The sequence below is a fragment of the Ovis aries genome, chromosome 11, assembly GCF_016772045.2.
Source record: "Ovis aries strain OAR_USU_Benz2616 breed Rambouillet chromosome 11, ARS-UI_Ramb_v3.0, whole genome shotgun sequence".
Classification (NCBI taxonomy): domain Eukaryota; kingdom Metazoa; phylum Chordata; class Mammalia; order Artiodactyla; family Bovidae; genus Ovis; species Ovis aries.
In genome coordinates this window covers 44,519,094-44,634,136 of record NC_056064.1, presented here as the reverse complement: position 1 = coordinate 44,634,136, position 115,043 = coordinate 44,519,094, and the positions used below count along the sequence as shown (strand labels likewise).

Below are 115,043 nucleotides of genomic sequence, written 5' to 3'. Positions count from 1 at the left end.
CCACACACACACACACACACACACACACACACACACACACACACCAGCTGCCGATCAGCACGTGAACAGACGTGCCTGTGACACAGACGCATGCAGGCCGAAGAAGCACGCTCCACATGTGCCAGGCACACAGGCACACACGCACACAGCGCCTGTGCCCCAGATGCATGCACCCGGATGCATGAGCCTCTCCACGGTAGGGGAGGAGGGACAGTGTGGGGAAGCTTCTGGAAGAGGAGATGGCAACAAGAGGGAAGAGAACTTGGAGTGTGGGGACGGACGTGGGTAGGAAGGGGGACGTCAAGGAGAAAGAGAAGGGGAGACAGCACTGAGGCTTGGGGCCTAAAGAGACTCGAGACCTCCTCCAGACCAAGGCTCCCCTTCAAGTGAAAGCCCTACCTTGCAGACCCTTAGAACCCTGCCCTGCCTTGAGAGGGGGCTGAGGAGGGGGGAATGGGATTAGGAAGGGGGGTGGGTTTCCCAGCTGACACTGATGGTAAAGAACCCACCTCCCAGTGCCGGAGACATGGGTTCAATCCCTGGGTCAGGAAAATCCCCTGGAGGAGGGCATGGCAACCCACTCCAGTATTCTTGCCTGGAGAATCTCCATGGACAGAGGAGCCTGGCAGACCTCAGTCCATGGGGTCGCAAAGAGTTAGACATGAGCGAAGCGACTAAGGAAACACACGTGAGCACTCAAGAATGGGCCAGGGCCAGAGAAGGGGGCAGGTGGCTGGAAGGAGGGATGAAGAAGAGACGCAGAGGTGAGTGTCTGGGGAGGGACTAGGCCAACACTGGCATCTGGCTATTGGGACACATCTTCCCAGAGGAAGGGCTCCTTCCCCCACCAGGGCACCTCGGGTAAGGTGAGCCACAGTCCCATCTTGGCTGGATGGGACTTCCAGCCACCTTCCCATGTCTTGACCTGGGGCCTCTGGGGCCTACTTCTCGCCTGCACCTCAGCCTTCCTGTTAGCTTCTGGCATGGAGTCACAAAATTCAGATGCCTTAAGGGAGCAGAAACTCAAAATACTAAACGTGCAGGTTCCCTAGCAGAGAGGAGCAGGCCTGTGGTGAGGGTGGAGCGCACCCCTGCTGACAGTTGTTCAGATCCATCCCAAAGCCAGCCTGGGGGACTGCAGGCCTGGGGGACAGGCCCAGCCTCCAAGCGTGCAACTCTGCCTTTCAGGCAGCAGAGGGCGGAAGACCAAGCGATCAGCATCGGCGAAGAGAACATCCAGGTGACCAGGGTGGAGGTCACTCCTCCAAGCTAGTGCTTCCAGAATCCCCCAGAGAGAGGGCTGTGGGAACAGGCTGGCAGGGGGCCGGTCCTGGGAGGTGAAGTTGTGTACCCACAGATCTGGTCCCAGGTGCCCTGGAGTCAAAACACTCAAATGGACTGGACCCCTCAGCCCTGTCTTCTCCTCACCTCCAAGGCCTCCGCCGAAGCCTCAAAGACTGCTCACGCAAGACCCAGGAGAGGAGCAGGCCAGCAGAACCCCGAAGGGAAGGTTGCAACAATGTGCTACCCTCCTGACCCAGAAGGAACCAGCTGCCACCTTGGCCACGGGGGCTGAGCAGGCTTCCCAGAGGATCAGACAGCTCAAGGGACTTGAGGCCACCCACACAATACAGTCAGGCCCTCAGACCAGGTCTCAGAGGTGAGGGCAGGGACCAGGGCCAGGGCTGGGGTGCTGGGTCAAAAAGCCTGCCTGAGTCTGGCACCGCTCAGCAGCAGGTGCAAAGACCTTTCTACTCTCTTCCCCCTGCCAGAGGCACCTTTGCAGACAAGAAGTTGCTTCCCCTGACAGCACAGCAGCTAGCAGGTGAGGGCCTCAGGACTGGGAGCAGGGAGGAAAACTAGGGGATGCTCAGAGTAGGGGAGGTTGGGACACAGCAGACTGTACTGTAACCTCTCCATCCTGGTCTAATTTGCTCATTTCTGCAATCCCAGGGATCATGGCTCTGTGCGTGTATGTGTGTGTGTGCGCGTGTATGTGAAGAAGGGAGGGAGGCGTTGTCGGATTGCAAGGTACGTGGATGGTGGATGGAGAGATGGTAGATGGAGGAACAGGATGAAAGGAAGAAGGGAAACTGGAAGAAACAATGGGAAAAAAGGATCTGAAGTCCCTGCCCCTCTGGGGTTGAGGGCTGTGGGAGTAGAGGTGGAAGGAACCACTTCTACATTTGGGGGCCCCAGTGTCCCTGCAAAGGTCATGCTCTGATATTGCCAGGGGTCCCTCAAAGCAGAATCATTCTATTCATCAATAGTTGTCAGTGCCAGCTACAGGCCAGGTTGCCAGCAGGGCTCCTGAAGCCTCCAGACATTGGAGCTATAGAGCCAGACCACCTGAATCGAAAGCCTGGCATGGCCCGTATGGGTGGTGTGGCCTTGGACATAGAGTTTTTAACATTTTTTTCATATGAGCATTGGACATGAGAACTGAACAGACACTTAACAAGTGCCAACACACAGCAACCGCTGTTCTTTACCTGAAGTTATAATGCCCAGGGAATCGGTGAACCCAAGTCTTCAGTCTCATCTGAGCTAGAGTGGGGAAATATCAGGGTTCCTGTGCATGGGTTCACCTTGCTCACCTGCCCCCTCCCCACCCCCAGCATTCCGGGATGTCTTCAAACTGTTCAGCTCCAGCCCAACAGGCTCCGTGGACATGCGCAGTATGAAAGCTGCCCTGTGCAATGTGGGTGTCCAGCTGAGCCCGCAGGAGATGTGTGAGGCTCTGCGGCAGGCAGACTTGGATGGTGGGTGACCCTGTCCCTACTCTCATGACCTCTCCCACCCCTAGCCTTGAAGAATGCCTCCACTGCCCACAAAATCCCTGGTCTGATCCTTTTCGTCCCTCTTCCCGGAAGCCTGCCCTGATCACCACACCTAGCCCCTCACCCCTAAACATTTCTACCGTAATAATCCTCATCCTGACTTGGGGCTCCCACACAGCAAGGGCTATTTCTCCCTGACTCGACCTCAGAAAATGCTTGGCCAGAGGCAGGACTGGACATTCTGATGCCTAGAACTGCTGACAAGCCTTCTACAGAGGGGCAGGCACTAGAGCACCACCTCCTCTGTCTCTCTTCCCAGGTGATGGAATCGTAAGCTTCAAAGACTTCCTGGGTGTCCTCACTGACAGCCACCGCCTGGCTCAGTGCTTGGGTGAGGGGCAAGGCTGGTGGGGCAGGAGTGGGTGGGCCTGGCCTGGGGAAGGCTCCTCCTTACCTTCCCCCATGTTCTCTGCCCCTAGGCAAGGTGAGGAACAGCTGGGCCTGTGACCCCCAGGGCTTGCAAACCCTCTTCTTAGAGATGCTGTTCAAGCTGATGAGTCTGGGCTATGTGCCCTTCAAGTCGGTACGGGAGGTGATGAGGTGGGCACAATTGGACCCAGCTTCAAGGCCCAAGATAGGGGGAGCAGACTGCCCGGTTCAGGAGTCCCCAGATGTCCCTGCCCCAGAGAGGAGAGCCTGAATTCTGGGTCAGTTTCCTGGGTGCCAAGTTGCCCCTGATCAGATTCCTGTCCCACTTTAGTTTCCTCGCGGGTAAGATGGAGAGGACTGGGAGAGACGCTGTCTGAGGCGGCTGCCTACTTTTCTCCTTCAAGCTACTACTCCAAGAAGCAGCGGTCTCTGCGTCTGAACGCAAACTGGAAACGTCAATCCCGCAGTCGATCTCGCTGCGGTCGAGGCCGCAGCGGGCGCTCTCACGCGGGCCTCGCGTTCTTCTGCCAGGCCGCGCGCCTCATCGGCCTCTCCAATGCCGAGCTGGCGCGTTCGCTGCACGGACTGCACAAAGCGGGTGAGCCCGGGGCTGGGCGGGGACCCGCGGGACTGGGGACTCTCTCTCACAACTGGTTTTCAGGAAGGGCCCCTCCTTTTCCTTCTACCCGCTTCCTCGCCCCAGGAGCATGCAGCCCCTACTCCCAGATACCTAGCCTGAACGGGGAACCACAGCCAGAATCCCACACGCAGAGCCGAACTCCGCGCCCAGACGTCCGACTTCCCAAGTCGTACCAGCCCAGTCGCCCCAAGCGCGGGCCCAAGAGCCGGCGGCTCAGCCAAGGTGAAAGTCGACACGGGCAGGGCCAGCGGGCGGGGCCGGGTTATGCAGATAAGGGGCAGGGCATGTGAGGGTGGGGCGGGACCGAGAGGATAGGGGCAGGGCAGACAGAGTGGGGACCCGACAGATAAACCGGACAGACCGGCGGGGAGAGGAGGGACGGGCAGCGTAGAAGCAGAACTACAAGAAATTGGGACCTGACCGAGGGAGATGCAATAAGAGATCACTCATTGCCATCTCCTGTTTGACCACTTCCAATTTACCTTGATTCACGGACCTAACATTGCAGATTCCTATGCGATATGGTTCTTTACAGCACGACTAAGGATCGACTAAGGACAGGGCGGGGCATAAGGAAAGGGGGCGAGGGGCCCAGGTAGGAGGCAGGACTGGTGGAAATGGGCCGGCAGAAACGTGGACTCGGGTGGAGCTAACCCTGCGTCTCTAATCCGAGCTGCAAACTTGACCCTCCGTACACCCTCTCCGCGCTTCCGCAGGGTTCGCGGGCCAACTACTAGGGTGTATGTGCCCTTTGAATCTGGCTCCCTCGCCCCCAACTCTGATCCAGAAGCAGCCCTTCTCCCCCTCTCCGGCCTATTTGCAGAGACCTGCTACGAAGAAATTGTACAAATAAAGTGTTTGCTGAGCAAAGCAGGCAGCTTGTAGTGGGGGCGGGCACGGAGCGGACACGGATCTTTTGCAAACGTCTTTATTAATCTTGTATAAAAATAAGGTCCATGGAGAGTCCTCGGGGTGGGGAGAGCGGAAGGGGCGCGAGGTTACCCTTTACATAAGTTACAGGCCGGGCTACCGCTGAGGCTAAGTATGGCTGTTGGGGGAAGAGGGGGTGCTGCAAGCAGCATTTGGGGGGGTGGGGCAGAGATGCCTCTCCCTGTGGCAAGATGAGGAGTGCCCCTGCCATTCGAGGGGCGCTCAGGAGTGGAGACCTTGGTGAAGGAGGCTGCCCGGCCCAGCCGAGCTAAGTGAGTCCCACCTTCCTTGAGTCCCGGATTGCCCCTCCCCGCCCCGCTCTCCCAGGCCTCGCAGTCCATCTGCAGAAATAGTGACTACAGCGAGAGGTCGGAAGTGACCTGCAGCGGGGGTCCCGGCGGGCGCCGACGAGCGCTTCGCCGCCCTGTGTCTGCGCGGATGTAGGGCTGGTTCCGTAGGTCTGGCGGCGGAGAGGAGAGACATTTACTTTTCAAGGGGTCTGCCCAGGCTTGGGACACCACTCCAGGGCACAGGCCTCACCCCTCCAGGTTGTGCGCACGTGGGAGGGAGCCTGTTTATCAGACCTCCTTCCAACACACCCCAGCCCCGTGCCTGGCCCAGCGGAGGGCAGCATGACTCAGACCCCCCAGCAGCCCGCAGGGCTGTGAGCAGCCACTGGGATCCGAGGCCAGGCTGGTGGGTACCTGGGGGCTAGAGGGGGATCTCCTCTCCCAGGCTGGCCTCATAGAGGAGCCTGGACGTCCTCTTGCCGGTGCGAGCAGTGAAGGGCACCGTCTTGAGCACTGAGGGTTGCAAGGAAGGAGCCAGGAGAGAAAGGAAAAAGGGAAAAAGACAGAAAAAGGAGCAAAGAGGCAGTGAGGCAGACAGATCCCGACCCCACCAGGGTTGGGGGGTGGATGGAAGACAGCGTAGGACAGGCCCAGGACAGGACAGCCCCTGCCAAGCCCCCACCTGTGATGATATCTTCAATGGCCCCATCACGGTCACTCTCATAGATGAGTGGCTCTTTCTGCTGCTTCCGTTTTAGCTCAGAGATGAGGTCCATCTGTTGCCGCCGGACCTTGGGAGGGGACTGGGGAGAGGGCGAGGGTATATAACTCCAGCTCCAGGATTTCCTGTCCCCCTGTACCACTAAACCCTAGACCACCTGCCTGGTCCCACAGCTGGCATGAGGGAAAGGAACCCATTCCCCACCACAGGCTACAGAGGCATCCTGGCCTTGGGCAGGGTCAGTCCATAAGCACGAGGGTGCGGAGGAGGACCAGATCTTTGGGATGAAGCATCAGCATCGCTGGATCCCAGTACCAAGTTCAGCAACAGTTGCCTACCTTGGGTGCTTGGGGCTCCCCTTTCCCCGCAGTGTCGGTGCCTGCCTCCTGGGCAGCTGCTTCCTTCTTCCACTGTTCCACCTCCTGCTCGGCTTTCTGAGGAGCCAAGGTGGGTCTGCATGAGGGGAGTCATCCCTTCCCTAGTCCTCCCCAAGCAGAAATATCCCCCACCCGTCCCACTGCCCATGTGGAGAGGCTGCAATGCCCTGCATGGGTCCCAGCCTGCCCATCAAACAAACATACCTTATAGGCTTTGATGAAGCGACTAAAGAGGGAGAAGAACATGGAGGGGGATGTGGTCTTGGGGTTCTCTCCGAAGTACTCCACCACAGACTCATAGGCTTCCTGTGGGCACAGGCTGTCAGCCTCACCAGCGCAGACCCCTCAGGTCCTGACCACTGCTCTCTACCCGCTAGGACACTGGTCACTTCATCTCTCCTCCTCCAGGCAGGTGGCTGCCACCTCCTGTGCCATCCCCTAAGGTATTCTTGCTGGGTCACAGGGCTCCAGGCCTTGGCTACACAACCCTACCTAGGTGGCCCTTCACCCCCAACCGAGCCTCCCCACCTCCCTGGCTGAGGCCAGCCCCAGCCCACCTGAGCTGTCTTGCTGTCTGCCAGCAGCTTATCCATGACAGGTGAGTTGACCCTCAGGAACTCCTTGAGCACGACGCAGTCATCCTGCCTCACAAACTCCCGCTGGGTCAACTCCAGGCCTCGCTGCAGGGAGCGGACATCCCCCAGCACGCTGTCCAGGGACACTGAGTGGGAGGTGGGACAGTAGAGAAACAAAGAATCAGAGAGGCAGCATTCCCATCCCACTATGTCCTGAGCTCCCTGGCTCTCTCCCAACCTTTATCCATCCCCAGGGCTGAGCCCCACCCTCCACCCATACCTGAGCCGGCCTTGTCCAGAAAGTGCAGGTCGCTGTGGAAACCTGTGAGCTGTGGGTACTTTTCAGCAATGACCTTCACCAGGTAATGCAGCAGCGTCTGCTTGCGGTCAGTCGACTTCATCTCCAACAGCTGCAATGAGGACCTGCTGTAAGCCACACACCCCCAGCCATCCCCCATCCCGCAGGTCAGGGGGGCCTCTCCTTCCCCCATTCCTTACCACATCCAGACTCTGGAGCCGGAAGCCATAGGCTGCTCCACGCTTGCTGCTGTTCATGTAGTTGCCAAAAGCCAGGACGATCTGCAAGAGGTTGGACAGGTGGGTGGTGGGGAGCTCAGCCGGGTGCCAGGGCTGAGGAAACCCCCTAAAGTATAAATTACACAAGAAGACAAGGTGGCCAGGAACAAGCCACTCAGCAGCCACCACACTCCTGCATGGATGCCTCAGGTCCGTGACACACGTATACACGTGTTTAACACATGTGCACAGCTAACACCATGGCACACCCAATTTGGTCATCTGCTGTGCTGTGCTTGGTCACTCAGCCATGTCTGACTCTTTTCGACCCCATGGACTATAGCCCCCCAGGCTCCTCTGCCCATGGAATTTTCCCAGGCAGGAACATTGGAGCGGGTTGCCATTTCCTACTCCAGGGGATCTTCCTGGCTCAGGGATCAAACCCACGTCTCTTGCGTTTCCTGCATTGGCAGGCAGATTCTTTTACCACCTAGCCACCTGTTCCTACTCAAGTCTGTGCTCATCTGAGGCTGTGGGGTCAATGCCCCTCTCAGCCATTTCTACTGGTTCTCAGACAATAGTAGGCTCTGCTAATGAACCCTCAGGCAGGGTGTGAGGTGGGCTGTTGGAATGTGGCCCTCAACCCCACCTTAGCATTGTCGTCCTGAGCCTGGATGCAGTGCCACCAAAAACTATGTAAACACCAATGACAACAAAATCAACAACAAAGTTACTGTGACCGCCACCACCACCAAAAGTGAGAAGTGGGTGCAGCCCAGGGTCACAGGGCAGGCCCTGGGTCTCCCTCTCACACAACCCAGAACACACAAGCCATCATGGGTGGTCTCTTGCCTCCCAGGCCCTTGCCCTAGCGTCTCACCTCCAGGATCTGGCGGAGTTTGTCCGAGGACTTGATGGACATTGAGGCTGCAATGATGGCATTCAGTTGCTGGGGGCGGGATGGGGGAGGCATGGTAAGTTGGGGTAGCAGCAAGGGGGAGGCTGGTAGGAGGCTCCAGAACTCTCAGATGCCCTCTCGGAGACCAGGCTGCCAGCTGCCTCCTCCCCCATCCCAGCCCAGGCCGCACCACCCTGCCAGCCCGCGCACACCGGCATGAGCATCTGGGCAGTGTCTGGGAAGTTGCCCAGGAAGGTGAGCGTGTTCATGCGCTCGGGCAGGCGGGGGATGCGGCTGAAGCGCAGCATGAAGCGGTCCTCCTCTGACAGCTCCTCTATTGGTCGTTGCTCCCGCTCGAAACGAGTGATGAGGCTGCGCTCATACTCTGTGGGCAGGAAGCGGGTCAGCAGCTCCAGGAAGTCCAGGCCAAGGGTCTGCAGGTCATACCTGTGAGGGGAGGGGTCGGCATCACTTCATACCCACCAGTTTTTGAGAGCAGGACTACCCCTACCCCATCACTTGATCAAATAAATGAACTTAAGTATTTGCTGTTACCAACAGCTTAAGAGAATAAGAGTCAGAGGAAGCTGGAAGCTAGGAAGCCCGGAATCCCAGACATATATCAGTGACAGATACCCAAGCTGTAAATGCCTGAGCCTGAGTGCAAGGAAGCAAAAGACAAAAGGAACATCTCCATCTGGGCATGGAATCACAGTACGACCTCAGTTTTCTTAACCTGAAAATGGGAGCACAGTTTCCTCCTCTACCCTCTGACCAGCGTTGGTATGAAACTTGATGGATTGTGTCCCATACCTGGGACTCTTTTACTAGGATTTGCCCAACAACCCCGTCCTAGCAGAGGGGCTGGGCTGCCCATAAGCCCAGGGCAGAGGTACTCACGTCTCGATGGCCTGGCAGATGCGATCTGCCCCCAGGTTGCCCTTGCGCAGAGTGATGGCCAGGTTCTTGGCCCGGTTGGCCTCAATAAGCGTGGCTTTGCTGGGGGCCTTCTGGGCTGCCTTACTCTTGAGAGCACTAAGGTCTACGCTTGGACCTTGGGACTTAGTCTTGAACTGCTCCTCGAAGTCACTCATGTCCAGCTCCTGGGGATGCAGGGAGAGGAGGTGGCACTGGGCGGGGCCGGGGTCTGTTGCGATCCTGGCTGAACACTGTGCTCTGTGCTAGAGCCATCTACCCAGCCCTGACCAAACCATCAGCAGAGAGACAAACCAGTCAGTACTCAACCTGATCACAGGTCTTGACAGGGGAAATGGGGTAAGCAGATGAAGCAAGAGCAGTACCTCACCCAGGGGACCTAGACTCTAAGCCGTTTCAGCTGAAGGAAGAGCTCAACTCGTCAGGGTTAAAAAGAGAAAAAGGACATTCCAGGAAGAGGGACAGCATGAGCAACGGCCTGGAGGCAACAGAACACATCCCTTTTAGAAAACTGTAAGTGAGGCCCTGGGTGTCTGTGGGAAGGTGGTGAGCCAGGGGCCTGAGAGGAGGAGAGAGAGGCCAGGCTTAGGGGAGGTTGACCCCCTCTACAGGGATGGAGGGAAAGCCTCCAGGGGAATCAGGATACACTGCCTACTAGATGCACTAAACTAGCTTGGTTTAACCCCCATTCCTGGGCCTCCATGCCCTCCTCTGTAAAATGGGTAGAGGAGGTGACCACCCCCCATGCCAACATGATCCAGGCAGGTCCCCTCCTCCTCCGGTGCCCACACTGGCAGCAAGGCAGAGCCACACTCACCTGTAGCACCTTCTCATCATTGAGCTCAGTGAAGACAGTGCCTGTGATCTGGCTGGGTTTCAGGGCTACCCAGTTTAAGAGTGGCATTCTGAACTTGGTCTGGATGGGTTTCTTGGCCTTCACTCCTGAGACAGAGGGCGTGAGTGATCACTGGGGCAGTAGGTGGTGGGATGGCTGGAAGGAACCCTACCCGGGTCCAACGAGGACAGACAAGGCAAGCTGGAGGCCCACAGACAGAAGGTCCTGGAGGACAGTGAAGCCAGAGCCCCTCCCTCTAGCCTCCCTTCCCTTGCCCCTCTGCCCTGGGCAGTCCACTCACCTGGGCCCATCCCTGAGTCAGGCCCTGCTTGAGCATCAGTGGGACCTCCCGGAGGCGGCGGGGGCGGCGGAGGAACCTGCCCGTCCGCGCCTGGAGGCGGCGGTGGCGGCGGGGGTGGGGGCGGCTGGTCGCCTGGCAGCGGCGCGGGGCGCGGAGGCTCGGGGATGCCTGGGAGGGGCGGGGCCAGAGGGGGCGCCAGGGGTGGGGCTTCCTGCTGGGAGGGGAGTCCAAGCAGTGGGGGCAGTGGCGGTGGGGGTGGAGGTGGCGGCGGTGGCGGCGGCGGTGCCGCTCCAGGAGCCGACTCTGCTACAGGTGGGAGTTCCGAGGCTAAAACCCGGGAGGGGGCGGGAAGAAGGTGGCATCAATTTCGCCTCCCCGCCCTGCGCATGCGTACTAGGCCCACCGCGGCCCATCCGCACCTGAGCCAAGCCCGCAACCAAAACCTACTTCTTCCACCTCTCCCGGCCCGAGACGTCCCCAGGCTCTCCCTGCAGCCCCCCATTCCTACCCGCCTCCTCCGCCAGCCTGAAGCTCCTGCACACCTGGGCTGGGGGAGCCGGTAGGCGCCCCCGGAGTCGGGGCATCACTGCCGCTCGGAGTTGCCACAGCGACCGGGAGAATCTCAATGGAGACTGCATCTCCGGGCCCCCTCAGGATACGGATTAACCCCTTCTCCTCCAGTTCCTCCACCTTCAGCTCTAGGGCCGACGGCCGCGCCGGGACAGGGGCAGGCACTTTCTCGGGCTCAGACGGACATCTGGAGGTGCCCATAGGGGTCGACTCGCTGAAGCGCTCCTGCGAGCCCCGGGGGAGGGGTTAGGAACCACCAGCAAGCCTGGCAAAGAGCCCCCATTCTCTTGCCGGGGTGGAGGGACGTGTCAAGCCTAGAAGCCCCCAGATGGTCTGTTCTTGGGAGCCCGGCCCACCCTTTGTTCCCGGCCCAACCCACTTCCCCGCGACCTCACCCGCAGGGTCTCCAGCTCCTTTCGGGTCTGGCTTAGCTGCTTCTCCAGCTCCGCGATCTTGGCCATGGATTCGTTCTCCGCGTCCCGAAGCCGCTCTGTGAGCTGTGGCACCAGCACATGGTGAGCTCCCCCCGCAGCCGGGCACTGGCACGGCCGCTGAGGGGGTGGCACCAGGCATGCCTGCCTGGAGGGCTGGGGGAGGCTTCCGGATGTGCTTAGCCCTGGGGGAGCCTGGCACTTGAACCCAAGTAGGGGAAGTCCTGAGGGGGAACCAAGACCCCACTGATGAAGGAGGGAGATGGAGAGGAGACTGGGCTGGCAGGGGACTCCAGGCACCCAGCTCCACCCAAATCAGGGCCTGGTGTCTGAGCCCCTCGAGGAGAGGGGACCTGCCTTCCTCAGAGGTCCAGCCCAGGGGAGGAGCTCAATGAACATTCATTCACGTGCTGCTGCTGCTGCTAAGTCACTCCAGTCGTATCCAAGGCACCCAAAAGATTCAGGTCAAACCCAGGGGCGGAGCTCAGTGGACATTCATTGAGAGAGACATCCAAAGGATTCAGGTCAAATTCAGGGGGCCCCCATTCACACCTAGAACCGGTGCCTGCTATCAGCGTGGGGGGCTCTGTGGGCCTGCTCTCTGCCGGTTCAGGGGCAGCTCTCACCACGGCTGCCTGCTCCTGCAGCTCCTCCATGTGCTCCAGCACAGCATTCTTGGTCTCAGTGTCCTCCAGCAGCGCGCCCACGTCAAAGATGTTGTCCAGGTAGGCCTGAATCTGCACCTGCAGCTTGTCGCTCTCCGTGAGCCGAAGCCTCTGTCCCCCGGACGGAAGGTGCACGGTAAGGCCTGGTGTGAGGGATCTTTCCAATACCCCCCCATCACCACCAGAGCCAAGACAAAGGGGCCTGAGCCATAGCCCACTTTGGGTTTTTCTTTTTTAATTGAGATATAATTTATATACCATAAAATTCACTCTTTTAAAGTGTAAAATTCAATAATTTTTAGTACATTCACAAGGTTGTGCAAACCTTCACCACTACCTAATTCCAGAACATCACCCCCAAAAGAAACCCTGTGCCCATTAGCAGCCACTCCCCCATCCTCTCCTCTTCTAGCCCCTGGCAACCACCAATCTCTCTCTACTGGACTTACCTATTACAGACTTTTCATTTTAGGGAATCATACCATATATGGCTTTTGTGTCTGGCTTCTTTCACTGAGCATAATAGCATAAAGTTTTCAAGGCCCATCCCTATTGTACCATGTATCAGTACTTTGTTCTTTTTTGTGACTGAATAATATTCCATGGAATGGACATATAACCCTTGCCTGCTTTTCACTTTTTGTTGATTCTGGGTTTCAAAAATCCAGTTCCAAAGGCCCTGCTCATCTTGGGAAGCCTCACAAAGAAATCAGAAGAAAGCTACAGCTTGTCTGCTCAGGCCAAACCAGGAAGTACCAAGCCCCTCTGCCCACCTTCCCCAGAGCAAGGAACTCTCCCATGACCCAGAACAATACAGCAAGAGCCAGTTCCTGCTTTGGCTCAGACTCTCTGCTCCCCGTTATGTCCCCAAGTCAGACCCAGGGCCTCTCAGAGCCTGTTCTAGAGCTTACAACAACCGCTCCGTGGCCTGGGTGCCTATTTTGCAGCAGGCAAAATAATAATAGTCTTTATTATTTCTGCGGTTCTCCTATTTTACAGATGCTAACCACTGAGGCATACTCTGCAGCAGGCAAGTGGTTAAGTCCCGGGGTTGGGGTTGGGGTAGGGGGTGCAGGGCTAACCTCCAAGTACAGGTCCAGGCCCAGGTGTGTGAACTCATATTGCAGGAAGACACGGAAGTTCATGTTCTCCACTGAATGTACCACAATGTTGATGAATTGCATGCAGGCCACCTATGGGGTGGGGGTACGGGGCAGTGAGCAGGTCTATGATCCTCTTGGTGGGGGGGTTCTCAGTGACTTCCACCCCCTAATTTATCCCCAAGCCCCCCACCCTTGCCCTGTTTCTCACCCCACTAATCAGGCTGTGTCCCTTACGTATTTTCCCTCACATCCCTCCCTCCCAGCCTCCCTCTTGCTGACATCCACCCCTCCTCCAGCAACCACTCAGTTCTCGTACTTGGCAGGAGCTTAGCCCAGATCCCAGATACCAGGCTCCTAGTTGCTCCTGGCACCCGAGGGTAGCCCAGCCCAGGCCTGAGCTCACCATGAAGTCGATGTTGCTGTCCTCGTTCCGGAAATATTCCATTAGCTTTTCAAAGCGGTGCTGCTCTCCACATACCTGGGTGGGAGGAATGGCTGTCACTGAGGTCCCAGTGACATACCACCTAAGCCGTCTTCCAGCTGCCCACCCCCTTATGCCTCTATGGGCTCCTCTCAAATCTAAGTCAGGCCACATCATTCTTCTGCTCAAAACCTCTTGTCCCGCTTGATCTCTCACAGCCCTCCCCAACACTGACTCCATTCTGGCCACTCTGGCATCCTAGTACATTCCTACCTCAGGGCCTTTGCACTTGCTATTCCACCTGCCTGATGAGCTCTTACTGAAGACAGCCACCACACCAATCCCTCACTCCCCTCCCAGCTTTGCTCACATCTGACCATCTCCATGAGGCTTCCCTGACTACCCAGCAACCTCCCAGTTCCCCCTCCCTCTACAGGCTCCCTGGCTTTTTTTCCCCAGAATATTTATCATTCTCTGACACCATGTAATTTGCTTGTTTATTGTATCACTGATGATCTGTATTCCCCTGCCTCCTTTGTTTCTTTTGTTCACTAATGTATCCCAACTGCCCACTCTGGGCCTGACACATAGCGGGCCCTCGATAAATATCCATTCAAGGAATGCAGACCGTACGCTGCCTTACGCATCATACTCTCATGCAGTTACTTCTCATGAGCCTCTGACCAGAGTCGGTGACTCTGAGATGTATGAATCAAGGCCAGTTTGGATCTGGCAAAACTGAAGGTCAGAAGTTCAGCAAGTCCCCGTAGATGTCCCTGTCACCCCAGACGGGGCCTCTGTGTGACCCTGTACCTTCCCTTTAGATGAGGAAACCACCCCTCAAATACCTACCCAGCATCTCTAGCTGCCCCCAGCAGAGGCCACACCTGCCAGCAACAGGGCTCCAAACAAGTACACATTAGGTGGGGGCTCCATTACCTCTTTGAAGTTGTCAAAGGCGGAAAGGATGATATCGTGTCCTCCCCGCACCAGGCAAACAGCCGCCAGCAGCTCCAACACCAGAGCCTTGGTTCTGGGGAGAGAAGAGGCAGGTGGTCCCTGGAGAACACGCAGGCCCCACGGCACAGGTGGACGTGGGCCTGGCTAAGGAGGAGGACAGGGAAGCTGATGGGCAGCGGTCCTGAGAACTGGGGGACTGAGTAGGCAAGGGGTTAAGTAGGAGGAGAATCTAAAGAAAGATTAGGGGCCGGGACCTCACCTGGGGTTCTTGTTGTTGAGACTCAGAGCAATCTCATTGACACAGGCTGGGTGGTTCATGACGAGGCTGAAGCCGGACTAGGAAGAAAGGAGAGGTCAGCTCCTCTGGGCAGACCCCTAGGACTGCCAGCACCCTCCTGTCCTGTGCCTCCGGCATGGTGAGCGCCATGCCATCCAGGTATCTAAGTGCCCTAGGAAGTTCTTTGTTGGTTCTTTTTTTTTTTTTTTTTTGCCTGTGCTGGGTGGTTTGTAGGATCTTGGTTTCCTGAGCAGGGATGGAACCTTGGCCCCCAGAACTAAGAGCATGGATTCCTAGCCACTAAAGCATCAGGGAATTCCCAGGAAGTTCTTTATATCCAGCCACAGCCTCTTCAGTGGTAGCCAGAGCCTGGCCCCTTTTTCTAAATACCTTCGTCTGTTCAAAACCCAGTGTCAAGACTCGGCATCTTGGACACAGTGAGTCCTGAGAGGCCCGCTGAGTGAGGAAGGACTGGGTTCACCAATCACCCCTCCAAACGAAATAACCCAGAGGCTGCTCTCCTGTGGATGTCTAGCCTTTCTTGATGGGGGTGCCTATGACCCCATGTAGGGTATGTCCACACCCCTAGCCATGTCCAGGGTATTCTAGGTGACCTGGCTAAGAGGCAACAGAAATCTGTGCTTCTCCTCTTAAGACTCAAGCTAACAGCCGGTCCCCAGGATTCCACTGGTCCCAGAGCCCCAGCAGTTTAGGCAGTCCCCAGGGAGGACAGTCAGCGCCCAAGGCCCAGGCCCGCTGGCCAACCTGGTAGTTCATGATGGCGCGCAGACACATGATACAGACGTGAACGTCATCCTTCTGGCTGACGATGCGGGAATTCCTCAGGGCCTTCTTGCTGTGAGCCGGGGCCAACCTGGGTGGGTGGGGAGGAGGCAGCAAGGGTCAGAATCCCAAACCCTTCCTGTTCCCCCCACCACTCAGATGGCTTCCTGTCCACACAACCAAAGAGGCCGGCTGAGGGCAGAAAGTCCTCCTCAGTCCTTAGGCCTGGCGCTTGGTATTTTGGGGAGAGTTTAAGGGGGAAGTCAGGGAAGTAGACTCCTAACAGTGACTTGGTGGCATTAAAAAGAGTTGCTGTATCATGGGGACTTAATATATGGAGAGCTTACAGAAGGCAAAGACTTCCAAAGCTTGTAAACTGCAATGAATATGATCTCCACAAGGTGGCGCTCATAGCCACATGGGTTTATCTTCCATCTTGCGAATTCAGCCTGCCTTGGGTCAAATCCCAGCTCAGGGTTTGCAAGGTAAATCACTTAATCTCCCTGGGCCTGTTTCCTCTTTTGTAAAATAATAATGGTAATAACAGCACCTTCCTGATAAGGTTGTTGGGACTATGAAAGGAGTTTAGAACAGTGCCTGGCACAAAGTGCTATATGAATATGTTGATGTCTTTGATAAAAGATAGGTGATTTTTTTCCCTTGTCACACCACCAAACTTCCACATCGCGTCCTCAGGACAATTCTATCCCATTTCCAACATCTGGGAGACCCCACTCCTCCCTCTGCCTGCCACATTCCCGTCACCGCTCAAATGCCTCTTGAGTCTTTGCTCATGCTATTCCTTCTGCCTGGAATGCCCTTCCCCATGCCCACCACTGCCTGGAAAGCCTGCAAGACACAGTTCCAGTCTCCCTCTTCTGGGAGGCCTTCCTCGTGGCCCAGGCAGTGCACTTCCCTACTTAGCGCTCACAGTCGCACCTCCATGACAGCCTATCACACACTGTCCCCTACTAGATGACCTGAGTGCCTACCACCATGCCTGGTACATAGTAAATGCTAAAAAAAATGTTTGTTGAATGAATGAATGAACAAAGAAATTGGGGAGGGCTTCCCTAGTGGCCCAGTGGTAAAGAATCTGCCTGCCAGTGCAAGAGACAAAGGAGACTTGAGTTTGATCTCTGGTCTGGGAAGATCCCACGTGCTGTGGAGCAACTAAGCCACAGGACCACAACTACTGAACCTGTGCTCTAGAGCCCAGGAGTCACAACTACTGAACCCAAGCGCCCCAGAGTCCATGGTCTGCAACAAGAGACGCCACTGCAGTGAGAAGCCCACAGTGCAACGAAGAATAGCCCCTCCTCTCACCAACTAGAGAGAGACCGAGCAGCAGCAAAGACCCAGCACAGCCGGAAATAACTAAAAACTACTAAACAATAAAAAACTGGGGAGAGGGCTGGACTTCCTTGCTTGTCCAGTGGTCGAGACTCTGTGTTCCTAACGCAAGGGGCCCGGGTTCAACTCCTGGTCGGGGAACTAGATCCCACATGCTATAACTAAGACCTGCCACAGCCAAATAAATAAAAATTTTAAAAAAGAAGAAAGAAAGAAATATATTGTGAGAGTTTGGGTCTTAAGACGAAGTTGGTTTCCTGTCCTAGAGAGGGAAGGGAGGCACCCAGGGTCCGCACGAGGGTTCAGGGCTATCTCCCCTCTCCTGCCCTCCCAGCTGGATGTCTTAAGTTAGGGTAGGCTGATGTATCCGAAGCAGCTGAATCCAGGGGTGTCATCTGAGTTGAACACCTCACCCAATCCCACCACCACCCTGGGAGCTGACCAGGCATGCACCAGCCCCTAGGCAAGCTACGTACCGGGGAGAAGGGGGGCACCTGGAGGCCGCGTGGGAGAAAACAGGGGGTTAGATGAATACAAGAGAGATCCCCCTGACCCAGAAACCCCCTCCTTATCCCAGACCCCCCCTCAAATTCCAGCCTGTAAGTGCTCACCCCAAAGGCTTCTTAAAACACCCATCTCCTGAGCCCTGTGAGAAGCCCTTACTCTGATCCCTGATGCCAGGCAGTCCTCCCACCACCCCAAGGGCCCAGGTGGAGCAGGCTGAGTACAGCGGCCAGAGGTGGAATCTCCATTCACCCTGCCCCCTGCCACCCCAACCGAGGCTGGGGGGGCAGGGGGGGCCCACTTACTTGATGGTCAGGTGGCGACTCTTGGGCGGGGGCGGCAAGGATGAGGGCGGACCCTTGCTCAGATCTTCCACCGACTGCTCCAGCGGCTTGCTCTTCTCAGAGCCTGGGGCCCCGTTGTCTGTGGACTCCATATTGTATCTGCGGGGGTTAGAGTGTGGATGGAGGCCAGCCCAGCAGGGCCCTTAAGAGAGGGGCGGGGGGCACCAGGGAGACTGCAGGAGAGACTAGGGGCTGGAGGAGCAATGGCGTGTGTTCTTGACGCAGGGCTGGCACTAGTAGGTCCCAGCTGGCCGTCCCCGTCCACAGTGGGCCTTCAGGAAGGGGCCTTGCTCAGGGTCCACTGCAGGACTCCAGACTGGGCCCAGTCTGGACTGTCTGGAAGTGGCCAAGGAGTGGGCGAGAGGCAGGAAGGTGTGGACTCTGAGGGAAGGGATCAGGGCGGGGCCGGCTTACGCGACGGAGCACTGTGCGAAGGCCAGGTAATCAAGCAACACGTCCAGGCCGCGGTTCTCCTCGTTGAGGAACTCCTGCACCCATCTGCAGGACACAGGGCTTCCTGAGGGTCGGCCAGGACGGGGTACCGACCCGAGTGGGCACAGCAAGGGGCCCCAGGGCCCTTCCCTCGGAAGACAGCAACCAGCCCCTGCCTCAGAAGACCCGGTGACACCACGGGAGGATGCTAGGACTCGGACAGGACCCAGGGCCCAGCCACGCCTCAAGAGACCAGCCAAGGGTGGGCGGGAGAGGAGGCAGGGAAGCTGTTCTGGACCCCCATCCTGGAGGGGGACCCCACAGGCACGGCCTGGGGTGGGCATGGGGAGGATAGTAAGGGGCCCCCAGGAGCTCCCTGTTGGCAGAGCTCTCTCCCTCCCCAATCCTCGCCGCAGAAATCCAAGCCCTCACTCACCCAATGTGGTTGGTCCTCAGAGAGATCTCCAATTCCCGGAGCACCTGCGTGGACTCCTGAACTCGCCTCTTAAACTGGGAGCCAAAAACAAGAGGAGTCTGGTAGGTGGGGCCCGGGCCTCAGCCAACAGGGCCCGCCGGCCCCCCACAACTGGCCTTTCACGCTCAGCCGCCCCCACCACCTCCACACAACTGCCTGGCAGAATAAGCATTCTCAGGCCACACGTACTCCCCCTACACAAACACACAGGGTGTACACCACACGGCCATGTGCAGACACAAAAGAGGCACACCAATGCCTCCTTACACACACACACACACACACATACATGTGGACAAAGGATACGCACACATTCAAACATGAACACCCTGGGTACCCATGCACATGTGCACATCCATACACAAGTACGGGGGTACACAGACATAAGATACACACACACACACATGCCTGTGCACAGTGTGCACACGCGTACATATACACTACACAAATACATACAAGTGCACACATCAGAGCACAAACAGGAACTGCAGAGGAGCCCATAAAAGTGCACACCCAGGGCACTTGCAGTCCCCTGTATACACACCCTCATCTGTGTACCCACACAGGCCTGCAGAAGAGTTCACACGCACAGTTTCTCCAGCTGCCCCAGTGCTTGCAAAGTGTGGGGGAAAAGAACAGAGAGAAAGGGGGACAAATACCCCGAGGTTGGGCATCCAGTCTGCTGCGACTTTTCGGCTGACACCACCGGTTTCCAGGTAGCTCTTCAGCTTCTGGATATAGGCTGCTGGGGGGTTCTTGACTTGAAACCGCTCCTGCAGAGATGCAGTGGAATGTACATGGTACCAACCAAGGCCACCCCAGGGCAAATGGCCAGCCTTTGTCCCAGAGCCTCTTTCTCAGCTCGGATCCGAGGTCCTAGGCTGTCTTAAAACCTCCCACCTGGAATATCAAAGGCACAAACCCAAACAATTCACCGGGCCACTTTAAGAGATCCCTGGTGCTGGGCCAGGCCATCCCTTCCCTTCATGGTCACCGCCTGGGTGGAGTGTGGAGGGGTCAGCCCTACCATACACCCTACCCTGGCAGGGGAGACTCGAGTAGGCCAGTAGGTGGCACCCTCGCAGCCCACTGCCCTCCCTGGGCCTCACCTCGCCCAGAGCTGGGACTACAAGGCAGAAAAACAATCTGGAGGGGACTGAGGAGGGGCCAGCACCGGGAAGGCTGGGGTTCCCTCCCCCAGGGCTCCGCCCCAGCTGTTCTGTAGGGACCTCTGTGTGCGAGTGTCCAACGCTCAACCCAGCGGCCCCACAGGGCTCTAGGAGCCACTCAGACAAGAGGTGGAGGCCACACCAGAGCCCCTTGTCCAAAGGAGCTCCCTCCCTTCCCAACCCAGACCCTTCAGATATGCCCGCCACCACACTCAACCCCTCACTTCTCCCAGGCCTTTATGTGCCCAACCTGAGATGCCAAAGAACAAAGACCCCTACCCCAGCCCGGAACCTCCAGAGACAGCTCCCCGCCCTCACCTCCCAGACTCCTGCCCTGCCAGCTCCTCCCATCCCAGTCCATTAGCTGGAGCCAAAGGCCCAGCCCTGGCTCCCGGGGGAGGCTCCCTGCTCCCCAACTCCCCAACCCCCAGCCTCCTTCCCTTGCTGAATCACTGCAGCAGTCAGGCCCCACCCCGCCCGGCTGTACAAGAGGGGTCCTCGCTGCTACCATGGACAGCGGCCCCACAGCCAGAGGGCCCGGGCAGCCAGCGTGAGCCAAGAAGGCGGCAAACCCAGACACCTGACTGAGCACCAGGAGCCAACGGCTCTGGTCCCTGCTCTGTCATCTGGAAGCTGGCTGACTTGGGAAGGGGCTTGATTGACTGCAGATCCTCTGGACCCAAGGTCAAAGGAGGACAGGGATTCCCCTCCCAAGGGGTGAAACAAAGATGTCCAACCCTGGAACTGCACCTGCTCTTCCCCAGCCCAGAGGCTGCTCCTCTGGGCTCCCAGAGCCGCACTGGCCAGTGTCCTGGGCCAGCCCCTGCCCCAGCTCTTCAGAGGGCAGACCCAGCCAGGTTCATGTCTCATCAGGTCCCTGGCGAGGCTCATGCCCAAGAGAAGGGGATTTCAGAGTTCACCATACGCCCTCAGCACCCTCCCAGATGCTACGCTGGCCCCAGGGCAGGGTCGTGGCAGTGTCCCCTCCCTGCCCATCCCAGCCTGGAAGGCAGGGCACCACCGGATGATGGGCGGAGCCTGTGCCCACCTGGTCACATATGAGCTCCCACTTCTTCTCGTTGTCATACTGGCTCAGCAGCTGGACCTTGTCCGGGGGCAAGTTCATGCAGTTCTGGGGAGGAAGACAACCAGGTAAAGAGTCTGAGTCTGGGGATCCAACATTCAGGGGAGGGGAGCCTGAGCATCTTCAGGGGACCCCCTAGAGGCCAGCTCCCTATGGGTCCCTGTCCCCGTCGCACCCCTGGAGATAAGGAGCATTAGCCAAGGAGAACACCGAGGCCCAGTGGTAGAACACCTCTCCAAAGGCCCAAGAGCAAGAAAGTGACACTGGGGTTTGAATCTGAGCCTGCTTGACTCCGAGGCCTGAGCTCTGTCACCCCTGGCATGGGAGCAGGAGCATGGGTTCTCAGCCTGACTTCTGGGGATCTCAGGCCCCTCTGGGCTCGTTTCCCCATGTGTGATAAGCGCGTATCATCTCTTCTCCCATTTGGGTGGGAAGCTAACAGGGTCCAATCTTCACTCAAGCCCAAGTATGGCCAGGCTTGCGCCATACTCCATTCCCATGTGCTAGCAGACACCACGTGTGTTTAGTCCCAGCTCAGGGTGCCTGTGTCTCACAAGCACCACAAAGCCTCTTACAGGACAACCCCCGACAGCCCTCAACAGCCCCCAGCCCTTCCCAGCCCCCTCCCGCCTCATCACTTCGGGACAGAAGGAGGTGGGGATAGGCCAAGGGGGATGAGGTCAGACAGGCAGGGAGTTCCGAGCAGGTCATCACCGCTGCAGGGCCCAGGGAGATTCCAGGGGAAGGCCACTCCGTCACAGGAACCAGGGAGAGCAGGCAGCACGCTGGGTCTGTGGCTCTGGTGGCCCAGGCTGGGACTCCCCTCCAGAATTAAGAAAGGTCAGAGTTGCTCTGCCTGGGCCCTCCTCCCCCAGCCACAGATGACAAGGCTACAAGGTGGCTGCCAAGCCTCTCCCCACAGACAAGCTTAAGGTCCCACCTAGGGCTATGGAATCACCAGGTGCCACCAGCACTAGGGTCTTCCTGGGCACCCCACCTCCCCAGACTTCGAGTGTCCCCCTAATAGAACCAGGAGATGATGCCAGTTCACCTCATTTCCGTAAAACCCAGGTTTATTGAGGGTCTACTAGGTGTCAGGTTCCAAAAACAGTTCTGGCCCTCAAGGAGCTCAGAATCTGAGTGGTGATGTGGGAACCCTGGAGAGATCCAGCCCAGGATGGAGGAGCCCACCCCCCAACCATCCACGCTGATGGCTCAGACTACACATCCTCGGTCACATGGTCCTGAGCGGAGGCCACAGCTGGAGCAGAGAGGGGGCCACACCCACACCCGAGGCTTCTCAGCCAGCTTCCTCTCTGGGGTGCTGCGACTAATTCTGGGGCTCTGGCCAGATCTCACCCCCAAAATCACAGCTTTCGGTCAGCCCCAGACAACAGGAAGCTGGGTGCCTTTGGCCCCTGGTTGCCCAAGTTTTCCGGCCAGGGCCCCACTTGAGAGGTGAAACATCCTGTCCACCAGGCCCCCTCCCCGAGCAGGAGTCTGGGGATGGGACTACGTCATCCCTCTCCCCTGTTGCGAAAGTGAGCCTGGATTGAGGAAACTGCCCCAGTCTCATCTGTCACCCTCCCCCAACCTGGCGCCAAGGGCCTGGACCGCTCCTGCCCTCTGGAAGGGACAGCCCAGGAAGGGGCCCTGGAGCCCAGAGCAGGGTCCTATGGGCTGCAAGTCCTCCCTGGGGCCATCCTGTCTCTGTCTCTCTCTTTCTCCCTGGGCTATCTTGATCCATCCTTCCACCCTACAGAGACCCAGGGTGGGGCAGGGCTGAGGTGGAGGGGGTGGGGGAGCCAAGACTGGGCATGGAGGAGGAAGCAGAGAGAAAGCAGGCAACATCAGGGGAACCTGGACTAGTGGCCAGCACAGAGGAAGGAGTTGGAGGGGGAAGGGGAAGGGTGCAGAGGAGTGGGCGAGGGCTCAGCAGCTTAGCCTTAGAGGGGACCGCTGCTTCCTGATAGGGGTCTTCGAGGTCCTCACCCACCCTGGGGATTTGCTGGCTCTGAGGCACTTCTAGAGGCAGCAACTAATTCTCATAATGACTCCAACAATTGTATGCCAGCTTTGCCTGAGGGCTGACCAGCCCTGCTCACAGAGGGCCACCTCCCCCCACCCCACCATTACTGGCCTCACCCATACACTACAGGTTCAAGCACAGGTTGATGACCTGCCCAAGGTTAGGAAACCAGGACAAGGGGAGCCAGGCTGGCTTTGAGCCCCAAGCTGACTGGGAACCAGCGCCCAGGTGCACCCCCCCACTTCCACCCCATGGCTATTACTGGGGAGGGGGAGGCCTCTGCTGGGCCAGCATGCCTGTCCAGTTGTGGTGAAGGGGAGGGCACCCCTTTGCCCCTTCCCCACCTGGGCCTCCTCAGGCCCCGGGGCCTGCATTCCAGCCTGTCAGACAGGCTAAATTTAGGCTCAGAAATCAGAAATAGCTCTGACAGCGCTGAGCGCTAATTAGCAGCTGTTCCTTGGAGGTGCCCACCGAAAGAGACAGGTCCCCTGGGGAGCAGGAGAGGGACAGGTGATGCCACTCGCTCTGAGTAGGGTGAGGCCACCCTGGAAACATCCACAGACCACCCGACTTGGGGCCCTTAATGAGGCGGCAGCACCCGGGGGCTGGGGGCTGGGAGACAAGCAGGAGGTTGTCTGACAGCGCTCAAACGAGATAGGAAAGGATTGTGAAGTCCAGGTGTCTGTGTGGGGGGAGACACCCACCTCCAGCAAAGGGAAGAGAGGGAGGCGGCTGTGACGTGGAGGACCTGAGCTGGATTCAGGGGACCCACCTAGCCTACTTCTCTGCCTCCTTCAGCCTCACTTTCCTCTTCCATAAAATGGGCACATTTCCCTTCTGCCTCAGACTCAGGGCTCCCAGGACTACCCAGTGAGGTGCCGTACTTTGATGTAACAATACTCTTCAGGGGCAAACCACGATGAAGAAATATGTCACAGGTTGGGGGTCGTGGGAGTCCACTGAAGCCCCCAAAGCGAGGGATGTGTGGCGCCAGAAGTTTGTTAAAAGAGCCGGATAAAGCAGACCTGACTCCAAAGCTTGGCCAAAAAAAACGAACTGAGCCTTCAGCCCCCTCCCCCGCTGCCCTTCATGTTGTGAGGGCAACTCATCTCTCAGGGCATGACTGTGACCCTGATTGAGAGAAGAAGCTTCTGTTAGAATGTGTGGGGGATCACTCCACCTCCTTCCTGCCCCCTTCTCTGGGTGTCAGGGGGGCCTCCAGCCCTGCACACTCAAGACCAGCCTCTTGCAGGCCGTCCCCACCTCCGCCTCCCTGACATCTTGGCAGGTGTCCCTGGAAATTGAAGGGGCTCCAGCTACATCTGGACACAGCCACACCCTCCAGTTTCACTTTCAGTTTGAGCTGAGACTCTGTCCCAACACACCTGCCCACCCTTTCCCTAGGATGTCTAGCCCTTCAAGCCCCAGGATGTCCTTGAACTTGGGCACCAGCCCAAATTCTCAGACCAGCCCCCACAGGGATTCCACAGCCTGATGGATCCAGAAGCAAGCCCCCACTTCCCTATCCATCTCCCCCACCCACCTCTATGTAGCCTCAACCTTGGTCTTAGAGCTCTCAGTGCAGCTCCAGAAACAATCGATTTTATCCACTTTTCAAAATTCTGGTATATAGATTTTCCAGGGCTCTTATAAGCAATCCAAGGTGTAGAGGCGGATGTGGGGTAACCTGGCCCTAGAATCAGGTGCTGAGAACCTCACAAAGCTAACAGCTTCTCCCATCGGGGTTGAAGGGTCCCCATGGCAGGACCTAGGGCAAGAAGCCAGGGCAGCAGGCACCGCCCTTATCATCCAAGCTGGTAGGAGACTAACAATGGTGATAACATGGCTCAGACGGTAAAGCGTCTGCCTGCAATGCGGGAGACTCGGGTTCGATTCCTGGGTTGGGAAGATCCCCTGGAGAAGGAAATGGCAATCCACTCCAGCACTCTTGCCTGGAAAATCCCATGGACGGAGGAGCCTGATAGGCTACAGTCCATGGGGTCGCAAAGAGTCGGACACGACTGAGCGACTTCACTTTCAAAGTACTCCTACTCCGATTAAAAAAAATGATAATAATGAATATTCCTTCCAAACATTCACCCTATACCATGTGACTTACATCTCAACAAGCCTACAAAGAATCGGGTTGGACAAAAAGTTCACTTTCCATAACAACTTACAGGAAAGCTCGAACAAACTTTTTGGCCAACCCAACAGATACTATCTTAATCCTCATTTCACAAATGGGAAACTGAGGCCTGGAGCCATTAAGCCGCTTGCCCAAGGTGACCTCGAAGCCAGCTGGTTAAGAAGCCTCAGTTTCCTCGAAGAAGGAGCGCTCAGAGCAATGAGAAACGTGGGTCCCGGGGCCCCAGGGGTCTTCCTCAGACAGCCTGGCCCCAGAGGCCTGTCTGAGGAACCAGGAACAGCCTGCCCCGTTTCCTGCCACCCAGCACCCTGCGTTTCCTGTTGTTGCCCACACCGAGCTCTTACTCACTGGGGAACCCCCCCCCACCCCAGCACACCCTCTCTCAGAGGGAAGTGGAGGCCTCGCAGCCGCTCTCCGCGCGCAGCTACCGTTAGCACCGCGCGGCCCCACCCTCCAGGAGGGCTGCGCCCGCCCTCCCGCGGTTTCCGTTTCCGGCCAAGGCCCCACCGTGCTGACCTGTGCGATGGCAGGGACGGCAGCCTGGCCTGCGCCGGTCAAAGACTAAAGATGGCACCTGCGGTTGGTCTGGAAGCTGGAGGTGGGGGAGGGAGGAGACAGGGTCTGGGCTCCTTCCTCCTCGAAGGGCACCCCCCCCCCCCAGATGAAGAGGAGCAAATGGGTTCCAGCATCCTTCCGTCCTCGGACAGTGTTTATTGAGCACTTACTCTGTGTCAGGCATCGCGCTAAGCACTCTGCTTAATCCCCTGGATTCTATTTAATCCCTTCGACAATCCGAGCAGGCACACGTACCCTTTTGATTTTTTGGTCGCACCGCATGGAGTGCGGGATCTTAGTTCTCCAACCAGAGACTGACCCCACGCCCACCGCAGTGGAAGCGGAGTCTTAACCGCAGAACCGCCAGGGGAGTCCTTGACATATAACCATTTTTCTTATCTTTTTTACACATGAGGAAAATTGAAGCTCAGAGCATGTGGGTAACTTGCTGAAGCTCACAGAGGTAGTAAGTGGCCAGGACGAAGCTCAAATCCTCAACTTCATGACCCCAAAGCCCAAGGAAGCTCCTCTGCCTTTCCCATGAGTAACTCCTGCCCTTCTTAGAGGCTGGGAAGCCTAAGCCACTTCCCAGGGCCCCGAGAGCAGCCCCACCTGTTCCTGCCCTTCTCCCCCTTCCAGCTCTTTGCCAACTGGTCCCAGATGTCACTGTGAATCACGCCGACCACATCCCCGGATCTCCAGGGGCAGCATGTGCCAGACCTGCTTGCTGGGAATGGCATCCCATGGCCTCTGCCCAGCCCAGCCCAGCCTCTGACCACAGAGCCACAGCCCCACCGAGATCCTCCATGTGAGACCCCAGAGACAGGAGACACGGGGTTGGAGTAACCTCACAGCTCCATGCGCCAAACTTCGTCTGGCCCACCCCAGAGGAGGGACCAATCGAGAAGGCAGAGCCTTGGTTGCAGTCGACAGAATGACCCACGTTTGCCCTTCATGGGGCAAGGGGCAAGGGGCAAGTCCCAGTCCCCATGGGGAAGGGGTCCAGCTAAAAGCAGGACTCGCAGCAGCCACACCCTGCTTGGGACCATCCTGATCTCCCCATACAGCCTGGCCAGGTGCACACCACCTTGGGCACATGCTAAGGGCACCCCGCGTGCCAGGCCCATCCGGTGAATTCCTCTCTCCTCAGATGCCAGCATCACTTGGCCTCCAGCACATCACAGCGCCTTCCCTTGATCCCTTTGTCCCAAGGCTACAGGCTCCTCCCCGCCTAGACAGATTCAGGGGTGTCCTAGGCCAGACTGTAAGCCTGGCACTTCCAGCAGGCCTTAGAAAGAGTACCCTACCATCCCAAACCCTGACCCCTGCAGGGAAAGGCCTGAAGGGGCTGGAAGACACCCAGCGTTCAGCAGGGCGTAGGAGAGGCGAGAGCACAGAGCTTGGCGGGCTGGTTTCCCACTATCGCAGCAGGCCCATGTCTCTGGGCAGCCATCGCTCCTAAGCTGTTGCTAAGGCAGCAGGCGGAAACCCTGGCGCAACCTGCTCTTTCTCCCCACCCCCATTTTAAGCCAGGGCACCCCTCTCTCTCACAGCCTCCTCGGAAAAAGAGCCCCTACCACCCATTCTTGCCTGGGAAAAAGGCTTCCCCCAGGGAAAGGGAAAACAAGCACCTTTACCTCCTGTCTAGCAGTGGGTCTGGTCGGGTCACCCCTGACCCACAAGAGGGGTCCCACTGCCAGAAGCCAAGCAGTGGTTTTGTATGGGATCCTACTCCCCACCCAGGAGGAAAGGGCTGAGCTCCAGTGGAAGAGAGAGGTTCCCTGGGGACATGTGACTAAACCCCAAGGGAGGGCTGTCTGTGCTTCCCCCATCCAGACTGGAGGATCCCTGGATGTGTGAGGCCCACCCCCTCAGCAGTCTGAGGTTCTCCTCTTAGATGTTCACTGAGGACAGGACTCAGCTCTGGCCAAGGAGGCAGCATTCAGATGGAGGGGTGTGCAGTGCCCAGTTGCTCAGTCAGGTCTGACTCTTTGCGACCCCATGAACTGTAGCCCACCAGGCAAATTGTTCCATAGAATCTTCCAGGCAAGAATACTGGACTGGGTTGCCATTTCCTACTCCAGTGGACACCTATCCGACCAAGGGGTCGAACCCACGTCTCCTGCATTGGCAGGTGGATTTTTTACTACTGCTCCATGGAGGCACCTCCTGTAATCCTTGTTACTGCCCTATGTGTGTGTGTGTGTTAGTCGCTCAGTCATGTCTGACTCTTTATGACCCCATGGACTGTAGCCCATCAGGCTCCTCTGTCCATGGACTTCTCCAAGCAAGAATACTGCGGTGGGTAGCCTTTCCCTTCTCCAGGGGATCTTCCCAACCCAGGGATCAAACCTGGGTTTCCCCCATTGCAGGCAGATTCTTTGCCCTCTGGGCCACACTAAGTTTAGCCAAATCCACAGCCCCAGCCACCCTCAGGCAGGAGCCAAGGGTGTCATCCCAGGACACGGTGAGGAGTTAGAGAAGCCAGGTTCTTAGCCAAGCAACCTTGGGTTGGGTATGTTCTGCTCATGCAAGACATGGGACAGGCTGATCCCTCCCAGGAAAAAGGGGGACGTGTAAACACACTAGGGTTCCTGGGGGTTGGGAGGGGTGAGACCCAGTGGGTGCTGGTGCCCTAGATTTCCAGCCACTACCGCTATCGCTACCAAGACACCCTCAGACCCCTCTCTGGGCCTCCACCCTCCACACCCAGTTCTCAGGCACCCCTAGTGGCATTCAGTGTCAGACTAGGCCAATCAGAGCAAAGGCGGAAAAAAAAAAAAAAACCCGCAAGCAGGGCAATCAAGTCCTACACAGGCATTACCCTTGACTTTTGGATTTTCCAGGGGTCTGAATTATTCACACAGCTCCTCCCTGTCTCTTCCTAACAGAGAACATGGACTGGGCCTGGGCCTCACCCCAAAAGCCCAACCCCCCATCCACAGACACTTAAGGGGAAAGACAGAATGGTGTCCCCCCATTCAAGCTGGCTGGGGTCCAGGGATCCACCACTAACTCAGGCTCCCCCAGTGGCCCCTTCTCCCCCTTCCCACTCCGTTCGGCCCTGCTCAGCTTTGTGCAGCCATGGGTTTGGGGAAAGGGAAGCAGGTGGAGAGGTAGGGCACTAGGGGCCTAGCCTGTGTGAGGTGTCCTCCCCCTCCCCACCTCCCTCTCCCCGAATCAAGCAAGGTGGACAGATCCGAGCCCACCCCTACCCCACAGCTCCTCCAATCCCTCCTAGTCTTTCTCCTGGGAGGGGGCAGCAGCCAAGATTTCCAGGAACTGTTAGAAGGGGCCATGCAGAGGATCTGGCAAGTAGGGCCTCACGGCAGGCCACGGGAGGGGAAGTGATGTCAAGGAGGTGGAGGGGACGGCCACCGGCCTGCTTGGCTCGCTGCCTGCAGCACCCTCGGGCCCCCACCCTCAGACCTGCAGTGCCAGCCTGCTCAGACTTGGAAGTGCCTCTGGGGAAAAGCACGGCCTTATTTGCCTGTCACCCAGGGTCTGGAGAGGGAGCTGACAGCAGACAGGCCACCAGGCAATCAGTTAGAGAAGGGAGCCTGGGACAGGGCTGAGGTCGGGAGAGGGAAGTGGGAATGAGGGGCCTTTGGCCCTCCCTTCTTCCACCAGGTCTTAGGGAACCCTGACTTAGCTCTGGATCCCCCACCCACTAACTGCCTCCAGGTTCAGTCTGAGCTGGTAGTTTCCTCTCCGGTTGCCTAGTCCCCAAGCCCCCCCAATTCCCTGGAGCAGGTGACAGTGTGGGAGGGGGGCTTTCAGACTTTTGCTCCACCCCAAGCCAGAGCGACCAACCCATCCTGACCCCGCCCTTCCTAACCTGAATCCCTCCAGTGGGTGCGAGGGGAGGCCCAAGATCAGGACCCACAGACAAGCACTCCCTGACACAGAAGGAGGGAGAAACACAGCCAGCCCCTCTGCATGACCTGACAACCCAGCTCCCAGCAGCTCAGACACCAGCAGATCAGGACCCCAAACACAAGCAGATGCTCCAGACTTGCACCCGGCAGCTGGGCCTGCATGCAGAGGGAAAGGAGGTGCCCCCAGGACCCCACAGCACCGTCGCGCTCCCAACTTCCTCACAGGACATTTTTGTTTAGACCTTTAGACCCAGAAGCTCTGGGGGAGGGGATGTTTTGGGGAGGGAGTCTGGGCGATCGCAGAAGAAAGTTTTGGGGGGAGAGTGCTAAGTCACTCTGAAAGAAACCACTGTCACTCCCACCCACCCTGGAGGGGCCGCCGGGGATCTCCAAGCGGCACCTGAGCCCCCAGGGGCGGGGACGCCTGATGAGCCCCTGTTACCCCACTCCCGAGCCTCGCGCACCGCGGGTCATGCTCACCAGCACCCGGTTAAACCTCTCCTCCAGCTCTCCGGCCGCGGGCATGGGCTGCTTGGGCGCCGCGGGCTGCTTGGGGGCCAACGCGGCGGGGCTCGCGGGCTGCTCCGCGCTGCCGGCCGCGTTGCCCATGGTGGTCCCCACCCAGTCGGCCAGGCGCCTCCAGCCTCGGAAATCCAGCTTTCCCGGGGAGGGCGGTCAAGGCTCCTGGCCTGGGGGGGCGAAACGGGCAGCGGCTCTCGGCGGCGGCGGGGGCTCGGCGACGAGGGCGCTCGGATCAGCGGCGCGCAGGGACCGGGGCGCGGCGTCCCATCGGGGCGGCCCCGTCCGAGGAGCCGGGCGGCGAGCTGCGGGGTGGGGGGAGGAAGTCAGGCTGCAGGCCGCCGGGGCCAGAGGGCTGGGCCGGGGGCAGGAAGCTGCGGCGCGGGCTCCCCCCTCGGCGATCTTCTAACTTCTGCTGTCTCTCCCCGTGCGCGCAAACCGCATTTCGGCGCCGCCGCTACGCACCCAGCCCCAGGGGGGCGGGCTGGAGGGAGGGGGCGGGCGCCGGGCGCCTGCCGGGGGTCCGCCGCAGCCATCGCGCTGCAGAGAGGGGGCTACCGACCCGCTTCACCTGCCGCAGAGGGGGCGGCGGGCGCCTCTTCACCTGCCGGAGCGGGAGCGACAGAAGCGAGGCAGAGGCGGCGGCGCGCTCGGCGGCGCCTCCGGGTCCTAGAACCGCAGGCTCCTGCTTGCTCGGAACCGGGGGTACCTGAGGGGTCTGGGTGAAGGGGGTCACAGCACGGGGGACGAGTGGGGCCATCCTCGGAGTTGAGGACCGCCAGCACGTACGAGGGCGGCTTGGAAACCCATGACGCGGCGGCGGTGGGGCGCAAGGGCTGCGTCCTTCTCTCTGGTTCCCGCCGAAGAAGGTGGGAACCCCCTTCCAGGCCCCCCACCCCTTGTTTCTCTCCTTCTCTGTTTAGCCCAGGACAGAGCTGAAGACTAGAGGGAACCATCTGCAAATAAGAACCCCAAAGCAGAGGTGGGGGGCGCAGATCCAGGCTAGCGGAGACCCCCGCGACCTGTTCCACTCTGGACCGACTCTGCGCCCGTGCCAGCATCCTCAGGGCTTTTAGAATGGAGGTGCCCATGGAGAAAGGCAGGCTGACAGTCTGGAGACTATCAAGGCGGTCTCAAGGAGAAGCGCAGGGTTGGGGAACAGGAGGATTAAGGCCAGCATCCACGCTGGGAAAGAAGCAAGCACTGCAGAGAGGGGGGAAAGATCTTGACGCTGTCATCTCCAGGGATCTAACTAAAGTGGCCTCTCACTCACCTTGGCGAATGAGAGTCTCAGAAGTCTCTGAAGTCTGGCAATTACAGCATTACAGCAGTACAGTCCAGATGTCTTCTTTCCGTCATCCTAACAATGACCAGGGAAGGTAGGTATTGATATCCTCATTTTAGAGGGGGAAATTGAGGCTCAATGTGACTTGCCCAAGGGCCCGCAGTTAATAAGGAGCAGAAACAGGCCTCCTTTCTGTCCACCTGCAAAATCTCCAGTGCCTTGGCCTGGCCCTCCTACTGGCCCTCTCATTCAGGATGGACCAGAGGATAAGAGTGTTCAGAGGTGGAGAGTGCCCAGGTCTGGGCACAATCTCCATCCTGAAAGTGAGGCTTCTCTTTTTCAGGGGTTCCTCCTGCTCCCCATCTAATTTGTGGGGATCCTCAGTTGGTCCTTCCTTGTGCTGTCAAGGCATTGAGGACCGAGGACCCACTATGAACCCTGGCTTTTCTCTAGGCCAGGCAGGAGCCATATATGTCCCCTCCCCTATAGCTTCCTCTTCCTTCTGCCCTCCTTCTCAGATTCAGAACCACTGAAGTTTAAGCAGGAGCTGGAAATTTTATCTAATCTTAAGGAAGGCCCTGGAATGAGCCAGCCTCTTCCCCCAGGCTAACTCGATTTAAACCTCTTTTCTGCCAAGGTCACAAGCACCTCTGGTGGGTGAAAGATGTGATCACTTATTTCATGTCCCAGCCAGGAACCCATAAGGTCAGACAAAGCAAGATACTCCTTGGGCGTGTTAAGAAGGTGACACTGTGTGCCCGCTGCCCTCCGCTCCAGCCCAGAGCAAACCGCAGTCTTGCCCTTGGGTCCTTGACCTTGAGATTACCTAGGACCTCTCTTTTACTTTTCTTCTTCCTTCCTTTCTCTCTTTCTTTCACTCTGTCTCCCTTCCTATTTAAAGAATATAGTCCCCGATGTCTTCAATGGCTCTCTGTCCATTTAACAAGCCTTTACTTAGCACTAGCTCTGTGCTGGGGACCGTGCTCCCTCCTGAAGGTTCTGAGGCTGATGAGAAGCGTCTCTGTCCTCAGTCTGCTCACAGCCTAGCAAGAAAGGGACACACTCTCACCACATCTGGGAGAGTGGCTAGTGGGAGCTGTTTCCCATAGCTGGAAATCCCATCAGGGTGGGGAGCCTCTAATGTAATAGTTGCCAGCCTGCACTCTCAATACCTAGGAGTGGTCAGATCATTGCCAACCACTGCCCACCCAAGGCCTAATGGAAATGAGCCTGGGCCAAGCAGGACCTCTGGTATGGAAAATGATCAGCCCAACAAACCTGTTATCTCTCTCTCATGCTGATCAGAATTGTAAGGTGCCAAAAAAAAAAAAAAAAAAAGGAATGGAATTTTAATCAATTGTTACCTAATAGATTTGCTTTGCTTGGCAGGAAGTATCTTTCCTATGTGGTCCTCAGAGGAGGAAATCCTAGAAAGGATGCTTGAAGTTTAGGACCAATGCTTTGGTGGATCTGTGCTTCCCCCTGCTGGGCACTGGAGGTATGACAGCCAAGACAGGGTGAGGCCTCCAGTGGTGATGGAGATGGAGTCACAGCATGGATGATATTTCTAAATTGTTGTAGCCTTGTCACCTCCGATGGAATGATTGTGCAGTCTTTGGGCACACTTGGAGCTCAGGTGACTGAGCAGGTTTCCCCAGGAATCTCCTCCCTCCCCATCCCTGCTCACCATTACTCAGTTGGTGCCGCAGTTTTTCTAAGGTGATACATGTGCACAGTTTAAAAGAAAAGCAGCTTTAATGTATCTTTCCAGAGATACTTTGGATATTTACAAGCAATGCGCGCCGGCGCGCGCGCGTGTGTGTGTGTGTGTGTGTGTGTGTGTGTGTGTGTGTGTGTGAGAGAGAGAGAGAGAGAGAGAGAGAGAGATAGCACACATTCCGCACTGTTTGACACCTTGTTATTTTCACTTAATAACATTTCTGCCTCTGGGGCTTCCCTGGTGATTCAGTGGTAAAGAATGTGCCTGCCAACACAGCAGACACAGGTTCGATCCCTGGTCCAGAAGGATCCCACATGCAACTAAGTCCAAGCACACCACAACTGCAGAGCCTGCCCTCTAGAGCCTGGGAGCCCCAACTACTGAATCCATGTGCAGCACCTGCTGACTCCTGCATACCTAGATCCCACCCATGCCTGCAATAAGATAGTAGCCCCCACTCGTAGCAACTAGAGAAAATGTGTCTGCAGCCACAAAGACCTACCACAGCCAAAAATGACAAAATAAAATTATTTTTAAAATAATAATTATTATTTTAATTATTAGTATAAAAATAATTATTTAATTAGTATTTATTTCTGCCTCTACAAAAGCTACCTAGGCTTTCGGCACATAGACTGTGTCATAATTTATTTCACTCTTCTCTTCCTAGTGGGTATTTAGCTTGTGTCAGCCTTTTGTTACAATAAACAATGGTGCCTATAGGCAAACATCTTTGGTACATATATTTATTTGCACTTATGTGTGTATCTGTAAGACACATTTATAAATATGATATTGCAGGGTCAGAGGTTATATGCTTTTAAATGTCAGATAGATTTTGAAATTGCCTCTCAAAAAGTCTGCACCAATTTGCAACCTCCAACAAGGAATGAGATCACCTGTTTCAACCACCCTAACAGGATATTTTCAGGCCTTTGGGGTTAGTTTTGTGGGGTTTTTTTTTTTAATATTTCTTTATTTGACTGCACCAGGTCTTAGTTGCAGCACATGGGACCTTTAGTCCTGGCATGAGAACACTTAGCTGCAGCATGTGGGTTCTAGTTCCCTGACCAGGGATCAAACCTGGGCCCCATACACTGGGACCATGGACTCTTAGCCACTGGACCGCCAGGGAAGTGAAGTGAAGTCGCTCAGTTGTGTTCAACTCTTTGCAACCCCATGGACTGTAGCCTTCCAGGCTCCTCTGTCCATGGGATTTTCCAGGCAATATACTGGAGTGGATTGCCATTTACTTCTCCAGGGGATCTTCCCAACCCAGGATTGAACCCGGGTCTCTCGCACTGTAGACAGACACTTTACCATCTGAGCCTTGGTTTTTTATGAAGCCTCTTTGAAAGTCTTTGTGACAAGGCAGGTGATGATCTTTCTCTTTCTTCCAGGCAGAGACTGTCTGCCGGCTCGGTCTCCTCAGCACAGGACTTAAATATTAAATGAAAGAAAATAAGACTGCATTTTGGTAGACCTAGAGAGGGGAGTAGAGGGTTAGGGCTAAGCATGAACCCTGTCCTTAAGGGTCACTCTTGTTTCCAGGTCAAGCCTCTGCCTCAAACCCAAAAGCCATCCTCTTGAGAATTCTCTGGCAGTCCAGTGGTTAAGAGTCTGTGCTTCCGTTGCAGGGGGGCATGGGTTCAATCCCTGGCTGGGGAACTAAGATCCCAAAAGCCAGGCAACTTGGCCAAAAAGCAAAAGCTTTCCTCTTGCAAGCACCTCCCAGATTTTAAGATCTGATATTGAAGCATTTCCTAGGCAGCTATCACTCAGTTCTCTTGTATCCCAGGGATGGGCCTCATCATCCCTGGGCTGCCTAAAGGAAATAAGCCAGATGTTCAGCAACTGAGGATCAGTTAAACCAGCAATCCAATAGAACTTTCTGTGATGGTGGAAATGTCTCTGTGCTGTCCAATACAGTAGCTGCTAACTACATGTCACCACTAAGTATGTGAAACGTGCAACTGAGGAAATAAATTGCAAAAACAAGTAAATTAAATTTAAATTTAAAAAAAGAAAAGAAATTTCACTGTTCTCTCTTCTCCCCTCCCTCCCACAGCACCAATAGCTTGTAGGATCTTGGTTCAAAAACCAGAGACTGGGAATTGAACTTGTACCCTCCACTGTGAAAGTTTGGACTCCTAACCACTGGACCACCAGGGAATTCCCAGAAATGAATATCAAATTTCACTTCATTGCAATTAAGTTCAGTGTAAATAGCCACATGTAGCTACTATACTGAACGATGAAGGGTTAAATAAATGTATAAAGGTATATCCCTGTGACAGGAAACTATGCCACTATAAAAAAAAAAAAATGAGAATGCCAGGTACTGATATGGAAAGATCTCCAGGATATATTTTGAAGCAAAAATATGGTGCAGAACAGTATATATAGTATGCTAACTTTTGTATAAGAAAGGGAGGTGAGAAGAAGAATAAATGTTTACATTTGCTTGAATTTACATAGAGAACATAATCAAAGTGGTGACCTGTTAGGTTCTGGGGAAACAGAGTGGATAAGGCAGAGGTGGGAGCAGGACTTTTCAGTCCATTTCTTTTTTTTAACTTTTGTTTATTTTGGACTGGACTGGGTCTTCGTTGCTGCATTGGGTTTTCTCTAGTTCTGGCGAGTAGGGCCTATTCTTCCTTGGGGTGTGCGGTCTTCTCATTGCGGTGGCTTCTCTTGTTGGAGAACAGCGGCTCCAGAGCACAGGTTCAGTAATTGTGGCTCATGGGTTTGATTGCTCCGCAGTATGTAGGATCTTCCCAGACCGGGGAGTTTAACCTGTGTCTCCTGCATTAGCAGGCAGATTCTTTACCACTGAGCCACCAGGGAAGCCCTCAATGCATTTCTTCCTATACCATTTTGATTTTTAAACCATACGTATTTATTACATCTTCAGAAAGTTCAAGTAAATAAAAGCAAGTTGCTCGTTGTCTAACTAAGGGTGGGCGGCTCTATCCCTCTTGTTGTGTTCAAAACTGGCTGTCACTCAGATTCAGAATCTCGGGGGAGGTGGGATCAGGGATCTGTGTCTTTTAGGATCCACCAGGCAGCAACTGTGGCTCAGTGGTAGAGAATCTGCCTGCCAGTGCAGAAGACTCGGGTTCAATCCCTGGGTCAGGAAGATCCCCTAGAGGAGGAAGTGACAACCCACTCCGATATTCTTGCCTGGGAAATCCAATGGATGGAGGAGCCTGGCAGGCTACAGTCCATGGGGTTGCCAAGAGTCAGACACCACTGAGCAGGCAACTAAAACAGCAACAAAGGCAGCCGTCAAGCAGACACTGAACTATCTTTGTCAGTGCCTGCAGGGAGGAGGGGAGGCCAAGCACCAGGCACATGCCCCTTCCCTGGAGACTGCAGTGGTCACGATGTCTTCCGAGCACCAGCACGACACGGCAGATGCAGGAGCAGGCGCTTTCCGTGTGCCATTCAAAACTGAACGGCAGGCCTGCAAGGCAGACCTCTTTGCTGTGCTCTCTGAGCTCAGTATTCTCTTGAGTAACTGATTTACCCAAGGTCACAGAATTGGTAATGTCAGAGCTAAGATCTGAAACTGTCAGAAATCCCTGAGCCTGTTTTCTGGTCTTGAAAATCAGTGATAGGATTTCACAGAACTATTTTGAATATTAATTAAAATTTCAAGTAAGGGGATAACATAGACCTTTTCGATTTTTTACTTATTTAATTTTTGTCTGTGCTGGCTCTTTGTTGCTGCACGTGGGCCTTCTCGAGTTGCAGCAATCGGGGGCTACCCTTGGTGTGGGGGCTTCTCCCTGCACTGGCTCTCTTGTTGCAGCGCCTCCCCAGGGTGTGAGGGGCTCGGTAGTTGCGGTGCCCAGGCTCAGTTACGCCACTGCGTGTGGAATCTTCCTGGACCAGGGATCAAGCACATGTCCCCTGCATTGGCAGATGGATTCTTAATCATTGGACCACCAGGGAAGTCCAACATAGACTTTCATTTCCAGCAATAGGGTGGATTATATGTCCAGAGAATCCTTCCTCATATAAAACAACTAGAAATGCTAGATAAAAGATAAATCTGCGTGTGTGTGTATGTTATTTTCAGTGCAAGGCTGGGCTGGCAAGAAAAGAAAAATCCCCAAAAGGCACAAATTGAAAAAGGAACAAGACAAAACCTGGGGTCTCATAAGGTAGGAGACTGGATCAGAGATGATCATCTGCCCCTTGCAAGAAGTCAAGGGGGCTGCAAAGGTGACATCCTTGGATAAACTCGATTTGAACAAATCCACCCTGCTGAGAGAGAGGGACATGTGCTTGCCTCAATTGATCAAGACAATATAACCATTTTACAGTTGTATGCACATAATAATATAGCTTCAAAAGGCTGAAGCTGAAACTCCAATACTTTGGCCACCTGATGCGAAGAGCTGACTCATTGGAAGAGACCCTGATGCTGGGGAAAGATTGAAGGCGGGAGGAGAAGAGGACGACAGAGGATGAGAAGGTGGGATGGCATCACCGACGCAATGGACATGAGTTTGAGTAGGCTCTGGGAGTTGGTGATGGACAGGGAAGCCTGGCACGCTGCAGTCCATGGGGTCGCAAAGAGTCAGACACGACTGAGGGACTGAACTGAACTGAAATGAAAATCATAAAGCAGAAAATAGGGGGATAAATAGACAAGTCCATCAGTGTAAAGGGGGATTCAGATTACTTCCCTTTTCTATTGGTAGTTTTGGAGTAGGCAATGGCAACCCACTCCAGTATTCTTGCCTACAAAATCCCATGGACACAGGAGCCTGGTGGGCTACAGTCCATGGGGTCTCAAAGAGTCAGACACGACTGAGTGACTAAACACAGCACACAGCGTTGGTAGTTTAAGCAGATAAAAAATTCAGTAAAGATGTAGAAGGTTTGAGTAATACAATTGACAGGTTCAATCTAATTGAATATTTTGAATACTCCAGTTGACTGTTGGAGAACACACTTGCTTTCAGTCACACATTTACAAAAGTGACCACATATCAGACCATAAGGCAAGTCTCCACCAGTTCAAAAAAAGCCATTCAGACTTCATTATCTGACAACAATATAATTCAATTGGGAACTGAATCAATTGGGAATTCCCTGGCCGTCCAGTGGTTAGGATTCCCCACTTCCATTGCAGGGGTCCCAATTCCTAAGTGGGGAACTAAGATCCCACAAACCACAGCAACCTTAAAAAAAAAAAAAGGAAATCAATAATCAAAAGACAACATAAATAGAAAGACCACCCCATGCAATTGAAAATGTCAAAATGCACTTCTAAATAATTCATGGGTTGAAGAACTCATAAAAGAAATTAGAAAATAGCTAGGATTTCTTCAGTGGTCCAGTGGTTAAGAAGTCACCTGTCAATGCAGGGGACACACTCCATTGTGTGGGTTCAGTCCCTGGTCAGGGAAGATTCCATGTGCCTGGAGGGCAACTAAGCCCACGCGCCACAACTACAGCAAGAGAAACCACCTCCATGGGAAGCCCGCACACCGAGACAAAGGGTAGACCCCACACATCGCAGAGAAAGCCCTCACACAACAACAAAGATTCTGCAGCCAAAAATAAATAAGTAAATAAATTTCAAAGGAAATTAGAAAATATCTAGAAGAGAATATCAAAAATATTAGGTATAAAATTCTTAGCACATAATTCCCTAAAAATGGAAGTGAGGAGGAGGAGGATGAAGAGGCAGCAGTAGCTTGTGGGGCAGCAGGATGGTGTCTGCAACACAGACTTGGCCATCGTCAGCCATGAGGTCAAAGGCGGAGGGGCAAACGGTGAAGTTTGAAGGTAACCGCTGAGTCTGGGAAGGAAGGACCCAAAGGATGTTACAAACAACGACCCTGTGAGTTGGGGATTACTCTGGTGCCATTTTCCTAATGAGACCCCCGAGTCTGCTACCCGCAAGGGGGCCCAAGTCACCCAGTCAGAAAATGGCACCGCCAGGATACAGACCCAAGTTGGCCCTTTCACTTCCATGGCACCCCTGAAGGGACAGGTGAGCCTGGCAGGGATGAGCTTTTTGGTTAACAATAAATCTTAACCTCAGATCAAGTGTCTTAATCTCAGAAACAGACTGTCAAGGAGGCATTTGCTTGCCTCTCAAGCTCCGGTGTGTCTGGCTGAGCTAAGAGGCCACAAACCACAACCGTCACCATCATAGATCTGTCTGTCTGTTGATCAGTATGTCTCACAGCTCTGCTAGCCCATCCAGAAGTGAAAAACATGGTCTTTCATGCAGGGCCCTGAAGTCCACACAAACTAGGAAGGGTGAGCCCCCATCCAACCAGCGGCCAAATGAAGTGGGGCACACAGGTGCCCAGTGGCTTGCCAGGTGGCTCAGTGGTAAAGAATCTGCCTGCCAAAGCAGGGGACACAAGAGACACAGTTTCAATCCCTGGGTCGGGAAGATATCCTAGAGTAGGAAATGACAACCCAATCGAGTATTCTTGCCTGGGAAATCCCATGGACTCAGGAGCCTGGTGGGCTACAGTTCATGGGGTCGCAAAGAGTCAGATATGACTGAGAACGCAAGCATACAGGTGCCCAGAGAGGAGAAGTCAGGCTAGCGGAGCAACCAGGAGCACCCAAAGCCACCCTCCAGGCTAGAGGTCACCTCATCTCTGATGGGGAAGAAAGCCTTGTGCCTGGCACACAGTAAGCGTTTAATGAACACTGATTTAAGGGACATTTATGGAAGACCTGTTGAATACAGGCACTGTATCTGTGAAATGGTTTCATTTAGCTTAGTTTGATCCTCATTGTAACACAGTAAGGTTGGTGTTATTATCCCCATTTTTTTTTTTTTTTTAACAGATGAAGGGACTGGGGTTCAGAGAGATTATGTGACTTGTTCAAAGTTTAAAAAAAAAAAAAAAGTGGTAGAGCAGAGACCCAGGTCTGGGAGCCCAGCTCTCCCTACCATGTCCCCCAATCCAGGGACAGCTTGTTTTCAAAGAGGTCTACCTCTCGGCTAGCCAGCCAACCACTGTGATGAAAGTCAAGATCAGGGCAAGGCCTTGGGCAAGCAGCTGAATCGCTTTACTTGATAACAATCTCTGGTGAGTCAATAGCCTGCCAGGAACGGGGGAAGAGAGAAGAATTAGACCCAGCCTGACCCAGAAGAGCTCACAGGTGGGTGCTGGGGGCATGGGAAGAGGTTCTGGGTGCCTCAGGGGCCACGGAAGAAAAAACTAACCCCAGCCCCACTCCTGACGCATGTGGGTTCAGAACAAGCAGAAGGGGGCGACAGAGGATGAGATGGTTGGATGGCATCACTGACGCTATGGACATGAGTCTGAGCAAACTCTGGGAGATAGTGAAGGACAGGGAAGCCTGATGTCCTGCAGTCCATGGGGTCACAAAGAGTCAGACACAACTGAGCAACTGAGCAACAAAATATTCAACTGTTATAAGGCAAGCTAACCCGATTAATATATTCTATCTTCTTACCCATGTAACTATACCTTAAAGAGAACCAGGAAAGCCAGGTATAAAAATAAATCCTCAGGAAACTTCCCTGGTGGTTCAGTGGTTAAGACTCTGCACTGCCAACGCAGTGGGCGTGGGTTTGATCCCTAGCCAGGGAACTAAGATCCTACATGCCACACAGCATGCCAAAAGAAAAAATTCCTAAAAGTCTCAGACTACAGCTCTGCACTAGAACAGCCCTTCTCTTTCCTGCACTAAAAGGAGTCACAATCTCACATACACAAACACACACCCCAGGCTGTATAGCCGAGCCCTTCCACACCCACACTGACACTCTTCCAAGCACCCTTACCCACCTGTGCATCTAGGGCTGTGCAGGAGGATAAAACCTTAGGAGAATAAACCTGAGGGTGGCCTGTGTAGGCCCTGGAAGCAGCTTTGGGACCCTGTAAGCAGGGAACCAGCAACGCCAGGTCCCTAAGACATGGTTAGAAGAAGGCAATGGCACCCCACTCCAGTACTCTTGCCTCGAAAATCCCATGGACGGAGGAGCCTGGTAGGCTGCAGTCCATGGGGTCGCTAGGAGTCGGACAGGACTGAGCGACTTCACTTTCACTTTTCACTTTCATGCACGGGAGAAGGAAATGGCAACCCACTCCAGTGTTCTGCCCTGGAGAATCCCAGGGACAGGGGAGCCTGGTGGGCTGCCATCTATGGGGTTGCACAGAGTTGGACATGACTGAGCGATTTCACTTTCACTTTCACTTAGACATGGTCAGGCCCTAGGCTATCCAATATAGTAGCCACTCGCCACACATAGCTATATACATTTTGATTTAAATGATTTAAAAGTAAATAAAATACCTCAGTCCCACTGAGCCACAAATCCAGTGCTCAGTCACCACATGTGGCTGGTGGCCATCACACTGGACAGCACAGATAGAGGATATACTTCTATTACCACAGAAAGTTCTACTGGATGGCACTGTCTAGCTGGTGAGGCAGGTCTCCCAGCGGGCTCCTCATCTTGGGGGGAGTCATAGAGCTGGAGGCGCCAGAGATGCACCCCTCTTCCCAGATATAAAGGTGAAACAGCCTAAGGATGTCAGGAAGTCCTCACAAAAAGAGTGTCATTTGAACACCAGACCAAATTAGTGGGAAAAGGTGGAGAAAGGAATGTGAGTGGTCTTTCATGTGCATATGCAAAGGCCCAGTGGCCACCAGAATGAGGGGCCGGGGGACTAGAGGGGAGCGGGGGGGGGGGGGGGGGGGGGGGAGTCTGGAAGGATACACAGGCCCAACCCTCAAAGTACTAGAGGACACGATAGGGACAGAATAAAGGGACAAAGTAGGCAATTAAACAGTTAATCGCACTAGGGGATTAGAAGTAGAAAAAGTATAGGAGACCCCTGTAAGTTAACGATTACTCAAGAAAGCAGGTTCGCTTAACCACAAAACCAAGCCAGCTCGCTTAGCAACAAAACCATGCAACAGAAGCTCAAGACTTGCCCCCAAACAATAAAACAATGGCAGCGTGAGACCCACATCCTGCCCAGTGAGCTCAGCAAGTTAATGATCTCTAGGACTTACTCTCCACACATACAAAAAAACAATAATCTGTGGACTTAACTTGGCCAAGTAGGGACAAGAAAATTCCACTGTTCAACCTAGAGGAGAAGCTGACGATGGAAGCATGACATCTACCCAAGAAAGACAAAGACGGTCTTCTCCCCCGGCCCCCACTTTTCCTTTGGATATAAAACTGTAGCCCAGTAAGTTCTCGGGGCTCGACACCCCCTCACCCACCTGCTTGTAAACCTCACAAGCATCCTATTCTAATGAATCACTTCTTATCTATCACTTTGCCTCTCACTGAATTCTTTTCTGCACTGAGACATAAAGAACTGTGGTACTGGAGCTCTTCAGAGCCCCAAAACGACACCTCACTGTTTCAGATATGCTAAGGATATGACACTTGAGCTGGGGGCAGGAGATGCAAGAGAAACATGGTTGGATGGACACAACAGAAAGAAAAGGAAGAACTGAAGACTGGTTAGGGATTTCAAAAAACAACAGAAATCACAGCGAAGATCTCACGTGCTGCAAGTGCGACCCGATGCAGCCAAATCCGACTCTTTGCGACCCCATGGGCTATATAGTCCATAGGATTCTCCAGGCCAGAATACTGGAGTGGGTAGCCTTTCCCTTCTCCAGGGGATCTTCCCAACCGAGGGATCGAACGCATTACAGGCAAATTCTTTCCCGGCTGAGCCACCAGGGAAGCCCAAATAAATATTAAAAACAGACAAACAGGACTTCCCTTGTGGTACCGTGGATAAGAATTCACCTGACGATGCAGGGGACATGGGTTCGATCCCTGGTCTGGGAAGATTCCACATGCCACAAGGCATCTAAGCCTGCCTGCCACAACTACTGAGCCTGTAACTACTGAAGCCCGTTCACCTAGAGCCTGTGCTCCCAAACAAGAGAAGCCACCTCTGTGAGAAGCCTGCGCACGCCAACAGAGAACATCTCCTATTCTCTGCGGAGAAGGCAATGGCACTCCACTCCAGTACTCTTGCCTGGAAAATCCCATGGACGGAGGAGCCTGGAAGGCTGAAGTCCATGGGGTCGCTGAGTGTCGGACTCGACTGAGCGACTTCACTTTCACTTTTCACTTTCATGCATTGGAGAAGGAAATGGCAACCCACTCCAGTGTTCTTGCCTGGGGAATCCTGGGGACGGGGGAGCATGGTGGGCTGCCGTCTATGGGGTTGCACAGAGTTGGACACGACTGAAGTGACTTAGCAGCAGCAGCAGCAAGTAGAGAAAGCCCACCTGAAACAACAAAGACCCAGCACAACCAAAATTACATAAATAAATAAACAAACAAGCAGAACAGACCAGGAGAGAGAAGCAGAGAGGAGGAGAGACAGAAGACGTGGCTTTGATGTAAGGGTGAAAAAAAGTTCATGTTTGGGAAGCAGGTGATGGGGAGAAAGTGAATCACAACAAGGACAAAGATGAGGGAAGAGTTACAGACTGGGAGAGAAGAGTTCCGTTTGGGATTCCTGGAATCCGAGGGGCAGCCACTAGGCTGCTCCATACAAGGGTGTGGACCCTGGGCCATTCCTGCCTTCCTACATTGCTGAAGAAGAAAGGGGATGTAGAAGCCACACACAAGCTAAGGCGTGGCTTCTCTCAAGGGAGACTCTTCTCAGGGTGAGAACTGGGAGGCTGTCTCCACTGGGGTGTGGTGAGGCTACGACAAAGAACTTTGGATTTCCCCGGATAAACCACAGGTGCAAGGCTGACTCCCAGAGCAGCCAGCAGGGCCAACCAGCACTTCATTATTTGTGGATGAGGAGGATGGGCGGAGACTGAAAAAGCAGAGCCTAGGAGGTTTCAGGAAGGAGGGCCTGGGAGGAGGTCAAAAGGGCAAGGACTATGAAGATGACTGAGTTGGGCAATCGGGGTGTCCCTGGTGACCTTCAAATAGAATAATGCTTTCAACAGATGCTTTCAAGGGCAAGTTTGGCAGCAGGAGGGACAGAAGGGGAGAACAGAGAGTCAAAATCTAAGCCAGCTATCAGCAGACAGAAAACAGACGCATAATTAGTGATGCCATTCTTTTCTAAAAAATAATTTTATTTCTTTATTTTTGGTTGTGTTAGTCGAGGAAAGGAGAGGCTACTCTTCATTATGGTGCTCAAGATTCTCATTGCGGTGGCTTCTCTTGCAGTTCGTGGCCTCTAGAGCACAGGCTCAGTAATTGTGAATGAGCTTAGTTGCTCCTCCGCGCGTGGGATCCTCCTGGATCTGAACCCATGTCTTCTGCATTAGGCAGATTCTTTACCACAGATTCTTTACCTACTGGTCCCATTCTTAACTTGTGTTGAAAATCCGCTTCAACTTTTTATAGATATGGTGTTGTCCCTAAGTCACGTCCAGCTGTTTGTGACCCCATGGACTGTAGCCTGCCAGGCTTCTCCGTCCATGGGATTTCCTAAGCAAGAACACTGCAGTGAGTTGCCATTTCCTTTTCCAGGTGATCTTCCCCACCCAGGGATCAAACCCACATCTCCTGTGTCGCCTGCATTGGTAGGCGGATTCTTTTACCACTGAGCCACCAAGGAAGCCCTTTGCAGATAATCCATGGGTTAATCCTTGGAGCTTCAGGCTTTCCATGAACTTCTTAAAGTGGAGAATCCCACCTCAAGAACATAAAATATTACTTATGCAGTATTCCTTCCGGAGTTGTTTAGCCTGAATCTATTCATAAGAAAACACTAGACAAACCCCGAATGAGGACACTCAATTAAAAGAAGAAAAGGCAGTGGAGTCTACTCTGAAAAAATGTCATAAAAAAAAAAAAAAGACAAGGAATTGTTCCCGATTAAAGAAGCCTAAGAAACGTGACGATTAAATGCAATCTGTGATCTTGGTTTGGATTGTACACCGGGGGGGCGGAGGGGAATGCTCTAAAAGACCCTATGGAATCAACTGGCAAAACTGAAATATGGACAGTAAATTAGATGAAAGTATTGTTATCGATTTGAAATTTCCCAAAGTTGAAAAGAGTGTTTATGCAAGAGAATGTCCTTGTTCTTAGCAAATACCCACTAAAGTGTGTACGGGTAAATGGGGTAGGAGGGTTACTACTCTCCATTCAAGGAATAAACAAGTAAATAAATATTAAACATATATTTGATAAAGAATAAGAGAGCAAAGGGGACAAAATTTTAACATCTGGTGAATCTGTATAAGGGGTATATGGAGGATCTCTGCATCTTATTGGAACTCTTCTGTAAGCTTATAACTTTTTCCAAATAAAAAGTTTTAGAAAACGAAAGAACTCTACCCAAACCAGGAGCCTTGAAGTTATGATCCTTCTTCTCCCCTCTGTGCTGGACTTGGGCTGGCCCACGGCCGGCCCACAGAGGACCCTCGGCCGGCGTCCTGTGTGTGCAGGGCAGCATTAGGGGCGGGGACGGCGACCCGAAGGGACGAGGCCCGCCGCTGGGGGACACGCCTCGGCCCTCGACATTTTCTGACCCGACAGCTGGGGCGCTCGGTCGCCAATCCAGCCAGGAGTGACTCACCCGCTGGGCTCCCAGGGCGGAGGGGGAGCTCCGCCCCGCAGGGAGGGCCCCGGACAGCAGGTGCCGCTGTTGAGCCGGCGCTGGCAGAACCCTTCCAGGGGCTCAGGCGGGACCTGGAGAGGGTCATTCATGCGGTGTCTTCCAGAACGCAGCCCACTGGGGTCTGTAAGCAGCCTCGCACATCCTTGCTCCTCAAACACCCTTGCACGTCCCACTCCCGGGCCCTCAGCTTCCCCGCACCCCCTCCCCCACCTTGGATGTCCCTAGGCAACTCCCTTGGATGACGCCTGGTGGAGGAGGGGAGGGGATAAGCAGGAAAAGGCTTCAGTCCTTGGCCTTGGTGTCCGAGTAGCAAATTAATCCTCCCCTTTTCTCTGCTCCATCTCCCACTCCTCCTCCCCTCCCCCTTTCACTCCCCTCCTCTTAGAGCGGCCCCAGGGCTTTCAAAACTGACGCGCACACCCCTCAGCCCACCCCCAGCTGCCCTGGGCCTTTCTCCAGGAGTTGTTTTTCCTAGACTCCAGCTCCTTCGGCCGAGTCCAGGGATCAGGGTGGGGATGGAGAGGGGGTGACCGGGTGCTGAGGGGGTGGGGAGATGCCAATGAGTTTATTTTTTCCTGTGTGGAAAGGAGTTGCTCTCACAGCCCTTCTGCGTGGAGGGGGTTGGGGTGAAGGTAGGGGCGTCTTTCCCTGCCTGGGAGGTGAAGCTGGCCCTTTACTCCAGCTGTTCCCTGGCCTTCCCAGACTGGGGGTGAAAGGGGTTTAGAGAGGGATTGGTCCATCCCTCTGGCTGCAGGAAGGACCATTTAATTGCGTGAAGTTCTCTGTCTCCTGGGGGGATGGGAGGGAGGGAGGGGAATATACATATACTTATAGCTGATTCAGGTTGTTGTACAGCAGAAACTAACACCATATTGTAAAGCAATTATCCTCCAAATAAAAATAATAAATAAAATTTAAAATAAATAAATTTGAGCTCTTAAAAAAAAAGCTCTCTGAATCCTATGTGTTCACTAAGGCCTTCAACAGCTCTTCACTGAGCACCAGCTCTGTGCGAAGTACAAGGAGGCTTATCTAATCCCAGCACTTTAAATCCTCACTAGGAAAAGAATCCTAACTAGGACCACTAGAGACCAGCACTATTACTGTAAGTTGGCTTGTCCAGGGATCCACCTCAATCCAGTGGTCCTCTTATTCTTCCTGACACTCTCAGTGATCAGCTTTGGGGTCACCCTTGCACCTCACAAGATGTCTCAGTTACTGTAGTTGTCTTCATGGGCCCCCTCCCCCAAGAAACTGGGTTCCAGACCACTTGACTGACGACAGTGAGACCTGAGGGCTGTGCTCTAGTCCTCACTCTGTGTGGCCTTGAGGAAATTCCTTCATTTACTTATTTACCTGTTTATTTATTTGACTGAACTGGCTCTTAGTCATGGTATGCAGGATCTTTAGTTGAGGTATGTAAACTCTTAGCTGCAGTATGTGGGATCTAGTTCCCTGACCAGGGATTGAACCCAGCACCCCAGCATTAGGAGCACAGAGTCTTAGCCACTGGACCACCAAAGAAAGTGAAAGTGAAAGAGTGAAAGTCACTCAGTCGTGTCCGACTCTTTTCCACCCCATGGACTATATACAGTCTGGAATTCTCCAGGCCAGAATACTGGAGTGGGTAGCCTTTCCCTTCTCCAGGGGATCTTCCCAACCCAGGAATCGAACCCAGGTCTCCCACACTGCAGATGGATTCTTTACCAACAGAGCACAAGGGAAGTCCCTCTTTAATTTCTTAACACAGTAAATTTAGCTTAAAAAAAGGAAGCCCAGCCCCACCAGAAGGGCTAAAATTAAAAGAGCAGATACGGACCACTGGCCAAGGATGTGGAGCAAAGGGACTCATACTTGCTAGGGGTGGAAAACCATTTAGCAATTATGCTAATTATACGCATGCAACATGACTCAGCAATTCCGGGATCTGAGATACATACAGAGGAATGTGTGTGCATGGGCACTAAAAGATTTGTAGAACAATCTCCAGAGAAACCCTCATCATAATCCACCCCAAACAGGAAACAACCCAAATGTCCAGCAGCATCAGAATGAATTCCTGAATTCATGCATTTTAGGATATTTGTGCAGTGGAATACTATACAGGAGTGAAAAAGAATTAACACCTGCTCCTCATAGCAACATAGACAAATCTCACAGACATAATGTTGATGGAAAGAAACTGAGCACAAAAGAGGTACACACAGCAAGTTTGTTTTCACAGAACATCCTGAAACAGCTGAGTAGTACTCATCTACAGTAGAGGTCAGAGATGTGCCCTTGGTGATTAGAAGCGAGGCTCGAGGAGCTCTAGGGTGCTGGTAGTGTTCTGTTTCTTTATTGAGTATAGTTACACAGGTGTCTTTTACCTTGCAAGAATTCATTAAGCTGTACACTTATGATTTATGCACCTGTTTGTATAAATGTTATACTTCAATAAAAAGTATTGTTGTTGTTTTAGTCGATAAGTCGCCTCTGACTCTTTTGTGACCCCATCAACTAGCCCACCAGGCTCCCCTGTCCATGGGATTTCCCAGGCAGGAATACTGGAGTGGGTCGCCATTTCCTTCTCCAGGGGAACTTCCTGACTCAGGGATCAAACCCAAGTCTCCTGCACTGGCAGGCAGGTTCTTTCCACTGAGCCACCAGGGAAGCCCCAATAAAAATATACACAAAGATAAAAAAAAATTAAAAAGAAAAATATACACAAAGATAAAAAAGACAAATGAATTGAGCTACTTGTATCACATCAATAAATCTGAATACATTTTTTTTTTTTTTTTTTGCACAAAGACCATGTTTTGAAAAGATCTGGGTCATACGATTCATAGAAATTTTAAAAGTGCCTAAGACTGCAGTTTGTTTAAGCATACATACCCAGGTCACATGGGGCTTCTCAGGCGGTGCTGGTGGTAAAGAACCCACCTGCCAATGCAGGAGACAGAAAAGATTCGGGTTGAATCCCTGGGTTGGGAGGATCCCCGGGGGAGGGAATGGCAACCCACTCTGGTATTCTTGCCTGGAGCATCCCAGGGACAGAGGAGCCTGGTGGGCTACAGTCCATAGGGTTGTAAAGAGTTAGACACAACTGAAGCAACTTAGCACACACACACGCATGCACCCAGGTCACACAAATAACAGACATGCAAGAGATGATAAACCCCAAATGCAGAATAGAAGTTCCATTGTAGGGGGAGAGAGGGGCCTCGGGTATGCATAAGGGACTTCAACATTTATTCATTTATCTGGCTGTGCTGAGTCTTAGTTGCAGCACGCAGGATGTTCCATCTTCCTTGTAAGGTGCAGGCGGGATCTTTAGTTGAGGTATTTGAACTTCTTAGTCATGGCATGTGGGATCTGGTTCCCTAACCAAGGATCAAACCTGGGCCCCCTGCATTGGGAGCATGAAGTCTTAGCCACTGGATCACTAAGGAAGTCTCTGAAGCTACATGATTCCTGTCAGGGGTGTTCATTTTATTATTCTGTAACTTTATACTTTTCTGATTGCCTGGCATATCTAAAAGTACTCCTCAGCATTAAAACACAAAAAGAAAAATGAGAGGGGAGAAACTGTGTCTTATTTATCTTTGTCTTTCTGGTGCCAATCTAGTGCCTGGCACTCAGCAAAGGTTTAGTGAATGAAAGATCTCTTGACCAGGAAAAGTGCTGGAGCCAGAGTTGAATGTCAGGTTTCCCCACACCAAATCCCAAGACCAGGGCACACCAGACACACCGCTTCCCACCCTCGACCCCCGACCCCATCCCATCCCCTGCCAGTAGGGGGAGGCTGGGAAGGAACAGAAATAAGAGAAGCCCCAGCCTCACTCAGCACCCTCTGATCTGAGTTGAATTACAGAATTACTGAATTACCGGGTACACAGAAGGAACAAAATGACTTCATCAATTGGAACTCTGCAAATTCAGAATCTGGTGGCCTAAATTTCTACAAGTCATGCTGCCAACATCGTTTAATAACCTGCTGTTTATCCAAAACCTTCTGAGATGTATCTATATGATTGCTCAATTCTTTTTTTTTTCTTTTTTTGTATTAGATCATGTGTTCTCTCCATGGAACAGAAAAAGGGGGCTTTCTAAGGCAAGGTTTGATAACAGGATTGTGGGACATAGCTGACGAGTGCAAGAGAATAAACAAACAGCCTTCAGCACATGAATTCTTTGTCTGTGAAGAGACGACACTAATTGCAGATGCGTTTTATCTGTTTGTGAGGCTCTGTGTGGGGTGCAGCCTCTGAGAACAGCTCTTCTCACCACTCCAAACCCACCGAAGCGTGCCCAGCCCTGAGAGGGGCTTCTAGGAGTGCAAACAAGGGGCTGCCTCTGCTGTCATCAGCAGAGTTTCAGCGGGTGGCTTCACAGAATTTCATCAGGGTGGTTTTTAAGGAAAATAAATATGTCCTACCTGCTCTTGTGGAAGGCTGATTACTCACTCACCTCCCGAGTGAACCGTTTTTGAGGAGTTGTGAGTGACACTGGCGGTGGCTGGAGCTGGGAGAAGCCTGTCTGGGCATCTATCCCATTATCACACATCTGTCTGCACAGCAGAGGTGCACCCCACCCCATCCCCACTGACATGCCTGCCAGCAAGGTGTCTGCTTGGTGGCATGGATGAAGATGGTGCCAGGCCATACTTGATGGGGGAAAAAAATGACCATTCTCGAGGACTCTCATTCAGACTTTCCTCTCGCCACCAATATCCTGCACCAAGGCAGGCTGTGATCCATTAACCGTTACTAATTCACTCATTTGCCAATTTTTTTTCTTTGTTTCTAAGAATTTATTTTTAAGTTATATATATATATATTTTTAAATACTGTTTATTTACATGGCTGGGAAGTTATCTTTAGTTGTGGCATGTGGAATCTAGGTCCCTGACCTGTGATCAGACTCAAGCCCCCTGCATTAAGACCATAAAGTCTAAGCCACTGGACCACCAGGAAAGTCCCCCATTTACCAATTTAAATTCAATAGGAAGTTCCCTGGTGGGTTAGCGTTATGATTCTGGGCTTTAACTGCTACAGCCCAGGTTCAATCCCTGGTCAGGGAATTGAGATCTCAAAGACCTGTGGCACGGCCTAGATAAATACATTTAATAAAATCCCCATTTGTGCCCAGCCAGTGTTAGATGCTGGGGTGACAGAGGTGACTAATAGGGTCACTACCCTTGGGGTCTCAGAACGAAGCTAACAGCTCATTGCACATGCGTACTTAGTCATGTTCAACTCTGCAACCCCGTGGAATGTAGTCTGCCAGGCTCCTCTGTTCATGGGATTCTCCAGGCAAGAATACTGAAGTGGGTTGCCATGCCCACCTCCAGGGGATCCTCCTGACCCAGGGATTGAACTCAAGTCTCCTGTGTCTCCTTGCATTGGTTGGTGGATTCTTTACCATTAAGCTGCCAGGGAAGCCCAACATCTCTTTGTGAGTCCATGTAATTAGGGCAGTGCTACAGGAAAATATCACTCCAGTATTCTTGTCTGGAGAATTCCATAGACAGAGTCAGGCTTCAGTTCATAAGGTAGCAAAGAACTGGACACGACTGAGCAACAAACACACATACATACTCACACTCAGGGAAATATGGAAGTGAGGTCTCCAGGAGGGCGGGGCTGGCTGCTCATCTACCTCCCCAAGCTCCTTCCTCTAAGCCTTTGCCCTGCTGTTCTCTCTGAAAGTGATGCCCTTTCCTACCCCCACCTGACTGCAAACCTCCAATCCCCCTGCAAGATTCAGCTCCAGATGATAAGCCCTAAAAGCAGGTGGGTGGTTCATCTTGGAGGATGCCATCAGGGAGGAAAACCCTGGGGACTCTTTGTAATGTTTTATTTCGTAAGGAGGAAGTTCATTCTATCATCCTATATGCCTTTCTGTGTCTGAAATATTTCATGGGAATGTATTTTCAAAAGAGAGTCAGTTCAAGCTACACCGCCACCTTGATCCCCACCGCCTGCTATGTTTCCTTGTCAAGAATCAAGCTCAAAAATTCCTTACTGTCAGTCAAAAGCAAAGTCACGTTTCTAAAGATGTGTGGAAATGACTGTCATCAATCTAGGACCCTGGTTCCCTTTAGGGTGTGGAATGAAATTGGGGAACAATTGCTGCTGGGGCTTCAACAATAACAGCAGTACTGTTATTTCTTTAACTGAGTGATGAGGTGTTTGTTTCATGTCTAAAATATGATATAATAAATTGAACATTTAAAAAAGCAACTGTGTCCAGAGTGAGAGGAACAGAAAGGAAAAAGAAAGGGAGAAGGAGATTTAGAGGCATTCAATAAAGAAGAACAAAGAGGGACTCCCTGGTGGTCCAGTGGCTAAGACTCTGCATTCCCAATGCAGAGTTGGGGACTAGATCCTGCATGCTGTGTTCCTGGCGAAAAAAAAAAAAGAGCAGGGCTTCCCTGGTGGTTTAGTGGTGAAGAGTCAGACTGCCAGTGCAGGACAGATGGGTTAGATCCCTGGTCCAGGAAGATCCCACATGCCTTGAAGCAACTAAGCCCATGCACCACAATTGGTTAGTCTCTGCTCCAGAGCCTGGGAGCCACAAGTACTGAGCCCACGTGCCACAGCTACTGAAGCCCTTCTGCGCTACAACCGGTGCTCTGCAGCAAGAGAAGCAGCCGCAATGGGAAGCCCGCACACCTCAACTAGAGAGCAGTCCCCACTCTCTGCAACTAGAGGAAAGCCCATGCAGCAAGGAAGACCCAGCACAGCCAAAACAATAAAAATAAAAAGAAGAGCAAAGAGGTGACTTGCCCTCTGCTAGGTGTGGAGGGCACACTGAGTTATCAGGTTTGAACTGATGGCAGAGGGTAGAGAAAAAGGCACAAGGTGGTGTCTTCCTGTTGTAAGCCACGTGGTGGTGGCTAAGGGCATGGATGCTGGAACTGGATCATCTGGGTTCAAGTCCCAGTGCAACCTCTTATCAGCCCATGACATTGGGTAACTTACTTCAGTTTTCTCATCCTGAGAAACGCCCAAGGGGATCAAGCGTGTGATGTAGCGTGTGATGCTCAAACTGGTTGGAATCTAGCGCATGCTGGATATTGTTATTACTTGGGTTATCACTGCTTAATCACAGGACCCTGAGCAAGTCACTCCAAAACTCAGTCTCCCCATCTGTGAAATGGGAGCCTCATCATATCATCCAAATAAACTCATGTGAATGAGAGTGCTTTGAACACACCAGCGTGCTTCGTCAACACGAGGCAGTAGTAGATAAGAAGCTATAGGTCGGGACTGCCCTGGTGGTCCAGTGGTTGACAGTCCATCTTCCAGGGCAGGGGGTGCGGGTTCAATCTCTGGTTGGGGAACTAAGCTCTCACATGCTGCAGGGCAGCTAATCCTCTGTGCCACCAACCACACAGCCCAAAAGCTGTGAAACTCACACACTGGAACTAGAGAGAAACCCACGCGCCATGACGGAGATTCCATGTGCTGCAAATAAGACTTGATGGAGCCAAAAAGTAAATGAATATTTAAAGAGGAAAAAAAGCTATAGGTCAAAATAAAGAGCACACGAGAAGGTAAGTGCCATGAGGGCAGGGGCTGTGTCCATCCAGCTCACTGTGCTATGCCCAACACCTGGCATGGTGCCCAGCAAACCCACCGTTACAGACTAACTTGAGTCCCTCCTACAAAAAAGACATGCTGAGGGACTTCCTCGGTGGTCCAGTGGTTAAGAATCTGCCTTGCAATGCAAGGGGACACGGGTTCGATCCCTGGTCAGGAACTAAGATCCCACATCCTGAGGAGCAATGAAGGCCATGCTGGAGACCGAAGATTTTGCATGACACAATGAAGATCGCATGTACCACAATAGCCAAAATAAGTAAATATTAAAAAATAAAGTAAAAGGAAGTAAATCTTAAGAGAGAGAGAGATGCTGAAGTCCTAACCCCCAATATCTCAAAATGCAACCGTATTTGGAAATAGGGCTTTTTTTCTTGGCTGTGGTAGGCCTTCACCACTGCACGGGTTTTTCTCTAGCTGCAGTGAGCAGGCACCACTCTCCACTTGCGGTGCAGCGGCTTCTCACTGCAGAGGCTTCTCTTGTCGGGGAGCACGGGCTCTAGGTGCGCAAGCTTCAATAGTTGCGTCTCCCGGGCTCTAGAGCACAGGCTCAGTAGTTGTGGTGCACGGGCTTAGTTGCTCCGTGGCATGTGGGATCTTTCCAGATCAGGGATCAAATCAGTGTTTCCTGCATTGGCAGGCAGATTCTTTACCACTGAGCCACCAGGGAAGTCCGGAAATAGGGTCTTTACAAAGGTAATCAAGCTAAAATGAGGTTATCAGGGTGGGCTCTCATTCAACAAGACTTGTGTCCTTATAAAAGGGGGACATTTGGACACTGAGACAGGCACACAGAGGGAAGATGGAGAATTGGACAGATGTACCTACAAGCCCTATGAGCAAAGGATCCAACTCTTTGCGACTCTATGGACCGCCAGAACCTAAGAAGAGTCAAGAAAGGCTTCTTCCCTTACAGATTTCAGAGGGAGCCTGGCCTGCCCACACCTTGACTGCAGACCACCACTAGCCTCCAGAGCTGTAAGACATTACAGTAGCTAGCCACCCAGCTCATGGTACTTTGTTATGGCGGCTCTAGAAGATGAATGCACCCAGCAAACGTCTGTTGGATCAACAAATGGTGCTTCTAGTGAGACAGGACATCTCTTCATCAACAGAGGAGGAGGCATGTGTGCAGACACGTGATGGGGAAGGTGCCTCTCCTCTTCTGCCGTGGGTGGGGAGCAGCAGTGGATAGTCCAAGAAGCACAGACTCTTCATCTCTGCACAGGAGAAGCCCACCTGGCCCAAATGAACCCCCTACCCAGCCTCCAAATGGCCTCCTCCCCCTGCCTCTGCTCCAGGGAAGCCAGAATAAAAGGGGGCCGGAGATAATCAATAAGGCACTGAAAAAGGAAGCAAGGAGAGCATTTGATCCTGAAACTCCCTGCAGACTCATACACAACACCTGCTCACAGACAGATATCTCTATGTAAGCCCCAGTACGGAGCTCCCACCCAACCCTGGCGCGGATAGGCAGAAGCATCATCACACACAAACCACAGGTGGTTGTATTGCTGTGAAGGTGAGGCAATGGTTCTTTGCCAGGTAGAATTTTCAGAATCTGATGGCTGGAGGGCCCCTCAGCATACTTTCTGGTCTCACTTTCTGCCTTTCCTCACGAGCCCTGGCACATCCCATGATGGAAGCTGCAAGTCTCTGAAACAGTTTGACCCCACCCACCCCCGCTGATCAGTGGAAATCCCTTCTTCTGCCCATCCCCAGGTCTGCCCTTCAAGGCTCCCCCAAACACCAACTCACTGTTTCGCATCTGCATATTGGAGATCATGCTATCTTGGAGTCCTCCTAGGGATGTGGGCAGGTGACAAGCACCCACATGCCTAACCAAGATGAGCTGGGAAGAGAGGATATTCAGAGTTCTTAGAACTCTGGTTCTCAGCTCTCTTGCTGAACCTATGCAACCCCCTTGAAAGCCTTAAAAGCTCCAGTGCCTAGGAGTTCCCTGGTGGTCCAGTGGTTAAGATGCTGTGCCTCCACTGCAAGGGGCAGAGCTTCCATCGCTGATTGGGGAACTAAGATCCCGCATGCCACACATTATGGCCAAAATAAATACATAAATAAAATTTCAAAAACTTTCCAATTCCTGTGGCTCAGTGGTAAAGAATCTGCCTGCCAATGTAGGAGACTCAGATTCAATCCCTGGGTCAGGAAGCGCCCCTGGAAAAGGAAATGGCAACCCATTCCAGTATTCTTGCTTGGGAAATCCCATGGACAGAGGACACTGGTGGGCTACAGCCCATGGGGTTACAAAGAGTCGGACATGACTTAGGGACTAAATAATAACAAATGCCTGGGCTGCACCCCAGAGGAACTAAATCAGAAATTCCAGGGGTGGCACCCAGTCGTCATCAGAACTCTGAATTTTTTTCCCAGGTGATTCCCATGGGCCGTCAGTTGAGAAGCAATAATTTATTGGACAAAGGGGTTCTGTAAGGAGAGGGAACCTGGGGTCCAGCTGGATGGAAACCAGCAGGGGAGCAATCTTATCAAAAGGCTTCTAGAAAAGAAGAATGGTAGTTGCCAGGGGCAGGGGGGGAAGGGGTTATTGTTTAATGGGTAGAGTCTCAGCTTGGGAAGTTGAAAAGGAAAATGTTCTGGAGATGGATGGTGGAGGTGGCTGCACAACAACACGAATGTACTTAATGCCACTGAACTGCACACTTAAAAATGGTTAAAGACAGTAAGACAGGGTCACAGGTTTAGAAAGATATTTAATTCAGCCTGAAGATAGGATATTAAATAAGGTAACGTCTAGAACTCTCTCACATGCTTGCTTCCTTCCACAATACCTGTATCTGTGCCAATATTTGCATATCTATCTATATCTTTATATACAGATATTCAATACACAAAGATATGCTTTGGGGAGAGGAGCCGAACATGCTGCTCTTTTTAAAACTATATCATTAATTTATTTGGCTGCATCGGGTCTTAGTTGTGGCACACGGGATCTTCCTTGTGGTCCATTCGCCCAGGGACTCTAGAGCAGGAGGGATCAGTAGTTCCAGCCCACAGGGAGGATAACCAAGTGTGGCATATGGTATCTTAACTCCCTGACCAGAGGCTGAAGCCACGTTCCCTGCATTGGAAGGTGGATTCTTAACCACTGGACCACCAGGGAAGTCCTCAGTCATGCTGCTTTTGAATGTACTCTAGAAAAAAATTTAAATCTAAGAATTTCCAATACTTTGGCCACCTGATGCAAAGAGCTGACTCATTAGAAAAGACCCCGATGCTGGGAAAGACTGAAGCCAGGAGGAGATGGGGATGACAAAGGATGAGATGGTTGGATGGCATCACTGACTCAATGGACATGAGCTTGAGCAAGCTCCAGGAGATGGTGAAGGAGAGGCAAGTGTGTCGTGGTGCAGTCCATGGGATCACAAAGAGTCAGACAAGACTGAGTGACTGAACAACAACAAAGAATATCCAGGAATCTTCATTGAAAGAAGGGTAAGGAGAGAGAATAGAGCTATCAGACATTAGAGATATTAAGTAGCAATCAGATTTTTTTAACCTGACTGGTTTATCAACAAGTGAATTAGTGGAAGAGAAAATTCACACGTGCTTTTGTGAAGGTATTTTATGACAAAGACAGAAGTTCGAATTGTGATGAAAAGAATTTTTCAGTAGTGTGAAGATGTGGGGAATTCATCTGGTGGGAGAGGAGGGAGTTAAAAATAAGGCCTCTAGCATCTGCAGCCTGGGGTAGAAGCGGGGAGAGACGACTGAGGAGCGGAAGCTGAGGGGGATCCTGGGAGTAGGGTGAGTCCACCCACAGCTGATGTGGGTTACAAGTGAGGAAAAGATGCTGTTTATCAAAGGGCCCAAGAGGGAAATTGTTGAGGCTGGGACAGAGAAGCTGAGGAAGGGAGGTCTAGCTGGGGAGGATGGAGGGGCCAACAGTAAGAAAAGAAGGCAGCCAGCTGAACAGGCACCGGGTTTGGTTCTGGGCATGGCTGTGAGAGAGCTTGCAGCTTCCCCGAGTCCTCACTCAATGATAAAGGAGCCTGGTGTGATGGCTGGCTGGCCTAAGGAGCACCCCACAGAGGCCTCTGTGGGCCTAAGGAGCACCCCACAGAGGATCAAGAGCCAGGACAGGGACTTCTCTGGTGCTCCAGTAGTTAAGACTCCAGGCTCCCAGTGCAGGGGGCCCAGGGTTCAGTCCCTGGTCAACGAACTAGATCCTCTGTGCCAAAACTAAGGATCCCGCAGGCTGCCACTGAGACCCAGTGCAGCCAAATATTTAAATAAAAGAGAGAGAGAGAGAGAAAGACAGACAGAACAGATAAAAGGTCCCAAATGACTGGGTGTGGCTGAGTCCAGCCCTGGACACCTTCACAATGTCTCCTCACAGCTTAGTCCCTTGGGAACTTTCTCTTCGAGCCACTAGACTAGGGACAGAGCAGGGGAGGGGGCCCTGCCTGGTCGTCCTGAGGAAGGAGACAGCAGGCGTCCAGGGGGCTGGTCTGGGCGTTTCCATCTTGGAAGCATTCCGGGGTTGGGGGGAGTCTCTCTGGCAGGTGGTCTCTGGAATGTCCAGGCCCGCAGGCAGCTGGGACACAGCGGCCAACTGGGGAACCAGCTGCTCAGTCTGGCCCCTGCCAGGCCAGCCCTGTGCAGTCCCTTCCCTCCCCTAGACCCACAAGCTCCTTTCTCTTTGAGGGGGCAGGGATATAGGTTCAACCAGGGAGAAACAGGTGAACTGAGCTCTGTGGAAGGCAACAATCATATATCCCTCATTCAAGGAGACAGGAGAGAGCCTTTTCACACACACCTGCCTTAAAGACTCGGGATCCAGGCAACCCCTTGGTCCCGACAGGAGCTGTCATCCTAGGGAGGCCAGTGGAGGACAAAGATGAGGCAAGAGGGGAGAGAGGAACTCCCAAGAACCACCTTGGTTTATGTGGTTTAGTGGCTAAGTTATGTCTGACTCTTGGTGACACCATGGACTGTAGGCTGAGGCTCCTCTGTCCATGGGATTTCCCAGGCAAGAATACTGGAGTAGGTTGCCATTTCCTCCTCCAGGGGATCTTTCCCACCCAGGGATCGAACCAGGGTCTGCTGCATTGCAGGTGGATTTTTTTTACCAAGAATTTACCAAGAATCACTTTGGACTGGAGCTATTCACTTCAGGATTACACAGTGTTCCACAATGTAGTAAAATTTGTAGCTGCTTCCATTTGAGAGCACCTCCCACACAGCTGGCATTTCGCTAAGCCCTTAACTTGCTTTATCTCTTTGAAGACAGGAGGACACTGTGGTCAAAAGTTCCAGAACACAATCAGACTGAACCGGCTGCCACTCCAGTGCAGCAGGAGTTGTGTGGCCTTGGGCAAGTTTCTCAACCTCTCAGAGCTGAAGTTTCCTCATCTCATGCCTCTGACCCCAAACTCTGAGGTATTACACCGTCCCCTGGGGCCATCTTCACTGCCTGGGCCTGGCAGGAAGGAGCCAAGAGGATCAAAAAGGAATATTTTTCAGATCAGGCTCCACAATCCAGACAGAATCCTTCAGACAAGGGTATGATATGAAGGCTGAGGATACTAGACTGGCCTGAAGTCCCTCAGCTCCGTGAACAGGGGAGGGGAGGCCCCTGAATTAGAAGCAGAACCAGGGTCTATCACAGACCTCGGGGGGTTTCCCAGGTGGCTCAGTGGTAAAGAATCTGCCTGCCAATGCAGGACACACAGGTGATGTGGGTTCAGTCCCTGGTTCAGGACGATCTCCTGGAGGCGGAAATGGCAACCCATGCCAGTATTCTTGCCTGGAAAATCCCAGGGACAGAGGAGCCTGGCGGGCTTCAGTCCATGGGGTCACAAAGAGTCGGACATGACTGAGCACGTACACAGGCCTTGGGACTCCTGGTCCAGTGCTCCCTCGACAATAGGCCCTCAGAGAATCTGCTTTTGACATACAGGCCCCAGGCGACTAGGTTTTTCCTCTTCTCTACCCCAGAATACCCAGAATAAGTAAATCCATAGTCAGAAGGCAGATAGGTGGTTGCCCAGGCTGGAGAATGGCAGGAATGGGTAGGGGGCTTCCTTTGGGGTTGATGATGTTTAGAACTATTGTAGATGGAGGTGGCAGTTGTATACATTGGGAAGGTCCTAAGTGCCACTGAATTGTTCTCTTTAAAATGGTTGATTCTATGTTAGGTGAATTTCACCTCAATTAAAAATAAGGGTGCCTGGGCTTCCCTGATGGTCCAGTGGTTGAGAATCCATCTGCCAATGCAGGGGAAACGGGTTTGACCCCTGCTCCAGGAAGACTCCACATGCCCAGGGGCAACTAAGCCCCTGTACCACAACTACTGAGCCCATACACCTGGCGCCCACGCTCTGCAACAAGAGAAGCCACCACAGTGCCTGTGCACCACAGCCGGCAAGTAGCCCCATTCGCTGCAACTAAGGAAAGCCCTCGTGAAGCAACAAAGACCCATTGCCGCTAAAATAAAATAATAATTTTCTTAAAAAGGGTGCCTGGGGAATTCCGCAGTGGTCCAGTGGTTAGGACTCTGCACTTTCACTGCTAAGGGTGCAGGTTTAATTCCTGGCCAGGGAACTAAGATCCCACAAGCCATTAAGGCTCAGGCAATAAATAAATAAATACAATAAATTTAAAAACCATAAGGGTTCCTATAGGTAAGAGATTATAGGAAGAGCAGGCAAGTGCCAAGGGGGGAAGGGAAGGTGAAGGAGGGCCTGAGCTGTGAGGGAGGGAGAAGGATGTGGGAGAGTTACAGAAACAGGGGCATTCGCTGTGGGCGAAAGGCTTGAGGGAGGGGAATTTCCTAGGCTTCGGGGGGAGGTGGTCTGGAGAATGTAGTTGGTTGAGGAAGCAGAGCTGGATCCTGTAAACTTGGGAGCCACTGCCCTTTAGAGGTAGGAGGGAGAACCAGGAGAGGGAGTCGGGCAGGCGTTTTGAGCGTTTGCTTCCTTTCAGACTTTAGACTGGAAGCTCCTGGGGGTGGGGGCAGGGACCTCATTTAAGCTGTTTTTAATTTTCCGAGCAGAACGTCATCAAGGTAGGCAATTCCTTTAGAAACCCTGACACCAATGGAATGAAATCAAACACGTTAAGCAACAGGAAGATCACCCACCGCCCACCCACACCCTCACCGGGGAAGTGAGGCTGACACTGGGCTGAATGCGGGGTGCCACCTCCAAGCAGCAGGGGGGCTCCCGAGACTTCCCAGGGCCAAGAGGCTACCCCTCACCCCTTGCAGGCCCCAGAGCCCCCAGAGGGCAGCACCCACTGAGGGTCTGGGATGGGGGAAGGGGCTCGCTGAGCACCTTGGGCTCCTTTGTCAGACCCAGGAATGAGAGTGGGGGCAGCTACAGGAAGCAGGGGGGTGAAGAGCTCCCTCCAGAATCTATCCCCCCACTTCCCTCCCCTCCGGCTTTGCACAGCTCCTGCACATGCTCAGTGTGCCCTTGAATTGGGTTGGCTAGGGGAGGGCATTGACTGGCACCCCCACTTAAAGGGCCAGTGCCATCCTTGCCAGTGCCCAATGGGGCAATGGGACCTGGCCACCCTCTTCACTCACACTGAACGACTTCATCTTGACCTCCATCCTCCTTTCTTGGCAAGCTCCTCCTGCCCTGTCACCTCTTATTCCCTGACCCCACTGCAGGCAGGAACTGTCCATTGGACACAAGGGTGTCCACCTTGGGTGGGGAAGAAAGAAGGATCCCAGACTAGGGTATGCAGTCTCTCCTGGGAACTACCTGCCCCTCTGGGCCTCCCTCCCCCAACCCAGGAGACAGAGAAGATCCTGGAAAGCAAATGAGCTGGAGGGAATGAGGCCCTGGGCATCTGCTCTGGAAAGGCCTGTGGAGGAGAAAGGAGTGTCCAGGCCCAGCTTGCCCAGCAAACAGGGTGATGGGGGCTGTAACCTGGAGCTTCTTCACTGAAGTGGGCTCCTAGGAGAGGGAAAAGCAGGGAGGCAAAAAGAAACCACAGCACAGAGCTGGCTCCACTCAGTGCTGAGGGTTAGGGGCACTGAGGTCAGGGACCCTGATGAGGGTAGGGAGTGATACTGACTCTTCACCAGTCCTTCTCAGCCCCTCCTGACACTCTCCCAGCTCACATCCTTCTTCTTTTTTTTTTTTTTTTTCTGTTTTCTTGCCCAATCCTGGGCCCCACTAGCCTTGGAAAAATTATCCCACCTCAGTGTGACCCTGACCCAGAGCCCTTCAACCATTGTGTATGTATGTGTTGGTATTATGGCTTTTCGGTCTCCAGGCTCCTCAGCTCCTTGGCTGAGAAAGGCCAAACTCTTCACCTGTCCCCTCCCCCGTGTGCAACTCCTGCCTGCTCAGGGACACACCCCCAGCACCCTCTCCTTCGACACTCCCACACCCCTCCCCCTACCCTCTCAGTCCTCTGGAATCTTCTCTCCCCTCCTAGTTACTTTTACACACACACACACTCACACACACACACACACATTCACTCACACACAGAGGCCTCCCGGTGGGTAAACAACTCTGTCCTGGCCCTGGCCCTCCCCTTTCCCTCTGGCTCCATGCTGAGGAATGCAGCCGCTGGGAGGCTGCCTGCACCCTGCCCAGGGGCCTTCAGGTCCTTGGCTAACACCCCTACAGGGGAAGGCCAGCCTAGGGCCAGCTTTCCTGGAACCCAAAAGCGGCTTCCTCTCTGAGCCTAGGGCTTTCCGTCTGCAAAGTGGAAATGATCATTCCTCCAGCCCTTTCCTGACAGAGCTGTCTGGGGTCAGAGGAGAAAGGGCTAAGACTCTCAGCCAGGGCTGGGTCAGGGGAGACCCCAAAGATGGGAGATTCTGCCCTCATAAAAACCCATCCCTTGCTAGAATCTGTGCTGGTCTTGCTTCTGGTAGAAGACGCTGGCGAGGCCTGGGTGTGGCAGGGTAGAAATGAAAGTTATCCTGGCAACACACAGGGTTTGTCAACATTTCCATCCCAGCAGCTCCCAGGCCTGAGCCCTTCTCTCCCTCAACGTGGCCTGTCAAGATGAGTTTTCCTGAAACGGAGGTTAGGCTGGGCCAGCCAGGCTTCCACCACTCCCTGAGCACCATGGCAGAGCCAACACACGCTGGTTGACTAACTTCCCCTCCACCACCACAGCCTGACACTCTGCAGCCACAAGAACAAGGGTGGGTCTGAGTGTGAGGGGTTGTGTGAGCTCGCTTCAGAGCCCATACTGCTGGTGTGTTGGTGGCAGATCCGGGCTGACTCAGCTCTCTATTAGACAGACAGGTGAGGGGCTCACCTCCAAGGGAATTAACCACACAGGTGATTAGGCTAAAGGAGCAGGGATGCACAGGTGCACAGCAGGCCTCCAGCTCTGCTAAGGATCAATCCCCTGTCCAACCAGCCTTGGGGTTATTTTCCATCAGGAGAAAATCTCCCTTGAGCACATATGCGTTAGTGCCCTTCTCGGAAGTCAGAGGGCAAACCTGATAACTCACCTCCTGCCTAAGGGCCAGCTGAGAGATGTAGGGGGCAGTTAGGGTGACTGTTAAAGGACAAGGAGACACAAGGTCCCCAGACCTTGTCTAGCCCAGCCCTCTGCACTGTGGAAAGAAGAGGGAAAACACAGGGAGCCTGGGAATAAACCCTGAAGAAACCCCTGGCCTTGAGCCCAGGCCTTTCTCCTCCAGGGAAACTCCCAGTTCCTCAAGGCAATCTGGCATCTTAAGTCAGGCTCTGGCTGAACCTGGTGGTTCCCTCCCTCCTCTGCCTTCCCCTCTCTAAAACCTTCAGAGCAGTTGATGGCTCCCGGATACATGGAGCAGATTTCAGGCAACCAAGACCCGGAAAGGCCCCCAGGGCAGGGGTCTCCCAGGCTTGGGGCAGCCCCAGGCCTCTCTGGGAAGAACAGGCTTTGATTCTTTCTCACAGCAGCCCTAGTGAAACCAATGCCAGTCACTCCCATGTGATCTCACTAAAATCATTTAATTCCTTTGTGAAAAGTAACAGGACATCCAAGAACAACTTGGGGCCATGACAAGGTAGAAGCCTGAGCCTGTACTGGCTGTTCTCAGGGAGAGCAGAGGGACTGAGACTTGTCTCCCTGAGACTCAGCTGGCCTGAGGGTACACTCCTTGAGTCAGCCTGGCTGGGGCAGGGGGCACCCCTAGCTGCCAGGCTGCCCACCACGGCGGCTGCCTTCTCGGTTCCACATCTCATTCTCCTGCCGAAGTCGCTGGTTCTCCGTCCGGAGCCTCTCTATCTCAGCGGCCAGTTCCTCCACTTGGTAACAGGGGCGCCAGCTGGTGCATTCCCGCAGCTGCCGCAGCCTCCTCATCTCCTCCTCGGCCTGGGACAGCCGCCTCTCCAGATCCAGGTAGTCTTGCACCAGTTCCTCCTTGCTGCGGCCCTGCAGGCTCTCGGCGTGATACCGCTCGTAGGCCTCAGAGAAATCCTTCTGCTGGAACTCCCCATGAGCGCGGCCTTGCGCGTCACTGTCCCCGGCCTCACTCTCCCCGCTGGAGCCTGGGTGGGAGGCCCCCTGGGGCACATCCAGGTTGGGCTCCTCGGGGTCTCGGTCGTTCATCAGGAACTGCGTAGTGTTGTAGGGTGCCACAGGCTGGCCTTTAGCGAACATCTCCTCTCGGACCCGGGAGGCCCGCTGGCTCTGCCTCTCGTCCCGCTGTTGCTTCTCAGCCCAGCTGAGCTCCAAATAGGGTCGCCAGTGCCGCTTGCGCTTTGAGGGCCGCCGGCGGTGTTTCTTCCGGGCCAGCATGGCCTCTGCAGAACAGGCCCCTGGGCTCTGAGCCTGGGGACTCCTACCATTCCAGCCCAGGCCACCGCCAGCCCCAGGAGGGTCTTCCTCCTCTGAGTGGCTCTCCATCCGAGGGGTCAGGGGCCGGGAACCTCCAGGGTCATGAGGCTCAGGGGATGTTCGGGGGCTCCCACAAGTGCCAGAGATCTGAAGAGAGAGGACAAAGGAGGACGGATCACAGACGGTCTCTCCCCAGTGGTGGAATCCTTCTCTGTTCACCCAGCCTGAATCCAACCTGCACACACCCAGCTCACTTGGTCCCTCTCTAGCCTCAGACCTTCTACAACCCATCTGTCAGTTTATGGGCTTACCTGTCTACTATCTGTCCACTAACCCTACCCCAAGCAAACCCATGGGGAGGGCCAGAATCTTGCCTGCGTATCTCACTCTGTAATTTCAATACCTGCAACAGTATCTGGCATAAACATTCAATAAATACTCTGAAACAGGACGGGAAGTTGCTCATGATGTATTTGCTCGATCCGAAGCCCAAACAGCACTTGCTCTTCCCTCTTTAGAAAGTTTCTCTTACGTGGATGGACCCAGAAATTATTATACTGAGTGAAGCAAGTTAGAGGAGAAATATCATATGACACCCCTTACATGCGCAATCTAGAAAGAAATGATACAAGTGAACTTACCTAGAAAACAGAAACAGACTCACAGACTTAGAAAAAGAACTTTTGGTTGCTGTGGGAAGGATAGTAGGGAGGGATAGTTAGGAGTTTGGAATGGACATGTATACACGGCTATATTTAAAATGGATAACCAATAAGGACCTACTGTCCAGCACACAGAATTCTGCTCAATGTTATGTGGCAGCTTGGATGCTAGGGGAGTTTGGGGGAGAATGGATACACGCATACGAATGCCTTGTGCGTGCTTAGTCGCTCAGTTATGCCCAACTCTCTGCGACCCCATGGACTGTGGCCCACCAGACTCCTCTGTCCATAGGATTTTTCAGGCAAGAATACTGGAGTGGGTTGCCATTTCTTTCTCCAGATTTTCCCGATCCAAGGATCGAACCCATGCGTCCTGTGTCTCCTGCATTGCAGGTGGGTTCCTTACCGCTGAAGTCCAGGTGACACAAGTGGTTAAAAAAAAATCCGCCCACCAATGCAGGAGGCATAAGAGACGTGGGTTCTATCCCTGGGTCAGGAAGATCCCCTAGAGGAGGGCATGGTCACCCAATCCAGTATTCTTGCCTGAAAAATCCCATGGATGGAGGAGCCATAGAGTCACAAACAGTTGAAGATGACTGAAGCGACTTAGCACAGCACACACACATGTATCGCCAAGTCCCTTTGCTACTCACCTGAACCTATCACAACAGTTAATCAGCTATATTCCAAAACAAAATAAAAAAAATTGTTAAGAAAATGAAAACTTACCCTTCAGGCAAAGCGAGTTTCCTGGCAAATGACCTGTTATTCCACAGAACCCCCATTCAGAAAGGCCCCAAGCTTAGCACTTTGCTTAATCTCTGCTGTCACTGTCTTGAACTTCTTAGTAATTGTGAATTAGAAGCCCCACAATCTATGTAGCCAATCCCACTTCCAGCTATCTGCATAGCTGATTCTTTTTCGTCCCTTAAGGTTTAGTTCCAATGTTAGCTCTTCAGAGGCCCTCCCTGACCATCCTATCTATGTGGGGACCCCCTCCCCTTCCTAGTGATTCCCTGATATGTGATAGTGTCCCACTTAGCATTAGCACATTACCATTTACCATCTTTCTCTCCCCTAGAAGAATGGGTCCTGTCTGTTCGGTTCATCACTGTGTCGCTATGCATGGCTCAAGGTGAGTGTTCAATAAATATATATTTAATGACATATGCCCAGAAGAAGGGGGTGGGGGACCCAAAACATATCAGAACACAAGACTCTCTTTTGTCATTCCAGGGTGAACGGAGTGTATTTATTCCAGGCAGAAGTTGGAAGGCCAGGAAAGCACTAGGGAGAGGAAAGGCCGATCTCCAGTCTGTAGCCCAGAGAATTCTAGAACTTATCTAAGAGGTGGAAAGGATTCTGTCAAGAGTGTGTGTGTTCAGGGCATCTGTTTATCTCTGTCGTGGTGAGGTTGGGAGTACTGAGTGTGGGGGGAAGGGAATGAATTGCTAGAAGTTTGTGGTTTGGGGAATTCTAATAATAACTACTAGCATTAGAACAGTGTTTTATAATGTTTAACACATTATACATTGTGTTCAGGGATGTCTGAGCATGGGTCTACACAAGCAGAGGGTTTGTCCTGGGAGGTGGACACAGTCCTATAAGAGCTGGAGGTGTGTTAACATGCATTTGGGAGACCCCAAAGTCCTCTTCATAATTTGGGATGGGGTATTTCGGGGGCGTGTGTGTGTGTTGTTGGCTGTGTTGTATTCTTACTTTACCTGCAGAGAGAATATCAATCAAGAGTGACAGGCCGTGTCTCCACCAGTGTCTCGAGCCAACTGAGAGCTTCTGCTCCATGCAGGAAGAGGCAAGGCCACTGGGAAGTCCGAGGTGAGGGGCTCACTTGTGTGTGCACAGTCATCCACCTGTTCCCAGCCCTCAGCAAATGTCCTGCAGGAGCTTACCCCCACCCAAGCCAGCCCTGCCCTCAGCCCCACATGCCGCCTCCCTCCTAAAGGCCTATCCCTCTACCACCATTACCACTACTGCAGGTAAGCTGTGTGATCTGGATGAGTCATTTGCCCTCTCTAAACCTCTCTGAACCTGACATGCCATGAACTCCAAGTTAAATAAATCCAGAAAATATACTGGAGGTAGCTAGGTATGGAGGGTCAGAGGGCAAGCATTCCCTCCTTACCTACAGGTAGCTGTGGAATAGGGGGAAAGAATGGGCAAGACAGGGGCAGTGAGACAGCACACAGTTTGGGAGGCTTTGGGCTCCTGCTGTTGATCAGAAGGTGATGTTCTCTGAGGGCCTGATACAATCTGACTCTCCCCTCTCTCCTGGGTGATTTTCTACCCCCTAAACCCAACCTAAATTACAAACCAGTGGCTTAAACTCTTCTCCCTGCTTCAGACTTGGTTCTCAGCCTAGACAAAAATGCAAGGCAGGGCTGTGTTGTTTAAGGCCCTAAGCTTAAATCCTAGGTCTTCTGCTTGCTGGCTGCATGATTCTAGAAAAGGCACTTCAGGGGACTTCCCTCACAGTCCATGCTTCCACTGCAGGAGGTGGAGGTTTGATCCCTGGATCCTTGGTTGGGGAACTAAGATAGCGAAGGCTGCCTGGCCCGGGCAAGAGGAGGGGAGGTGTGGAAGTGGGTAAGCATTAACAGAAAAGTGTTTTTTGAGATAGCATCTGGCATGTTGCTCAGTGCACAGTAGGGATGGGATTCATTTAAAAAATACTGGTTTCCCAAATCCACCACCACATCTGAGACAAGAAGCCACAATCCCAGTTGGCAGGATCCACCTTCAGGGCACTAAGGTGGTTGGGAGAATGGGGCTTACCTTGGCCTCCTCCAGGGCAGCTGGTGGCAGTTGGTTTGGAGAAGCCACCTTCTTCTGTTCCCAATCTTTCATCAGAGGCCTTTAACTAGTGACACCTGCTTTAAATAACACAAACTTAAATCCAGAAGGAGAATTTTCAGGAGGATTCTGCCTGCCCAGGAAATTTTTACCAAGGCAGCAGCAACCATTTTGTAGCATCAGACCTATACACACCCTCATTTTCAAATAAAGGGCCAGAAGGCTGCCGCTACCCTGGTTTTCACACCCCCAAACAAGGAGGGGATCAAATGGGGATCAGGGAACCATCTTTCCAGCCCTGTTCTTCGGGTCCTAGGCCAGGGCTTACATCTTATTCTTCTGAAAGTCACCGAGGCCAAAGCAAGCAGCTAGGCAGCTACAGGAGAACCAAAGAGGGGGAAAAGACAGCCTGGGGAGGGGAATTTACAGCAATGACCTGGAGAGGCAGAGAGTGGAGTGGGTCAGTGGCTCTGACAAGCCTGAGGAGTCCTTTCCCCACTGCCTCCAGAGGCCCCCATCTTGACTGCAGCCCCCCACCTCCATTCCACGCTGGGCTCCAGAAGTCAACGCCCCAAGAGACACGACTGAGACCTGGGCCCAGCCTGGGACTAAGGCCCTTTCCTCTATAGGGTTTGGCCGGCTTCCCTCCTCCTTTTCAATGGGAAACCAAAGAAAGGGGCAGTGATGTCTTCGTGCTATAGACAGCTGGGAGGGAAAGCCAACTGGGATAAGGATAGATTCCTTGGGAAAAAAATGATCCGGGAAGGAGATTTTGCAAAGGCAGAACTGACCTATTTGCTGGCAGGGGCTATGCACAGGACTACGTCTGTGTGTCTTTCTGTGAGACCGCCTGTCTGTGCAATTCCAACGCCTCAGACCTACCCACTGCTTAGGGGGAGGGGACCCTTCCCGGGTGCCCCCTTCCCCCACGGCCCCGCCCGGCAGCGCGGTCCCTGCTGGGGATTGTAGTTCTTCTAGCTGGAGAAGCGGGATCAAGAGCCTGTCACGTCAACAAGCACACAGAAAACTCAAAACCCATCTACCCTTTCGCGAGCGGCATCCCGCGCTCATCGATGCCTCCTTTGATTGGTCCATTCACCTGTCAATATTCTCCCGTTCGTCAACGATTAGCTGTGCGGAAGCACAATCAGACCCGCCTTCCCCACCTCAATTAAAGAGTTCATTGATGGCGTTAATCTTTACTGGGCAGAAAATAGATCCGGCTGAAGGGGGAGGGGCTTGGGCGCGGAGGTATCCTCGGCCCTAGAGGAAGGCGACGAGAAGGATCGGTGGCCGCCGCCGCCATTTTGGGCTGGGAGGAGGCAGCGGAGGGACTCGCTGCGCAGTGAGAGCACCCCATGGGGGGTGGTCCGGGCGCGGGGAGAGGCCGGGCCGAGTGGGCTGCCTGAAGTGGCGGCGCCGGGAGACGGCGGGGAGTGGGACCGGGGGCCGAGGGGGTGAAGGTTTGAGTCTCTCCGGCCGGGCCCGGTCCTCAAACCGTCCCGGCAGCCCCACAACCTCGCCTCTCACAGAGGGCGCGGTTCTTGGGTAATTACCCCAAATTTCCCGAGACCCCAACTAGGGATAGACCGGGTGAAACGACTACCCTTTGCTCCTACCACGGGGGCTCTGTTCCTGAGGCCGAACTCCGCTAAGTTCTTTCCCCACCCCCATGCGGCCTGGGTATGGCGGCGAGGCCCGGCGTAGCTGGACCCCCACTTCGATGGGCTTGGTGGGGTTGACGCCACATTCCAAAGACTGGCTCCGCGGGGGCGGGTGGAGGTTGCAGCTCCGGCCGCGCGTCCTTTTGGCGTGGCAGTCAGGTGGAGGCTCCGAGGGCGGAGAGCCAGGCGCACCCACCATCTCCCTCCATGCACCAAGGCCACCCCGCGGCCAGGGCTGTGGAAAGGAACAGCCTTCTTCCTACTGTAGCAACCACTAATTCTCCCCAGGGACCAGCTAGATCGCGGCACGTGCAAATCTCTGAGCGCTCTTGCCCTCGAGATTCCTTCTGTCCAGCCCCGATTCTCAGAACGACCCGACCTCGCACGTCGCCAGCCGCTTTGGGAAACTCCAAAAGTGTGCTGTTATTCTCTTGAAAGTTTACACCAAAGGGGGATGGGGTTTTGCCCTTTGCAGAGTTGGGACACAAAGTAACTTGGGAGTCGCCACGGTTCTGGGAATAAAAGTGGAGTGGCCCATTTCGGTTGCTTCAGGAACATCTGTTTGCATTTTGAAATCTGAGCCATAACTTTTACCAAAACCTTTGGAGAAATGGCCGCCCTCCTAAAGAGAAAAAAGAACTAATTCCAATATAATCTTTATAAGACTACAGATTCTTTACAATTTAAAGAAATTTTCTCCCACAAAGGAAATAAAATGGGGGAATATTTTGCCACTAAGGCATTGTTAGTAGAGCCTCTGTTTTGAAATTCCAAGTAATTGAAAGTCACTTCTGTGATCCCAGATGACCCCCAAGATAGAAATTGCAGTTTGAGCTACTTCATATGTGTGGTGTTTGAGGGAGTAGGGGAAACCTGCTTTGAAAAAAATAAAACAACCTTTTATTACAGTTGTAGCAGCTTCTTAAGGATTGAAGATTGATATGAAATTCTTTTCTTGAATTGCAGATGAAACAATTTTGTTTCTTACTGCGTGAAATCTAAATTCAGAAAGATTCATAGCTCAGGGGTTGCTTAATGTTGTTGCTAAAAAGTCAGTGAAAATTATGCCCAGGTAGACTAAAGTAGAGATAGTGACTGGGCAGTAAACTTTTATCTTTGAGGGTATCTTGTGGTGAAGCTCGTGGCTGATTACAGATGGTCAAATCGTTCCTAAGTATTTGGCCTTCATAGCAAAGTTTTTCAGAGCTGAAGTCCTGTTCCTATTAGTAATTTTTTAAGTTGTAAGAGTGACAGCTCCAGAGCTTTAACTATGTTCTGTTTGTCCCAGGGATGTTCTTAGAGAAAGTCTTAGAACTGGATTGACAAAAAATATGATCACCTTTGATACATTATTAATCTAAAATATGAGCCACTTATCCTAAATAAAGATTTAGTACACTTGATTCATGCTGTAGGTTGACTTGGCCTACCTCATATTCACTTTACACTCTTCAGATTAAGAGAAGATACCAGTTTGGAAAAGCTGACACTTAAGTTGGTAGGAGTTAAACAGTCATAGCTGAAAGGGGCTTTAAAGCTTATCTTTGTGGTTCAGTTGTCAAGAATGTAGTGATGGAGGATCTCAGACTTGTGATTCATCCTCCATTGTGAAGTAATCTAGTTAAACATTTGGAAGCTACTAAGGCGAGTACTGTGCCAGGTGCAGAAATTTTACTCATAAAGGGGAAAGCTTATTGTCTTTTGAGGATGACCCATATGCTTTTCCATTCCTTGATAAGAAAAGTTGGGAATAAAATCCGTTTGTTAATGGTCCCTTGGTTACCTGCTGAACAAAACACAGGACTGGAAGTTAGGAACTCCAAGTTCTATTTCTGTGTGTGCTACCACAGACTTGGTTCACTTGGCCAGGAGCCAAATCCTGAAGATGAGGCCAAACTGGTCATTTTGTTGCTGAGTCTATTGTTTGTCTAATGTTCAACCAGACCTTCAACTTCCTTCTCAGCTCTCCTGTTTCAGATGAGTTGCTTTGTGGTTTATGACAAATTCGACAAACTTTATATGCCTCAGTTTCTTAATTTGAAATTGGTATCAATGCAGCCTCCATCATAAATACCTTGAATAACTACTCTAGTGGCTGTGTAAACATTTACTTGTTATAATTTAGTTATTTGGGAACCTTAGAACTTCTGCTTCAAAGGTTATTTGGAGCATTTGGGAGGCCTGCTTTCCCAAAGTGTGGCCTTGGTTGCCATGTTCCATCCAAATAGTTTGAGCAAGGGTCAGGCTCTCAGGGTACCAAGCAGTTGTAACCTCAAGTCCTGAATGGCTTACATTCACCTAATGGCCAGTTCTGGGACTGTTGGCTGTGTGTGAACAGGATTCATTGACAGGAGTGATTCTTTGCAGCAGCCCTATTCAGGATGAAAATTCTTACTCCTGAACTATTGGATTTCCACATTTTTAAATTTTGTGTTTAGTCCTCATCATCCTCTTCTCTTTTTAAGTTAAAATGTTTGCTGTTTTAAATACACTTTTAGTAAGCCCTAGAGAGGAAGGTAGAACTACCGACCTCTTCAACATTTCCTTCCATCTTCTGATTTGGTCCTCTGCCTTTGCCTGAAAGTTGTCCTGGGGTTATCGAGGTATCCAGAAGTGTGTGCTAAAAACAGACTTCAGAACTTCAAATTAATCTTCTCTGACACTCTGGAGGCTAGGACAAGTTCTACTGAGTTGCTTACAAGAGCAGTAATGCTATCATTTTCTCAAATTGCCCATGGAACACTCTAGAGCTCTCACATTTTCCTTTAGGAATATCATCTTTGCTCACCGTTGACCCAGAGTTGTTAACACTTCACACAGTCGGTGGATGTATCAAATAGAATGTGTCTTCAGATGAGAGTTTACAATACTCAAGTTTTTGTTCTTTTTGGAAAATTTTAAGCCAACTATAATTGTTCTTGGTGCTGTGTTGAGGGAAAGAATCACACTAGGTATTTCAGAAGACTTACCAGCCATTTCTGGTAGCAGCTCAACCATTTGAAAGAATTTTGAGGTGTGTAAAAATTTGTTAGTAAACTACTTAGATTATCCCTGCTGTTACCAGTGTTATATCATTTGTCATAATTGAATTGCCTCTCAGTAAAGCCCAGGAAAAACTTTATTCAGGAGGATTTGCGAGAGCTGTGTTATTTATCTGCCTTTGATTTTTCAACAAGAAAGGATGTTGTAAGCTTTCCAGCATTCAAAGACAACTGGCAGGAATTGGCAAAATATTGAATCTTTGCTTTCTAGACCATATATTTTGTCTTACAGAGTGTGACTGCCCTTTGGTCAGCAGGTCCCACTATTCAGGGCCTGAATTTGACATTTTCTTTTAGAAATTACTTTTCATTTCTAGCAACAGCCCTTTACACTTTACATGAGAAAAGATAGTAAAGTGAAATTTTATTATAATCTTGCTTGAGAAATGGGGAAAATAATTTTTGAAAACCCACAAACTCAGGTGTACATAGGTACAAATATAGTACTCTTACTCTTGCCAGCTTTTCCATCACACTGTTATATTTGTTTCTAGCTGTTGGTGTAAGTGGCCAGGGGACACCTATAGTACATTACCAAATATTTGGCAGAACATTGGTTTTCTGAAGTAGACTATTTAGTTGTGGATTTTGCTTATTTCTGTAGATTTCTTTGATTTCTCTCTTGAATTCACCAGGATAAAGTATATTTATTTGCATTTCCCCAAGCAAAGGAGTTTTATTTTACTCTGAACAAAGTGAAAGTTAAAATACTGATTAAGTGGGCAATTGCTCTGGTCTCAAAAAGAACCAGTGATAATATCAATGGTACCTTACTCTTGTATAGACTGTTTTCATGCTGTCTCTAATCCTTGCAGCAGTTATGTAATGTAGGCATGACCCCATTTTCCTGATAAAGAATGAGGCTCTGAAACTGTTAAGGCTTACACTGCTAGTATGTATCAAAGGTAGAACTAGGAGCCTGGTTTTTTGACTCTTTGGTCTAATTTTGTGTTTCCTCTCTTTAGAAAAACCTTGTCTATTTTTCAGAACTAAACCAATCTGGAACTCCCTGGCTTTCCCACTCAAGCAGAAATCAGGGCTCTGTCTCCTGAGGGCCACTTTAGGTTATAGGCTAGCCCAAGTAAAGTTTTCCTTAGCTCAAAGGAGGATTAAGCTGCCCAGCCAGCTGTCTCCAAAGTATGGGAAGTGCTTTGCCCTTGCTGGATACCCAGACCTCAGTAAAAGAGAACGACTGAAATTGCTAATGTGTAAGCATGATCTTTTGAACAGCTTATTTAAATTGTTTAGCAGAAATGCCTTTAGTGAATGGCTAGAGTGGACTTAAGGATCATTTGTCATGATCCTGGTAGTATAAGGAATTCAGCGTCTTCCGTCTGCCCGTGCAGCAGTATGCTAGTCGAGTGTTTCACCTAGAAAGTGTTGATACAAAATTGAAATTTTGCACAAACCGCATCATTCTAAGAACGTTAAATGCAATAAATACCATAAAATGCAGGTGCCTTTGAAAGCAAAATTCCGAGTTGCGTATCTCAAGGTAAATCAAAGTAAATTATGACAATTACTTTAAATTTCTATAATTTTAGAGACTGGATTGAATTTATCTCCTAAAACATAACACACTTTTTTCTTTTCCTGATGATCAGTGCACAAGTCTTTCTAAGACTAATAGGAAAACAAGATCTTTATACTTAAACCCATCTTATTAAGAAGAGGTTCTGAAATCAAGAGGCCATCACGGCTGCATCCCATGTAGCGCAGTCAAAATGAGGCTCCTGCTTGTGCACTGGAAAGCCAGAGGGCAGTGTTGCTGCTTCTCTAAGCAGCCGTTTCTGGGTCTCCTGTATGACGTCATGGCAGAAGGAAAATTAAAAACACGAAAACTATTTCAAAATAGACTTTTAATGTAGTTTTTAGGCCAAAGGAAAAGCTGATCATACATTGTCTCCAGTGGACCATCTGCCAGAATAGGGCCACCTCAACCCAGCTTTGAAGGCCCTGAGTCAGTCTTAACCGCCATGATTTCCCTTGATTCATGGATTTGTGTATGCTTCTCACGCATCATAAGGCACATTTCACTCTTGAAGTTCCCACCACCTCCACTATTTCATTTAGCTGCGAAAGCAAGCTTCCCAATGGGAGTTCATCCACCTCAGGGGTTAACCTTCAAGGAGTTTGAGAATTTCACGATTCTCTAGAACCCTCTCTCCAGAAGTACCTACACATAATATAAGTCTACATATAATTCCATGGGGCTCACGGACCCGAAGGCCCCCTATGTTTCTGAGGAACCAGGTGACAAGCCTTGTGCTAGTGATTTGAGCAATGCATTTGGTCTAGGGAAACACAGAGGGCAGGTAAAGATGGGCTGGGTAATCATGGTAACAGGAGGGAGCAGTCTTACCATTTCAGTTTTGACTTAGGGGCAGAAACAAATTCCCAGGGCCTCCTGCACTTTGAAGAGTAGAACTACTGAAGGAGTAAGCAGCTATCAGCAGTTTAGAAGACTGAGAATAGAGGCTGTATAGGGATGGTGCAGGGCTCCCACTTGGCCCCCCAAAGACTTAATTTAGCTCAACCAGAAGCTTTACATTTTGTTTGCAGTGAGAGGTCATTTCTAATTTTAGTTTGAGTCTCATGGAAAGGTGGACAGCTCCTATTCCTTTTCTTGATATAGGGAGCACTTAAGATTGGGCATTTAGGGTTAAGTCCTTGGAATGCCCCAAATGGTCACTTCCTCTATAAATACAATATTCCCTACCTCTGAATATTTTAACATAAAGAGCTGCCTCACAACTGTTTATTCAACCATTGCTTGCACTAAGAAAGCAAGATAAGTGCCTTTCCCAGGCATCCAAGAACTCCTTCCAGCCTTACTGGGAGGAGGGGGGAATTACTAAAAACCCACTTGTAGGAGTGAAATGAGGCTGTCAGTTGTCCAACCTGACAGTTGGCCAAATTAGGTTTACATTTTTGTTAATAGACTTCTGAATGGCTATTGAGAAGCAGAATTAAATTTTAAGCTGCTGATCAGTTACTTCCTACTCCCCAAACACCCAACACTGGTTTATTTCTCCAGCATCAAGAAAGAAAATGAAGGCACTAGAAAACAACACACTTAAGTATTGAAGATAATTAAATCTTTATATTTTGCTGGAACTGTATATTGTAGCACACTAAAACCCATTCAAGGGAAAACTGGGCAAACTGAAAATTCTCCCATTAAGGTTTGGTTTTGAAAATGGACAAATTAAATACTTCCTTTACCCCTCCCCCCAATGCAGTCACATAAATCAATATTACTTTGAATTAGCTCTAGAAATCACACAAACTATGTTACATTTACAAATATTTATTATAACTAGAATGAATTTAATGGTTCTCAGATTTGGCCACCTTATAGCTCCATTTAAGGAGATTTTTAACAGAAAACTGCATTATAACCTGGTCAAATTACTTACACATTAAAAAAGAAAAAAACTCCTAAAAAGGAAAACAAGGAAAGCAACCCTTCAGTTTCACATAATTAAAGAACAGGAGAAAGCACACAAACTACATCATAGCTAAATTGACTGAACCAACCAAAGCCAGGGGGGATTTCTTTTCTGATTATGTGTCATAAAAAGGTCCACTGTCTTATATACACATGTATATAATGTTACATTCCATCACTGTAAAAAGTCCCCTTTGCCCCCTCCCCCGGAAAAGTTTCAGTCTAGTCTCCAAAGTTGGACAGCGGCGCTCGCTCCTGCTGCCGGTGCAGTTCGTTCTCCGTCAGCAGCTGGAGGTTCTCCGCGCGCAGCCGGTCCAGCTCCAGCTCCAGCTCCCGCACACGCGCCTCGTCGCCGTCCAGCCGCTGGCTTTCCAGCCGCAGCCGATTATTCTCGTCCTCCATACGCGAGAGGCACTTCTCCAGCTCTAGGTACTCTTTGATGAGCTCCTGCTTGCTCATGTTCTGCAGGCTCTCCGCGTGGTATCGCTCATAGGTCTCCGAGAAGTCCCGCTGCAGAAACTCGCTGCCGTCTCCTCCCATCCCGTCGCTTCCCCCATCCTCCTCGCCCGCTTCTTCCATAAAGTCCTCATCGCTGGTGTCGTCGGATTTGGCAGCGGCCCGTTTGGGATAGAGACCGGTTTTAAGATCCGGCTCCTCCTGGTCGTGGTCATCCATGAGGAACTGCGTGGTGTTATAGGGAGCAACTGGCTGGCCCTTGGCGAACATCTCGGCTCGAATCCTCGAAGCTCGCAGGCTCTGTTTCTCATCGAACTTTTTCTTCTCCTCCCAGGTCAGCGTATAGTACGGTTTCCAAAGCCGCTTCTTCTTGGAGGGGCGTCTCCTATGTTTTTTCTTGCCCACCTGTCTCTGCTGCGGGGGAGCTCCGCCAGCGGACAAGTCGTCCCCATTCTGGCCCTTCTCACCCGCTTCCGGACAGCTGGATTCTGGGCAGACCTGGGTCTTAAGGGGAGACGGCTGGGGTTCCAGGCTCCCTTCCCCCCCCTGCCCTGGAGAGCCACCCGACTGGGGGGACGCTCTCGATTGCCACCTACTGTCTTCCTCCGGCACCCGCTCCTCCGCGCCTGGGGGGCGATCAGGGTTCCGTTCTTCATGGACAGCAACAGCACCTGTACAGTTGCTAGTTTGAGGCTGGTGCTGATACTCTGACAAGAGTGGCTCGGCCATTGCTAATAGAATCTTCTTCTCGAAGTTTGAAGAATGTTGGCTGTAAGTCCTTAAAGAAAAAAGGTTTGCTTTTCTTTGCAAAAATGTCCAACACAGTCCTCTTCGGTCTGTAATTCCTGCAGTGATGCCTTTAGCCAGTCCTTCTGTCAGCAAACTCCAATTGCAATTTGGGGGCGCTCAAGTCAATAAAGGGTTAAGCGCCCAGAGCTCGGCCAGATAGCGGGTCCAAGGGGGTGCAGCAGCAGGAACAGTACGTAATGTGCAGAGGGGGTGGGCTTCAAGCCTTCCCGCAGACCGCCCCCGCGTTCGAGAAGTTGGTGGGCAAGAAGATTAGGTTAAATCCAATGGGTTAAACCCAGCCCCGAAGGGGTTAAAACTACCCGATGACGCTGACTCCGAGGGGCCGGATCCAGAAAGGGTTAAATCCCCTGCCGCAGAGCCCACAAGGGGTTAAAGTCCCAAAGCCACCTCCTCCCACTTCCACGGGTGTCGCTCCAAGCCGAGCTCCCCGTTCCCTAGGCCCGGCCGGAGCCTCAGCCGAGGACAGACAAACTCATCTCCCCTTTGGCTCGATGTTCTGCTCAGCTCAGTTCTCCTCCGCCTCCTCCTCCTTTTCCTCCCTCCCTCCTCCCCCTTCCGACAGCTCCTCTTCCGCCTCCTCCCCCAACTTCCCCTCCCAACCTGCCTCTCCACCTGCCAACTTCCAACTGCTGCCTCCCAACCCTCTGCGCCCCTTTTATATAGAAGCCGGTCAGCCCCGCCCATGCGCATGCGTGACTGAGTCCCCATCACAGGAAGCTGGGAGTCGTAGTTCCCATCTTTCAGGCCCGCCGTCCTCGCGCGCCGTACGACGTAGCCAATCCCAGGACGCGTAGGGGGCGTTTTCCAGGCCGCCTCCTTCCATCGCTTATCCCTCGCTAGAGAAACGTGAGTGCCCATTGGTCAAAAGGCACACGTCTCGCCGAGGAAAGAAGGCCAATCGCAGAGAAGATGGGGCGGGTTCTGGACCATACCATTCTGCTTCAGGAATATAGCAAGATTCGATGGCCTGTGAAGGCCTGCACAGAATATTTTTATGAAAAGGTGTGTCTTAAAGGTCATTATCCTATTCTGTTATCAGCGGGAAGGTTCTAAAGATCACAAGCATTTGTTAACTTAAGCGAGAATGGTTTACCCCTAAAAAGTAGTCCCTAAAGTGTAAACGAGTATTTAATTCTGTAAATAGAGATGTTGGCCCATGGCTATTAATTCTCGATTCTTAAGATTACAAGAATGGCTTCAAGGTGTTGATTAGTGACTGGGATGGACGTTTGCGGAAGGATATTGTGAACACCTTTTTTTGTAAAAAAAAAAAAAAGCGCATGAAGAGGTAAACAAATGAATAAAAAGTGCCGCCTTAAAGGGACAGTGTGACTGCTTTACGGCAGCAACCTCTGACTAGGCCTCGGAAGATGAGAAAGCAGGTTCGAGTCCCGGGTGGCGTCCACTCCCGGACTACCCTGGAACCCTTAGCGGAAAGTGGCGGAGTCCCAGCCCCAGCGTAGTCTTTCACGGCCGCTCCCGCCCAGAGGCCAATGCAAAATGGTGGGCCGTGGCTGATTTCTCTCGCCGGCGCCGGGAAATGCTGGGTGTGCGCCCTGGGATCCCCCGAGACCCCGGGATGTAAGGTCTCGCTTCCCTTCTCCCTCACCGGGCCTCAGCTTCTATCGAAGAAAATGGCCTCCTGGGGCCCTCTTGGTTTGTTCAATTGGGACTCGACCATGAAATTTTCTTGAGCCTGGATGGGAGTCCAGGGCAGCGGATGAGCCTCTTTGTTGGGGGAGGGGTTCGAAATTAATACAGAGTTGAAATAATCAACCCTGGCTACTCGAGAGAGAAGCCACAGACTGGAAAGAATCATCCACTGAGGCTCTTCGTCGTGAGTGGACGCTGGGCAACACCGGCAGGGAGGCAGAGCCAGAGGCTTCCCCGAGGAGGAAACCTTGCCCAGAAATGGGGGCAGAGGGATTCTGGCCCAGAACCGTGGGACAGATTCATGGGGGGCGGGGAGGGGGTAGGGCGGCGCGCTACGTAACTCCTTGTGAAAATTCTCCAGATTCCAGGCTTCCGCCCAAAGGACAGGGGCTGAGGGCCAGGAGTAGCCGAAACCCTCCACTCAAATCACTTAGGTCTAAAATCTTTCATGCTGCAGTCCATGAGGTCGCAGAGTCGGACACTACTGAGCGAGCGAACTGAACTGAAAATCTTTGTAATCTCAGTTTTCCCCATTTGCCACACACCGTGACTCTTCTGTTTATTCATCAACAGCCCTGTCATATTCCAACTGCTTTCCACCAAACAGCGTTCCTTTGCACACAGAACCATTTGCCCCTCCACAGCCCAGTGAGTTAGGCAGGGTAGGGATTCTTGTCTCCATTTTAGAGATAAGGAATCTCTAAAGCTCAAAAATTAAGTGACTTGTCCAAGGTCACATGACGATTAAGTGACACTTTTCGGCGAAAGCGAAGGTCTCTGTGACTCCGTGCTGTTTTTCTATCACAAACACAAAAGTCCCTTTTTTGTAAGAACTCTGGATTTAGTTCCTTTCCATCAGCAACACTTTCAGCTAACTTCTGGCCCTTCTTTCTCTCTCTCTCTCTCTCTCTCTCTCTCTCTCTCTTTTTTTTTTTTTTTGCCTCACTTGGAGGCATGTGGGATGTTAGTTCCCCCACTTAAGGAAAGAACCCGGCTCCCTACAATGGAAACAGAGTCTTAACCAGTGGACCGTCAGGTTAATCTCACATTGAATAAGAAGGCACAATGATGAGTAAAATTTCATCCGTGCTACTCAAGAACTGTGTAGACAGGCCATCAAACCTATGGTAAGCCAAAATGGCAGGTGATGAAAATCCTGATAGGACCTTGTGAGCCAAGTTGCTTAGGAGTTGAGAATTGTGGACAGGTTTCATGGAGAAGGTGACTTCGTGGCTGTCTAAAACATGAAGCATTTTCAGGCAGAGTGGCATGAGCAGGACAATTATGACGAGTAGGCGTCTTGTCCCAAGACAGGACTTGTCTAGGGATTCAGGAGTGGTTTTGTGGGGAAGTGGTCATGGGCATGCCCAGAGGGAGAGGCAAGCAAGAGTGACCCTGAGGCACATCCAGCTGTTTTGAGACGGAACATCCTAGCCTGTTTTCCCCGAGAACTGAGGTCTTTCTGAAAAACCTGCCCTCTCCTGTGCTGCTTCCTCAGTCATGCAAGAAGCTTCCCAGGAGCAAGAGCTTCTCAACAGTGGGAGTTCCCTGATGAAAAGTTTTTGGAGAGAACTCGACTGGGAGTCAGAGACCTCCAAATTGTTACATTTTCAGACTCCAAAGGACTCCTGGGTACCCTCAGTTGGGATTTGGAAGGTACAACTGAGCCCAGCCTCACTCTGTTGGGCTCAGCTGTATGGGCTCATTTGTTCTATTAGGGGGGTAGTGGTCAGACTCACAGGTTGTGGAACTCCAGAATTCTATGAAACAAGAGGCCACGCACTTTTATATTAGCTAGGCATTTTGCCATTAATGTCCTGGTCATTAATCCCCAGGACTGCCTTATGGTGAAAAGGTCATCGCTATTTCACAAACAAGGCAACCCAGGATCAGAGCAAAGAATCCTGCCCAAGTCATACTGCGAGTATGCCCAAGCGGTGGCGCTGGCTTCCGCTTGCCTCCCCAGCACCAGTTTGGCCCCTCTTCCTTGCCCTCCAGTTGTTCATCCCTAACACAGGGATTAACTTAAAATTTAGTAGCCCCAGCAGCCAGCGACTCCCAGAGGTCTCTGCTCAGTTTGGCACTGGACCCACCCCGACGGGAGCCGCGGGGACGACGCTCCCGCCGTCCTTGGCCTTCCAGAAAGTTCCCTGGGAAAGCCCGAGCGCAGAGGGCACAGGGGGAGAGCAGCTGAGGAGGGGGAAGCGGGCAGTGGGCACTTCCGGGGCCCGGATCTCGGCCCCCGACCCTACGCCGGGCGCGCAAAGCAGGGAGTAGCCGCCCTTCCCTTCGGGCGGGAACGGAGCCTGGGCCCAAGCCCGCCGAACTCCTCTCCTCCCGCCGCCCCTAGCTGGCAAACTGCCCCCCCGCAATCCCCACCCACGACAGGGCAGGGGGCGGGGCCCCGGCCCCACCCCCGGCCGCTGCTGGGGGCCCCACCCAGGGTGCCCCTAGCAGCCGCTCCACCTCCCCTGCAGACCCGGGGCTGTTCCCTCTACTAGCCCCGGGAGGGGGAAATGCTCCCTCTGGAACGCCGACCGCTGGCGTCTCGGGGTCGTCCACAGCAGCGGGGGAGGGGTCACAGAAGGAACCTGAACCTCGCGCGTCCCGGACGCGCTTTCCGCCTCACTCCGTGGCAGCCCAGACGGCAGAAGATGAAGGTTTTATTTTATTTAGTGAAACACTCTTTTGTAAGTGCATCTTTAGTGAGGACGTCCTGAGTACTTCTGCGGGTAAGGCGGCCAGCCAAAAGGAGCTGACTGCCCTCCCCCGGGGCCAGCTCTCTCCGCCTTTCCCCAACTCGGTCGAGCCTCCTGGCCTCCCTCCCACAGCCCGCCAGCCAATCACTCTTCCAGGGCCCGGCCGAAGTCCCAACTTGCCCAAGAGCCGAGCCTCCTCGGGAAGAGGCTGGGATGGGAGAGGAGTCAGGTGACTCAGAGGGTGGGGAGGGCAGAGGCTGAGACCCGGTAGCTCCGCCCCTGGGTCACCCGCCCACCCCGAACTGGGGACTTGCTCCACAAAGGCAGTCTCCCCAAGAAGCATGAGGTGGTCGAGGGGGAGAGGAGGGACAGGCCTTGTGGAGCTGCAGGAAGAGTAGGGTCTTATCTGGCCCCCACACGAGGAGAGGGGTATCAAGGTGAACACTATTTGGGGCGGGAAGCCGGGGGGGGGGGGGGGGGGGGGGGGGGGGGGTTAATGCTTCCTAAACCCTAGGAAGGCTCAGGGCACTGCAGAACACAGGGTTCATAGCCTCCTGTTGGCTACAGACTCCTCCACCGAGAGTCACCTCTTCTGGGTCCGAAACTGTCGGAAGAGCCACTGGACGATGAAGGGCCACAGGAGGAAGAAGATCAACGTGGGGCCGGAAAGCCTGAGGGGCCGAGGCCTGGCACTGGGTGGCGGCATCTGCTGCCAAGAGGAGAGAGTCAGGCGCCAGCCCAGGCCTCAGCTCAGGCTAGGCCCTCCTTAGGGACCTGCTTCTAGAACTCAAGTGGGAGCTGCTACCTCCCTCTCCCCAGTCTGAAGATTGGGGCTCCCGGTTTGTCCCTGAAACAGTGAGCCCCAACTCCCTCCCCTATCTTCCTCCCACGGCAATTCAAGGTGCCGAAAAGAGTGGAGGAACTGACTCCAGGTCATCTCCTCTGGGCCACAAAGCCTGATAGGGCCTGAAGGCCCCATATTGTAAAGGATGTGCCACATTTCCAACGAAGACCCAGGGTGTTCAGATTTTAGTTTCTAAATCCCATTATCTGTTGAAGCAAGGCTCCTTGGAGAAGTGGCAGATTTCAGGTCTGGAGCAGGGAAGGTGGAATTGAATGTGGGATGTCTTATACCAGGAAATAAAGAAGCTGTTAAGGATTAATGAGATTATGTTACAAGAACCTAGCACCCAGCTAGAAAGGGAGGGTCTTACAAAGTTGTGACAGTCTGGGCATCAAAAAGAATGATATGATTGCAGTTGACTGAAATACTGAGTCTTTAAAGTCCATAAATTCATAGAAGAGTAAGTTGGAAATTTATCACCATTGAGGTGGCTGTTAAATCAACTCCTTTCTTTAAAAATAGATAAGTAAAGAGAAAGAATTAAGCACTTATTCTGCCCTTCCATAAGGCACCATATTTCAGGGAAATCCTAGATGGTCAGGGAAACTCGACAGAAAAATGCTAGCTAATAAATGTTAAAGGAATCATACAAAAGTCCATATTTTTGCAACCATTAACTAAATTATTGATCCAACAAGGATTATCTATCACTTGTCAAAAGCTGTGTGTCAAATGGGGCTGATGGGGAACTGGGACATTTCCTGGCTCCAAGTGGTAGAATCAGACTGTTACCCCTTCATCCCTGCTGTGATCCTCACTAGGAATATTCATGGTAGGACATCCAGTTATGTGTCTTGATGTGAACAAAGAATATCACCTCTGATGTAATCTGGTCATGTAATCTAGCCACAGGGCTGTCGTGAGACTCGAGAAGTGGTACAGTCTACAAGACTACTGAACAGTCTCAGCACCAAGTCAGTAGCAAGGAAGAGGACTGGTCTAGACTAACAGAGTCTTAAGGACAGAGGCTCCTGGCCTGGACAGACAGGGAAGCTGGAAAAGACGATTTGAATCTGGACTGTGTATTTGACTGTTGGCTCAGACAGTAAAGCATCTGCCTACAATGCAGGAGACCTGGGTTTGATCCCTGGGTCGGGAACATCCCCTGGAGAAGGAAATGGCAACCCACTCCAGTATTCTTGCCTGGAAAATCCCATGGATGGAGGAGCCTGGTAGGGTACAGTCCATGGGGTCGCAAAAAGTCAGACACGACTGAGCAACTTCACTTTGTGTTTTTGATGATATAAAGGAATTGTGGTGTGCAATAAAATGTTTTTGCTAGGTAGTAGAGTGTTCTTCTTTTCAGAGATGCAAGTCCAGGTATCTCAGCATGGAAATATTCAGCATATAAAATTAGTAAAAGGTAAATAAAAAATACCACTTCAGCATTCTTGCCTTGAGAACCCCATGAATAGCATGAAAAGGCAAAATGATAGGATACTGAAAGAGGAACTCCCCAGGTCAGTAGGCATCCAATATGCTACTGGAGATCAGTAGAGAAATAACCCCAGAAAGAATGAAGGGATGCACCCAAAGCAAAAACAATACCCAGTTGTGGATATGACTGGTGATAGAAGCAAGGTCCAATGCTATAAAGAGAAATATTGCATAGGAACCTGGAATGTCAGGTCCATGAATCAAGGCAAATTGGAAGTGGTCAAACAAGAGATGGCGAGAGTGAACATCGACATTCTAGGAATCAGCGAACTGAAATGGACTGGAATGGGTGAATTTAACTCAGATGACTATTACATATACTACTGCAGGCAGGAATCCCTTAGAAGAAATGGAGTAGCCATCATGGTCAACGAAGAATCCGAAATGCGGTACTTGGATGCAATCTCAAAAATGACAGAATGATCTCTGTTCGTTTCCAAGGCAAACCATTCAGTATCACAGTAATCCAAGTCTATGCCCCAACCAGTAACGCTGAAGAAGCTGAAGTTGAATGGTTTTATGAAGACCTACAAGACCTTTTAGAACTAACACTCAAAAAAGAAGTCCTTTTCATAGAGGACTGGAATGCAAAAGTAGGAAGTCAAGAAACACTTGGAGTAACAGGCAAATTTGGCCTTGGAATACGGAATGAAGCAGGGCAAAGACTAATAGACTTTTGCCAAGAAAATGCATGGGTCATAGCAAACACCCTCTTCCAACAACACGAGAGAAGACTCTACACATGGACATCACCAGATGGTCAACACTGAAGTCAGATTGATAATATTCTTCGCAGCCAAAGATGGAGAAGCTCTATACAATCAACAAAAACAAGACCAGGAGCTGACTGTGGCTCAGAGCATGAACTCTTTATTGCCAAATTCAGACTTAAATTGAAGAAAGCAGGGAAAACCACTAGACCATTCAGGTATGACCTAAATCAAATCCCTTATGATTATACAGTGGAAGTGAGAAATAGATTTAAGGGACTAGATCTGATAGACAGAGTGCCTGATGAACTATGGAATGAGGTTCGTGATGTTGTACAGGAGACAGGGATCAAGACCATCCCCAGGGAAAAGAAATGCAAAAAAGCAAAATGGCTGTCTGGGGAGGCCTTACAAATAGCTGTGAAAAGAAGAGAAGTGAAAAGCAAAGGAGAAAAGGAAAGATATAAGCATCTGAATGCAGAGTTCCAAAGAGTAGCAAGAAGAGATAAGAAAGCCTTCCTCAGCGATCAATGCAAAGAAATAGAGGAAAAGAACAGAATGGGAAAGACTAGAGATCTCTTCAAGAAAATTAGAGATACCAAGGGAACATTTCATGCAAGGATGGGCTCAATAAAGGACAGAAATGGTATGGACCTAACAGAGGCAGAAGATATTAAGAAGAGGTGGCAAGAATACACAGAAGAACTGTACAAAAAAGATCTTCAACCAAGATAATCATGATGGTGTGATCACTCACCTAGAGCCAGACATCCTGGAATGTGAAGTCAAGTGGGCCTTAGAAAGCATCACTATGAACAAAGCCAGTGGAGGTGATGGAATTCCAGTTGAGCTATTTCAAATCCTGAAAGATGATGCTGTGAAAGTGCTGCACTCAATATGCCAGCAAATTTGGAAAACTCAGCAGTGGCCACAGGACTAGAAAAGGTCAGTTTTCTTTCCAGTCCCACAGAAAGGCAATGCCAAAGAATGCTCAAACTACTGCACAATTGCACTCATTTCACATGCTAGTAGAGTAATGCTCAAAATTCTCCAAGTCAGGCTTCAGCAATACATGAACTGTGAACTTCCAGATGTTCAAGCTGGTTTTAGAAAAGGCAGAGGAACCAGAGATCAAATTGCCAACATCTGCTGGATCATCAAGACAGCAAGAGAGTTCCAGAAAAACATCTATTTCTGCTTTATTGACTATGCCAAAGCCTTTGACTGTGTGGATCACAATAAACTGGAAAATTCTGAAAGAGATGGGAATACTAGACCACCTGACCTGCCTTCTGAGAAACCTATATGCAGGTCAGGAAGCAACAGTTAGAACTGGACATGGAACAACAGACTGGTTCCAAATAGGAAAAGGAGTACATCAAGGCTGTATATTGTCACCCTGCTTATTTAACTTCTATGCAGAGTACATCATGAGAAATGCTGGACTGGAAGAAGCACAAGCTGGAATCAAGATTGCCGGGAGAAATTTCAATAACCTCAGATATGCAGATGACACCACCCTTATGGCAGAAAGTGAAGAGGAACTAAAAAGCCTCTTGATGAAAGTGAAAGTGGAGAGTGAAAAAGTTGGCTTAAAGCTCAACATTCAGAAAACGAAGATTATGGCATCCGGTCCCATCACTTCATGGGAAATAGATGGGGAAACAGTGGAAACAGTGTCAGACTATATTTTTTTGAGTTCCAAAATCACTGCAGATGGTGATTGCAGCCATGAAATTAAAAGACACTTGCTCCTTGGAAGAAAAGTTATGACCAACCTAGATAGCATATTGAAAAGCAGGGACATTACTTTGCCAACAAAGGTCCGTCTAGTCAAGGCTATGGTTTTTCCTGTGGTCATGATTAGATGTGAGAGTTGGGAGTGTGAAGAAGGCTGAGCGCCGAAGAATTGATGCTTTTGAACTGTGGTGTTGGAGAAGATTCTTGAGAGTCCCTTGGACTGCAAGGAGATCCAACCAGTCCATTCTGAAGATCAGCCCTGGGTTTTCTTTGGAAGGAATGATGCTAAAGCTGAAACTCCAGTACTTTGGCCACCTCATGTGAAGAGTTGACTCATTGGAAAAGACTCTGATGCTGGGAGGGATTGGGGGCAGGAGGAGAAGGGGACGACAGAGGATGAGATGGCTGGATGGCATCACTGACTCGATGGACGTGAGTCTGAGTGAACTCCGGGAATTGGTGATGGACAGGGAGGCCTGGCGTGCTGCGATTCATTGGGTCGCAAAGAGTCGGACATGACTGAGCGACTGAACTGAACTGAACTGAAATAAAAAATATTAGTAAAACCTTGGCGAGGGGTGGGTGAGTGTTGAAATGCTAGCCACTGTGGATCTGAGGAAATTCCTACCAATTCCTCTGTGCCAAGGGGACAAAGGGTCACCTGAGTGATTCCTTCATATCCAGGACTTTAGCCGTCCCCTGCCCCCACAGCTCCAGGCTTCACAGGTACAGACTGATTCAGAGTTAATGGTGGTTGCCAGCTTTGGAGGGAGATACAAGTGGGACCACTCCCAGCTCCATCACTTAATAATAATACTAACAGTAACAATGAGCCCCATTCGGAAGCACCTACATGCATTATCTCACCTAATCTTCACAGCAGCTCTGTGGGGTCCTTCCAGGCTGTGTGAGTTACTTCCAGGCCCTGAGGTACATTATTCAACCTCTCAGAGCTTTAGTTTCCTCATTTGTAAAAGGGGAATGAAAAGAAAACCTATTTCATTGTTTTGCGTGTGTGTGTGTGTGTGTGTGTGCGTGCGTGCGTGCGTGCGTGTGTGTGTGTGTGTGTGTGTGTGTGTGTAAAATGAGGTAATGTAGGTAATATGTTTGGCACACAGCCGGGGCTCCAGAAATGGCTGCTCTTATTTATTTTGCAGAAGCAGAGGTGTCAGGGGTAAGCAGATCTAGAAGTCGGGAGGAGGAGTGAGGGGTGCAAGGGCTGAAAGTGAGGGGAGGGGAAGACAGTAAGTCTGGGAACAGAAGAAGTCCTGACGGAGGGGCAATAGGGACCCCTCCCAGCCCCACTGCAAAGAGCAGACAGGTTCTGGCCCCTCCAACTGTTGGAATTCCCTCTGTCCTCGGTTTCCCTTCTGGCACGGGGTGGGGGTAAAAGCGGGAAAGGAGGGCTTCTCCCACTCTCCCTTCCAGGTTGGAAGCACTGTAGACCCCCCGACTTCCTGGCCTGACCCATAAGCCACACCATTCTCTGGAGAAGGCAGAAATATGGGCAGATAGAGACGGGGGGACAAAGAAGTGGCTAACTGAGGAGTCCAGCACAGAGACCCTCAAAATTCTGCCCCAATCTTGCCCTGGACCTTCAGAGGGGGCTCACCTGCTTGGGGGGCATAGGCATGCTCTCCAGGCTCTGCAGCCTCCCCTGGACGTCCCGCATACTCTCCTGCAGCGCACGGACTGTCCCCACCAGCCACGAGTCCAATTCCTGGGGCCCCAGCAGCGGGCCTTCCAATCTCCCTGCAGAGCACAGACACACAGGGAAGGGGACACAGGAAGCAATTCAGCTCGGGGCAGGGCCAGGGAGGAGTCAGTAGAATGCCATCCCTTGTGCCCAGTGTGAGTCTTATAAAGTCCATGCATGCAGCTGATGGACTGCCAGGGGTTCGAACCCCAGCACTACCACTTAGCTCTGTGGCTCTGGGCAAGTCAGTAACTTCTCTAAGCCTCGTTTGTCATCTGAAAATCATGTCCTCTCCCTCACAGGGCTGCTTGCTCTGAGGAATAAAGGAGATAATATTTATGAAAGTGCCTCTTATGGGACGTGGCACACTGGAAGTTAGGAAGAGATAAGGGAGAACTCAACTCATCGTCCTTGGAGAGTCCCAAATGGGAGACCCCAAGAGAAAGGATGACTCCCAAGGCCACGCAGATGTAGATGAGAGAACTGGTCTAGAGTTCTACCCCTGCGGCCCTGACTCAGTGCCAGCCAAGGGCACAGACTCCTGGTGGCCCTTGGAGAGGAGGCCAGGCAGGGACTTTGTTCCTCCAGACCAGTCTCTGGCTTTTGGCAACCCTTCCTTGGCAGAGGCTGCTCTCTCTAGTGCCCAGCGCTGGACTTTCTCCTCTGCCCATGAAGGCAGCCAGGGGAAGGCCCCCAGGCACTGGAACCATGGGGCAAAGAGTCGCATAGGGGCTCACCTTTCTCTGCAGGAGGCTCGGGGGTGTTTCTGGTGTCATTTTCTCCTCCCAGGGCGCCCCTTTGCTCTTCCCCAACCTGCAGGGAAGAGTCACAAAGTCCACGGAGGGGAGGGTGGTGGTGGGAGCAGCCAGGGCCCAGCGGGGTGGGGAAAGGGAGGGGATGGGAGTGGGTCTCACCAGCTCAGGCTCCAGCTGCTCCACAGAATCACAGAAAACCTCGGAGTCCTGGTCCCTGGGTGGCTGGGATTCTGAGGAGGACGGAAGCAGGGCGAGTGGCAGGAGGGAAGCCATGGAAGGAGGGGAAGGGTGTGCACCTGGGCAGAGGCACCTGTTCAGGGGACCCTCAAGATGCTACCGCAAGAGGCGCAGATGCGTCCCTGAGAGGACAGGGATCCCAGAACCTGCCCCTGGCCTTTGGGACCACAGGGGGTCTCAGTGTCTGTGGGCATGAGGTGTGACAGGCACAGTGCAGCATCTAGCCTGCTCCCCTCCACACTGCCTAGAGGTCCTCCCACCTCTGACCTGGCCTTCTGCTCCTCCCACCCAGACACTGACCTGGGCTTGGGGGTATTGGTTCCTTGGGGAGGCAGGGAGGCTCTGGGGCAGCCTCAGCATCTCCATTCAGTACCTGCTCTTTCCAACCTGCGGAGACACAGCACCCAGAGGTGGGGCTGGGAAGAGATCAGGCCCCCGCTCCCCATCCTCACTTAGCCAGGGACTCTGTCTGAGACCCACCCCATCGGGGCACTAGCTGGGGACCTTAAAGGAACATCTCTAGAGCCCTGTGCCTCCAGGCTTCCCTCCAATTGAGCAGCCCCCTAAGACAGTTCTGTCAGCCTTTGTGGAGCTCCCAGCCTGGGTGCCTGACCTGTGACCCTTCTCAGGAATGTCTCCGGGGGCCTCGGCATGTCAGGGATCACCTGGTACAGGGGCTCGAAGTAACCAAACATGTCCTCTGCCACCTCGCCCAGGGGCACTGTGTCGATCACCTGTGCGGGAACGGGTCTAATGGGGAAAGGCTGGCCCCTCCCACCACTGCCCTCCTACCCCCTTGAGCTGTGCCACCTCCGCCCTGCTGCTGCCATCATATCCCTCCACCTTGTACCCAGTCAGGACCCAGAGTCAAGCAGGGGCAGGGGAACAACATGAAGGTGGAATTCCCATAGGTGTATCAATGTGCAGGAAACGTAATGGGGGAAGGGGGGCGGGTCACCTGGCTGAGAGCTTGGACACAGGGAGGAGCCTGCAGCCTCTCCCTACCTTCTGTGCCACCAACTTCATCTCGGTAATGTAGGCGGACATGGCTTCCTCCCTGCTCATCTGGCCCAGGCTGTTCCAGGCTTCCCTGGGGGTGGGGGTGGGGGGCGGAGGGCTGTGAAAGGCTGATTGACAGCTGAGGCTTGTTTGCCCAGCTGATGGGAAGCTCACCATTTGTAACGACCGATAGGGTCCCAGAACCCAGGCTGGGGGATGAGGCAGGGCCCCATGGTAGCCTGCTTGTAGTAGCTGTAGAACCGCAGCATCTCTTCGTAGGAGGGGCGGTAAGAGCCTGGCCAGGAGTTGAGAAGTGGAGAGAGACAGTATCACTCCCAGCTCCAGGAGGACAGAGGCGGGAGGAGAACCACCCTTGGCGGGGTGGTGAAGGGTCTCTCTTGGTGGGGGCAGAGATGGTGAAGGGTCTCACTCAGGAAAGATAGACAGGGGCAGGTGGCAGAGGGGAGCCCCAGGACAACATATGCAGGGACTTGTCTGCAAAGCTGCCAGGATCAGAGTCTCCTGGGAGGCAGACCCTGGTCATCTGAACCCCCAAATGCGGGTCCGCGTGCCCTCACCGTTCTTAGGCAGGTTCTGAATGACGCTGACTGCAGCCTGGAACTGTTTCTGACAGTCTGGTTCTGGACTTTCATTTTCGATACCCATCTCCAGTCCTGGGACCCTACTTATGGGCGACTCTGCAAGAACAAGACTGTGGGTGAACAGTTTCCAGGTTCCTCCACCCGCCTCCCTGGCACACGCCTCTGTAAGCCCCTGGTCCACTTTCCAGAGGGGCAAACTAAGCTCTTTAGAGGCCTGAGTGAGATGCCCCGGGAGGTCAGAAGCTGCGACTGAGGAGACTCCTTTTCCTACCCAAGGCAGCGTGGGTGTGACCGGGGTGACTGAGAGGGCCTCGGTGTGTGGGTCAGGTGGCAAGGGTCGCGGTGTCTCTAGACGCACATCTTCGACTCCTAGACAGGCGAACGGGCAAGCCGAGAGGAATCAGGGCGGGGCGAGCAGTCTCCCACCCCAGCCTCCCACACCCCGGCTCAGCCTCTCGGCGCCCAGCACTCACCCTCAGGGCCCACTGCCCGGACACCTAGGTTCCCTCTTGTCACTAGTCGGAGGCTTCCTACCGACCTCTGGGCCGGGATGGGAACGCGAGGCAAGAGGGAAAACTTACGCCAATCAGAGAGCGCGTTTCAAATTTCTTCTACACCACAACCACTCAGCGCGGCCCTTTCAAGATTATGCAAATAGTTTAGTGGTGCCTCTCCAGATCAGGCGGGGCGAATCCGCGGGTTGGCTCCCCAATCCTGAACGGCCAGAGGCAGGAGAAAGCGCCCCCTGGTGGACGTCGTGAAATGACGCTGTCTCTTGCGCCCCCTGGTGGAAACCGCGTAATCAGCCGAACCCAGGCCCCGCAGATTCGAGCCACTCTATTCAGCCCTTCATTTTCCAGACCCGGGGGATAAAACGGGAATCAGCTCTTGAGATCAAGGGTTCTGCAGATGGGACACTGGAGCAGAGTTTTGGAAGGCTTAAGAGTAAGCCAGGAGAAGAACGAGGAAGGTCATTCCCGGAGGAAGGAATTGCAAGATCAAAGTACAGAGGAGAAGACTAGATATTCAGAAGGAATATCCAGAGAGGATATTCTTGGAGACGCAAGCCAGTACGGACGCAATCTCCAGGTCAGGGCTACCTGAAAATGGAGTAAAGCAGAAGGTGGCAAATCTAAGTCCTGATCAACTGTTTTATCTTTGGATGCCGTGCTCCCGGCCGCCGCCGAGTGGCGGTGTGCACCCAGCTCTCCGCCCCCGACCCAGGGCACTTGCTGCAGAAGAGGCAGATCACATCACACCCTTGCGCACACATACGCTGGTGGTTTCTTATGTAGTAAGTGCACGCATGACACGGTCACCAGAACCCGTATTCGATGCTAACCCACACGTTGATGTCAAGGACATCCACGCGACGAGCGGCAGCTGTCCCGGGACCTCAAACGCCCGGTGCGGGGTGTCGACCGACTCAAGCGTCCATTCCCAGGTTCTGCCGAGGACTCATCCCCGGGAGAACCAGTCAGCTTCGAGCCTTCTACCCCTCTGGGGGCGGTAACTGGCCGGGCGCGGAGAGGGTTAATCCTATGACGTCATAGCCAGAGCCTTCTTCCTTCCTTACCTTCAGTCAGTTCCCGCCCCCCCTTAACCCTCCGGTTCGGGCTTCCCTGCCTTCCAGCTCAGCTCCTAGGCCCAGGACTAGCCGGTCCGCGGACCCGATCCCCTCTGAGACCTCGGTCAGGACGGGGAGGGGGAAGTGAAAGGGGTCCTGAGTCCGCACTGAGCCCAGGTCCGGGGAAAGGAGAGGGTGTCTTCGCGAGACGGCAGCCCTCGCCCCCTCCAAAGCCTCCCCCAGCACCAAGGGGGCTCCGCATAGGGCCGGGATCCCAGGACCGCTCGGAGAACAAGGAGTAGGACTCAGGAGCAGAGGGCGAACGCGGAGACTCGGGTGCGCCAGCCAGGCCGCCGCCCCACTTGTGCGCCGGTGCCCCGCTCCCCGGCGGGGGTCACCGCCTCCCTCGCCGCCGCCTCGCGCCGCCCCAGCGCCGTCCTCGGCCCCGCCCTCTGGCTCCAGGTCCCTCCTTCCTTGACCCTCGTCCCTCCCTTTCTCCCTCCTCCCGACACCTCCTCCTCCAGACTCGCTCCCGGCGCCGCTAAGTTTCTCCGCTCCGCACCGCGCGCGCTGACCCCAGGCCCGAGGCCGGGCCCGGCCCCGGCCCTCAGACCATGCTGTGCGGTAGCTGGAGGAACCGCCGGCGGCAGCCCGAGGAGCCCCCGGTCCCGGCCCAGGTCGCAACGCCCGTAGGGCTCCTGTCCCCGCCCGCATCCCAGGAAGGCAACATCAAGAGGCCCGGGCTCCGGGCGCTGAAGAAGATGGGTCAGTGAGCGGCCGGGGTGGCTGCGGGTGGGCGCGGATGCGCCCCGGGGGTGCATCTTGGGAAGATCGGGGTGTTACGGCAAGCCCTTCTTGGGTTTCCCAGTAGGGATGTGGGGAGTTTAGCGAGGGATGGAAGGCCAGCGCCGTTCCAGAGTGGGGCGGGGTGGAGTGTCACACCTGGGGTCACCCGAGGTCCCGGGTCTGAGCGAGGCTTCCAGGACAACTTCTGGGAGTATAGAGTGGGAGTTTGGACGAGGGCTGCGGACTGGAGTCCTAGAAGGTTGGAAGAGTAGAAAGGGAGAGACAGGCTTAGGATGCCCATCACCCCCTCCCAGAAACCCTGTGCCCTCTAGGGTCTTCCAGCATCCTGGATTCTTGGGCCTCTTAGGGCATGAGAGTTGTGGAAGACGCTGGCATCTCATGCCGACCTTGCAACCCTACAGTCCCCACTGGGATTAGAGCAGGCGCACAGCCCTGGAAGGACTGGTCTAACTGGTGAGAACACTGACCTTTGGGTCAGAAAGCCCAGGTTGCCTTCTTAGATTTGAGGAAGTCATGGGGGAACGGAATGCATTTGTGGTTTATCAAGCATCTCCTAGACGCAGGCCAGCACTGAGTGGTTAGGGATGTGGTGCCCATCAATCTTCTTCACCTTCCTGAGAGGTAGGTGGTATAATCCCCATTTCACAGATGAGGAAGAGAAAGTAAGGAATTTGCCCATGACCGTAGAGCTAGTAGAGGGCAAAGGCTGGCGTGTAACCCCGCACTGCCCCTGGCAGCCTCTCAGAATCTGGGCAAAGTGGGACTGAGTGGGGGCTGAGGGCTTGAATGAGGGGGCGTGTGTGTGAAAGTAATCTTTTAGTATTTATTTTCTTATCTTATTATTTATTTGGCAACACCAAGCCTTAATTCATGGCACGCAGGCTCTTTAGTTGTGGCACGTGGGATCTAGTTCTCTGACCAGAGATCAAACCCTGGCCCCTGCATTGAGGCCAGAGTCTTACAGAATCTCACCACTGGGCCACCACGGACGTCCCTGTGAGAGTATTTTATACAATGCAAAGTGCTGTAAAACTGAAGTGGTGTAGGAGCACTGTGGTCAGTAGAATAGTTAATGATGGAGAGGCTAGAGGTGGGACTGAGGGAACAGAAGGACAGGGTTGCCTGTGTGAATCTTGGGGTAAAATGCAAAGGTCTCTCTTGCCAGTCTTGCCTTCTCTTACAGCCGCAGGGCATGTAAGATCTAGTTCCCAGACTAGGGGTTGAACCCACGGCCCCTGCACTGGAAGTGCGGAGTCTTAGCCACTGGACCACCAGGGCAGTCCTTCTGGTCTTACTTTTCTCTGTCCTCCATTGTTTTTGTTCTTATTTCTACCTCCTTTCATTTGACCTGAATTTGTTGAGTGCTGTGTTCTGATCACTGTGACTGGCACTTTCCTTATAAACACAGAAGACATGCTCTCTGCCCTATGCTTCATCAATCACACATCCGTTCAACCAACATTTATTGAGTGCCTATAGTATGCTCTCGGAGAAGGTGATGGCAACCCCACTCCAGTACTCTTGCCTGGAAAATCCCATGGATGGAGGAGCCTGGTAGGCTGCAGTCCATGGGGTTGCGAAGGGTCGGACACGACTGAGCAACTTCACTTTCACTTTTCACTTTCCTGCATTGGAGAAGGAAATGGCAACCCACTCCAGTGTTCTTGCCTGGAGAATCCCAGGGACGGGGGAGCCTGGTGGGCTGCCATCTATGGGGTCGCACAGAGTCGGACACGACTGAAGCGACTTAGCAGCAGCAGCAGCAGCAGCATAGTATGCTCTGCCCTAGGGGTTCAGCAAGAAACAAGACAGACATAGCCCTGGCTCTTAGAGAGCTGAAGCGCCAGCAAGGGTGTCAGACAATGAAACCAAGAAATAAGGCTCTGAAGGCTAGAGCATGAGGCTGGGGAGCCCTGACTGCACCCCGGAACTGGAGGGAGACTGGAGTGAGGCCAAAGGGGAGATGCAGGGAGAGGCTGGATCCTCGAGGCCCCTGGAGGGTGTCAGGAGCTCAGGAAAGGTCTTAGACAAGAGGAGAGCAGGAACTATGTAGGGTAAGGGTGGGTTGGATGAACACAGGGGTAAAACAGGGAGCCCCACTGAAGGGAGGCTGAGGGGTAGGTTGGGCAGAGTGGTGGTGGGGAGCCTCAGATGTGAGCTGTGGAACCAGAACAGATTCCAGGACTACAGGGAGGTGGACTGAGCTGGACTCTGCTGTCGGCGGGATCTGGGAGATGTCTCTCATAGGTGGCGGTATCATCCTCTGGTTTACAGGGCAGTGGTGGAGAGAATGATCCCCATGGGGAACTGAGGTGCTGCGGAGACAACAAAGGGCTTGCATCAGGCCAGAGAAGCAGCCCTGGGAGTCAGCCGCCCCTGAGGGTTACATTTGCCATGGGAGGGTCGGGGTGACAATCCTGCCCACCTGCCTGTCTCCTCATTCCGCACACATTTGCCAAGCCCCATGGCTCAGATCATAAGGAGTCTGCTTGCAATGCAGGAGACCCAGGTTCAATCCCTGGGTTGGGAAGATCCCCTGGAGAAGGAAATGGCAACCCACTCCAGTATTCTGACCTGGAAAATCCCGTGGATGGAGGAGCCTGGAAGGCTACAGTCCATGAGGTCGCAAAGAGTTGGACACAACTGAGTGACTTCACATCCGGGTACCAGGGTGTTGTGCCAGGGCTGGGGCTTCAGAGATGGAGAATACCTAGCCCTGGGGGAGAGGACAGTCTAGGAAACACTTGTAGACAAGTAATTAGTGCTAAGCCCAAGACTCAGCACCTGTGGCTGAGTAAGGCTGCACGGGAGTCCCGGGCACCCTGTGACGGTGACACTGTTGGGAACTATCTGGGCGTCAGACTGTCACCTGGGCACCCTCCCTCCCCTTGGCTGCTGCACCATCCTGTTGAGCGACTGCCTTCTGAGATAGGAATGTCGACTCCATGGGGAATGCCCCTTCCCCAGGCCTCACTGAGTCCAGGAACAGGGTGGAGGCGAAACCCAGGTGTCCTGGGGCCCAGCTGCTCAGGCCCACAAGGCCAAGGCCTGTGCCTACCACCCACGTAGCTTTCGATGCGAGCCCTGTGGCTGCTGCCTCTCCCAGAATGATCCTCAGGGCCGCGCCTGGTCACTGCCTCTGTCACACCCCTTGGTGCCGGATGAGTCTCTCAGTTGTGTCCGACTCTTGTGACGCCATGGACTGTAGCCCATCGGGAGCCTCTGTCCATGGAATTTCCAAGGGCAGGAATATTGGAGTGGTTTGCCATTTTCTTCTCCAGGGGATCTTCATGATCTAGGGATAAAACCTGGGTCTGGTGTCGTAGGCGGTCTCTTGACTGCGGTAGATTCTGTATCAACTGACCCACCAGGGAAGCCCCGCCCCTTAGTCCAGCAGAACAGATTTTCTTTCAAATCAGGTCAAGAGGCCAGGGCAGGGAGTGGCTCAGAGTCAAAGGCTCAGAGGGGCTCAAGGAAAAGAAAGGGCTGGGAGGGCCATACTGGGGGAAACTAAGATGAAGGGGGAGGGAGGCAGCCCCCATATTGAGTGGGAGTCATTTGTGGAGCACAGGGTCCAGCCTGCTCCAGCCCCCTGCCCCTAGGCTGGGCTGCTGGCCCAAACTTTTCCTAGGAAGCCAGGGAAGAATTGAGCCGAAGAGGAGCCGGAAGCACAGCGCAGTGCTGAGCACACAGCAGCCCCGATCCTGTTTAATCCTCTCCAGGGAAGGTGCTGAGCTGTCCCCATGTGACAGATGAGAGGCTCGAGGTGGAGGGGGAGAAGTCACCCACCCAAGGCCATACGGCTTAAGCAGCAGCAGTGCCTGTCTGCGGCCAAAGCCATCATTGAATGATGGCTCTTTATTGCCTGGGTTCCTCTGGTGGCTCAGATGATAAAGAATCTACTTGTAATACAGGAGACCCAGGTTTGATCCCTGGGTTGGGAAGATCCCCTGGGGAAAGAATTCAGGGAATTCTTGCCTGGAGAATTCTGTGGACAGAGGAGCCTGGTGGGCTACAGTCCATGGGGTCACAGAGTCAGACACAACTGAGCAGCTAACACGTACATATACATACAATTAACACCTTTGTCAGTTAACACCTTTGTAACACTGTGCCCGAGAATTCCATGGACAGAGGAGCCTGGTGGGCTACAGTCCATGGGTCACAGAGTCAGACACAACTGAGCGGCTAACACATACATATACATACAATTAACACCTTTGTCAGTTAACACCTTTGTAACACTGTGCTAATGCATTTCACATACTAGCTCATTTAATGTCACAACCTATGAAGTAGGTGGAACCAGTAGCTTCATCTTATTTTAAAATGTTCATTTATTTGCACCAGGTCTCAGCTGCGGATGCAGGATCTTTAGTTCTGCCATGAGATCTCTTAGTGGTGCCATGTGGGGTCTAGTTCCCTGACCAGGGATCGAACCTGCACTCCCTGCATTGCAAGCACAAAGTCTTAGCCACTGGACCACTGGGGAAATCCCTAACCTCATTTTTCAAGTGAGGAATCTGAGATTTAGAGAGGTTCAGTAACTTAGCCCAGGATTCAAATCTCAGAAGTATCTATAGCTAAGAGAGGATTTGAGGATTTGAACCCAGGAAGTCAGCCCAGAGTCCAAGCTCTTAACACAATGAATGGATGAGTGATTTAAGCCTGGTGGGGAGGGACCGGCTACACCCCTTCCCCATATTGGCTCTGCCAACCTCCAGGGTGTGTCCTCATAGGGCTGCCCCCAAAAATACAGGATGCCCAGTTAAATGCACTTTTCAGATAAACCACACATAATTTGGGACATACTGATACTAAATTATTATTTGTTGTTATCTGAAACCCCCATTTAACTGGGCATACCGAGTTTTGCCTGGCAGTCCTGCCACCCCAGAGCCCCACCCCCACGCCTAATCCCCCGGAGCAGAGCACTGAGTGGGCAGAAGCTGCTCGCTTCCCTCTCCAATCTGTACACACCACCAAATGCCACAGGGCAAGCGTGCTCTCCCCCCGGTCTGCCCAGAACAGGTCCTGCAGGGTGAGTGGGGCTCCCGGGGGGAGGTTGGCAGCTGCTGGGGGGGTCTTCCAAGAAGCCCCTGGTCCAGGCAGATGCCTGGCCTGGGTGGTGGGCAGGGCTGGGCTGTGCCAGGCAGGGCCGCGGGGCTGGCTCTCTCCTGCATTGTGGCCCCCTCACCTCTTCTTGTTCAGCTCTGGGGAGCCCCATCTCAGCCCCCAGACAGCCTTCACCCCTGGTCTGGCCCCTCCGAGAAAGGTGATGCCACCTTCATGGCCCTGCGTCCGCCTGGAGCAGGGGAGCGCCGCCACCCTTCCCTGACTTTGTTGATGTTTTGGGGAACATTATGGATTCTGGTGCTGAGCTCCACTGAGTTCTAGCCTTGGATGTGGCAGCCAGCCTGGGTGAGGGGGACTCGCTTGGTACCCAAGGTGTGGGGCTGCCTGTTGGCTCAGGGCTTTGGGTGGGAACCCCTCACCATTGCCTGTCCCCTCCCAGAGCCTCATGGCCTCAGTCACCAGGAAAAGCTGCTCTCCTCCCTGCCCCTGTTGGCATGAAGCTGGCGGCTGTCTGTCGCTCTTGCCTGCATGTCTCACATTCCTGCTAGAGTCCTGGGTGCCCTTTCTGAGTGTGTACTGGCACACACACACACACACACACACACACAGGCACACTGCCTAGTTTCCATACCAAGCGTATCACCTTCCTCCTACCCACCGACCGCCCCCCACAGACACACAGGTACACACACCATATATGCATACACCACCCTACACACACCTTCAGTCCTTACTCATCCTGGCCTCTGCATATACACCCCATGACCAGACAGCACCTCCCACCCCTGCCCCCTCCACAGTCCTTACATCCGCCCCTGCCTTGGGCCACCCACACTCTTCCGCAGACATGTCTCGTCCTCTCTGACCATCAGTGGCCCATATCTATGAGAAGGGTGGAATTTTTTTTTAACATTAAACAAAATGTATATATATCTATTTAATGTATTTGTTTTTGGCTACGCTGGGTCTTCATTGCTGTGCGAGGGCTTTCTCTAGATGCGACAAGAAGGGGCTACTCTCTAGCTGCCGTGCGCAGGCTTCTCATTGCGGTGCCGTCTCTTGTTTCAGAGCACAGGCTCTAGTGCGTGTGGGCTCACTAGTTGCAGCTCGTGGGCTCGAGAGCACAGGCTCAGTAGTTTTGTGGCACCGGGGCTTAGTTGCTCCGCTGCGTGTGGGATCTTCCCAGATCAGGGATTGAACCTGTGTCTCCTGCATTGGCAGGCGGATTCTTTTCCACTGAGCCACCAGGGTAGTCCCGAACAGTGGGATTTAAGGGCCAGAGATGAACTTGGCCTCCCACAGCCTCTTCCAACTCTGTCTCTGAGGCAGATTCCTGCACCACTCCTAGCCTTGGCCATAGAACCCCTCTGGCCCCCCGACCGTACACAGCCTGAATTGCCCAGGGAGAAGGTGGTCACTGGGAAACTGTGGCTGCCCGTTTCCCACCACCTTCCGGTCCCTCTCGGGGCAGAGGTGAACGTTCAGCTCAGGGAGAGTGTCTGGGCCCAAGCCGATGACAGTGGGCTGAGCGGGGGACAGAACCAGCTGGAGGCCATGAGACTCAGGAGCAGGGATGGAGCAAACTACCCATCTTCCTTCCCAGGCGCTGCCTCAGTTTCCTTCTTTATCATTTATTTCAAACTCCCTGTGGACAGGCCCCAGGTGGATTAGGGTTCAGCCCCATAGAGTCTTTGGGTGAGCTCCCTCCCCAATTCTCAACACACTCCAGCTCCACCACTTATCAACCCTGCAGCCCTGAACAAATTCAGTAGCTGCCTCTTTAACAGCTTTATTGAGAATTAATTCAGCCATTTAAAGTGTACGGTGGTTTCTGGCACGCATGCTCAGTCGCTTCAGTCTTGTCTGACTCTGCGATCCCATGGATTATAGCCCGCCAGGCTCCTCTGTCCATGGGGTTCTCCAGACGAGAAAATGTGAGTGGGTTTCCATGCCCTCCTCCCAGGGATCTTCTCTACCCAGGGACTGAACCTGCATCTCCTGCATTGCAAGTGGGTTCTTTACGCACTAAGCCACCTGGGAAGCCCCTCCTGGCATATTACATCATTATTATCATTATTTTTGACTGTGCCATGTGGCATGTGAGATCTTAGTTTCCCCACTAGGTATCGAACTCGTGCCCCCTGCATTGGGAGCACGGAATTCTAACCACTGGACCACCAGGGAAGTCCCTTTATTTCTAAAAATCGTTCTAAAATATACATAACATAAAATTGGCCATGTAAACCGTTTTGAAGCAGATAATTGAGTGGCATTAATTACATCGGCAATGTTGTGCTATTTCCGAAACTTTCCCATCACCCTAAATAGAAGCTCTGTGACCATTGGGCCATAATTCCCTGTTTGTCCCTTTCCAAAATCCCTGGTGACCTCTAATTTACTTTCTGTCTCTGGATTTTTTTAACTGAGGTTTAATGATATAAAATGTTTCTGTGGATTTGACTGTTCTAGGCACCTCATTTAAATGGAATCGGATGTTTGTCCTTCTGGGTCTGGCTTATTTCACTTAGCATAATGTTGTCAAAGTTCATCCATGTCGTACTTTGCAGAGATCAGACGTCACTCTTTATACGGCTGAATAATATCCCACCGAACAGATAGACCGCATTTCACTTATCCGTTTACCTGCTGATAGACGCTTGGGTTGTTTCCACCTTTTGGCTACTGATTGTCCTCATTTTTACTACTGTTATTTCATGATTGTTCCCCAGCCTGCCCAGTCGAGGTGACCAGGGTGCTGGCCCAGCCCCCTCCAGAAATGGATAGATAGGCAGAAATGGATAAATAACCCACGGAAACTGCAGGAGGTAGGCTCCTAGTGAACCTGCTCGTCCAGGAAACATCTGTGGGTTTGGGTCTGGCAGGACTGAGAAGATGTTTGCTGGGCAGCTAGGCAGAGGGCCAGGCCGCTCCCAGGATCACTGCCCAGAGCTTGGACCCTCCTCCTGACCTCACCCCCTTCCCTCTGCCCCCCTTGTCTGACACCCCATACCTCTCACTATCCCAGGGTTCAGAAGCTCAAGCAGTGGAGAAATAGAGACAGCCATCCAGGTGCTCAGTACCCGGCCCAGCCTGGCACTTCACCCTCATTCTGTGAAGCCTTTCCACTGGCAGTGTGGGCGGAGGACAGTGTGGTCCAAGGCGCAGTGTGATCTGGGGGCCCTTGCTGGTAGGGCGGGCAGAATGGAATGTCACCCCTTCCCAACACAGGCCCTTGGGGAGCTGGGGTGAGAGCCAGGAGCAGGGCCCCCGTCAACATGGGAATCTGCCCCCCTGGGGGGCCAGTCAGGAGCTCAGGCTGCCTTTCTCCATGTCCTGTTTGCAGAAAACTCTGGACAAAACAGGCCCTCGGTGATGGTGACTCACCTCCATTTCCGGCCTTAGTCATTCACCAGCTCCCCTCCTCCCCATCCCCCAGCTCTGGGCTTGGCATCACAGGGCTGGCCGGGTCAGGGGAGGTGGCTCCAGCTACAGAGTTTAGTTGTCATGGAAATGAGAAGTCCCCTTTCCCACAGCTGAGAAGGTTGAGAAGGGGTGGGCTCAGCCCGGTGGCACTACAGGGCCCCCTGACTTCCCTGCCCCCCACCCTCAGGAAGAGAGAATGCAGAGATTGCCCAGATATGAGGATAGGGGGCTGAGGGTCTGGTGAGTCTCTTGGCCTGGCACACGCCATGTTCTAGCTCTTTGTGTGGAAACAAGAGGGTTCCACCTCCCCTTCCTGGCTAGGTGGCACGGAGTGGGCATTGACCCTTCCAGAAGGCCACAGTCCCAAGGACAATGGGCCTCTCTTCCATCCTTTATTTTAAAGAGAGACCCCTTGGAGCCATTAGGGTCACAGATTGGCCCCAAGGGGGACCATAGCCCATTTTATTTATTTATTTTTTATATATTTATTCAGCTGCATCCGGTCTTAGCGATGGCATGGGGGAATATTATTACCTCATCCTGATCTCTCCTGGCCACACACACACTCTCTAGTTGCAGCACAAGGGCTTCGAAGTTGCACTTAGCTGCTCCAGAGTGCACAGGCTCCACAGCATGTGGGATCTTAGTTCCCCAAACAGGGATCAAACCTGAGCCCCCTGCATTGCAAGGCGGATTCTTAGCCACTGGACCACCAGGGAAGTCCCCATAACCTCTCAAGGATGGCAGGTTTCTCCTCCTGCCTCTGAGTCCGTGATTCTCGATCACAGTCTCTCTCAAAGTCACAAAGTAGACTCTTTTTTTTCCCCGGCTGCCCTGGGTCTTTCTTGCTGCGACTGTCTCTAGTTGCTGCAAGTAAGGGCTACTCTTCATTAGTGGGCTTCACGCTGCGGTGGCTTCTCTTGTTGTAGAGCAGGGGCTTCAGTGGTTGCAGCACATGGGCTCAGTAGTTGAGCGTGCGGACTTAGTTGCCCCGCAGCATGTGGAATCTTCCCAGACCAGGGCTCGAACTTGTGTCCCCTGCATTGGCAATGGATTCTTAACCACTGGACCATGAGGAAAGTCCCACAAGGTAGGACAGATACCCAATATACCGATATCCAATCCCCAACCTGCACCTGTTGAACGAGAATCTCTGGATCATGGGTTTCACAACCTCTCCAGGTGATTCTGACGCACAGCCAGGGTTGAGAAACCCTGACCCACAAGGCTGCTGCTCAGAAGTCAGGACAGATGGCTCAAGGCTGGGACTAGAATGCACTTAGTCCCCCAGCTGTCTCTCCATCTGCCTCACCTTTCAGAAAACACTGACTGCAAGCCTGGGTCTGGGACAAGCCCTGGGGTGAGGACATCCCAGTGCTTCAGTTTATTAAAAATCCCCTGAAATTACAATGTAGGTGGGGTGATTTAATTAAAGTAAAAAGTGTCATTGGTGGTCAGGGAAGGGGAACTCCCATTTGAGGATAGATCAGAGAAAGCTTCCTGGAGGAGTGGTATCTGAGCTGGTCCTTGAAGGACTCTGATATGAAGAAGAGATGGAGAAGGATCTTACAAAGGCTCCCAGAGTCAGGGAGAGGCAGTCGCAGGGATTTAGACTTGATTCCTCAGGTCAGAGTTTGCAATCAGGCAAGCAGGGTCCTTGAGGGATGGGGCACAAAGCCTAAAGCCAAGCCCAGTGCTGGGAGCCTGTTGAAATAAAAGGAGGATGAGAGGCCCACTGTCCTGTTTCCTTTGGCACACACAGTGGTGTTTGGGGATTTTTATTTCAATTTGATTTAATTGCCAACACTGAAAAATTTGGAGGCATCACATACAAATTCAGATTCCAGTTCTCTGGAATCTCTGGGCCCACATCCACCGCTGGCCGGCCCTGTCCTTTCCAAAGGGCGTGGACCCTACAGTTTGACTGGTTCCCACCCATTCTATTGTCCCCTGGCTCACAAACTTTTATTTTTGACCCCTGCTGAGACACATCCTAGCAAAGGGTGTGGCCCCACAGAGCAGTCAGCAGCTTGACTGAATTTTGGATTTTGCAGCAGCTACTATTGTGGTCGCCACTTTATGAATGGAGACCTGGAAGCTTAGAGCAGTCACAGGGTAGTGCCACCATGGCTGTGTAAGTGACAGAAATGACAGAGCTGGGATTTGACTCCCCGAATCCCACTCTGGCCTAGGTCCCCAGGCCCAGGGTGGTTGCAGGGAGGGGTAAAGAGGATAGAAGAAGGAGCAGAGGGGTCAGTGTGCTGGCCAAGGACGAAGATGCTGGAGCCTGACCTCCAGGGTTTAAAGCCTGTTTCCACCACTCCCCAGCCATGGAATTCTGGCAAGTTCCCGAAGCATCTCTGCACTTGTTTTCCCGTGTGTTAATACATGAGTGGGGTCTGGCATGTAGTAGGTGCCTTATAAGCGTTTTGTTGTATTAAGGAAGAGGGACGCTGTGACCGGAGAGCACATGGGGTTATAACAGTGTCTGGACAAGGGGGACACCCAGTGTCACAGGAGATCATGCTTTCTGCTGGGCCTCACCAGGGCATCTGGAGGTCAGCCCCAGGCTGGCCAAAGCAGGGCTGGGCCTGGCCTGCTTGGTCTGAGACCCTGGAGCCAGAGTGACCTCCTTGTCCTTGAGAAAGCAGAGGTGAGGAGCTTGGGTTGCAATAAGAAAGACTTAGGTTGGGTAGTGAGACTACGCTCTTGATGATCGTTGGATGGAATGAGTGTGAGCAAATTCCAGGAGATGGTGAAGGACAGGGTCACAAAGAGTTGGACACGATTGAGCAACCGAACAAAAACCACCCTATTGATGGTCAGAGTTTTGTCTCAAGGGAAAAGGCTCTTGATAGCAGATTCTAGGCTTGAAGCCTGGAGGGCAGTGGCAGAAAAGGTAACCTTTAACAGGCTGGAGGCCCAGGCAGTGTCTAGAGCAATAGCTCTGTTCTGAGGCCTCCAGGGGAGGCTTGGGAGGAGGGCCAGCCTGTTACTGGCACCCCTTCCAGGGGGCCTTGGGTTGGACACAGCGAGCACAGGCCTTGGGGCCAAAAAGCCTAGAGCCAAAGCGGGTTCTACGACCTGTTACCTGGAGAGGAAGAGACGCTTGCGGAAGTCCGCCCAGACTTGGGGCCTGCTTCTCCCTGCTGGGGAGCTGGTTAGAACTCCAGGGTACCCCTGGCCTCCCGTCCCCACAGGCCTGTCGGAGGATGAGGACGTGCGGGCCATGCTGCGCGGCTCCCGCTTCTGCAAGATCCGCTCGCCGACGTGGCAGAAGGAGCGGCTGTACCGGCTGCAGGAGGACGGCCTGAGCGTGTGGTTCCAGCGGCGCATCCCGCGTGCGCCTTCGCAGCACATCTGTGAGCGGGACCAGGGAGGGCATGGACGGGCTGGGGACAGCGGCGGCCTGGCCCCGTTGCCCTGACCCGGCCGCGCGCGGCCCGTTCCTCTCCGCAGTCTTCGTCCAGCACATCGAGGCCATCCGCGAGGGCCACCAGTCCGAGGGCCTGAGGCACTTCGGGGGCGCCTTCGAGCCGGCGCGCTGCCTCACCATCGCCTTTAAGGGGCGCCGCAAGAACTTGGACCTGGTGGCGCCCACGGCCGAGGAGGCGCAGCGCTGGGTGCGCGGTCTGGGCAAGCTGCGCGCGCGCCTCGATGCCATGAGCCAACGCGAGCGCCTTGACCAATATCCTCCCGGGGAGTGTGGCAGGCGGGCGTGGAGGGGCCAGCCCCATGCCGGGGGGACTCCCAGCCCCAGGAGAGGCGTGGCTCCACTCTTAGGGGCGCTGAGATTTGGTCTTCAGAACTGAGAGTGGCGGCCAGGCATCCCCTGGGGAGCCCGGGTCCCACAAAGGATGCGCTCCTACGGAGCTCAGGCAGTTCACAGGCTGAGAGGAACGCACAGTTCCCAAACTGGGAGCCCCCACGCGGGAGCGGTTGAGTGTGTGTGTAGTCGGGGGAGATTGCCTGTCAATTACCTGTCAGCTGGGGGCGGGGCCCAGCCTCTTGCGGGTATTTCCTGAGCACCCACACCTGGATCCACTCCTATCTGCACCGGGCAGACTCCAACCGGGACAGTAAGATGAGCTTCAAGGAAATCAAGAGCCTGCTCCGCATGGTCAACGTGGACATGAACGACATGTATGCCTACCGCCTCTTCAAGGTGGGCACCTGCCGCCACACTGACCTCTGCTCCCCCAGCCACGGGAGTCCTCAGTTCCCTTCCCCCACCCCACCCACACCCCAGGCTTTTGTGGAGAGTGGCCTCTTTCTGCAGAAAGGCTGCATGTGGGCCTTAGTCTACCCTTTCACGCAGGGAAGCCACTGAGCCAGGTTGGGAGCCTGGGCCCAGAGCTCCTTCCTCACCCTCAGGCAGAGCCCAGGTAGTGAGGACTTCGGGCTCATGGGCACACGCGTGAGCTCACCCCTTCCATTGTGGCATGTGTGGCACCTCCACACGTGACTGTGTACACCCTATGTGTGGGAGGGGCCCACAGGGGTGGGCTCTCCATCCGTGGCCCAGTTGGAGCACGCGGACTGTGTGACCCTGAGGGACAGCAGGGCCACGGCACCTGTACTCCTGGACGGACGTGCCACGTGGACTGGACCATGTGCATTCTCAGTTGCGTGTTGCTCATTGACCTTGGTGTGAACATGTGAGAACAGTACGGCATATGCACCAGAGCGGGGGTGCCGGCATAGAGGCTCAACCCTGCCTGAAGCTCACAGTTTTTCCTCCCCCATCTTGATTCTTGGGATAGGCAGAGGGATAAGCCCTGAACCCAAGAGACCGTCTTTAGAACCCCGGCCCTGCGATCTAACAGCGTGAGTCTGAGTGAGACCTGAGGCCTTGCCAGCTCTGTTTTTCCACCTGTGAAATGGGAGACATCACCTCCTGTCCCAGCCGTGGTGGATGACGGGGGTGTGTACAGAGCATGGGTGTGAGAGCACCCTGCTCGTCCAGGGTGTTGTCTTCTTCTGAGCCTCTCCCTCCTGCCCTCTAGGAGTGTGACCACTCCAAAAATGAGCGGCTGGAGGGGCCTGAGATTGAGGAATTTCTGCGGCGGCTGCTGAAACGCCCTGAGTTGGAGGAGATCTTCCATCGGTACTCGGGAGAGGACCGCGTGCTGAGCGCCCCTGAGCTGCTGGAGTTCCTGGAGGACCAGGGAGAGCCCAAGGCCACCCTGGCCCACGCCCAGCAGCTCATCCACACCTATGAGCTCAACGAGACAGGTAAAGAAGGGTCTGACAGATGGGGTTGGGGCCAACGCAGCCCAGGGCTTGGCGTCTGACAGGTCTGGGTCCCCAGCTAAGTGGGCTCTTCTGTTCTTGACTGTGGGCGCCATCTTGGGCAGCTCACCTCACCTCTTTGAGACTCAGCTGCCATCTCTGTAAATTGGCATAGTAATGTATCTTCCTCACAGGGTTGAGTTGAAATTAAATGGCTTAACTCGGGAGTCCCCTGGTGGTCTAGTGGTTAAGATTCTGGGGTTTCACTGCGGTGGGACCGGGGTTCAATCCCTGGTCAGGAAACTGAGATCCCAGAAGCAGTGTGGCATGGCGCAAAAAAAAAAAAAAAAAAACACCCGGCATAACTTATGTAGAGTCCAGTCAGTAGACAAGTGCTCATTATTACTAAGCTGAGTGAGCTTTGAGATTTTGGGGGCCAGACACAGGGGTCCCTGCATAGCCTGATGCTCTCTTCTGCCCATTTTCTGCAGCCAAGCAGCATGAGCTGATGACACTGGATGGCTTCATGATGTACCTGTTGTCCCCTGAGGGGGCTGCCCTGGACTCAGCCCACACACGCGTGTTCCAGGACATGGACCAGCCCCTTGCCCACTACTTCATCTCCTCCTCGCACAACACCTACCTGACCGATTCTCAGATCGGGGGACCCAGCAGCACTGAGGCCTACGTCAGGTACCACAGTGCAAGGGTGGTGGGGTTGAACAGGTCTGGGAGCCGGTTTGGGGGCGATAAGGGGCTCAACTCCCACTGTGGGCTTCCTGGGGCCGAGGAGGCCTGCCCGTTGCCCTGCTCTGCGCCACCCACAAGATACTTTGTCTGTCCATCCATCTGTCCGCAGGGCCTTTGCCCAGGGATGCCGCTGTGTGGAGCTGGACTGCTGGGAGGGGCCAGGAGGTGAGCCGGTCATCTATCATGGCCACACCTTCACCTCCAAGATCCTCTTCCGAGACGTGATCCAGGCAGTGCGAGAGCACGCCTTCACGGTGAGCCCCGGGACCCCCACACTCAGCCCCAGAGCCTTGCCGGCAACCCCAGCTGATCTTGGTCCCTCCAAAAGAACCGCCTGGGACTTCCCTGGCGGTCCAGTGGTTAGGACTCCACGCTTCCACTTCAGGGGGCATGAGTTCAATTCCTGGCCGGGGAACTAAGATCCTGCATGCTGTGCAGTGTGGCCAAGACAAAAACCAAAAGAAACCCCTGCCCAGAGACTCACTTTCACCAAGTGCTGCTGGGACAGCTGGCCAGTGGGGTGGAATAAAGCTGGACGAGAGGCTCCCTTCTCCTACCCTTGTATGAAAATCATAAAATTTCTAGAAGAAAACCATGTGGGTAGGGAAGGACATTTTAATCATGACTCACAATGAGGAAATCATAAAAGAGAAGCTCAACATTGCACCTGCATAAAATTGCCATGTGTCAAGCTATAGGAATCTTTCCATCAACAGATAATGGGCTGGGACGAAAAATGTGCAACCTAAACGGCATGGTCAGTGTCATTAACATATAAAGAGCATTTATTAAAAGAAACATTCCTGCACCCCCTCTCAGCTCCCCAGACAGTCCACCCTCTTCCCCGGGGCCCCAGATCTGACCTCTGCCCCCCCATGGACACACTGACCCCGGTGTGTCCCACACCCACCCTCTCAGCCTCCCCCAGAGTGGGTTCTCCAGACTTCTGCCTGCCTGTCCTAAAAGGGGGTGGGGGGCTGGGTGCAGCAGGGGTCCTGGTGGGGGAGGGGCGAGCGTCTCTGAGCTGCTGCCCCTCGCCCTCCCAGGTGTCCCCGTACCCCGTCGTCCTATCCCTTGAGAACCACTGCGGGCTGGAGCAGCAGGCTGCCATGGCCCGCCACCTGCACACCATCCTGGGGGACATGCTGGTGACACAGACACTGGACCCCCAGAATCCTGAGGAGCTGCCATCCCCAGAGGTAACGCTCTCAGACCCCCAGCCTGGGCGGGGGAGGGTCTGGCTCCAAGGTCGACCATCCACCTTTGTGCAGGACCCCTCTCCTCTGTCTTAACCTTCTGGGGGGTTTTTTGGCCGCCTTTTGTGGCATGTGGGTTCTTAGTTCCCAGACCAGGGATTGAACCCACGCCCCCTGCAGTGGAAGTGCGGAGTCTTAACCACCGGACCGCCAGGAGAGGACTTTCTGCCTTAACCTTCTCCTGTGTCGCCGTTCATCTGACATCCGCCACCCGGTGGTCTTGTCACTTGTCTACCTTCCATTTTGGCTAGATGCCTCCCACCCTTGCCCCCGGCATGCAAGGCCCTCCATGACCTGGCCTGACCTCCCCACCCAGCCTCCTGCCCACAGAGCCCCTGCGGGCTTGGCCGTTGCCTTGTTTGACACTGTCTCCTCCACCTGGAGCCCCCGTCCCAGCTGCCTGTGCTCGCCAAGCGCCACCTGCTTGGAGTCTAGCTCAGTAAAGGGCCTCTTCCTGTGGCCTTAGCAACTTCCTCAGCGCTCTGGCCAGAAGTGGTCCATCTTCCTCTCTCCCAAACCCCAGAGCATTTTATCTGCCTCTTTAGGACATTTATCCTTTTGGGGTTCTTGGAGAAAACTCTCCTCCTACTCCCAATCCCAAATTACACAGGGAATCTGGGTTCACCTTTGTGTGTGATTTGGCTTTTTTTATTAGTATGAAAAAAACATACATGGTAAAAGAAAAAATAGAGCATACACAATGAAAAATGGATTTTCCTCCACTGTTGCTCCCCTTGTCCTATTTCTGAAGAAGTGGTTACCTTCAATGGTGTCTTGTATATTCTTCCAGAATTTTCCATGTGTCTATATACCTATATACCTGTGGACAGTGATCTTCTCTTTCAAGTGGTAGACAAAGAGGATCCTGTGAACACGTGTTCTACCTGCATTTCTTTCATGCGAGATCTTTTCTGAAGACAGTGCCTTCTCTTTCATCCCTGAGCTGCCTTAGTCATTGTATTGGCTGCCTTGCAGTGTTCTGAGGCTTGGAGGCACCTCATTAGCCAGATCCCTCGGATAGTTCCGTAGGCGCCCTCCTAGGTTTTTTCCTGTTAGAAACATCACTCGTGTGTCTCTTTCCCTGCTCACCACCCCAAGCCAGCCCCTCACACGGTGGTGTCTGAATGATAGACTGACACAGAATGATACAGGGGCAGGAGAGCTTCATTCTTCCATGCTGGGTCTACAGAGGCTGAAAGGCCGGGTCTTGGTGAAGGGGAAGAAGCTGCCAGCCACCCGGAGTGAGAACGGTCGCATCCTATCAGAGCGGGAGGAGGAGGATGAAGAGGAAGAGGAAGAGGAGGAAGTGGGGGCCGTAGAGCAGAGGCGGCGGGTGAGTGGGCCAGCCCAGGCTGGGCAGGCACTGTGGAGCGTGGGGACAGGTGGCCGAGAGAAGGGAGGTGGGAGGATCAGGGGGCTGGAGCCGGTGGGTGGGGAGCAGACCCCTGCTGAGGCTTGTCTCCCAGGCCAAGCAAATCTCCCCGGAGCTGTCGGCCCTGGCCGTGTACTGCTGCGCCGCCCGCCTGCAGACGCTGCGCCCCCCGCCGGTCCCGCCCCAGCCCTGCCAGGTCAGCTCCCTCAGCGAGCGCAAGGCCAAGAAGCTCATCCGAGAGGCAGGTGGGAGCCAGGACGTGGGGCATCTGAGGCAGGAGGGAGGTGGGGACCAGCGGACTCCGGGTGGGTGGGAGATGCTGACGTTGATCTGGAAAGGAGAGTGAAAGGGCTTTGAGGGCAGTGAAGAGAGGGGCTTAGGGAATGAGTGCCCAGCACCGGGCCAGGTATACATGCAAGAAGAGGGCACTGGGGCAAGGGGGACTGCTGTCTGCCTTCACGGGCTCACAGCCTAGTCCGGGGCCAGACACAGACGGATAACTGCGGTGCGAGGGGGATCCACTGGGTCTGACAGAGGCTGGGGGAGTCCTGCAGCGGGGGGAGGAAGGAGCCAGATGAAGAGGGGGAGGGGACTTCCGACTGGAGAAGCAGGTTGTCCCAAGGCCTGGAGGTGTGACATACACGGAAGGGTTCCTGGAACCGAGGTGGGGCTGGAGGAGTGTTTGTGGGTTGAGCAATAAAAGATTGCAGCCTGGGGCCAGGGGCTCCACCCACGGAGTCAGGAATGTGGGGACTCCGGGAGGGATGCAGTGCCAGGCTGCGGGAGGGGGTCCCTGTGCCTCTCTGGACTTCAGGAGCCTCCTCATGAGGACTCCCTGCCTCCTCATCAGAGAGTGAGGAAAGGGGGAAGCAGGAGCTGGCGATGGGCGTTCTGCCTGTTCCCAGCTGGTCTCTTGAGGTAGCGGGGGTCGGGGAAGGTGGCTGACAGACTCTGGCAGCCAGTGAGCGAGTGATACCCCAGCAGCCACCACAGTCCCACCCCACCTCTCCCCCAGGGAACAGCTTCGTCAGGCACAATGCCCGCCACCTGACCCGTGTCTACCCGCTGGGGCTGCGGATGAACTCGGCCAACTACAGCCCCCAGGAGATGTGGAACTCGGGCTGTCAGCTGGGTGAGTGGGGGCAGCAGAAGAGGGGGTGGGCAGGGGCCACTTTGTGGGGGTGCGCCTCTGGGAGCCGTGGAGGCCCCAGCGGTGATGGGGCAACACAGCTTCCCATAAGTCAGAAACATGAGTCTCAGTCATAACAATTATTAAAAGACTTGTCAACAGGGTCAGTGGGGAAACACAAATCAGGGTTGTTGGTTCTTGCCAGTGTAAAATCTCAATTTTTTTATGAAGGTAGAAATTAAAAGGGCTTCCCGGGCGGCGTAGTGGGAACGGAGCCGCCTGCCAATGGAGAGACACAGGAGACGCAGTTTCCATCCCTGGGCTGGGAAGATCCCCCCGGAAAAGGAAATGGCAACCCATTCCAGTCTTCTTGCCTGGAGAATCCCATGGACAGAGGAACCTGGAAGGCTGCCATCCATAGGGTCGCGAAGAGTTGGACACTCCCTTGTGCCTCTAACATACACACACACATACACACACAGAGAGGCAGTCCCCACTAAGGCCACACTGACAAGAGGGGGCTCTGGAGGACACTGAGCCTCGCCGAAGGAGGGGGTGTGCCCCTTGAGGAAGCTAGGGAAGCCTCTCTCTGGCCTTGAGGGATTCCAGCCATGACGTACAGGTGATAGTGGGGCTGGGTCCCTGGCTGCCATGATGCCCCCAAGCCATGGTGGGGGTGGGATGGTACGCCCACCCAGGCAGGGGGACCCTCTCTGGAGAGAACCAAGTCCTCTCCATACAAAGTCTGTCTGCGGGGAGGGCAGTGAGCCCCTGAGACTGGGCAGTGAGGAGAGGGCCACTAAGAGGCCCTGCCTTGCCCCTGCTGTGTCCACAGTGGCCCTGAACTTCCAGACACCGGGTTACGAGATGGACCTCAATGCCGGGCGCTTCCTCGTCAACGGGCAGTGCGGCTACATCCTGAAACCTGTCTGTCTGCGGTCGCCCAACACAACCTTTGACCCTGAGTGTCCTGGGCCCCCCAGAACAACTCTCACCATCCAGGTCAGAGGCCTGGGCCCTGCCCTGCCCGGGGTCCCCTCTTTGGGGGTGGCACCAGCCCGAGGACAACAGAGGCCTGGGGAGGGCACGGGAGGGTGGTGTGAGCGCCTCAGGCCGGGCTGCAGCCCCCCTCACCCTCCCCGCACAGGTGCTGACGGCGCAGCAGCTGCCCAAGCTGAACGCCGAGAAGCCCAATTCCATTGTGGACCCGCTGGTGCGCATTGAGATCCACGGGGTGCCCGCGGACTGTGCTCGCAAGGAGACCAACTATGTGCTCAACAACGGTGCGTGGGGGCCCTGCTGTCGGGCTGGCGGGCCACAGCGAGCGGAGGGAGGTGCTGGTTGGGGCCGGCCCTGCGGGCTCTTGACTGCCAGGCCTGTGCCCTAGGCTTCAACCCCCGCTGGGGGCAGACCCTGCAGTTCCAGTTGCGGGTTCCGGAGCTGGCGTTGGTCCGGTTTGTGGTAGAGGATTATGACGCCACCTCCCCCAATGACTTCGTGGGCCAGTTCACGCTGCCTCTCAGCAGTCTGAAGCAAGGTTCGTGGGGGTTGGTGGGGGTGGCAAGGGATGGGGGTTCTGGGCCTCCAAGACCCTGTTCACTGGGGCCGCCCATTTCCTCCGAGAGCCTGCCCTGAGCCAGGCCACCCTGGGGGTGGGATGCGGTCTGCACCCTACATGCCTGGCCATGTGGGCCGCTGGACAGAGAAGCTGATGCAGGGCTACCTACCCTTCCCGCAGGGTACCGCCACATCCACCTGCTTTCCAAGGACGGAGCCTCACTGTCACCGGCCACTCTCTTTGTCCACATCTGCATCCGGGGCTGAGCCACCTTGGGTTCTGCAGGTGCCAGTCTGCGTCCCATGCCCTCCGGAGTGGAGGGGGTGATGGAGGACCAGCCCCTCCAGCCTCCCGCTGAGACTGCCAGGCTCTGTCTCAACTGGGTGCTGGGGGCTGCCTGCACCCCTCCTGAAGAACAGGCTCCTTGCTCCGGGCTGTGAGATGGCCTCAGCCCACCTGGTTGTCGTGGCTTATGAAGAGCCAGGCCTGGTGCTGCCAGGAGACATAGGGAGCGGGACTCGTGAGCCCTCGACCACTCTCTGCTCCCCATCAGGGCCATCCCGGCCTCCTTCCCACAAGGAGTCCAGCCACCCCCCACACCGCCCCCTCCCCCGGCATCACCCACCCGCTAAGGTCCTCCTTCCCTCTCCAGCTCTTGAACCCGAGCTCCCTTCCTCTGTTAAAGCAAGGAGGGAGAGGGAGGCTCAGCTCTGGGAAGACCTAGGAGTCGGTTTCTAACTTGTCTTAGAAGAGCCCTGGAGAGGTCAGTAGAACAAAATAAAGCAGCTAGTTTATTTTACCACTGCTACCCGCTGAGTGCCGCTGAGGCCACATCCACAGGCCTCGGGGAGGGCCGGGGCAGAGGGAGTGTCCCCTGGGCCTCTTCCCACATCTGGGCCATTTGTCTAAGATGGACAGGGCGCTGGAGGGGATGCCACAGCTCAAAATAGCCCTGACCTCTCTTGGCTCAGAGCTGCTGCCAGCATCACAAGACTGTGAGGACAGTGGTTCACAAGGCCACCCCCCGAGAAATACACCGGGGATCTGGAATGGCAAGGGGGGCTTCTGCCAGGGTGCAAATGTAGCTTTAAAGGGGGTGGGGACAGGACTCTGAAGGACTTCAGACAGAGTCCCCCCTTTCCAGGCTCAGCTGGGTTCCGGGCCCCTGTCTCTTCAGTAGACGAATCCCAGAGACCTGGGACTCTCCTTCCACCAGCCAAACAGCCTTTTTTGAACAAAGGCCTGGGAAGCAGGGGGCTGCTCAGGTGCCTCTAGAGATGCTGGGAGAGCGTGCCCAGACTGCAGATGACAGAATCTGGAGGAAATCCATCAGAGAGTGACTTTCTGGGATTAAGCGTGGAGCCCTGGCATCTGGGGTTCCTTGAAGCAGCAGGACCAACAACACTGAACAAGCACAGAGCTTGGTGCCCGTTCCCCGGAGGGTGGCCTGGGGCTGGGCTGCCGCTGGAAGCTGCCCCATAGAACCCAGGGCTGGGCTGTCTCCACCTTCCTGCCATCCCGGGACCTGATGCAGAAAGTGATGGCCTCATCCTGCTCTATTTACACTGAGCAGGGCATTTGGTTCTGATGAATCTATGCATCTGAAAGAAGACAGCTAGACTCTGAAGGGGCCCAGATGCCCACCCCCCACCCAGGAACCATGAAGGAATGGGCCAGGTAGTCTGGATGCACAGTCTCAGGGCGGTCAGAAGAGCCGGGCGGCCACTCTGCAGCCCCACGGAGAGGGCAAGGTGAGGCCCCAGGGCCCGTGTGAGGGTATGGAGAGCAACTAAGCGTTGTCCTGCCCCCACAGGGCCAGGTCTGGTCGGGGTCTGGGCCAGGGGTCCTGTGTCAGGTGAACCCTAGCCACCAGACTGAGTCCCCCATCCTGCCTCTCATCTCTGGTTTGATGCAGCAAGAGGAAGGGTTTCTGGCTAGAAGAGCCCCAAAGCTGGGAAGAGTCTTTAAGGCAACAAAGATGACAGGAACTGATTATGGGAGGTGAAGGCAAAGAAGAAACACAGCTGGTAATTCTGAAGACCGCTGGGCGGAGACCACCGGCAGGGCTATGACTTTTTTTTCCCTCCCAGCCCTGAGAGCCTGGAGTGAGCTGGTCCCAGGTGGGGAGAGACCTAAACTGTAGGTCTGGGAGGGTCAGGGAAAGGCTTCAGGGATGATCCCGGGGGCAGGACCTCTCAGGCTGCTGCTCAGGGCCCAGGTTCCCTGGAAAGGGGCTTGGAGGCACCAGCCGTGGTGGGGGGACATGGATGAAAAGGTCCACAGGAAGAGAACAGGGGTCGGGGTGGGGAGGAGTTCAGACATGGTTCCGCAGACCCTTCCTGGGAAATTTTCTGGGTTCAGTGGGACCTGATGGCTTGCAGTGTTAAGTACCCCAGGAGGGGACTTCCTTGGCGGTACAGTGGTTAGGACTCTGCGTTTCCAATGCAGGGGTTTGGGTCCGATCCCTAGTCTGGAAACTAAGATCCCACATGCTGTGTGTCAAGAAAATAATAATTAAAACACTCCAGGTGGCTCAAAAGGACCACCTGGCTCCTGCCCCGCAAAGGGCAGGGTGACATCTGGACAGTGGGAGGGGTGGTGCCCGTGCCCTCTGTCAGAGGAGCCACACTGACCTGGATGGAGGGGGC

The 115,043-nt window shown here is 53.3% G+C and overlaps 5 protein-coding genes and 2 long non-coding RNA genes across 26 annotated transcripts; 3 read left to right on the top strand and 4 right to left on the bottom strand.

Annotated features, from left to right (window-relative positions):
- Window positions 1-4,763: 4,763 nt before the first annotated feature.
- FMNL1 (formin like 1) lies at window positions 4,764-45,720 on the bottom strand. Of its 7 annotated transcripts, XM_042256107.2 has the most exons (29): window positions 45,483-45,720; window positions 31,203-31,289; window positions 29,891-30,234; window positions 20,764-20,847; window positions 19,206-19,319; window positions 18,508-18,581; window positions 18,054-18,137; window positions 17,601-17,738; window positions 17,268-17,285; window positions 15,421-15,529; window positions 14,638-14,714; window positions 14,358-14,451; window positions 13,401-13,475; window positions 12,977-13,087; window positions 11,856-12,005; window positions 11,194-11,295; window positions 10,771-11,023; window positions 10,229-10,555; window positions 9,910-10,034; window positions 9,057-9,259; window positions 8,369-8,603; window positions 8,139-8,207; window positions 7,241-7,321; window positions 7,023-7,152; window positions 6,725-6,888; window positions 6,372-6,473; window positions 6,129-6,224; window positions 5,752-5,872; window positions 4,764-5,239 (listed from the first exon to the last, which is right to left on the bottom strand). In XM_042256107.2, the coding sequence occupies exons 3-29, from the start codon at window positions 30,017-30,019 to the stop codon at window positions 5,136-5,138; spliced, it is 3,369 nt and encodes a 1,122-aa protein (XP_042112041.1). In that variant the 5' UTR covers window positions 30,020-30,234; window positions 31,203-31,289; window positions 45,483-45,720; the 3' UTR covers window positions 4,764-5,135. The 7 variants fall into 7 exon arrangements, with proteins under 7 accessions (XP_042112041.1, XP_060250917.1, XP_042112042.1 ...); XM_060394935.1 differs by lacking the exons at window positions 31,203-31,289; window positions 45,483-45,720 and adding an exon at window positions 5,484-5,582 and having other exon boundaries at window positions 5,129-5,239; window positions 27,170-29,948; XM_060394934.1 differs by lacking the exons at window positions 31,203-31,289; window positions 45,483-45,720 and having other exon boundaries at window positions 27,170-29,948.
- LOC121820632 (uncharacterized) lies at window positions 30,128-49,948 on the top strand. The gene is made up of 2 exons (XR_006061241.2): window positions 30,128-40,083; window positions 49,577-49,948. It is a non-coding gene; the product is annotated as an uncharacterized LOC121820632 (long non-coding RNA).
- A 13,102-nt stretch (window positions 49,949-63,050) lies between these two features.
- Window positions 63,051-69,436, bottom strand: HEXIM2 (HEXIM P-TEFb complex subunit 2). 9 transcript variants are annotated; one of them, XM_042256104.1, is made up of 4 exons: window positions 68,163-68,681; window positions 67,354-67,448; window positions 64,540-64,588; window positions 63,051-64,045 (listed from the first exon to the last, which is right to left on the bottom strand). In XM_042256104.1, the coding sequence occupies exon 4, from the start codon at window positions 63,965-63,967 to the stop codon at window positions 63,251-63,253; it is 717 nt and encodes a 238-aa protein (XP_042112038.1). In that variant the 5' UTR covers window positions 63,968-64,045; window positions 64,540-64,588; window positions 67,354-67,448; window positions 68,163-68,681; the 3' UTR covers window positions 63,051-63,250. The 9 variants fall into 9 exon arrangements, with proteins under 9 accessions (XP_042112038.1, XP_060251723.1, XP_042112037.1 ...); XM_060395740.1 differs by lacking the exon at window positions 68,163-68,681 and adding an exon at window positions 66,285-66,382 and having other exon boundaries at window positions 67,354-67,453; XM_042256103.1 differs by lacking the exons at window positions 64,540-64,588; window positions 68,163-68,681 and adding an exon at window positions 68,991-69,436 and having other exon boundaries at window positions 67,354-67,451.
- LOC121820630 (uncharacterized) lies at window positions 65,640-73,274 on the top strand. Its single transcript, XR_006061239.2, has 2 exons — window positions 65,640-65,695; window positions 65,797-73,274. It is a non-coding gene; the product is annotated as an uncharacterized LOC121820630 (long non-coding RNA).
- Window positions 73,275-75,370: 2,096 nt separating this feature from the next.
- Window positions 75,371-77,424, bottom strand: HEXIM1 (HEXIM P-TEFb complex subunit 1). The gene has a single exon (XM_012186229.5). The coding sequence runs from the start codon at window positions 76,710-76,712 to the stop codon at window positions 75,750-75,752; it is 963 nt and encodes a 320-aa protein (XP_012041619.2). The 5' UTR covers window positions 76,713-77,424; the 3' UTR covers window positions 75,371-75,749.
- Window positions 77,425-81,096: 3,672 nt separating this feature from the next.
- ACBD4 (acyl-CoA binding domain containing 4) lies at window positions 81,097-92,196 on the bottom strand. Of its 5 annotated transcripts, none has more exons than XM_027974404.3 (11): window positions 90,807-92,196; window positions 90,497-90,594; window positions 90,202-90,321; window positions 89,798-89,918; window positions 89,630-89,714; window positions 89,238-89,358; window positions 88,925-89,011; window positions 88,547-88,617; window positions 88,370-88,445; window positions 87,549-87,688; window positions 81,097-81,854 (listed from the first exon to the last, which is right to left on the bottom strand). In XM_027974404.3, the coding sequence occupies exons 3-11, from the start codon at window positions 90,287-90,289 to the stop codon at window positions 81,729-81,731; spliced, it is 915 nt and encodes a 304-aa protein (XP_027830205.1). In that variant the 5' UTR covers window positions 90,290-90,321; window positions 90,497-90,594; window positions 90,807-92,196; the 3' UTR covers window positions 81,097-81,728. The 5 variants fall into 5 exon arrangements, with proteins under 5 accessions (XP_027830205.1, XP_060251720.1, XP_014954321.2 ...); XM_060395737.1 differs by having other exon boundaries at window positions 81,097-81,851; XM_015098835.3 differs by lacking the exon at window positions 90,807-92,196 and adding an exon at window positions 90,699-90,766.
- A 118-nt stretch (window positions 92,197-92,314) lies between these two features.
- On the top strand, window positions 92,315-113,194 carry PLCD3 (phospholipase C delta 3). 2 transcript variants are annotated; one of them, XM_027974407.1, is made up of 15 exons: window positions 92,315-92,557; window positions 104,299-104,460; window positions 104,558-104,786; window positions 105,134-105,263; window positions 106,105-106,333; window positions 106,822-107,023; window positions 107,190-107,334; window positions 108,127-108,279; window positions 109,526-109,669; window positions 109,803-109,953; window positions 110,724-110,840; window positions 111,673-111,839; window positions 111,985-112,120; window positions 112,225-112,374; window positions 112,576-113,194. In XM_027974407.1, the coding sequence occupies exons 1-15, from the start codon at window positions 92,407-92,409 to the stop codon at window positions 112,659-112,661; spliced, it is 2,352 nt and encodes a 783-aa protein (XP_027830208.1). In that variant the 5' UTR covers window positions 92,315-92,406; the 3' UTR covers window positions 112,662-113,194. The 2 variants fall into 2 exon arrangements, with proteins under 2 accessions (XP_027830208.1, XP_027830209.1); XM_027974408.3 differs by lacking the exon at window positions 92,315-92,557 and adding an exon at window positions 97,572-97,640.
- The last annotated feature ends 1,849 nt before the right edge of the window (window positions 113,195-115,043 follow it).

What these genes read in the sequence shown, in the direction of transcription:
- FMNL1 (XM_060394934.1), bottom strand. Translation starts at nt 27,364, where the DNA reads ATGGGGGAAGCACAGACAGCCCTCCCTTGGGGTTTAGTCACATGTCCC. An exon ending in TACCGGCTCCCCCAGCCCAG is followed by an intron (nt 10,556 to 10,770) that starts GTGTGCAGGAGC and finishes CCCGGGTTTTAG; the next exon opens with CCTCGGAACTCCCACCTGTA. An exon ending in CTGCCCAGATGCTCATGCCG is followed by an intron (nt 8,208 to 8,368) that starts GTGTGCGCGGGC and finishes TCCCGCCCCCAG; the next exon opens with CAACTGAATGCCATCATTGC.
- HEXIM2 (XM_060395739.1), bottom strand. Translation starts at nt 64,189, where the DNA reads ATGGGTTGTAGAAGGTCTGAGGCTAGAGAGGGACCAAGTGAGCTGGGT.
- HEXIM1 (XM_012186229.5), bottom strand. Translation starts at nt 76,712, where the DNA reads ATGGCCGAGCCACTCTTGTCAGAGTATCAGCACCAGCCTCAAACTAGC.
- ACBD4 (XM_027974404.3), bottom strand. Translation starts at nt 90,289, where the DNA reads ATGGGTATCGAAAATGAAAGTCCAGAACCAGACTGTCAGAAACAGTTC. An exon ending in CCTATCGGTCGTTACAAATG is followed by an intron (nt 89,715 to 89,797) that starts GTGAGCTTCCCA and finishes CCCCACCCCCAG; the next exon opens with GGAAGCCTGGAACAGCCTGG. An exon ending in ATTCCTGAGAAGGGTCACAG is followed by an intron (nt 89,012 to 89,237) that starts GTCAGGCACCCA and finishes GTGTCTCCGCAG; the next exon opens with GTTGGAAAGAGCAGGTACTG.
- PLCD3 (XM_027974407.1), top strand. Translation starts at nt 92,407, where the DNA reads ATGCTGTGCGGTAGCTGGAGGAACCGCCGGCGGCAGCCCGAGGAGCCC. An exon ending in CCGGGCGCTGAAGAAGATGG is followed by an intron (nt 92,558 to 104,298) that starts GTCAGTGAGCGG and finishes CCGTCCCCACAG; the next exon opens with GCCTGTCGGAGGATGAGGAC. An exon ending in GAAGCTCATCCGAGAGGCAG is followed by an intron (nt 109,954 to 110,723) that starts GTGGGAGCCAGG and finishes CCTCTCCCCCAG; the next exon opens with GGAACAGCTTCGTCAGGCAC.